This window comes from Nomascus leucogenys, chromosome 18 (assembly GCF_006542625.1).
Source record: "Nomascus leucogenys isolate Asia chromosome 18, Asia_NLE_v1, whole genome shotgun sequence".
Lineage (NCBI taxonomy): Eukaryota > Metazoa > Chordata > Mammalia > Primates > Hylobatidae > Nomascus > Nomascus leucogenys.
This window is the reverse complement of record NC_044398.1, coordinates 12,455,728-12,599,906: the sequence shown is the minus strand read 5'-3', so window position 1 is coordinate 12,599,906 and position 144,179 is coordinate 12,455,728. Positions and strand designations below refer to the sequence as shown.

At 40.0% G+C, this 144,179-nt stretch overlaps 1 protein-coding gene across 3 annotated transcripts; it reads right to left on the bottom strand.

Moving 5' to 3' along the window:
- Positions 1–26,036: 26,036 nt before the first annotated feature.
- On the bottom strand, positions 26,037–141,933 carry ZNF365 (zinc finger protein 365). 3 transcript variants are annotated; one of them, XM_003258229.3, is made up of 5 exons: positions 141,049–141,933; positions 138,577–139,332; positions 126,950–127,130; positions 46,903–46,959; positions 26,037–26,450 (listed from the first exon to the last, which is right to left on the bottom strand). In XM_003258229.3, exons 2-5 carry the CDS (start codon positions 139,317–139,319, stop codon positions 26,427–26,429), a joined length of 1,005 nt encoding a protein of 334 aa, XP_003258277.2. In that variant the 5' UTR covers positions 139,320–139,332; positions 141,049–141,933; the 3' UTR covers positions 26,037–26,426. The 3 variants fall into 3 exon arrangements, with proteins under 3 accessions (XP_003258277.2, XP_003258276.2, XP_030654376.1); XM_003258228.3 differs by lacking the exons at positions 26,037–26,450; positions 46,903–46,959 and adding exons at positions 113,094–116,022; positions 116,771–116,808; XM_030798516.1 differs by lacking the exons at positions 26,037–26,450; positions 46,903–46,959 and adding exons at positions 115,891–116,022; positions 116,767–116,808.
- Positions 141,934–144,179: the final 2,246 nt, after the last annotated feature.

The window sequence follows — 144,179 nt, the reverse complement described above, 5'->3', positions numbered from 1 at the left end:
ATTCAAGCCCCAGGGATCTTGCATGAATCTGGAGAAGTCTGGGGTTGGAGGGGCTCTAGCTGAATTTTGGAAAGCAGGAGTCTAATGAAAACCCAGTTAGATCTCTTGAAGGTGACTGATTACCAAGTCTGTGTGTGGGTAGGGCTGAAAAGGGGAAGGCCTGTCAGTTTAGAAACAAGAAAAGTCTCTCTTGGCTTTACATTCGTAAAACAATATGGCAGCTCCAGTTTTATCCAAGCAGGGCTCACCTATAATGAATACCTATTAAGCACTTCTTGAATGCAATTGGGAGCCCAAATGAGCAAACCTAAGGGAGGTTGTCACAATTCTAGAGATGGTAATATTTCTAGAGCCACACAAGAACTGTTAAACAGTAACTAAGCAAGAATGTGCCAGTCAAAATCAGTAAAACAATGAACCTCACCCAACCCAGTCAAATCTGCTTATTGACTTGACTTGCTTTTCTTAACCAATTTGTCTTGGGAAGTAACTTTTTTTTTTTCCCAATCAACCTAATCAGCAGGTATCCATTCACATTCTAATACATTGTATATTTAAAAGAAAGCTAAATCTGAATTGAATCAATAACACATTAATTACTGAAGAAGTCTGATTCTTTCCTCAAGATCTCTAGGAATAATTTTCAAATAAACCAACCACAAAACCCACCACTGCTTTGGTAGTAATTGGCTTCTGAGGATGATATTTTTACTTGACTAGATACCACTAATGAACAATTACAGTACGTTGGTCTTAATGACAGCCTTGACTTGTGGTTGCATTATTGAATGGTCCCAATGGCTGATGACTTTCTCTTGTAACCAGAAGTACCCAATTTCGCAGTCCTGTGACTTTTTAACCGATAATCCACCTTGGAAGAAGGAAGCCATCCTCATCATTGAGAGTTGAAACAAAAAATATTTTTCGTATTGCTATTTCAAGATTACATTGAAAGACAACTCAGTAATTTGCCACCGAATGACACAACATACTCAATATGCACAATTTTATGGCTAGCTCTAACTTTTGAGGCAGGCTATCATTCAATGAATCTAAAGACAGCTGGTTGTTAAAGAATATGGGGAAGGATTTTATCCTCAACTCTCTATGGACAAAAATGAAATAATAAGAATAAGGAAAAGATTCTATCTTTGTGATTGCAAAGGAAGAAATGCTAGCTACCAACCTATCTGTGGCATACAAATTATAGAGGGTTTGGGGGTGGTTCCTCAAATTAACAGATCTATTTAACAGCTCTAATTTACTTCATAATCTTCTGGGGTAGGTGATCACGTAGAATCCAGCCAGGCTTTTGAGAAACATTATCTGTAACAACCAAAGCTTGCCCAGGACTTGCCAATCACTGACATACAATTAATATACAATAGGAACATAAACAAAGTAAGGCAAACAAGAGCATCAAGGACCTTGTTTTTAATACAAAACCAAATTAGTTTATCTTAATGAGCAATTTATCTCTCTCTCTCTCTGTCTGTCTCTCCCCCTCTCTCTCTCTCAAATGCAAGTTCATAGTAGAGTTCACAGAGGCCTTTGGGGTCAAACAGATCTGGGTTTGAATCCCAAATCTATCATTTTCTAGTGATATGTACCCGGGAAAGTTATTTAAATTTACTGAGCCTTAGTTTTTTCATTTAGAAAATTAAGGTAATTATCATCAGGACAATACTAATGGTATTTACTTCTCAAGGCTGTAAGGATTCACTGAGATTAAATGTGAAAGTCTGCTACAAAGAGGATACCCAGCAAGTGCCTTTTCTTCCTCCTTTAAAGACAAGTTAGAATTAACAGCACATTCCTCCTTAATTAGGAAGTCACCATTGAATACTTCCTCTACAAATCACCTAGAGGCAAGGGGAATATCATCTACATAAGAAGACAAGAAAAACATATTCATTTAATACATATTTACCTAAAATGTACGCAAAGCCTACATAGCTGCCCTGTCACTGGCAGTCTCTTTTGTCATCTTCATCAACCTTGAGGCCTAATTCAGCAAAATCTTAGCCCCAGATAGCAAACCATCCCAAAAGGACTTAGCAAGCAATGTAGATTTTATTTAAAAATTTGTGAGCAGATGACACAAAATTTTGTGGAGAGGGAAGAGGGTTTTAACTGCAAACTACATGCAAAAAAAAAAACCTCGATAAAATCCTCTTTGAACCCTTTTATTTACTCCTGTAGCCTTTTTTAGATTCTAGCTACTGGCTGTCCCCTTCCCCAGCAGAACCCATTCTCCAAATCTCTGTTATTGTTCCAAACAATTCAGCTCTGACCCCCAAGTGGTGCACACTCCAAAATAAAGCAAAAAGCTAAGATAGTTTACCAGGCCAAAGCTCTCTGGAAGTCCCTTAAGCAACTATCTGTGGTTATCTCAACATGCCACTGGAAGTGAGGTTGTCACTCCAAATGTAAATGATTATCTAATTATTTACATAACAAAAGCAAACACTTCTAGCTTGGGGGTTGGGGGGAGAAATTCTCCACTAAGAAAAAAAAATTAGACTTTCTCTGTATCTTTACTTTTACCATACACAAGGCACCATAGCAAGCGCCATGGAAGATATGAGCTTGTACAAGAAACAGAATGTGGGAGATGTATTAATGATCTATTTATGATCTTCCCTATGATAGGAAAGCAGAAAGTTCTGGAATTCCTTACAGAATATTATTATGGGTAAGGGCCTTTGGAAAGAGATTAAAATATCAAAGTAAATATGTTTTGGGTTGGAATGTACTGATTTGACATTAGTGAATCAAATATTCACTAATCTTTGAACCAATCTTGGCGCTGGTTGATGAGAAGAGAACTGGCCATAAAAATGTTCCAAATTACTAGTATTTGCCTCCCTGACAATGTTAAGCAGATGATCTGAAAATCTGGGTCCAACCCAATAGACCAGAGAGGTACAGCCTGTCTTCTAATAATCAGGAGGAGAGTGTACTAGAAAAGACTGAAGTAGCACTTGCCTCACGATTTCAGGAATCATATTATGAAATTCTTCCAACTCTGAGTTGAGGCCTTCTAGTTGGTGGCCAATTGGAAACCATTGGGAGCTAATAAAGAGGGAAGTGAAGTGATGTAATCGGATTTTTTGTGAAGATTACTTTGACATCTCTCCACAGAATAGCTTAGAAGTAGGAGAGAAGGAAAGCAGGTCAGCCAAATGTGGGGGTCTAGATTGAGTGGTGTGGGAGAAAGAATGGGTGCACAAATGTTGAGAACTGCTTCGAACAAGGTTTCAAAAAACTTCTGACTGATCAGCTATAAAAGGAGTGAAAAAGAGAAGAGTCAAATATGACTGATTTGATCTCAAGTTATTGAGATCATAGTAATACCATTAACAGAAATGGGGAATTTGAGAGGCCAATCTAATTTGGGGTTAGGCAAAATTAGTCAAGAAAGATTTAATGCACCCCAATCACTGGAGAAGTTGCCAGGGATTCAGCAACAAGAAAACTCAACATGATTCCTATCCTCATGGAGCTCACAGATGGGGGGGAAACCAATGTCATATAAGTAACTACAAATAGTTAACATTAACAACAGGTGAAATAAATTTTGTAGAGTTGCCAAAAAATGGAACTTGTGTTATAGAATCGGATTTAGAAATGTCTAAGCTACCTTTTATTTTTAAATAACTACAGAGAGGAGAAAAAGGTACAGGCAGCTTTCAAACCTCAGAAACCATTTTATATTCATTGCAGCATTATTCATGAAAGCAAAAAAGTAGAAGCAACACAATGACATCAACTGATGAAGGGATAAATAAAATGTGGTACAGTGAAACATTACTCTATCATAAAAAATGAATGAAGAGGCCAGGTGCGGTGGCTCAGGCCTGTAATTCCAGCACTTTGGGAGGTCGAAGTGAGTGGATCATCTGAGGTCAGGAGTTCAAGACCAGGCCGGCCAACATAGCGAAACCCCTTCTCTACTAAAAATACAAAAAATTAGCTGGGCGTGGTGGTGTGCGCCTGTAATCCCAGCTACTCAGGTGGCTGAGGCAGGATAATTGCTTGAACCCAGGAGGTGGAGGTTGCAGTGAGCTGAGATTGTGCCACTGCACTTCAGCCTGGGCAACAGGAGCAAAACTCTATTTCAAAAAAAAAAAAAAGAATGAAGTACCAATTTATGATATAGCACGCATGAATCTTGAGAACATCATGTTATGTGAAAGAGATCAGTTATAGAGCACCACATATGGTATGATTCCATTTATATGAAATGCCCATAGTAAACAAGTCCATCAAGACAGAAAGCCAATTAGGGCTGGGTATGGGGAGGTTTTGTGTTGGGGAGTGAGAGCTAAGAGATGTAGGATTTCTTTTGTAGATAATGAAGATGTTCTAAAGTTGATTGTGGTGATGGGTGCACAACTCTGTGGATATACTCAAAGAGATTGAATTGTACACTTTAAATGATTGAATTGTACAGCATGTGAATTATATCACAATAGAATTTTTTTAAATCACTTATGTGGCAGAATATAGAGGTAGGCTATGGAAGAGAAAATATTTTTAAAACCTAAGGGAGTTCGTTTTTTAAATTCAGTTACGGCTAAAGTGATTAACAACAAGTACAATTCATGAAGAGTCATTCTCTTCTATACTAGCCATGATTTATGGCTTTCCACAGTTACTGCAGTTTAAATGTCAGATGGTTAAACACAAGTTCTAGCTCAAAGTTGTATAATAACTTTGGATGCTAGAGAGTAGAGCATATCACAGTTGGTCATACTCAGGACTTTTGCTTAATCACTGAGCCACCTAAACAAGGCTCTTGGTTTAGTTCACTAAGTTGTCATTCAGTTTCCCTATCAGCATTTTATAGCAAAATTTCTGAAATGCAAAATATTTTTAGTTCCGATTGATGTGCTTCATAATTTCCCTTTAATCAGAATTGATTTCCTTCTTATAGGGGTACTAATTTTTATGTCATATTTTTATTTCTCGAAAAGGGATTTTAATTTTTTTTTTCTTCCCACCAGGTGTTAAGAGATCCTACAATGGGAATCTAATCTAGTCAGGGTGGTCAGGGAGTGCTTCCATGAAGAAGGGACATATACAGTGGGATCTGTAGGCATCTGATAGGCAAAGAGAAGAGGAGGAAGAACCTCAGACAGAGGGAAGAGCATGTGCAAGGGCACGGGGACAGAAGAAGCCATAGCCATGTTCAAGGATGTAGATGTATTAGAGGGGATGAACTACCCAAGTAGCATTACCTGGAGGTTGGTTTTGGGTGCTATGATAGAGGTCAGGAGAAAGAAGACTCTTGAGTTGTCATCAAAATAGAAGTGCCCACAGAAGAAAGAGAGCAAGAAGTAAGAACTGAGACTGGGGAGATGCTTACAAGTAGAACAAAAGCTGGAGAAGAGGAGTTGATGCATAACCTCTTGGGCAGGTAGAAGGGAAACCAAGTGAGTACAAAGTTACAGCAGTAAAAGAGGAGAGATGGACAGAGTGATCAGCTGTGTCAAATGCTAGAGATATTAATGAAGGGGAATGAATATCAGAAAAGGATCAGAATTTGTCAATAAAAGCTCAAGAGACTTCCAAGTTTTTAATAATTGTCTAACTCTCCCTCCCCACATGAAGACACTGGGAAAGTAGCTGAGAATCAAAAACACAACACTGGTCTCAGGTGGCCCTAAAGGGACCAGCAGGATCAAATTGTAATGAGCTTGACATGCTTCCCCCATAAAGTGAGTTTTTATAGTGATATATGCTCTAGTGGATAGCAATGCAGGGGAAAATAAGTAAAAAGAAAATGTATCTTTTGCAGGCATATCCCAAAAAAGCTCAAAGAGTTATTTTGGAAGACCAAATCAGGTTTTCCTTTAGCATTTTTATTACACTCAAATGAAAACAAAGGCTAATTTAGAAGCCAAGTATTGATTTTCCCATTTATTAATATTATGTCTTACAATGAGTTTTAACACTGAAACTCATCTAATATTAAACAGAAACGGTTGAATTACTTGTTGATTGTCAACACAGTTTTTCCCCCTGTGTTCCTCCATGCATTTATTTGTCCTTGTATTGACAATTACTTGAGCTTTACCATATGCAAAGGGGAAGGCTTTACTTCTCTTTGGAAACATAGCCCTCCCTGTTGCATACAGTATTTCCACAACACACAGTCTTCTGATTCAGGGGAAGTGACATGATGGCCGATATTTCAACAGTTCTTTTACAGTGAACTAACAACTTTATAGATGACACCATGACGTTAGGCTTTGAAACTTATGCGAGGGTGAGAATCAAGGAAAACAGAGATCTTTTCGAGATATTTATAATACTCTCAAAGGAGAGATCATTTGGATGTCATATTAGTTTCCTGTTGCTGCTGTTGTAAAGGCTGCCAATAAATTACCACAAAGTTAATAGCTTACAACAACACAATTCATTATCTTATAGTTCAGGAGGCTGCAGTCCCAAATCAGTTCACTGGACTAAAATCAGGGTGGAACCAGGGTTGGCAGAGCTGGTTCCTTCTAAATCCTTTTGGGGAGAGCCCATTTCCTTGGCTTTTCTGGATTCTGGAGTCTGCCTGCATTCCTTGGCTTGTGAGCCCGTCTTTTCATCACTCCAGCTTCCATCATCCCATTTCCTATATGTTCCTTTGACCTTCTTGCCTCCCTTACATAAGGACCCTTGTGATTAAATTTAGTGCCCATCCAAGTAATGTAAGATAATCTCCCCATGTCAAGATCCTTATTCACATCTGCAAGTCCCTTTTGACATACAAGGTAACATTCACAGGTTCCAGAAATTAGGACATGGATGTCTTGGGGGTGGGGGGCAGTCAGCCTACCACAGGTGCCATCCTTGCCTGGGATCTCCCTTCTCTGAGAAGTAACTCTCCATCACAAAAGGAATAGGAACCTGCTGCCATGTTTGCAGCACACCCGTTGGCCAGAGTAAATCAGGGGTGAGCACTTCTCCAACGGATCTGTATTTAGGAAACAGATGCTAGCAAGACCCTGGTGGCATTGCCCAGATCCGCCACAGAAAGACTCAAAGCTGGGCTGGGATTTCAGCTGTGCCTCATGGTGCCTTTTGAATGCAAGTGTTAACAAGCTGTCTACCACTAAGCTGTAAACACTAAAAGGATGGAGCAGTTTAATCCATATTTCAATCTCAAGGCTTATTTGTCTTGTTTATAAAGTTTAAAGACAATTAGAAAAGTTTTGCCAACCATTAAAACTTGCCAATCATTTCTTCTTGTCACTCACCATATCATAAATGGTTATGAAGAAAACCCAATGAGGAAATTCAAAGTCAAGATTAATGTCCCATTTATTTGTATAAGTAAACTCAGTCATTCATTTATCAGCTCCCACTAAATTGCATTAACTGTGTCTCCAGATTATAAATCATTCTTATTAAACCAGAGGCATTTCAGTGGTGAAGCTGGGCACTCTAGCCAGGGAGATAACTCACCCCAAATGCTCCTAAATGGAAAGGCCTGCATCTCCTTGATTCTAAATCAAGGTTAAGATTCCTCATTGCTTCTCCTTCACCAAAAATATTTCATTTTACATCAGTGAAGCCACAATGATAAGAATTACTAATTTCTTTCTTTATTTTAAATTCTTAAATGTATTTCTACTCCCCCACTGCCCTCCACCCCCCACCAGAAGTTTAACCAAAGACAAAAGTGCCCCCTTCTGAACCACAGTTAGATCTTTTTTGTTTTTTAAAGACCAAGAGTTTCTTGGCTCACTGAGGCTCTCATGATGTGTGGCACAGGACAAAAAGGTGCTGCGCTTTCTACAAAGATCTTAACTGTAATGGCTGAGCCCTAAAACCGCATTCTAAATTATCCATTGTCCTTTGTATGCAGCCACTGTGCCCCATCGTATCAGATAACTGCAGCTAACATTCTGTGGGCAAACATGGCCCCTTTCATTCCATCCAGCAGTGAATAATTCATATAGCAAGTTTTACCCTGGGCAAAATACACTGACATCAGGAGGCATTAAACTAGAGTCATTCAAGGAACAAAATGGTTATTCATGCTTTCAATGTGAACCACTAAATCTTGCCAGTTAAGTTAATGAATGAATTAACTCAATTCATCAGACATATCACACAAGTCCATAAAAACACAGTTGCACGAGCAAGCTTCTTACTTGGAGTATTCTTACCTGACAGCGGAAATGCCAGTCATTGTGTCAAGCAAGTCTAAACTTGGTTGGGTGAAAGAGGGGTTGTAGGAGAATCACTGCTTCACTTGACAGCCCCCTTAAATAAAATGGTTTCCATTCAACATTTTTGTTTCGTCTTGTTCTTAAACCCCCCTCCTTCTCTTATTTAACCACCCACCCAAAGCCAAAAGAATGGCTCAAAGCAATTGGCTTCTCTCTATAGCAACTAATCTTTGCCTACTGATGATGGGCTTGAATATATTTGACATTTGTTGCCTAATGCTGGCTACACATTCGCTGTTTGCTTTTTAAAAGAAGGATACAAATAGTGGCTATACGTGCCTTTTGGAAATTATTTTCCAAAACCAAATACACAGCACATTTGGAGACTCCTGAAATAGTGCTCTCCTTTGGACTCCAGTCTCAGCACTGGCTCCAGATAAGAAGGGTCTCCCACAGAACCCTTACTTAGCCAAAACCTTCCTACCACATGGGTCTCCAAGGAGAGTCAAAAAATTCTCCAAAAGTTGGAGAAAGAAAAGGGAGGTTTCCAAACCACACAAACGTACACATTTTCCAACCAACTTCTTCCAAGCAGCTGACCCTGCCTTTCTCCTCAAGGAAGGAAAGAGACCCTGGGCTCCATTTTTTGAGCACCTGCAGTTGGACCTTCATTGTGAAAGCCAGATTGTTGTATTTGAGGTTTCCAATCAGAATGGAGAAATCTGGAGAAAAGAGCGAAGATGACAAACCAAACACACGTAAGAGGGAAGCAATCAATACAATCCAGGCTGAAATGTCCAAACCGCCTTTATGAAGGTGTTTTGTAGCATCACCGTATTCCTATTTCTGTGATTCCTTCTCCCAAATGTGTGGATCCCAGGTAAATGTTAAATTCTTGTGAGAAGTTGATTTTAGACTTTTAGCATTTAACAAATGAGAATATTTGAGGAGATGAGATATATACAAGTGGGAAGAGGAAGGACGAGCACTTTATACATGTTAGTTCATTGAAGCCCACCTCTCAGTCCACTTTCTTAAGATACATATTTTTTCAATGAGATCCAGAGAGTTTAAAGAACATGCTCAGCTAATAAGCAGTGAAGCTGAGATTTGATTCCTAGGACTTCAAAGTCTGTTCTCTTTCATCTGCCCTCCACTGCTGGAAGATTATGATGCAATAATTCTCTCTAGGAAAGAAGAAAAGAATTAAATCCTAAGCGATGTATTTAAGTATTCAAGGTTTGCGCCAAACCTACCTTTCCAAACACATCCCTTGCTCTTTTCGTTGATAAAGCTTCTCTAGCCAGCCGGGTCTTTCACTGTACTGTGAATCAGCCAGCTATCACTCAAACGCACTTATAATCTAGTTAAGGAAATATATATGCACAGTGAGAATAAATAAAAGAAGGAGTGACCAAATTTCTTTTTTCAGAAAGTGCTGATTTTCACAATAAACCAGTTTTTTTCTCATTGTAAACCTCAAAGACTTTCAGTAAAACAATTAACATGCATGGAGGCATTTGTTCTTGTATGGCTCAATAGACATACCAAGGCCAAAATTTATTGCCTAATACTTTTCAGACAGCTTTCACTCCTCTCCTATCTGTCTCTTCCACCCGTTTATCCAGTGCTGAAACAAGAGGACAGGGGAAATGGGATGCCCCATTTATTTCATTTTAGGTGGATAAATGATTTTTTTTTTTTTTTTTGAGATGGAGTCTCGCACTGTCACCCAGGCTGGAGAGCAATGGCGCAATCTCGGCTCACTGCAACCTCCGCCTCCCAGGTTCAAGCCATTCTCCTGCCTCAGTCTCCCGGGTAGCTGGGATTACAGGTGCCCGCCACCATGCCCAACTAATTTTTTGTATTTTCAGTAAATACGGGGTTTCACAATGTTGGCCAGGCTGGTCTTGAACGCCTGACCTCGTGATCCACCCTCCTCGGCCTCCCGAATGATTTTAACATTGACTTAACCTTGCCCTCTATACAAAGTTAGTGAAGTTTAAGGGAAGAATAGTAGCTATAAAGATATTGAGAGAATTGATAAAACTTCTTTATTGACTATGAATTACATGATGGTATTGTATCAAAGTTAAGTAGCTGATTTTGAGGATGATACTGTGGATAGATAAGAGACTGTCCTAATTCTTAGAAAATTCACCCTGAAGTATTGGAGTAAAAGGGGAATGATATCTCCAACTTAGTCTCAAGTGGTTCAGAGAAAAAGAATATGAGAGAGAAAAGGAGAAAGTGGCAGTGGGAGGGAGAAAGAAAGAGGGAGATGGAGGGAGAACTAGAAAGCAAATATGGCAAAATATACACAGTGGATGAATTGAGGAAAGAAAATTCCTCATGTGTCCTTTTTCTAATGTTTCTCTAAATTTCAAGTTACATCAAAGTAAAAAGTTGCAAATAAAAATGTTCACGGAATTAGTTTCAGGATCTCCTGGGGAAAATGTAACTGACAATTTGGGAGGGAAATAGCTTTAGAGAAATCCCAGGCAAACCCCTTCGGTTTAGAGATGGGGAAGCTGAGGCCCAGAGCTGGGTCAGTGCCTGGATGAAGAGCTGTCAGAGGCACAGAGCAGCAGCGTCAAGCTCACAGACTCCTGAGGGGTATCCTTCAACCGTGCTGCCTGTTTTTCTCATGCACTTTTTCTGGACTAGTTTAAATCCCCTTTGATTACCTTCTCTGACTTTCTCAACTTCCCTCAAATCATTTTTATACACTTCTCCAAAAGCGTATTCCCTGCATGGCACACTAATTCTGCAGGATTTTAATAGATTTAATAGATGTTATATAAAGAAGTCTGTGCCCAAATAAGCTTGGGAAATATAGGGTCAAACAAGGTAAAACAGATTTCTGTAGTGGAGGACTTCTCAGGGCCTTTACGATGCTAATGTGCACATTGCAGGAGAGGAGGGCGAGTGTAATATGCAGCATTTTCCAAATATATTTGGACAAGGGAGCCTCTTTTTTTGTGGAGTCTCAGGGGCTACACATTCCAACACATTTTAGAAAATGGGTAGAGCAGGGTAGAGCAGCCAATAAGTCATGACTAAATGCTCCATGACAGATGTCACATGTCGTTTCTTTCATTCAGCATCATGAAACTCCAATGTTTCCTGCACTGTTGCGACTTCTTACATGGTGCTGCTAAAACAGGGACAGTTTATAGGGCTAAGTCCTAATTCTTACTTTGAATTGACAAACTACATCTTTGAACAAATCAGCAAATCCCTTTGAGTCTGTTTCTTCATCTGTGAAAGAGAGGTGGTATCCAGGAACAGAAAACCAAACACCGCATGTTCTCACTCATCAGTGGGAGTTGAACAATGAAATCACATGGACACAGGGAGGGGAACATCACACACCGGGGCCTCTCAGGGGTTGGGGGCAAGGGGAGGGAGAGCATTAGGAAAATAGCTAATGCATGTGGAGCTTAAAACCTAGATGACGGGTTGATACATGCAGCAAACCACCATGGCACACGTATACCTATGTAACAAACCTGCATGTTCTGCACATGTATCCCAGAACTTAAAATAAAACAAAAAAGAAAGAGAAGTGGTATCTGTATTACAGAGTGCTTTGTGGGTAATGAATGTGATTTGTGGAAGTTCTTCATACTCTATAAGTGGACCACTGCTTAAATGTAAATGTAGCATATGACTTGTAGCACTAAAGGTGGGGAGCTCACTGAAAAAAAAATCAAGTAAAATACCATTGCAAACTGTGGAGGACTATAAAGAAGGTGGTTTACATAACAGTGATCTGGCAGAAGGGGTTTAGGGAGAATTATGTGTGCAATTCCAGACTTGGTAACAACTATGTTTGCAAGTCTATTTGAAAAGCAAAAAATGGGATAAGAATTGGCAGATGCTCCGAATTAAGATACAAATGGAGAATTACAAGTATTGAATTTGATTTATTATTCATTGACAAGAAGGACTGATGCAAGGCTTCTGTCAACATTTCAAATAATATATATATACACACACACACATATATATGTGTATATATATATATAGAGAGAGAGAGAGAGAGAGAGACAGAGAGAGAGAGAGAGACACTTACTATTGCCCAGGCTGGAGTGCAGTGTCATGATCATGGCTCACTACAGCTTCAACCTCCTTGGATTAAGCAATCCCCCTACCTCAGCCTCCCAAGTAGCCGGGGCTAAGGCATGTGCCACCACACCAGGCTAATTTGTTGTTGTTGTTGTTTAGAAATGGGGTCTCCGTTTGTTGCCCAGTCTGGTCTCAAATTCCTGGGCTCAAGTGATCCTCCCATCTCACTTGAGTGTTGGCATTACAAGTGTGAGCTCCTGCACCCAGCTTTGATGTTTTCACTAAAAAGCCTCAATTTCCTAAAAGGCAGCCAGCTCTTTACCTAGGGCAGAGGAGCTTTCCTTGCATTTAGCCCATATTGGAAGAATTGTAGTGACTTCAATTACCCAGCACATGTCCTCACCTGCATTAAGCTCCACATTCAGCCAAAGACACCACAGCAGTGTTTCCTAGGTCCCACCACAGCCATAATTTCTTATCAACATACCTCCCAATACATAAGCTAGTTCTGATATGGTTTTCTTAATGTTCCATGGATGCAAAACATCTCACCAATCTCAAAATTATTTTACATAAATTATTAACGTATCCCTCTTCTCAACTGTTCTTTGAGGTGGACTTGACTGATACTGCTATTCCCATTGTAGAGAGGAGGACACGAAGGCTTGGGATGGTAAGTGCAGTCTTTCCCTAAATGGAGGTCACAGTGCTGAGATGAGGCTCCTCTGACTCCTGGTCCCACACTCCTGCCTGCCTCTAACTGTGCCAGCGTTTTGCCCACAGGTCAGAGGCAGGATTGCTAAGAGGGCTAGTCCCTCATTTTAGTGAAAAAGGTGGTGATTTCTCCAGTAGCCCTCAGTGTTTCCCTACATATCCCTCTACCTGGGCATTTCAATGCTAAAAACTGTACCATTGAAGACTCTTCCTGTCTGATTCCTTTCCTTGAAGTCCTATCTTACCTAGCAAAATCTTTTGGAAGGCCACACCTGAAACAGACCTACAAGAAGGTGAGAGGAGAAAGGCATTGGCAAAGACACTCTCGGTAGGGCCTAAGAACAAACCAGAACTCTGGGAGTGGAGGAAGAGAAAGCTAGGCTGAATAAGGAGGGAAGGGAGTGGCTTGGACCACTTGGGCCTTCTTCCCCGTGGTCAAAAAGAAGTCCATGCGAAGGCTCCCATGTGCGTGTGCACTGGATGAATTTGGCTGGAGCCACTTCTCTAAGGTGCTGCTGCTCCGGGGTCCAGGAAGTATCTGCTTGCACATGTGAATTCCAGAGAGAATGGGAGGCTTTCATGAAAGCTCAGAATCCTGCAGAACGCAGAAGGCCACAAGCCCAGTAAAGGAAGTGGTGGAAACAATTAAGAAATCTAAGCAGAAACGGTTGCTAGAGAGAGGGCCACAACTGTTCTTTCGACCACATCCGATATTTGCTTCAAATTGTTATGCAGGACAGTAATTGTCTCCTGGGAGGGCAAGAGGCAAACTAGGCTGGGCTGGCCTTTAATAGGTTTCAACAGCAAAGCACCCTCATAAATAGTGCATATTGTGAAACCAGAATTTTCTCCTTTTCCAGTGGATCTCTCCCAACTCTCCTCCTTTAATTAAAGAAACGTGGCTTACCAAGAAACAAATACCTCTTTTCACAAAGCATTAAGTATGGATTAAGGGGGAAGAAAAAAAAAGAGAATTCTGTGTTGAGGAAGGGAGCGTTCAATAAACCATTCATGCAGAGGCTGTGATATGTAGATAATTCTGTGTTTATAATTGTCGATACTACTTGGTGATTCCTGGCATCACCTGGCTGACATGACAAAATCATGCCCTTGCGGTCCATGGCTAGCCTGGAATTAGAATGCACTCACCTAGAACCAGTCTGGAGAGAACCTTTGTTTTCCTGAGTCCTAGTTTCTCACCAATCCGGTTTGCTACCTGCACCAACCTGTGCAAGTTTGTTCACAATGCATTTTCTTGTGCCATCTGGTGGATTTCAAGTGAATTTGCAGCAGGAGCTAAAATACAGTCTCATTTGTTAATTTGTTTCATTTCAGAATTCACTGCAGAGTACCTTGATGACACCTCTAAAGGCTTATTTTCTTGCTCTTTTCTAATCGATTTTTCATACACCTATTTTAACTTTTTCAAAATTATTTGTATTTTTGAATCAGTAAATCAAGCATCTGGCATAAAATTCAAAAGGCACATAGGTTGAAAATAAGTCTGCCTAAGCTACCCACTTCCTGTTCTAAGAGGTAACCACCCTTTATTTACATTATTCCAGGAAAGTACATCACACATGTATGTCTTTAACAAATGTTAGCATGTTCTACACATTGGTTTGTTTGGCTTTTTTGTTTTTCACTTAACATATCTTGGAGAACTTTCCATATCAGTGTATAACACTGCTTCATTGTTTTAGACAGCTGTGTAATGCTTACTTGCATGTTGTAATATATATTATTCAACCAGGCCCTTTTCTATAGGTGATTAGTTTTTAATCTCTTGCTATTCAAAATAGTTCTGCATACAAAAGGAGCAGGATTAAAAAACAAAAACAAACAACAACAACAAAATACTGCAATAAATACCCATATATATATATATTGTTACCACTCCAATGCAGGTATATCTGTAGGAAAAGTCCTGGAAGTGGAATTTCTAAATCAATGAGCATTAGAGGCCCTTTAATTGTAACTAGGCATTCTCAAATCACTCTTCCAAGAGGTAGTAACAGTTTATACTTCCATTAGCAAAGTATGAGCATGCCTGTTGTCCTAGATGCTAGCCAAAGGTGTTAGCAAACTTTTTGATCTTTTCCCATATGATAAGTGAAAAACAATATTACATTATAGTTTTACAATTTTTTTATTTGTAGTGAGACTGAGAATCAATTCATACATTTTAAAACGTTTATATTTTCTTTTACCTGCTCATTTATTTTCTTTTGCCATTTTTTTATTGAGTTGTTGATTTGCTTATTTATTTGTAGGAGGTCTTGTATATTAATAAAGTTACTCCTCAGTTATATCAGTTGAAAATATTTCCCAATCTGTCATTTACATTTTCTCTTTCTTTAGAATATTTTCTGTTTCCATGAAGACATGTCTTTTTATTTTATTATCAAACTTGTCTATCCACTGAATATTAGAGTAAGTTTGTACAATTTAAATATATTTTAAAACTATTAGTACTTTTATGAGGATTGCAGTATGTGTCTAGATTAATGGATAATTATCATCTGTATAACGTTGAATCTTCTTGTTCAGGGATGCACCATGTTTTCCACTTGTTAAGGTGGTCTTTTATGGCCTCTGATAGTGTTGTAAAGTTTTCCCTATGTAAGTTTTATACTTTTGTGTGTGCTATTTTTTTCCCAGGTATTTTATCTCTTTTATTGTTATTATAAAAGAGATCTTTTTGCCATTAAATGTTCCAATGAGGTTTCAGATATAAAAAGACTACTGATTTCTGTATATCAATATTGTGCCTAAAAACTTAACTGCATGCTCTTAGTGTTTTAAAATTTTTCAGATTGGGCATGGTGGCTCACACCTGTAATCCAACACTTTGGAAGGATCACTTGAGCCCAGGAATTTGCTTGAACCCAAGAGTTTGAGACCAGCCTGGGCAACATGATAAGTACCCACCTCTACTGAAAAAATAAAATTAGCTTGCCATGGTGGTATACACCTGTAATCTCAGCTACTTGGGAGGCTCACTTCAGCCCAGGAGTTCCAGACTGCAGTGAGCTATGATTGCTTCACTGCATTCCAGCCTGGGCATTGGTTGATTGTCTTGGGTTTTTCAGGTAAACAATCATATTGTCTGCAAATAATAATGTTATGCTGGCTTCGGACTTATACTGATATAGACATTAAGACATATTTTACTATGTTAAGGAATTTTTCACTTTTATTTTATTGTGGTGTTTAAAATCAGGAATTGATATGATCATCAACTATCAATTCTTAGCTTCAGCTTACTGGACCTATCAGCAGCACGTGGCACTGATATTCTGGAATATATTCTCCTCATTTGGTCTCCAGGTCACCACCTCCCTTGATTTTCATCGTCTCTCATTAATCATCCCCTCTTAATTTCATATCCTAGTTCCCCCTTGTGTTCCTATGTCTCAGTGTTTAAGACTCTGGAGTTTATTCTTTAAAATTCTTATTTCTCTGATGATTTCATCCTAGTCTCAGGGGCCTTACATGACCATCACCAATGACTCCCACATTGAAATCCCACCCCAGACCTGCCTCCTGAACTCCAGATTCCTACATCCAGCACCACCACTTGATGTGTCATGGATATCTCAAAATGAACACACCCAAAACTGAGCTCTTGGTCTTGGCCTCCAGACCACCTGCAGCCCTTCCTGCCTCACTGATGCACTCTATTCTTCCAGGTGCCCAGGCCCTAAGCCCTGGAGATATCTTTGATTCCCTTTTTCTTCTAACATTGTTCAATACACTGGGAAATACTGTTGGTTTCACCTTCAAATATATCCCAGAATCTGACTGCTTCCCACCATCTCCTCTTCTACTGCCCTTGCCCAAACCTCTATCATCACTTCCCTGGATTGCTGCGACAGTTTCCCAGTGGGTCTTCCTTTTCCCACCCTTGGCCGTTCAACAGCCTATTCTCAACACAGCAGCTAGAGATTCATTAAAACATAAGCAGGTCACATTGGCTCCTCTTCCCAGAGCTTTGCAGGGCTTCTGTATTCAGTCAGAATAAAACCAAAGAACGCACAAGGGCCTATAAAGCCCTATGCAATCACCTCACTTTAATAGCCCCTTACCTTCCTGACCTCAGACTTCATCTCTTATTTCTCACCCCATGCTCACTCCACTCCAGCTGCTCTGGCCCCTTGCTGCACCTTGAACATGCCGTACATGCTCCCTTCTAGGGCACTCGCACTGATACTCTTTCTGCCTAGAAAAGACTGTTCAAAATACGGAAGTCTGAATCTCTTACCTCCTCCACATCTGCCCAGATCTTATCACCTCAATGAGGCCTGTTCTGAAGCCCTTTCTAAAAATTGTACCCTACATACCCACCTCACTCTAAAACTTCCAGTGCCCCTTCCTTGCCTCTGTTTTTCCCATAATACTTGTCATATCCTATTCTATCGTTCAATTATATATTATGCTTATCATTTTTATCTGTTTCTTCCAAATGGAATGTAAACTCCATGAGTACGAGGATCATGGCTTGTTTATTTACAGATTTTAATACTTAAAACAGTGCTTGACATGTAATAGGCACCTAGTATTTGTTGAATGAATAAATGTATGATCGGTAGGCTCTTCTTCATGGTTTATTTTGTCCAAGACATTATTCAAGATGTCTTGCATCCCTGACCCTGATGGTCTAGGTCATTCCCAGTGCAGCCTCTTTCCTTGCAGGGCCCTTGGAACACTGAGCCCCAGCCATGCCTTCTCAATCTTAGATTGCTCAAGCTCCACCCCCCACCAGGCCACTGTGTTCAACAGACTGTGGACACAGTCTCCCAGGGAAGCCCCTCTTGTCCAATTTGAGATAAGAGTGCCCATCTCGCTGTGCCCAAAATGATGGAGGCAGGAGAGATTCATCTTCCAAAGCAATTCTTTCTCTAATTTCCAAGATCACTCTTGACATCTCCCTCTTCATTTAAAGACTAGAGTTGTGGCCAGGTGCTGTGGCTCACACCCGTAATCCTAGCACTTTGGGAGGCCAAGGTGGGTGGATCACCTGTAGGTCAGGAGTTTGAGGCCAGTGTGGCTAACATGGTGAAACCCCATCTCTACTAAAATTACAAAAAAAAAAAAAAAAATAGCTGGGTGTGATAGTGGGCGCCTGTAATCCCAGCTACTCAGCAGGCTTAGGCAGGAGAATCGCTTGAACCTGGGAGGCAGAGGTTGCAGTGAGCCGAGATGGTGCCACTGCACTCCAGCCTGGGCAAGAGAACGAGATTCTGTCTCAAAAAAATAAAAAAAAAATAAAAAAGACTAGAGTTGTGGTCAGTTAGGAGCAATTAAGGAGTAAACTTCAGACCACACCTTTGTAAGTCCTGCAACACTAGCCTTGTATCTCTTTTAAAAATACAAGAGCACTTTTGTCTCTTGACTTGGGATACCAGTATAAACTGCAACAGAAAGAGTCTTACTTTAACATCTTGTCACATATGGTTCCATAAACAATATAGAAAATTGTTTTGTATGTTTGTAACTTACAGTGAATAGTTTCACAGTATATGTTACACTCCACAGTTTGATTTTTCTAAATCAGCATTATGTCTTCAAATGTTATTCATATTGATACACAAAGATCTAGGTTGTTCATTTTAATTGTTGTCTAATATTCCATTGTATACCATAATCTACTTATCCAGTACTCTACATATGGATATTTGAGTTATTTTCAATTTTTTATTATTACCAACTACAGTAACATCCTTTTACCCATCCCCTTGGACACCGGTCAAGTAACATATTCAGGATATACACTTAGAATTAAATTTGTTGAGTATGCACACTTCCAATTTTAAGAGCTATTGCAAAATTATTCTCCAATTTACACTCCCACAAGCAAATTACTAGAATTCCCTTTTCTTTGTTGAATATTCACATCCTTGCCAACAATGGCTGTGATCACAATTCTTAATGTTTACCAAATTTCTGAGTGTAAAATAGCATCTCACTGTTTAAGATTGAATTTTCCTGATTACCAGTAAGGCTGAGCATCATTTTGTATTTTTTAATTGAAATTTTAATTGAGATAATTATAGATTCATATGCAGTTATAAAAAATAATACAGCAAGAGCTGTTGTTCATTTTGCCTGGTTGCTGCATGGTAATAGTTTGCAAAACTATAATATAAAAATCCACATCCAGCATATTGACATTTATGCATCAACCAGTCATACTCAGATTTCTGCAGTTGTACCTATACTCACTCATTTGTGCGTGTGCTAGTTTTTTTAAATTTGATTATTAAAATTTCCTTTCCTAAGTATTGACTGCTTATATCCTTTGATGTTTTTCTTTTAGATTTCTTTGTCTTTTTAATTGACATATATATTCTGCATGATAATCTTTAGTTTGGGTTTATATGTCACAAATACGGCATCTCTGTTCTTTTTATTGTCACTTATATTTGAATTTTGTTATTGTGATGTTTTAAAAATTGGAGTAATCAAATTTAATAATTTATTCTGTTTTGAAACAAGCTTTTGCTATCTTGTTCAAGAAAGCATTGTTTACTGTGAGATCACAGTGTTCTCTAATATTTTCTTCTAATGCTTTTTAGGGTTTTCTTACATTACAGTTTTACATTATGGTTTTCTTACACTATGGTTTTATAACATTTATGGTTATATATATATAAATACCTGAGGACTGGATGTGGTGGCTTATGCCTGTAATCTCAGCACTTTGGGAGGCTGAGGAGGGCTGATCACTTGAGGTCAGGAGTTTGAGACCAGCCTGGCCAACATGGTGAAACCCCATCTCTACTAAAAAAAAGTACAAAAATGAGCCAGGTGTGGTGGCGGGCGCCTGTAATCCCAGCTACTCGGGAGGCTGAGGCAGGAGAATCCCTTGAACCTTGGAGGCGGAGGCAGTGAGCCGAAGTTGTACCACTGCACTCCATCCTAGGCGACAGAGTGAGACTCCACCCACCCTCCTGAGACTGGATAATTTATAAAGAAAAGAGGTTTAATTGGCTTGTTGTGGTTCTGCAGGTTCTACTACAAACCAATTAAATGCTGGTATCTGCTCAGCTCCTGGGGAAGCCTCAGGAAGCTTCCTACCATAGTGGCAGGCAAAGGGGGAACAAGCATCTCACATGGTGGGAGCAGGAGTGAGACTGGGGTCAGGGAGGTGCTACACATTTTTAAACAACCAGATCTCATGAGAACTCACTTGCTATCATGAGAATAGCACCAAGAGATGGTCCTATACCATTCATGAGAAACACTTCCATGATCCAATCACCTCCCACCAGGCCCCACCTCCAGAACTGGGGATTACAGTTCTACATGAGATTTGGGCAGGGACACAGATCCAAACCATATCACCATCCCTCAGATTTGACATTGACTCCTCTGTTATGCACCTAAAGCCCGTGTACACTTGATATCATTCCTAGGCTCTAGATTCTGATCCGATAATCTGTTGATCAATCCCTGCACATTACCACCTTGCCTTTATTACTACTGTAGCTTCATAACTAATCTGGATATCACATAGTACAGGTCTGTAATCTTTATTCTGCTTTAAGAATAGTTTTAGCTATTGGCTATTTTTGATTATTTTCTGACTTCTTTATGAATTTTTAAAGTTTTTTTATAATTTTTCTTTATAATTTTTAAAGTATCATGAAAACTCCATTGACTTCTTATTGACACAGAATTAATTTATAGGCTATAAATCTTCTACTGAGTTCTGCTTTTAGCTCATGTTTTGAAATGCAGTACTGTTTTCATTAGTACTGAATAGTTTTAATCTCCAAATTTTTTCCTCCTTAACAATTAAGAGGTTTTTTGTTTGTTTGTTTGTTTGTTGTTTTTGTTTGATTTTTGAGATGGAGTCTCACTCTGTTGCCCAGGCTGGTGCCATCTCACCTCATTGCAACCTCCGCCTCCCAGGTTCAAGCAATTTTCCTGCCTCAGCCTCCTGAGTAGCTGAGATTACAGGCACGCAACACCACACCCGGCTAATTTTTGTATTTTTAGTAGAGAGGGGGTTTCACCATGTTGGCCAGGCTGGTCTCAAACACCTGACCTCATGATCCGCCCTCTTCAGCCTCCCAAAGTGCTGGGATAACAGGCATGAGCCACCGTGCCTGGCCCAACAATTAAGACTTTTAGACATATGCCCCATCGCCCCAAAGATATGACAGCAGTTGTTGTTTTCAATTGTCTTTTTCCTGTAGTTTCTAATTTATTTCACTGTGATTAGATAAGATGGCTCATACAAATAGATCTTTGGAATTTGTTCTGCCTCTTCTCCTGCCCTAGTGTGTGATCAGTTTTTATATGTGTTTAATTAGATCTTTAAAAGAATGCAATCTTGGACTCCTGACTACAAGGTTCCATGCCTACATCAAGCTTTTAAGTTATGCTATGCAAATCTATACTTTAACTAGTTTATTTTTTCTACTTGATCTACCAGTTTCTGAGAGAAATAGATTAACATCTCTCACTATGATTCTGAATTAGTTTCTCTTTGTGATTCTTTCAAATTTTGTTTTATATATTTTGAGGTCACTAGATGTATGGAGGCTCATGATTTATATCGTCATGGTGGATTGTCAAACTACTCCTTTGCTTTCAAAGATCCACAGATCCCAGAAAGCATCTGTTTGTTCATGAATCACATAAGTAACAAAATATTCCAAACTGCGGGTGTTAGTATGTGATATGGTTTGGCTCTGTGTCCCCACCCACATCTCACTTTGAATTGTAATAATCCCCACATGGCATCGGAGGACCCAGTGGCAGGTAACTGAAACATGTGGATGGGTTTTTCCCATGCTGTTCTCATGATACTGAATAAGTCTCATGAGATCTGATGGTTTTATAAAGGGGAGTTTCCCTGCACATGCTCTCTTGCCTGCCACCATGTAAGACGCAACTTTGCTCCTCCTTTGCCTTCTGTCATGATTGTGAAGCCTCCCCAACCATGTGGAACTGTGAGTCAATTACACCTCTTTCCTTTGTAAGTTACAAAGTCTCAGTTATGTCTTTATTAGCAGCATGAGAACAGACTAATACAGTATGCAATTAAACTACTCACTTGAGCCATGCTGCATAGTACTGTATGCTCCAAGTTGAGTAGCAATAGAAATGTATTTATTTTTCCTGTACACAAATACAGTATAGAAAGAAGATAACTATATTTTAGATCTTTATCATAAAAATCATTAAAGAGTTCCAAACTTATTTTTTATTGCTTAGCTTAAACATTATTCATTCAACATCAATCATTCTACTGAAAAAAAATGCCAAAGAACACAGTTAATTTAAAGGAAAATATTGTCTCCCACTATCCCCAGCTCACTTTGATCTCATTAGACCCCTCACTGGCCTCCAAATGTCCAGAGCTTCTTGAAGGGTTTGCTTCTTCCTGTATCCAGGTCTTCCTCTATACCTGTATATCATCTGGCAAGACCTGGCTCAAGACCCATTGGTGCCTCAGTATTATCTATGGGAAAGAACCCTGATATCAACTAGTCTGGGAATAAAATTCAACTTCAACACCTAATTGCTATACAACTGTAGAGAGATAAAGAAATATGGCTAGGTACTTTCTGTGTCTTGGTTTTTACACAGATAAAATGAGGATAAGACTTGCCCCAGAAACTTAATTGAATGATTACATTTTCAAAAATGGAATAGGATACTCCTAGAACTTAGTTATTTCCTCTTTCTTTTCCTTCTTTCAATCTGTTGCCTGGAGAATGTAGTGCACTGTGATTCTTTTCATCTCTGATCTCATATTAACTAGACCACAAAGTCTAGTCCACAACTGGTTTCCATTTTTTCAAATAAGTGAGTTTTGTTTCCCTAGCTGGACTGAGAAAGCTCCATGAAGACAAGGAATATTTCCTGTGTCTTTTTCTACCTCCTATAGAGCTTAGAACAATATTCAGTGCATAGTAAGAGACTTGGAAAATAGTTGCTTGTTGATAGAAGAAGTAAAATAAAACCTGCCTGATTAATCTTTCTTCTTTTATTTAACTTTTGGTGGAGATTATAAATAACAGAGGAAACCACGAAAATAACAGCAAAGAAAGGAGCCTGGAATATTAGACCCTTTCCCACAGTCAGATTCCTGTACCCAAGTCTTACTAACAAGGAAAGCAATAAATAGGGGAAATATATGCCCATAGCTTCTGATATCGAGTTTTCTAGGAAAAAAGTCAAATTTCTTATTTACTGCTTGACCTTGCAGATAAAAATTTGAATGATTTTTAATGATTTCCTTTCTTTGGAAGGTTCCTATTGTAACAGGTACAGGTTCTCCAAGTGTAAAAAGGCATTGCAAGCAGTTACCTATGTTTAGCTGTGAACCTCTCTGAATCATCTTTCTATCCATAGAGATTTGCAGAGATCATGGAATTAGGGGACACTTCCAGGGGATGTTTGCAAATGAATAATTGAGTGAATAAATTAGTTAGGCACAATTATAAGCCAGAAGTCAGAGTTTACACCCATGCAGATTGGGATGTCTCCTTTCAGAGTTGCCTAGTCTAGGATACACAACTGAGGTAGGCAGTGGCCTAGCCCCGGGGGAGCTCCGGTAGAGAAAGGAGCTGCTCTAAGGTACTTAACCTCTATAACAGAGCAACCTGGTTCCTGCAACAGCTATAGCTGGGGTTGCTTTTGATGCTGAGCTAGGCCAAGATTGGCCTGTGGCAAAAATGTGAGCAGCAAGAAATTATGTTGTTAATATTCTACCACCTTCCCTTTTATGGTTCTTTGCCCTTTCTCCACTTCCTGCCTCAGGTTTCCAGCAACTAAGCCACACACCCATCTAAGAATCAGCATTCCATCTGTCCCCTCCAAAAGAAAAGAGAGTGGGCAATGTTAGTACATTAAAGGTAATGAAATAAGATAAGAGGTAGGGAAAGGGGTAGAAGAGAACAGGGAAGAAGAAATGTCACCAACATCTATTTTATCTGGAAAAATGTAGGAGATATTGTGCTGGGCATTTTTAAGACCTGATCTCATTTAAATCTCATTTAATTCCTCCAATAACACCATGGACTCAGTATCATTATGCCCAGAGAAGTTAAGTAAGTTACAGAAGTCCATACAGTTAGGAACAAAACACAAACCTCAAAATCATGTGTTTAATTCCAAAGTCAAAGTATCTCCATGACATATGACAAGTAAATAGTTCAATTAATTTTCCAAATGATAGTAGAGAACTGACGGATACTAGCTTAAAATACAGAGTGGCCATAAGATCTGGCGGCACAGATAAATCATTTCTTACAGATTGAACCTACTTGATTACTTCTTCTGGGGTATGCTAATGATGCAGGTTTCTTCATTGAAAATCAGAGACACAAATAAGGCAATATGTCACATACACATGTATGGGGAATGATGAAATACTGCATCAATGAAATGCATTACTTGCAATTCTGCACAGCACATTGAGCTATGTATTTTTACCAAGGGACAACACAATGAGTGTTATCATGTAATGTCATTGAACATATCATGTATTTTTTATATCAATTATCCATTTATCTTGTAAAATTACCTGTGTTTCCGGACTTCATGGCTATCTTGTATAATCCAGGAATCAAGAGGTAATAATACCTTGAGCTCAAAGGAATAATTGAACGATTTTCAAGCAATATGAGAGAGAAGTAGGAGAGATATTTTGGGGGTAGCAAGAACTCCTAAAATCACAGTACACAAGTGACCTGTTCTCCTCCATTTAGTTCTGGGCCACTTTTCACCTTGTGCTACTGAAATGGTCTGACTATATTGCCATGTCATGCTGAATCTCCAAAGTTCTCTACAGGAAAAGGACCTTAGAAATCAATGAGTCCCTGGCTGAGCACGGTGGCTCATGCCTATAATCCCAGCACTTTGAGAGGCCAAGGCAGTTCTATCACCTGAGGTCAGGAGTTCGAGACCAGCCTGGCCAACATGGTGAAACCCCCGTCTCTACTAAAAATACAAAACTTAGCAGGGCATGGTGGCACACGCCTGTGGTCCCTGCTACTTGGGAGGCTATGGCAGGAGAATCACCTGAACTCAGGAGTTGGGGGTGCAGTAAGCTGAGACCACGCCACTGCACTCCAACCTGGGTGACAGAGTGAGACTCTGTCTCAAAAGAAAGAAAAATAAAAAAGAAAAGATATCAGTGAGTTCCTTATCCAAAGTCCCAAAATCCAAGCTCATCAAAGAATAATCAGCCCTGCACTCTTGTTATTGACCACTGTGGTACCTGAGGTACCGTACTTGGATCACACACCCCTCTCTCTGCCACCACTCCTCCAGCTTAATATTATATGAAATAGAAAATGGCAAAGACTGGCGAAAATGGGAATGAAGGTTTGTTCCTCTTTTCTTAATTAAGCTGTGGTCCTTAGCACAAGTCTATAACATCGATCTTATCGAATCTCAATAAATGCTTACAACTCATCACTACTAAGAATCTAATTAGACATTTATTGCTTATGTAATTCTGAATTAATGGCATAGTAACAAGATTTATATCTCATATATCTGTTACACCTCAGCACTCTCCATTTTAATAATCAATTGATATTTCATTAACATACATTAACTATCCTATTAAAACTAAATTAAATGCTATTCTGATTTGATTTTATTAAATAAATGCTGGCAACACTAATGAGGTGCAGGCCATTTAAATCATGACAGGACCGCCAAATTTGCACCCCTCTGTTAAGTGAAGTAATTTCACAGTGAAAAAAATGAGCAGATGTGTTTCTCAAGCTGACAATTTCATAAATACTTCAAATGAAGTCATGATGGATTTTCAACCAACATCTCAAAAGACTAAGAGAAACTCTCAGATTCATTTTGAATAAGGCTGTGCTAAATATGCCTTAAAGAAAAAAATACTTCACCCTCATCTCATATTGTAAGGTCACTAAATCTGAGAAGAGCAAGATAGTGTTGCTTCATGAAAGAATTTCAGTATTCTGGCAAAAATACTTCTGAAACAAACTAAACTGGACTTCCTCAAACAGTTGAGTGTTTTGCTTTTGGTGCAGTACCAGATTTTGTTTCACTAAGGGAATGGAACTTAATAAATAAATTACTCAATAACTATTTTTTATTTAACAACTGAGTACCTGCCATGTCCCAAGCTAAATAGAATATGATTCTATCTCATAGGGACAAATATTCTGAAGCCTCTGCCACTTGCTATGATGGGTTATATGAGAAACTCAAAGCATGAGGGGTGGGCTGTGCTCTCAGGAAGTCTGCAGTCTTGTTAGGGAGGACCTGGAGCTCATCCATCAGGAGTCTGAACACACTCCTGGTGAGTAAAGTCACCAAGTAGCCCAAGTTTCTTGTAAAGTTCCTGGCGTGTAAAACATGCTTAATAAATATTTGTCGAATGAATGAAAGCTTCTCTGGCACAATTAACTTGTGATTCTCTTGATCCAAGTCCTCATCCAGAATCACATCATTCTAAGTTCATTTTTCCACAATCGCAGACTCCTAGTCATAAAAGCCAAAAGGAAAGTTAGTAGAGTTGCAGTGGTATCTAGGTGCCAGCAACAATAGTCAAAAAAAGAAGTGGTTTCAACCATTGGTTCTGGCAAACAATTGTACTGGCAACTCTTCACTTATGTGCTGCCAAATTATGATAGACATGAGGAGCGTCTTTTTCTACAACTGAGAAGTCACACCATTCCAACAATGTCTGTAATTGAGATCATGTGCTGAGTGGGCACATGATAAGGTTCAGGTAAGGAATTATACATCCTGATTTGAATAGAACAGTCTCTGTTTTTATCCATTTCCTGAAGTAATTATTAATAGCACCAACTCTCAAGAGTGTCCTGGTTCAGATGATAAGTTATATAATCACCATGAGTACAGGATAAAGCCTGATGAGCCAGAGGTATGGGGCAAGATTTCTATTTAAGAAAGTAGTTTACACACACCACTTTTTATCTTCCTACCTTTGTCAGCTATGTTCATCTTTTCATATGGTTAATGTTTTTAGTGCTCCAATTCTACAGTATAACTGTAGTTGTCTTCTGTGCTTTTTCTATATGTTGACTCTAAAATTAAGAGTAATTATGACAGATTATGTTCCTAATTATAAAATGTTCTGGTTTTCTTCTATGTGGGAGGAATATGGATATGTCTTTGAACAGCACAGTTCTACTAAAATTCAGCCTCATGGCAAGGATCAAATCAAGGAGTTTCTGCAGGCCATTTATTGGAACTTTTCAACCTAGTAAGACAGCGTTCAGTAAATCCCTTTAATTGGACAGAATGATCAGGGAGAAGAGATTGAGGGTGTTGGTCTCCTTGGAAAGTCTGATAGATGCAAGGTACTAGCAATGAAACATGTCTAGAGAGGCATATTTCAAAACAGAATAGAAATTCTTTGACAAGAATCAAGTAGATATGAAGTTAAGTTTTTTAAAGCATTGTACTACCAATAGAACTACTAGCCGAAATTTTAAAACATTGTTTAAGACTTAAAAAACGACACTTGTGGTGGGGCACGGTGGCTCACGCCTGTAATCCCAGCACTTTGGGAGGCTGAGGTGGGCAGATCACGAGGTCAGGAGATCGAGACCATCCTGGCTAACACGGTGAAACCCCGTCTCTACTAAAAATACAAAAAACTTGGCCAGGCATGGTGGCGGGTGCCTGTAGTCCCAGCCACTCGGGAGGCTGAGGCAGGAGAATGGCGTGAACTCAGGAGGCGGAGCTTGCAGTGAGTGGAGATAGTGCCACTGCACTCCAGCCTGGGTGACAGAGACTCCATCTCAAAAAAACAAACACACAACAAACAAAAAAATGACACTTGCTTCTTCCCCATCCTTCCTGCTTGAGCTGAAGCAGGAGGAAAAAGTTCTCTAGACCCCAAGGAGATCATGTTCTTTTTTTTTTTTTTTTTTGAGAGGCAGAGTCTTGCTCTGTCGCCCAGGCTGGAGTGCAGTGACACGATCTCAGCTCACTGCAACCTCCGCCTCCCGGGTTCAAGCAATTCTTCTGCCTCAGCCTCCAGAGTAGCTGGGATTACAGGCGCCCACCACCACGCCCAGCTAATTTTTGTATTTTTAGTAGAGATGGGGTTTCACTGTGTTAGCCAGGATGGTCTTGATCTCCTGACCCCATGATCCGCCCACCTTGGCCTCCCAAAGTGCTGGGATTACAGGTGTGAGCCACCACGCCCAGCCAGATCATGTTCTATAATTCTTTCTTGAGGTGTAGCCAAAGACAATAATGTAAAAATAAGACTTCCCATAGGATAGAGCAAAGGGCTAAGGAGAGAAAATGTCTGGGAGCTATGCCCAGGGAATAGAACCATGTCCTAATCAAGGAATCCTTCCCTCTCTGAGATAATATCCTCCTAGGGGGATTTCAGAATCAATAGAGACTGGTGGCAGTCGTGAGTCCCCTTTCACCTTTCCAAATGGGCATGTTTATTATGGTCATTGTCCCTGTGCCATCACTGTATATTGGGTATGTGAGAGGCAGATGGCTTCTCCTTTTCTTTCTGAAGATTCGGATCAAGAAAAGCTGTATCCACACCTGATAAAGAGACTATCTCCTATCACCTGAAGATACTGGCCTTTTCCTTAGCAGTAAAGGTGAAGTCCAAATTACTGTTTAGGTCTTCTGGTTGTCTTTCTTGGAGAAGGGGTGAGTGTGTTCAGCTTGTGGGAAAAGGAGGATGTGAATAGCTGAATACCAGAAAGGTGGACTGTGACAGTTTGTATTACCGTTCACCAAATATTTTTGTTTCTATCTCTGTGGTTCCATCTGTTGTAAGATTATAAACACACACCCCACATTTAATTCAAGAGTAGCCATGTGATGTGCCTTGGCCAATGAAATGTGGGTGAAAGTGATGTTTGCTATTCCTGGACAGAAGTGTTAAGGGACATGGGTCACCATGTCTGTTTTCTCTGCCATGAAATTGACAACACTCAAGTGAAAGCCTGGGCCCCCAGATGAGGATAACATACATCTGGGCTTCAGCTGACCTGTAATGGGTATTTAGTGTGAGGAAGAAATCAACTTTTGATGTTGGAAGCCACTAAGACTTGAGGTCATACGCAGCATAACCTAGTTCATTCTGATGGTCACAGCAATAAACAGTGCTAATAATATTAAGATAATGTAAAGATTATTCACCATAATGCCAAATAATGTGCCTGGACTGATAAAGAAGGAGATATAATCCCACATATCTAAAGGATAAAGCACTAAACACTCAGTGACACAAAATCTTGATACATCTGTTTGCTTCATAGTTGAACTGATTTTCTTATCTAGCATTTAGTTTTTCCTGGGCTTTCTAGTTGCCTTTCTTTTTTTCCTCTGGAGAAGTTTAGGATTATTGTTTTATCTTCAGTGTTCCAAAATTTCACCAGGATACCTCTAAGATGTCAGTCTCTTTTCATTTATTTAAGTTAGTATTCTCTTTCTACACTGCTTCATCTCAAAAACCTACCCCAGCCTCATTCATTATTTAGCTCTCCCCACCTCATATACCTACTTGCAATTTTCTTAAATTATATTCAGTCCTTTCTCTTCATTAGATTATGGGCCACTGTGCAGGGACTGAGTCTGGCTCCACTTTTTAATCCCCCCCCCATGCCAGGCCTGGTACCTGGCACAGAAAATGAACTCAATAACAAGATGCTGAATTTTTTACTTCCTGTATGCTTCCTGGTTACAAAAGTAATTAATCACAATATAGTAAATCTAATTTTAAGATACAACTATTTTTTATCTCTCAGTAATATATGATGGACATTGCCCACTAATAAGAACAGGAAACATGAATGGGTTCCAGTGTACAAATGCCCTAACAGCATGAAACAGTAAAATGGTATTTTTCTGCTTTCTGAAATTCAAACAGTGATGAGAGACAGCATTCATGACATAGAACAAGGCTGCTTCAACTATAAAAACAATTCAGATCAAGCTCTTAGAACAGTTTGATGTCTAATTTGACTTCCTTAACTATTTGACTTATGCATTTCACCTTTTTCTCTAGAACTTCTATGGTAGAAGAATTAGAGAAATCTATCTTGAAGTTCCTAACACAAGCTCTTAGTCTTAACAGCTTCTTTGGCATCAGGTGGCAGAACAATCTTTTCCTCTAGCTATATGTAACCTTAACTATGACCTTAGTTAGGACGTCACATAGTGAGCAATACATGTACAGTAAATTTCAGAGCTACATGAAAGTTTCTCATCCCTCCAAAATATCTAATTGTTGGCTGATATCCCAAATAAGCCTTCACTTCTTTAACTCAGAACTTTAAAAATAAAACTTTTTTTTTAATACCTGGGAGGAAAGATCAGTTAGAATCCCAACTGTGGCACACCTTTCCTCCCAAATCAGGCTCTGTAGAAACTCTGTCAAACTTAGGTGGTTCTGAGGAACAGTTTCAAAACCACTGCAAAGCTCAAGTCTATATAACCCTTGAGATACTTGCATAAAAATAACTAAATTATTTGGAGGTCCTTTTCTAAGAGAAGATTTTTCTCCTGCATGAGGAAAAAGCACAGTAGGTGTAGGTCCCTGGACCGTAGAAACCCTTCCCCACCCCACTCCACCCCACAAAAAAAATAGACATAGAACAGGAAAACCCAAGGTTTTTTAATATGTCTCTACTAACTTCTCAGACAGTAAACCTTGACCTTGGCTCCCTCCAGAGTATCCTCATATGCAGGAGCTTCAATAAGATCCATCTGTGTTTTAAGAGGGGCTTCATAAATACAAATCAAATTGAAGTTTTAGGCAGCCAAGAGTCTGCTAACTTTCTAGAAAATTCCAGTCCAGCCCCCACACTACCCAGCTGCCTGCACCTGATTGGCTTTTTAGATAATTGATCACAGCTGGTGGCTTAATTGGGCCTGCCTCAGAAAAACCAGCTTCTTCTCGAACCGAGGCTTCATCCTGCCATGGTGCCCTCGGGGCCAGTGAAATCACTGGGAGGAAATGTGACTCCCACTTTTCCATTTGAAGAACTTGGGGCATTTCCTAGATGGGGCTCTATGCCAGGGATCTGGTTGCAGCTTGGTGAGCTTGAGAAAAGAGTGCAAGCCTCCTCTCTTCTACTCTGACCTGAGAGAGCCTTGTAGTCTCTCAAAGTTTTGTAATTTGCTTTCAAGGTAGCATGAGATGGTATGTCTTTCTTTCATTCCAGTTCATAGTGAACAGTCACAATTATACAGTATCTTTAAATGTCTTTTTAATTTTATTTTATTTTATTTTATTTAGAGACAGGGCCTCCCTGTGTTGCCCAATGCAGTGTTCATTTATAGGCACAATCATGATGCTCTTCAGCCTTGAACTCCTGGGTTCAAACAATCCTCCCACCAGAGCATCCGAGTAGATGGGACTATAGGTGCATGCCATTGCAGACTTTAAAATGTCTTTCTATTGTATTGGAGTCATCCCAATTACAAGGCTTCTGTCCCCCAGTCCCATTTGATAGACCACTTGTCCATTATGAGGAATTAAGTGATAATGACAAACTTGTAACCCTCCATTGTTGAAATAGGGGAAAGGAGCTGGCCATGGCCTGAAGAAAGGCCATGTCTTGCCAGAGTGGCCATGGGAACCTCATGAGGGACAAGAGAGCAGGCTGGAGATCTCCAACTGTGCCAAGATGCACTCTTTTCAGGACGTAGCCCAAGAGGCATTGTCCAAAAGGAAACCGCTTACTTGAGGATAATAAAGTAAAGAAGTAGGGTTGGAAATTGAGACAGTTAATGGAAAAGTTGGTCAAATTAGCAGGGCAAGATCCAGAGAAATTAAGCATGTCAGAAACATACAATCAGAGACAAGACCAGGTGAACTGGAGCTACTCCACTGTGAACTCCAGAAGGCCCCATTCTCCTTGGTTAGTTATGTCAACTTAGGAGAAAACATTTAGTTTTGGACTTCTCTGTGATTCCTATAGGATGGGCAAATAAAGACTGCCATCAAGAAGCTGAATATGCATATCTGAAGCTCAGAAGAGATCTGAGGTGGACAATGAGATTGAAGAATCATTGGCCTATTGGCTATAGTTGAGACCATGAACACTGATGAGATTACCTAGGAAGTGTGAACAGCTGGGTAAAGAAGATTGAATGGTGGTTTCTTCAGAGGAACTGGAGAGAAAAATAGGCTCTCACGAAAATAGTCTCTCTCTCTCTCTCTCATTCTTTCTAACACACACACACACACACACACACACACACACACACACACACGAAATGGCAAAGAGTATTACTTTCCATGACAATTTATCTGAGGCCAGAGGTACACACTGAGGCAAAACAAAACAAAAATAATTTACCAGAATAAATAAACAAGTAAGAAAACTTAAATTTCAGCAACTCCATCCAGAAATCAAAAGGCAAACTAAGTGGGGTAGGGACACCTGCTGCCGACCTACTGCTGTTTTTCTAGGCTAGGAGAGTCCTGATTTTGTGTGCCCTGCTCTGGATGGCCATATATTTCATGGAAGGTGGCCCCAGCCATGATCATGGGGTTCTTATTGCACATCCAATAATTGGTTAAGCATGGACATGTGGTCTAATTCTAGCCAATGAAACATGAGAAAACTTCTGGCAATTTCTGGGAACACTCTACTTGTTCTTTCAAAGGGACTGGTGGTGATGGGGGGTACTCCCTTTTCTAACTCTCTCTCTCTCAATGTTAATATGTCTATGTGTGACTCCTGGAACAGTGACAGACATTCTTGACCCTGAGGAGAGAAGACTGAGGACAAAAGCCAACATGCTGAGGTGCCCATCCCTCAAACTTTGGTGTTCTAAAGAAAGAAGGAATCTTCATCCTTGGTGCTGTCAACCAGCCACTGAATTACCGACCCCGATACCAACCTCTGGAGTTCTTGTTACAGTAAATAATGAACATCTTTATTATTTGAGCTCCTCTTTGTTTGGTTTTCTTCAACTTGCTGCCAGAAAAGCATTCTAATTGATACACTAATAAACCCACAGTGGGACAATTTATAGGTGATTAGTTAATACATCTAACACAGCATTTACTATGGCCAGGCATGGTTCTAAGAGCTTTAGCCCACTTAATCCTTATAACAACTATAAGAAAAAGATACTATTTGTTTTCTTCATTTCCCAGATGAAGAACTTCATTATAGAGAGGTGGAAGTACTTGTTCAATGTCACATAACTAACTAGTAGTAGAACTAGTATTACAAACACAGGCAGTCTGGCCCCCAAATCGAAACTCATAACCAGGATACTAGATGCCTCTCAGATGAACAAACAGGAGCTAGGTTACTCCTATTCAAAGTCAATTACTAGGGAACTATAAGAACAGCAAAGGAGAAGTCAGATCAACAAAGTTTTTACTTCCTGTCTGATGACTTTCTTCCCACTTAATCTCCCCAACTTTGCCCAGGTTCTTTACGGTCTCCTTGCTCTACCCCCAAGCAAAATATTCTCTCAGGTCCCACTCGACCCACAAAGGTGTAAATGACTAAATAACAGGAGTGTTTGGATTTTACCAGGAATTGGAGCCTTAAACCTAGCTTGAATTTTATGCATCCATCTGCCTGAATCTACCCAGAAAACAGTTCTGTAAAGTCACATTTATGGAGAGCTGAGATTACACAGAATGAATGAATGAATGGTCCCTTTCCCCAAGGGGCATATGTCCAATGAAATGAAATAAAGACCTAAACTGGAGATGATCATGAAACTAAGAATATAAGATACAGGTCACAGTGGTTGCCTCTTGGAAGGGAGCTTGGAGGGGTGGGGTAGAGTGCACTGGGGAACCAGCTGAGGAGACTCCGTTTTCACCCTAAGTCTGTTTTTGTGCTATTCTATACTTGGAATTTTCCCCATATCCATATTACCCATTCACCAACAATTAGGAAGGACTAAAGTTCAATAAAATGTGATAAATCTCTTCTAGAAATGTAGGCAGAATGCTTTGAGAGTACAAAAAAAGTAAAATAGGCAAGGAAAGTATATTAGTTTGCTAGGGCTGCCATCGTCACAAAGCACCATACACCAAATGGCTTAAACAACAGAAATGTATTGTCTCACAGTTCTTTAGTCTAGAAGTCTAAGATTAAGGTGTCCACAGAGCCACGATCACTCTAAAAGCACTAGGGAAGCCTCTGTCACGGGCCCTTCTCCTCACTCTGCAATCATCAGGTGTTCCTTGGCTTGTATATAATGACATCTCTTCACATTATCTTCCCTCTATGTGTTGCATGTGTTCAAATTTCCCCCTTTTTAAGAACACCTGTGACATTGGGTTAAGGTCTACTCTAATGACCTCATTTTAAATGGATTATCTCTGTAAAGACGCCATCTGCATACTCAGGGTTAGGACCTTGACATAGGAATTGGGAGTGGGTCACAATTCAACTGATTACAGAAAGATATGGAACGCTTTCTGGAGATTTATTCCATTGACACAGTATTGACAGGAGGCCATTGTGAGGCTTCTTTTCTTAGAACAACAAATTTTCTCAGGCACTTGTGATAAGCAACTCCTTGACATTTTAACACAGTGGGATGACACCACATGGACTCAGCTTGAAGGGCACCACTTGGAAAACGGTAAATGTAATCTATGACAGGTGCATGTTAAATCAGGGAGCCTGATAGCTAAGTAGCAGGCTGTGTATTGTGCTGTGCACCCCAGCTCTGGCTCACTTCTCCCATGTAACTACACCATCAGAAAAGGCAAATTGTTGAAGCTTGAACACTTACAGGCAATTTCCATTCTTATGCTACCGATAATTGCATTTGTGGAAACATAAGGAGTCCCTGATGGCTGATTCAACATGTAACAATTTTTAGAATTTTACTTTATAACCAAATAATGTATCCTGCTGAATAGAGTGCTGCCTCTTGCGGACAAGGTAATATAAAAATCATGTTCGAGTTATGTTTACAATAAAAATTCAAAATAATGTTTTCTTTCTAGATGACATTATGAGTGTGACTTGTAGGCTGGAATGTTAAAAAAATGCAGGAAATTAGAGAACAATCCTGCAGATTTTTTTGTACGTCCATGCCAAGAATATAAGCAATGGTGGGTATACGGTATAGGTAGCCAGGATTTTGCAATAGTAAGCCATATAATCATAAATTAATATGAATATCAACAATTTAAAATTTTTAAAATAGCAGTTACTATGACATACTTCCTTTCGCTATTCCAAGTATGGATGCCAGAAAATATAAGAAATACAAGTCAATCAGTCAAGAAGTCCCTCAGTTTTTGTTTTCAATAGATTGATCCGTTTCATAAGAATTAAGTAAATGATGCCATTTCAAATCATTATGGGAAAGATAGAGTACCTATTTTTTTTTTTTTTTTTTTTGGAGACAGAGTCTTGCTCTGTCACCCAGGCTGGAATGCAGTGGCACAATCTCAGCTCACTGTAAGCTCCGCCTCCCGGGTTCACACCATTCTTCTGCCTCAGCCTCCTGAGTAGCTGGGACTACAGGCGCCTACCACCACACCTGGCCAATTTTTTGTATTTTTAGTAGAGATGGGGTTTCACCAAGTTAGCCAGGATGATCTCGATCTCCAGACCTCGTGATCTGTCCACCTCGGCCTCCCAAAGTGCTGGGCTTACAGGAGTGAGCCACCGTGCCCGGCCTAGATTACCTATTTGATCCTTACCTCAAACTGTAAATTAAATACCAGACATATTTACCAGAGGTTTTAAACATTTTTAAAGTAAAAAAAAATGCATGAACAATCCAAGTTTATGAAGGAAACTGATGAAGGTATATAAGAGGTTAAAACTCTTCCATGTTAATGAAATTATAAAAATTAAAAGGCAAAGAATGAACTAGGAAAAAGTTTTTTGCAACACATTAAAAAACAGTACATTAAAAGGATGAACACTCCAACAGAAAAAATAATCAAAATAAACGAAAGGCAACACACACACACAAGCTAATTTTACTAATAAGTATATATTGATATTTTTAAAGTTTGACTCAACACTGAACAAGCAAATACAAAGTAAGATACATTTTTATACAAAATGAGTATCTAAACATAGCAAACCCCAGCACTGTCATAGCACGGAAAGTATGTATAAACTGCTAACAACCTTTCTGTGGGTCAATTTGGCAATCAAAAGTTATTACATCTGAGATTTGTATCTAACCTAAATTTATCCAGAAAGAAAGCATCAAGGATATAGGCTGTAGCAGATGTTATCAGTGTCCCTCCTTATCCTGTGTATGCATGCAATGTAGTTTCCAACTGCCAGCACTGGCAACTTCTGCCGGGGATCCTTTCTGGATAAGGAAGTGTGTTAAATCACAAATTAGGCTGGCTGGAAGTCAAAGGGTTAACAGCCCTGGAAGCAGTCCTCAACCAATGATAGAAGCTAAGGATTCCTCACCCTCAATGGGGACAACTGTGAATTCAGAACAGACTCCCATGGGTGATAGTGGAATGAGGCCTCAATTGCCCATGGTGGCATTAAGAAATCCTTGCTCATCAACAAATCCTCCACAGACTTCCTTCCTTTCTCTTTCTTACTTACCTTACTGATGTTTCCTGGATCACTCCCAAATAAGCTATTCAAATCCTTCTATCTAGGTCAATATTCAGAAGAAACTAACCAAAGTTATAGGCAAACATTTATCTAAAAGGATGTTCATCACACTGTTATTTGTACTACTAGAAATTGGAACTATCATATATTAATAATAGCAATCGTTTCATCAATATTATGATACAATATCTACACTTTAAAAGACAATAGAAGAATATTTAATGTCTTGAGAAGGCAAGTGATATTACATAATGGTTAAGAGACAGGTTTTGAAATGTGATATCATTTCAAGTTCTGGCTTCACCAGTTGCTACCTCTATGATTTCAGACAGTTAATTAGCCTCACTAAGTGTCAGTTTCCTCACATGTAAAATGAGGGTGACAATAGTATCTCACAGGGTTATTGTAAATATTAAGTGAGGTAGTTCCTATAAAGTGCTTAGCCTAGTTCCTGGCACACGGTAATAATATTTATCATCACCATTATTATTAATATTATATAATAAAGTACAAGTTTACAAAACAATATGTAGTATCATTTTAACACACACATATACATGTATAATGAGACTTCAGAAAGTTCACGGAAAAAGAGAATTAAAAGATAAATAAAAAATATAAACTTTATTTCTCAATACCAGCTCCATCAAGTTCAAGGCACTTTTGTAAGTCATGGTACCAGCCATTCAGTCCATCGCTAAAAAACTGAGGATATTTAACTGTGTCAATGCTGTCTTTTTTTATATTACTAACTGAAGTAAAATGGGTGCCCTTTACAGATTTTTTAAGATTATTAAAGAATAACAATTCAGAAGAAGCCAAATCAGGACTGTAAGGTGAATACGTTGTGATTTCTCATCAAAATTCTCACAAAATTGCCTTGTTTGATGAGAGGAATGAGTAGAAACATTGTCATGGTGGAGAGGGACTCTGGTGAAGCTTTCCTAGGCATTTTTCTGCTAAAGCTTTGTTTGACTATAGTGCTCAAAACAGTCTATAATAAGCAGATGTTATCATTCTTTGGCTCTCCCGAAAGTCAACAGCAAAATGCCTTGAGCATCCCACAAAACTGTTGCCATGACCTCTGCTCTTGACTGGTCCACTTTTGCTGTGAATGGGTCCCTTCCATCTCTGGTAGCCATTTCTTTGATTGTGCTTTGTCTTCAGAATCATACTGGTAAGGCTATGTTTCATCTTCTTTTATAATTCTTCAAAGAAGTGTTTCAGGATCTTGATCCCACTTGTTTACAATTCCCATTGAAAGGTCTGCCCTTTCTACAGTTGATCTGAGCACAATGGTTTTGGCACCCATTAAGTGGAAAGTGTTCTCAACTTTAATTTTTTCAGTCAGAATGTGTAAGCTTAACTGAGATGTCTATGGTGTTGGCTATTGTTTCTGCTGTTAATCATCAGTCCTCTTCAATTAGGGCACAAACAAGATAAATTTTTTCCTCACAAATTGATGTGGATGGTCTGGCGCTGAAGGCTTCATCTTCAACATCATCTCATCCTTCTTAAAATAAGTTATCTATTTGTAAACTGCTAATCGGGGTGGGGGGCACTGTCCTCATAAACTTTTCATAAAGCGTCAATGATTTCACCATTCTTCAACCCCAGCTTCACCCTAAATTTGATGTTTGTTCTTGTTTCAATTTTAGCAGAATTCATGTTGCTCTGATAGGTGCTCCTTACAAACTTATGTCTAAGCTTTCTCAGTGCCTCAAACTAGATCCTGTTTCAGCCATGTTATAACAAGTTAGTATGAGTTTATTTTGGTGCAAAAAATTGAAATTCGTGCATAGTTTTTTCATAATATGCATTTTCCATGAACATTTTGATGTCCCTTCATATATATTCATAATACATACATACATATATAAATTCTCACACATGTATATTTATGGAAGTATAGAAACATAGGAAAATATGTAAAGTTATTACAGTATATGACTGTATACTAAGGTGGTGGATATTTTTTCTTTGTGCTTTTTTATATTTTCCTAATTTTTAGAATTATTACTTTTGTAGTCATATGACAAAAGCTATTTTTAACGAATTTTATAAATAATCTTAAAGCGACTCATAAAGGTACATTACCTGAATTTCTTCACATAAAGACGTGCAACTTTTGGCCCAGGGCTAGCCAATTCTTGTTGATGAAGTCAGGGAAAATATCACTATTTAGCAAAATTCATCTTTTTGAGAATAATGGGTATATTCTGCTCCTGAGCTTATGTTGTTGATGATGGGTCTCAGTGTGAATTAAATAGAACATTTTGTCACAGAGCCATGCAAATGCAAACACTGCCCAAAAATTGAGCAGCTGAGTGCCACAGTTACAATAGATACTTGATCATTCAGGAACTTTCCTTATTTAAGCATCAAAAGCAAGCAAAGAGGCTTGAAGCATGATTCATAGCATCCAAATGAGTGAATTGCCTCTGAAAGGGTGACTTCATTGTTTCAGACAGTTCTGCACTTCTTCAAAGTTTCTGATTCCATTAAGTCCAGGCCAGGTCACAATGGAATATAAGTCCAACTTGGATTTGTCATCATCCTTCAACCCATATGTGTAGTATGAATATCATATACCTGTACATTCTTGAACAAATGAGCAATGCTCTCATTCAGTGTGCTCAGATGAATATGTGTCTGCCAAAAAAGACAGTCTTGCATCTCTGAGGGGTCTAACACATTGTTTCTCTCAAGATGCTCATTAATTCCCAGAAGTCTTTGATCTGAATTTGATAAAGACCTCCAACAACTTTCTGCTACTCAGCCCTCTAATTGGATAAAATAATCAAATCTTCTCAGCCAGTTTTCACTTCTTCCAAATTATCTATAAACTGTCAAAGATCAAGGGTATCAGAACAAAAAAAATCTACAATTTTGACCACTTTTAGCATTGAATCATGCAGGGAACTAATTTGAAAGCTTTACAGTATGAATTCTGACAAATCACGCAACAAAAGAAGAAAACACCTAATATCTCTTTGGATTTTTTAAAAAATTAAAAATTTAACATTTTATTCCAGTTGCCTTGCCTAATGGCAAATGAAATCTGCCCTTTTTTCAGGTTTAAAGCAAATTTCTTAGGTTATTTTACTTGCAAATGGTTAATGTATGCTGAATTTTGTTAAGAAATGTTTTTCTCATTAAAGGTCTCAGCCAGACAAAACTCCATCTCTACAAAAAATACAAAAATTAGCCAGGTGTGGTGGCATGCACCTGTGTCCCCAGCTACTCAGGGGGCTGAGACAAGAGAATCACTTGAGCCTGGCATGTCGAAGTTATAGTGAGCCATGATCATACCACTACACTCCAGCCTGGGCAACAGAGTGAGACCCTGTCCCAAAAAATAAAAACAGTCTCAGCCAGGTCAGACCCTTATAAGGTTAGCCTTTCAGGTAACCTGTTGAATGCTCTGGTTAGGCAAAAGTTTTGGCAAATGTTGGTGATTAAGAAAAAAAAAGTAAACTATAGTATATACTGAGTGTAATACAAAGGCTAGAGCTATAGATGAAGAAGAAGAAGCTAGAGACCTTGTGCCAAATGCACCATTGTCACAGAATGCTTAGGGTGTCATTCCACCAGCCAGGAACCTCTATGGCCGGCAGTGCCTCTGCTTGGGTTTTGCTCACTCCTGCTGGGCTTGTCTCACCCACACAGCCCAACAGGCTGTGCTCGGCCCATGCTACCGGCCCAGATCCCACACTTGCTAAGGGCAAGCCAGGTGCAGAGTGGCAGGGGGTGTGTGAATGCGTGAGCAGGGGCAGGGTCTGGCTGCTGTGCACAGCCAAGCACACCAGCTGCTGTAGCAGGGTGGGCAGCTCCAGATGCCAGCACAGGCACTGGCTTCATGGGAGGCTGCATGCCCCAAGTGACTGCCACTGCAGGCACCAGGATCTGGACAGACAAGGGGAATGCAGTGGCACCTGAAAGCTTGGAGATGCCAGGAACTACAGAACCCCAAAGAGGGTGTTACAGTATGTCACAGCTCAGGCTCAGGAAGCCCCAAGGTCTGGGCTTCCAGAAGGGCTACAACTCTTCTCTCCTTCTTGTCGCCCACAGTGCAGCGAGTGGGGTGTGCACAGAGTAGGGGACATGTTTCAACCTATTTGTGTTACAGCTGTGTTAGTCCCACTGCCCTACTCAGGCCCACAGCTCTTGGACTGGCCTGTTCCCACTGCTGCTTCCCATCCCATGGGGCAGCTGCTGGGTCTAAGTGAAGCATGGGAGGGCTGTAGTGTTACAACAGCTCTGGCTCAGGGAATCCTGGGGTCTGGGCCCCAAGAAGGGTTGCAATGCTTCACTTCCACAGTCTGGGAGTGTGTCACTGCCTGCAGCTCAGTGAGCCCAGCCAGGAACATGTTACAGCTCCTTTCACTCCCATCGTTCAGTGGGTCCTGAGTTCTCATCCCACATCCAGGAAGAATGAGGTTATGTGGATAACTGGAGGGTGAGCAAGGCAGAGAGGAGCTTTACTGAGCTGCAGAACAGCTCTCAGGAGACCCAAAGTGGGTAGCCTCTATCTACAGGCAGGTTGTCCCAGTGAGTGTCTGAGTCTGGCTGAGTCTGGGGTTTTTATGGGCTCAAAATGGAGGAAGTGCATGCTGATTGGTCCATGGGAAGCCATGGGTGGGCCTGAAAAAAGCACCATGAGTTCTCACTCTGGGTCATGGACTCCACCTGGAACTAGCAGCCCAGCCTCCAGAGCATTCCTGGTTTGAAGGTGGGTTTTCACTGGCGACACACCCCTTCCCACCTAGGAACCTGTCTGCCCCCCACCACCATCAAAATGCCATCCACAGAGCCCAGGCTGTCCACACTAAGGGGCACCTGCAGGCCTGCACCAAGCCACGCTCAGTACCCCAGCCTCCCTCTCACACTTGTCAGTGCCCAAAGTCTGGAGGAAGCTGAGGCAGTTGGGGGAGAGGGGACTGATATATCAGTGCTGCTCCAAGCATGCGCAACCTGACCAGGTTGTGACAGCACCCAGGCTCAGCTACAACTTTGCTCTGCACTGAAGTGGGCTCCGGGAGCAGGACAAGGCCAGGGAACAGGAGCAGGCACTTCCAAGCCTGCAGGGGTAGGGGGCTTCCTGGGATGCTGAGAGCAAAGGGATGCCTGGGGCTGGAGCTGAAGCTGGGTGGCTGGGCAGCTGCATCTGCACCCGGGAGCACAGGCTCCCATCCGACCAACTTGGTAGGGTGCAGGGCTCCTGTTGGCATCACCTGCTCCCGGCCCCTGCCAGCGCTGCAGAGTGCACAGCCCTGGCTGCACCTCCCTCACTACAGCTGGCATCCTTGTAGTGGCCACTCCAGATGGGCCACCGCCACCATCACCATCACATAGATTATATGACCCTGACAATTAACAATTTCTCTTATGAATTCAACAATTGTGTCCCTAACATGAGGATCCATAAAGTGATAATCCTCCTATACCCCCAGCTCTGAAATTATTATTCTTTGCCAGGAAATAAAAAATCTGGAGTTTCTAGAAGAAAATGGGGAAAGGAATACATCTGTCAAGCACCAGTGAAAGAAAGGAGGAATAAAGCTAAAATGGATTGATGTGACTGCTTCTATGTGCAGATTCTGTTAAAGGCATTGCCTCACAATCCTTACACCAACCTCAACAGACAGAGCAACCATCCATTCATTCAACAACTATTTACTGAACATCTGCTATGAGTAAGGCTGTGTACAAGGAGCTTGGGATACCACAGTAAGCAAAAGAAACACTCCTTGTCCCTCGAACTTAAATTCCAACAATAGAGTCAAATTACAGAGAAAATGATTTAGTTACAATTCTCTCACGTGTTGTGAAGAAATAGGATGGGGTGTTTTGAGAGGAAGACCATGCAGTGGAGGGCTAACATATATGGGAGATCATAGCAGGAAAGTTTTTGGAGAAAAATCATATTTACAATGAGCTAGTAAGCATGAATAAGAATTAGCAAGGCAGGAAGAATGAATTGCACAGGAACTGGACACAGAAAAGAATATGGTGAGTCCCAAAGTCATTATAATCCTCACCCCACAGGCAAAGCTTACACATATATTTATCTCTTAAGTTATTTACTCATCCAGGCTCTCATTGCTCAAGACTGGGTGGTGAGGCTCAATATTAGGCCTATTGGAGTTGAAAGACTTTTTTTTTTATTGATAATATCTACGTAGCTCCATTTTGATAACTACACCTACACCCTGCTGGTGTCAGTGTTTTAAAGTGATCCCAAAATGCACACAGTTTGAGTCTCTCATCCGTTGGAAGGTGACCTGTTGGTTGGTAGTAGATCATTGGATGCAACCTTGAAAAAGCTACCCAGAGTTGAGCAAGTCCTTCTACTAGAAATCCCACAGCAGGAAGGGCTAGAGAAGAGCTAGAAAAGGGGCTTTCTCTTCTTTATTCCTAGAAAGATGGATTGAGCAAGTGTTCTGCATTTTGCAAAGCCCAAAGGGATACTGGCCATTATGATTACACTGTGGAAAATATCACCATTATGACTTATTTACCATCTTTAAAGTTTCTAGTTACTGTGTAACAACACTTCTAACCAACTCTCAAGGCACTGAGTTGATTATAGTTATTATTAAGCTGAAAGTTAAGAAATTGCTCACAAGAAATCTGCATCCTGTCACGTACCAAAGCCGCACATATTTGTCCCGGCTCTTTTTCTGAGTGCAGATAAACATGTCCCGTGTCAGGGAGCTTTTCAACATTTCAATGGCTTAGTGGGATGCTCTTTTGAGCCCAGAGGGCAATTACTAAAACTTAAGGTAAGTGGGGAGGGGAACAGAAAACGTGATTGCCAGCCCAAACAAGTGAGGTCCAGGGGACGGCTTAAGTTGTGCATTAAGTATAATCTTTTGGCTTTGACAAGAAGGTGAGGTGACCAGTAATTAGCCATTCAAGTTGAACCCTAAGCACCACGACTTGGATGGGAAGTAGGCGGCTGCCCCGCCCACAGTTTCTAGCAGTTGAGAGCTTTGCACGCAGGAGCTCATCTTGAGCCTAATAAAGTGATTTTTAAGAGTGAAGCTGTTTGTTAGTTTGTTTTTCAATGTGTGCACTTTGATGTTTGTTTCTTTTAACCCTCAAAAGTATTGGCAAGGATAGATCAGGGCACTAGCTAAATGATCCACAACAAGGCCTTGGAAAAACAGACACCGAACTACTGGTATAGTTCAACCTTTACGGCTTCCCACTGCTGACATGAGCTCACCTTTCAGAAATGTATTTTCATGGGACATAGCCATCCCAAGCTGGCAGAGATAGATCTCTTGTAGCTGTCAGCAAATCCTTCCCATTAGCAAGGCATTCAACATTTGAAATAGGTGTAAATCTCAGTCTATAAATTCATGTGTTCAAGAAAGAGATAAAATTTTTACATTTCCTTACATCAAATTAAATTTGGATTCTGAGTAACCAGCCCACCAAGCTGGCAGGAAATTTAATCCAGCCATGCTTGGGCTGCTCTCACACCCCCACGCACCAGGATTCTGCAAAAGTCTGGGTCTTACAGAGTACAGGGTCTTATGCAATGTTGAGGGAAGACTACTCCAGTATTTTGTCATCTGTCTACACTGGTTAGTGCCGAAATAGCAATTGTCGCAGTCTACATGGCCCACTTAGATCTCATCTCTGCTATTTCAGGACACATGTGGGATGCCAGGGATCTCTAGGAGGTGAGAAAACCCACCCTTAGGGTCTAGCCTCCCTTGGAGTACACACAGCCTCCTCCCTTCTGAGGGGTACACTTATGGAGTGATTCCTGGGTCCCACAGCTCACAGGAGCAACAGAGCAGTCTCTTCTTCTCCAGCCTAGAGAAGCTTTCTCTCGGCTTTCTCCTTTCTTGCCTTAAGCAAGGAAGAATAAGTCTGACGACTTATTTGATATGAAGATAAAGTGTAAAACATAAGAGAGCAAACACAATTGAGTTCACCACAGTCAGCCTCCTGTGTGTGTGTGTGTGTGTGTGTGTGTGTGTGTGAGGGGAGGTAGTGGCTGAAACATCTAATCGGTTATCAGGTGAGAATCTCATGTACTCAAAAGTACCCCTGTATACATGGTTGGGTGGTGGAGGTCCAGCCCTGTACGAAGTACTCCGATGCACGCCGGAGTCTGAGAATCACTGAGTTAAACCAAAGGAAGGAACAATAACCAAAAAAAACTATTTGCAAATGTCTAAAATCCCTGGTAGTAAAAAAAGGATGGGGAGAGAATTCCAAAGTATTCCTGTTTGCCCACAGAATTTACAACATTCTGATTTAATATAAAGCCTCTATATTTTTAATATAAGTTGATAGGTTTGCTTATTGTCGAAAGGATTAAAGGAGAGAATGCAGATATTTTAGGCAGGGATTAAATTCTAATTTAATTTTTTTGTAAGATTTTTTTCCTTTTGTGTTCTTTAGCTTCACTATGTATGAATTTATTATTTTCTCTTTAATCCTATTTGCTACTTGTGGAGCACATTGAAGTCCGCGATTGTCATTCTTCAATTCTGGAAAATTCTACAGCAAGCTGTGAATTTAATCAGGACTGATGTGACCTTACTAAGTTGTCCTTATTGAGCAGCTACATCCAAGGTCTTGTATTTATTGGAATGGGAGGGGGATGGATGGATACACTGTGTGCCAAAAGGGAAAAGCACTGTGTGGAACACTGTCAGGAAAGCCCAGGCAGGGCATCCACCCAAGCCCCCATCTGAAGAGCAGGGATGGAGTTTCCCCATCTGTGTCATAACTATGCTCACAGGCCTTTCCCTGTTCAGACAAGATTTTACTCAGGAGCTCAACCTGTGAAACAGCTGCTCTGGTTGAAGCTCTCCTCCTCCCCCTCCGACTGGGGGCAGTCCTGGAAAAATCACAGGAGACTCAGCCAGCTCTACCAGCTCCTCCAGCGCTAGGCTCTTGGCCCACGTGTGATAGAACGCCCTGCGAAAGCTGATTAAACTGCCCTTTAAAGAATCCCATCTCCCACAGTGGAGATATGTACTTGTCTTTAAGGCCTGCTCACTCATATTTCTGGGAGGATCAGCCCTAGAAGATTCTGTTAGTTATGGAAATATGATTGTGCATTTGAGAGGAAGCTTGGGTCTCTCTCTGGGGTGGAGAAGTTGAGTCTGAATGTAGAGGCAGAGGGAAGCCTTTGTAGGACAGAGAAGATCTACAGACAACAACATGAATTGTTTGAATTTTTAATATGAAATTGAAGATCTTTCTGCGGGGGCATGCCCCTCCTCTCACAGGTTCCAACACTCCCGATTGCTTCACACCTGGACAGATTCACATATATATGGGGCTTGTCTGGCCCCTATGGGCATCTGAGTTTGTGGACCCCTGGCCTATATGTAAAGCCAGTGCTGCCCCAGAATTTAGCCAAACCAATGAAGTGAAGAATCCTCCCCATACATTTCCACATTGTCGTTTCAACTCTTGTGTTCCGATATGTACTCCTGTCTCCCAACACCACATCAGAACTAACCTCTATTGTTCCCGTTAGCCTGATTGGTATCTCTCTTAGGGCTTAGAGCAATCTGTCTTATATTACCATTTTGTATACAGTAGTCCCCACTTATCTGAGGTTTTGCTTTTCTAGGTTTCAGTTACCCATGGTCAATCATGGCCCAAAAATAGATGAATACAGTACAATAAGGTATTTTAAGAGAGAGAGAGACCACGCTGACATAACTTTTATTACACTATATTGTTGTAATTGTTCTATTTTATTATTAGCCATTGTTGTTAATCTCTTCCTGTGCCTAATTTATAAACTAAACTTTATCACAGATATGTATTTATAAGAAAAAACATGTAAGAGTTCAGTACTATCCACAGCTTCAGGCATCCACTGCGGGTCTTGAATGTATCCCTAGCACATAAAAGAGGGACTGAAGTATTACTCATTAAAATATATCTCTGCAGGGTCTTGGACAAGTACTCAATAATTATTTTTTGACTTATTCTCAGTTTGGATCAGCTCTGACTGCCACAATGTACAGAAGAACCGTAACCATCGTTACAGCCTCCATGCCATCACCACCTACCTCCCAGTGATATGGCCCCTCTCAAGAGCTGTTTGGAGGTAGAGAAGAGAATAAGACCAGTGGCAAATCACTCAAATCTGGTACTATTCAGTTAAAAGGAACATCATATATAGGGAGAAAAGCTACAGAATATAATGGATCCTCATTTTAAAGGAAGAAGCAGACTTTCCTCCTTGCTAATGATGGCTTGGGAGGAGGAGAATGTGAAAATGTATGTTTTCATACAGAAACCAATGGCCTGCTGCGCCCCTTCCAGTCTCTCTCATATGGACTCAGATGGGCTGCTGGTTATTGTAACCAGGCCCAACCCACCCACCCAGGTGGTGGCTTTACCTCCAATTCCAGGTCATTTTGGCACACCAGGCGAGCTTCGCCAGCACCTTTCCAGCTCTGAAAGGAAAAGAAGGGTACTGCCATCATGAACGGAGCTAGTGTGTAGACTGAATAAGTCACAGCAAGACTACAAGCAGCACCATGTTCCATTTATTTAAATAAAGAGAGCTGACATATTTTCCCAGGCTAGAAACTGAAATTGCATTAATGTGCTAATTGCAATCAGGACTATATCACTTTGCCTTTTTATTCCATTCAAATTTTTGTTACCCTATATTAAAAATCATACACCACTCTTCATTTCCCTAAATATTTTAATTGGTATATTTTAGTCTGGATATGTGTACATTCTCTGTTCCCTCCCATCTGGGTGTAATTTTCCATCGTCTCCCCCTGATGATCTGCATTTTCTCCTTCAAGTCCCTCCTGTAAACCCACTTCTGTGGATCTTGCTTTCACATTATGCCATTAAAAGATCCAGCTGGAAGGAAGTGCCTCTGAATGGAGTCCAAGAGAAGAAACAAAGAAGATGGAAACCAGATGCCATTGCAGTCATCCCCATGTGAGTCATGGTTTTCTCCTGGAAAGTGTCTATCTCAATGCTGTGCATCTTTTCAATTTGAAGCCCACTAGACAGAAGCTCTCCCTCCATCTATGTGTGTTTTAGCCATCCTCAGTAGAACCATATATTTTGAATACTATTGGCATACAGTAAATGTATACATAGTACTAACAGTAACAAATAAATATTTACTAGTTAGGTTTTAGGTCCAACGTAAGATAGTCATTTCTTTCATGGGTCATTTACTCACTCTTATTCCAGGCCCGTTCTTCACCAGCTACTCTCAGAATTTGAAGTGAATGCTCTAGTTTGATAAGGGTGTATGGTTTAGGATTGTTCAGTATTAAAAACAAATAACAACAAAAAACCAAAACATAGATAAAGCCAGTGCTGACCTCCAGAGGTTAGAATCAACATAGCTTTTCTTGTTTTTAAGTACAACTTAAACTGTTTTCTGTGTAACGGATCGTAACATCTCTGAAGTTTATTCATTCAGGTAGGAAAAAAAAGGCCAAAAACTCAGCTAATATTATTAAAAAATAATAATAAAGTGAGAGGAAGATCCCTGTTCTCCCCAAGTGGTTTTAAGAAACAGCTTTCAAAACTCTTCTAGATGGGTATTCAATTAAGCCAGTAGCAAAAATGTAACTGGCAAAATCTAATGTTGTTTAAAAAAAAACGCATGTGCATGCACCCACATACACACACATTTATATACCCACACAATATTATATATATATGTGTGTGTGTGTGTGTGTGTGTGTTCAAGATGGTGGACTGGATGCTTGCATTTATCTACACTCCCTTTCAAAATTCTGCTGAAGAGTCAGTTAAGGAAATAAATTCATAACCATGCTGAAGACAAAAAAGGAAACCATCAGCAGACATTTTGATACTTTTCTGGAAGAAGGAAACCATCAGCAGACATTTTGATACTTTTCTGGAAGATGGAAATACAGTGAATAGTATGGATAGATGAAAGAGCAGAAAAAGCAGCATCCCAGATATACTCAGGAGGAGGCTGCAGAAAGGGTGGAATGTTCTTTGCAAAGAAGCCTTGGGGAATCTTCACGCTGGACATGAGCAGATTCAGAACTCACGGATGGAAGGAGGAGCAAAAACTAAGTGATTAACGGAAGGTTGTCCAGAGAATGGCTGCACCATTTGACTTTTGTCATCTTTCTCCTTTTTTCCCATGCATACAGATGGAGTAGTGAGAGGGGATTCAGAAACCTTTGTCCCCTCCCCAAGATCTGATCTATTAAGAAAGTAAGATGTCTCCCCAGGAGAGCTAAGGCTTGTTGTATGGGATTTGGCATTCCACAGTGAAGCCCTCTGTTTTTGGTGTTTTGAGGTGAAAAAGAAAGTCATTTGCATGATTCTCTCTACTTGCATCCTAAAGGGAAGCTTGTGGTTAACACATCCCACCCATGTACACAGCCAGCCACCAACCTCAGATGTGCTTACTGAGGAGACACACCTACTCAGTGGCAGGGAGCTGCACCTGACACCCAGCCACCATTGTTAATTACCTAGTCCTTCATTCATAAATATAAACAAATAGCATGAATGATCAAGCTGACAGAGTGGAAATGAGGAATGAAAGAGAGCTGTTATGCATGTGGTGTCAAAAGATACTATCTAACACCAAAGACTCACGAAATAAAAGTGTAAGTCTGTTGTTTAAAGTTATAATTGTCACTGTGGTTTGCCATCTCACAGCCATTTCCCCTATATGTAGCTAGCAGAACCCTGACCTTCATTTGAAGTAAGCCTTCCTTCTCCACTCTTAGCTCACATGCTTTGGCAAATGTGAATGTAATTCTACACCCATGATGGAATACGGGACCTAGGTCTAGGCTAAAGTGTACAACCTATGCCCTTGGCCACATCACTTGTTTTGAAATGAGCAAGCCAACCCCATCTGCTTAAGTGGTATAGAAAATTATTGTTCAGAAATATTCTCTGTCTCCTTCTCACTCCCATGGGAGGAGAGTACTTCTCCATTCGGTTGATTTGGGGTACAGTCATGTGACTGTCTTTGGCTAATGAGATGTTAGCAGACATGACACAGCATAGGTTACACATGTTTGTGCAGCTGGTCTTGCACTCTTGTGCCTCTGTCATCACCATGAAAATATTCTTGGGATGGGTCACTGGTCCCAGGAGAGAAGATAAGAGACATATGGAACAGGGCTGAGCTACACTAGCCCAGAAGCGTAAGCAAGATCAGCAGAGCTGTCCATAAAAGCCCAGCCTAAATTAGCTGACCCCCAGCTGACCTCAGAAGTGTGAGCAGCTCCTACCAAGATCAGCAGAACCCCCAACAAGCCCAATCTAGATCATCTGACCTCAGTCAACCCACACATACACGTTAAGTAAATGCTTATTGTTGTAATCACTGAGTTTGTGTGTGTGTGTGTGTGTGTGTGTGTGTGTGTGTGTGCGTGTGCGTGCGCGTATGTGTTTTAACTGAGCATCATTGTGGCCACAGCTAAATAGCATTACAAGAAAGACAGATGCTTACTTTCCTGCTAGTCTAGAATCTAAGAGAATATGAAACCAGAGCTACAGCTGTGGTCACCACATAGACCTTGAAGATGAAGCGTGCAGACTGAGGACAGCTGAGCTGAAATCAAGTCCCGCTCACATTGAGCTCTCAGTTTAGCCTGGTCTAACGCAAGTTCTGCCTCTGATCTTGTTTATATGAGCCAGTAAATTCCTTTTGTATTGCTGAAATCAGATGGATTTGGCTTTTTCTATCCCACTTACAATCAGAAGAATCTTAACTAATACCAAAGTATATAGGTAACCAATGATAGAAATAAATTCATAAAAATGAGAAGAGAGGGGTGTGGGAGTGGTCAACACAAAATAATTCCTCATCTTACATGGCATGGACAACATAATGTTCAATTCAGTAAATCAAGAAATATAAATATAGGCATGTTTTACAGAGATGATCATGGGAAAGGACTGAAATAAGAAATAAAGGTGGTTTTACTGGGACAGAGAATATGACCAAGGGATGAAGTGTTCATTTTTTTTTTATCTTATGGAGATCTGTGCTGTCCCATGGGTGGCCACTAGCAGCAGTTGGTCATTTAAATTTAAATTAATTAAAATTTAAAATGCAGTCTCTTGTTCACAGTAGCAGCATTAGTAGTGCTCAACAGCTAGCTACATGTGGCTAGTGGCTACTGTACTAGATTGAACAGATATTGAATCTGTCCATCACCATCACCGGAGCAAGTTTAGTTGGACAACGCTGTAGTGGAGGGTCAGGAGTCACTGTGTAAAGTCAATGAATCAAACAACAGAAGTTTAAATACATCATTCAAAATTGCCCCATCACGATTTCATGGTACAGGCCCTGGAGAAAAACAGCTTAGTTTCATTTCAAATCCCAGCTCTGATACTTATGAGTTACTGAACCTTGGATAAGTCACATTGATCTTTCTGTACTTCAATTCACTTATCGGTAAAATAGCAGAATACATGCAGACCTTTCTCACAAGGTTGCTGTGAGAATTAAATAACCAAATATATGTAAGTTCTTATATTTTGTGCCTAGCATGTGGTAAACATTCAATATTTATTTTTTATTTTCTATCCTTCTCTAAGTTAATTTTATTTTACCATATGCACATAGTTTAAATCTCATGTATATATGAGATTTATAAATCAGTATTTAAATATAATATTTAATTTTTACCTCTCATATACCATATATGTACATATACATATATCTCAGCTCCAGTTCATGGGATTATAGATGCTTTCATTTTCTTCTTTGTACATTTCTATAGTTTCCAAATTTCTGTATTGAGCACGTATTATCTTTATCATCAGAAAAAAAGTTTTTACTTTTAAAGATACCAACATATTCTGAGATCAACAATGTTCTACATCTGGATCATTTGCTTTTGCTGATTTAGTCCACAGGGGCCCATTACATAATGTGTTGTTAGCCAACTGGGGCTTCATGACCTCTTTCGTGGGCTATTACAAAATTCTCCTGGCTGGTCCCCTTCCCTGTCCAGCTCTCTCCCGGCCTCCTTGTGCTGTCCCCACAGTGCTGCCAGAGTGATCCTTCCACAGCACAACATTTATAACACTCCCCTGCTTAAAACCTGTCAGTGTTTTTCTGTCCTTTACAAGTTAACTGCCCAGTCCAAGGCATGCCCCACCAAAGCCTTCCTATTCTAACCTTACCTGCCTTTCCAGTCTTTTAACCCCCCACCAAATGTATCCAAGTCTCCACCCACAAACCACAAGGAGGAACATTCTTCTACCCCTTCTCCATTTCCAGTTGGAAGTCCCGTTTATCCCACAAGATGTGCCTAACTTTGCACTAATCTCCAAAAGCAGAGCTCAGAGCTCCCACTCCAATCAGTACCACTGTCTCAGAGCCTGTTCTACTGAACAGCAATTATTTGTTTACATTCCAGACTCACCCTCAAGTATGTGCTCCTTGAGGGTGTGGCATCTTTGCCTTCCTGTGTCCAGCCCAGAGATTGACACCAAATAGTGCTTAATAAATGGTTATTGCACAGATTCAGGAAGAAATTGTTTTAATTAAAACAATAAATGTTCACTGAAGAAAATTAGAAAGTCTAGATAAATCAGAAGCAAAAAAAAAACAAAAAATGTGAAGCACATGTAACCCCACCTCTCAGTAACATCAACATCTTGGTATATGTCCACAAGCTAGATTAGAGGTTCTCAAGCTTTCTCGGTTCATGGCACTCTCAGTGTTTCAGTAAATTTGTCTAGCATTTTAGACCAAAATAAATTATGCTTATTATGTAGTTTAGTCCAAACACCTTAATGGTTGTATGTAGTTCCCGGTGTCCAAAGGTGTCACTGTGTTTCCCTAGAAATTTTATAATATACTGGGATGGGTGTTGCTGTGAATTCACCACAGTGCCCCAGGATGCCTTGGCACACAGTTTGGGAATTACTGGTCTAGACCTTCTAAAAGGATCTTTTAAAATACAATACATTGTCATATTGTACAGACTTTTGTTAACCTATGATTTCTATTTAATAAGAAGTAATATATGACTTTCCTGCTTGGTAACTGCTTATCTACCAATAGCTAATATTTGATGAGTACCTGGTAAGTTCCCAATGAGGAAGGTGTAATGCTACATCATTATCTTCATGAAGAAGCTGAGACACTGAGTTGTACACGAACAGCAAGGTATACGTTTAAAAGGGAAAAAATGAAAAAAGAAACTGAGGCACCGACAATTTAATAAACTTTACCAACGTCTAACAAGTAGTAAGTTCAAGTTCACAATCAGGCTGCAAACCCAAGAAATCAAGTCTTAGAATCCATACTCTTTTAACCTTCACAGCATCATTTAAATGGGGTGTGAGGCTACAATAGTGTTCTATGGTAAAGATGTATTATAACTTAAACCATATCCCAAATATTAGACATTTAAATTGTTTCCAGATTTTCACTATTTTCAACAATCTTGAAATGAATATCTTTATGGCTACATACTTTCATGTTTATTTCCTTGGAGAAAAAAAATCTATAGATTTTCTTTGTCAAAGAGTACAGTTTCTCAAAGAACTAAAAACAGAACTACCATTTGATCCAGCAATCCCACTACTGGGTATCTACCCAAAGGAAAAGAAATCAACATATTTAAAAAGATACCTACACCCACATATTTATTGCAGCACTATTCACAATAGCAAAGATATGGAATTAATCTAAGTGTCCATCCATCAACAGATGATTGGATAAGGAAAATGTGGTACATATGCACAATGAAATACCATGCAGCAATTAAAAAGAATGAAATCACTCTTTTGCAGCAGCATGAATGGAACTGGAGGCCATTATCTTAAGTGAAACAACTCAGAAACAGAAAGACAAATATGGCCTGTTCTCTCTTATAAGTAGGAACTAAATAATGTGTCCACGTGGACATAGAGTGGGGAATGATAGGCACTGGAGACTCATAAGGGTGAGAGAGTGAAAGGGATGTGGATGGTGAGAAATTTCTTAATGGGCACAATGTGCGTTATTTGGTGATGGATACCCTAAAAGCCCTGACTTCACCACTACAAAATCTATCGATGTAATAAAATTAAATTTGTACCTCATCGATTTATTTAAAATTTTTTTAAAAGATGTACAAACTCCAAGCTTTTTAGTACGTGTCTTCCAGCTATTCTACCAAATAGGTTGGATAAATTTCTATTTCATTATTTGTTTTTTCTAATTCAGTGTTTCACAAACACTGAATATTTTTATTATTTAAAAAAATGTTACCAATAAATCTCCCTAAGTTGGGAAGATACACTTACATTTTACAAACCTTTCCACAGCAAATAATATATTTATGGAGCAGTGAAGGTGGCAGTAGGAAGGATTCAAGGGACCTTGGGCCTGCCCAGTCCTTCTGTGACCATAGGAGAATAATTTAATATCTTCATTTCTACTTGTCTATTAACATGACCAGTGCTTTTCAAACTTTTTACAGAAATAGCCCAAAGATACAAGAGAATAAAAACTTATTCCTAGAGTTAGGACCCTGGGATGTATTGATCCAAAGAGACTCATTGCAGGCATGCAGTTTTTCCTCCTCTCAGATTCAGGCCAAAACTGCCTTCTTCTCCATAAGATGTTGGTGTTTTTAATATAATAACATGAGTTTTGTTTTTTCATTTTTATCAAATAGAATTGTTGCTCCAGGGAGATAGATGTGCAATAACTTAATATGTAGCTTCAAGGACCCCAAGAGACTGCTGTGTACTCCACTTTGAGAAGCAAGGAATTCTCTTCAAGATTCTTTCAACCTTGGTCAGTGTAAGATTCTAGAGAACACGATCTGTTCTCCAGTTAACCATAAAATGTGCGGTCATTATTCTGGGGGTGGTTAATTTTCCTAGAGGGGTCAGCATTTTTCTTTCCCATCAATTTCCTTGATTCCTGATACAGAAATGGCCTTTCCTCTCTGTTCTGACCATGCCTGGCCATCACTGGAGAGGCTGACAATTTAGATCCACATCCTAGAGTCACTAATAATAATAGTATTTCCATCTTCACCCTGAAATCAACACCCAGCTTTCTTAATTAACTTCCTTCTGCTCTAAATTTGTTTCATGGCACAGGTAATGTGATGCAGCAATGAAGAAACACTGTTCTTGGCATAGAAAGATCTAAGTTAAACTCCTAGATAGACCTTCGGGAATCACAACTTCCCCGAAATTCAGTTTCTGCACTGGTAATATAGGAATAGTAATGGTTCTTATCCTGTCTCTCTGACAAGTATGTGGTGAAGATCCTACAAACAAACCTGGGGGGTTATGGGTAAGTATTATTTTTATTATTTAATATCCATCCTCAATTCAGAAGCAGGAAAAAATTCCTTGTCACATTACCCATGACAATCCTCCAGTTCGGAATGTCAGCGGTTGGGAAGCATGCCCCGGCTCTGAGGAGGCTGTGGCGTCAGCTGGATGCTGCTGTGGAGCTGCCTGTACAGGTCTGCACCAGACACAGGGGAAGCCCTTCTGGAAACAATGATGGACACTGTTGAGCTGGGTGGGGCCAGAGAGGGAATGTTGGGTAACCACCAGTGAACTGTAGCCAAGCCCCTGCATGGCAAGAAAAGCTCTTTCTCCTCGGATTTGACTTTCTGATGAAGAAGTCACAACTAAGCTAAAATATTTTAAACTTTCAAGGCATCTAAGTCCCAAAGCTCTCCAGAGGCAGGTGGTGAATGCCTCAATGGGTCTTGAATAGAAACTGGAACCTCTGCACCAGTTTCTGCTTTTTTGCTGCCAGCAGCCCTAACCCTCACCCTCCACAGAACAAGTCACACCAGGGAAGAGTGAGAGCCAAGCTTTTTCTCGCTGCCAAGCCATGAAGACCCTTGAGGCCACGTCAGAGAAGCCATGAACGAGCAGCTCAAATTGAGCAACTTGAACAAGGAAACAAGCACAGGCAGGCACCACAAGCAAAACAAGGGCAAAGATTGCAGAAGGATGGAAAATGGAGCTCCCAAAGCAGTCACAGAAAAAAGGAGCATCAAGATTCATATCAGAAAAAGTGGGAAATAAAGGGACCACAGGCAAAAGAAGGGACCAAACTCCTCCCTACATCTCACACGCACGAGTTTGCTCACAATTCAGCCTTCCTCATTCTGTAGCCATTGTTTTTCTGCTGTTTCCTGCACGTAGTTTCGTTTGGGCCATGTGTGGATGAATTTATAGGTCTAAACGCCAGGCAGTGAGAAGCTATTCCCAGTTGCAAAAAACAACAAGCAAATCTACAGATTGTGCTCTTGTTCAAAAACGGTTGGTTTCATAAAAGATAACTCTTGTCTTAACTATATGTGATGAATATAGAAAAAATAAACTTTATGTCAGGGGAATAGGTTCATTTCTTAAAGGAGAGGAAGTCTCAGATATTAATTTCATTTACCAAGCACAATATCCAGGAAGTGTTAACCTAGGCACAACACACACACTTTTAAATTATTCTTCGCAGATTGGTTTCTTGCTGTCTTTACTTACATGCATATGCCATATCAGCTGGCCACCTGTTTCTAGTTTTTTTGTTGTTATTCAGTTGTTTGTTTGGGGTGTTTTTGTCTGTCTTGGTTGTTTTGTTTCTCTGCTTTTTCCCTCTCCTAACTTTATTTGGAGAAGAATAAAGCAGCAGAAAGGAATAGGGGTTAGCGGCATGCCTCTGGAGTTTCTGGCCCTGTTCTACTTCACAGTGCATAACTTGCTGAGCTCAGTGTAAAATGAAAATACAGGGCTCCTTCTTCAAAAATTATTAAGAATCTCAAGACAATGATCTCAGAGCATTAAACCAGGTACAGGACCTTCTTTGACAGTTCAGTTCACACGGTAACTGTGTGACTTGGAAAAATCATCCTGAAAAGCCTCAGGCTTCTTATCTTTAAATTTGGGACAATAATAGTACTTATCTCGCAGACTTATGGAATAATTAAAAGAAATGACGTTTGTAAAGTGCTTTGCACAGTACTTAGCACACAGCAAGCACTTAAACATTATTAGCTATTGTTACAAATTACCTGCTTATACATAATACCAAGAAACTCAAAATCTAAACAAAATGAGGAATTAGGCAATAATTAGGTCATACAAGACAATCACCACTATAGTCTTAAATTTTTTTTAATAGAGATGGGGATCTTGCTGTGTTGCCCAGGCTGGTCTTGAGCTCCTGGCTCAAGCAATCCTTCCACCTCAGCCTCCCAAAGTGCTGAGATTGCAGGTGTGAGTTACTGCACCCAGCCTACACTCTTTTCTGTGCTTACATTTGAATTATCTGAACTGGAAATCTTTAACATAAATTACCCAAATAATTACATTAGTCGCCTCATTCACTTTGGCAATGAGTAGATCTGGTCAGTCAAGATTTATTGTTCAAATGTATAGTACAGTTCAAATGTTCTACAAAAAAAAAAAAAAAATGAACCAGGCTAAGACTCGTGCAAAAAAGTTGACCAACTGGGAAGATTTGGAGATTGAGGGACTAATTTGAGGGGAAGGTGCAAATAAAAAGATGATTGTGATAATTTTGAGATGATTGTCATTTACTGCCAGTGTGGACAGATCTCAGAATGACAGCCTATATAAAATGCCCATCCTTTATAGAGAAGCCAGAGCTTACGGAAGAATTTTTTTAATTCAAATATTATATTGTAAAATGTTCCAATGATACAGAAAAATATACTCATAATGTACCCACCCCATAGCTTTATCAAATCTTAACGATCTTTACATATTTGCTCCAGATTTTAAGATTTGTATTGTAAAATATAAAATACAAACATAGAACCCCAGCAAAATAAGTGCATAGCTTAATATAAGGTGAACACTCTTGTAACCACCATTAGGTCAAGAAACAGAACTTGGACACCCACACTGGAACCCCTCCATTCCATTCTAATCACAAGCCTTTCCCTTGCCCCCAAAACAACCTCTATTCTGACTTCTATAGAAATCACCAAAGAGAGACTTTTATTTTTGTTTGAGACAAAGAGACAAAAGGAAATCAATATTGGCCATACAATACCAAAATAACACAACTGATAAATGGTATCATAAGCAAGAACCAAAAATCTAACAGTAGAAATTTCTCTTGGGCAATAAAGACTTCCTTTACTCCCCCTCAGATAATTGAAAGCTTTCCTCTCTTTTCCCTTCTCTCACACATGGATTCCACATTTTCCACACTGGATCCATTTTGGCATTTTGCAACCTATTTCACCACTAACAGTGAAAACACACTGCCTCTGTTTCTGTAATTATTTAGCTAAAGCCACAAAAACTGGATAATGTTCAAAGTTGGAAATAATAATTAATAAGTCCATTAGGGTCCTGCTTCTAATATTAATGACTATACTTTTAATATTGAGGTTATTCTGTCATATTTTTGCTTTTGCTTTTATTTAAGTTGGAGATTATGCTTTGAATAAAGTTGCTAGTATCTGTTCAAAATTGTTTATTTCATATATATGATGGATCCATAGCTAGGACCTAGGTAAGACCAATGCTTTCATCTTACCAGATCCATAATCTCCTGGATTTGAAAGGAATCTTAGACTTTTGTAAGCCCTCTCCACTTGGTAGATACCTATAATAGACACCGTATCTGCAATAGACACATAATGCATTAATTAGAATTAAAGGGGACAGTTTATGTGTTAGGATTCTGGGTGCAGGTAAAAAAAAAACCTCCAAATCATTTCAGCAAATACGGGAATTTACAGGCACATTTAACAAACTGAAAAATAAAGGGCCAAAGTGACTGCAATACTTTCAACATTATTTTTATCTCTCAGCTCTTCCTCCACATTGGTATGTCAGCTCTCTTATCCCTAGCTGGCTTTCAGAATCTGAAGGCTGGAGTCATAGCTGTCCCCCACTCTAGGCTCACATTTTTGAGCCTCACATTCCTGGTGGGAAAGGGACTGTCTCCACCCCTGATGAAAATAAATCCTGAGTGTGTACAACTGCCAAAACTCTGCAAATATACCCTTAAGATATGTGCATTTCATTGTATGTAATTTTTATAGCAAAAAGAAAGCCCACTGTAAACAAATACTGAATCCTACTTAATGAACACAAGCTGAAACATTTATGGAGATGTGTATAATATTTGCAATCCACTTTTAAATGCAACAAAAAGAAATTGAATTAATAGCTGGTGAGATGGATAGATATGAGATAAAGCAAATGTAATAAAATGTTAATGGCTACTGGTAGAGTTTGGGTGGCAGGTGTTCACGATACAGTTCTTTCAACTTTGTGATGTTTGAAAATTTTCATAATAAAGGGTTGGGGGCAGGAATTAATCCCAAGGAAAGATTGTACTTTAACTAGCTTGGGTCCCTTACCCAGTGCTGAACCAATGTGAGGGTTAAGACACTGACTGCTCAGCTTCCATCAGTTGCCTGCCATGAAACCATCCACCATGACCTGCAAGGTATTGTCACATAGCTCTTGTTCAGGACACATGTTAGAGGAGGAAGCAGAAAGAAAAGAGCTTCCAGGGAAGCGTGATTCCCCCCAAAGAAAGGGGTAAAGCACAGACAAGTACTGGAGCCCACCATCAGGAGGTGGGCAGCCACCCCCCGTGACTCTTTGACCGTCTTCAGAACAACGGGGTGAATGGTAGGTTCTAACTGAGTCCTGCACTATGACGAGGTCCCTCCTTGCCATTCTCAAATCAAAATTAGCAATGGAATCCGAATTTTCTCAGCCAGTGACTTTTAAATACATTCCACAAGGGGTTGGAGGAAATAACAGAATATGCCAGAGTGTGAGTGACCAATATTTCAGAGTGAAGACATGCTTCTTTACAGATGGGCTAGCTTTCGACCATTTGCTAGATCCTGGCTTAAGAGTGAAGCAGTTTATGTCACTTAGCATCTCACTCCTGTGAAGCCCAGATTCCACAATAAAAAACAAACAAACAATATATACATATTTTTTAGTTTAGTAGATTAGGTAGCTTGTATGTAACAGGGAGGTTAATCTCTTCCTCCCTGCCAAGAGAGGACTTAAGCACTTGTTCTTCAGTACAATTATGTATTAATGTATGTATTTTTGTATTCAGTTATTAAAAGGGCCAAATTTCTTTCTCTCTGACTCTCTCTTGCTATCCAACTTTTGGATATTGGCTTTTATCAGGAATTTTAATAGTCAGCATTAGGAGATAATACACCCTTGCCTACAAAATTCAAAACACATTTGCATAGTTTTTAATTGACAGGAACATGAGGTCAGGTTTGCTAAATGAAGCCGGGTGTCCTCAAATTGGCTGAGAAAGGGTGTACGTTAGCCAAGGCCATCTCAGCCTTTTGTCTTTTCCCACTTGATTTAGGAGCATCCTAGATGCTCCTGCATTCTTTCCTCCACTACCGCCTCCCACACATCAAAACTAGTAACTCAAGCCACTCCTGACAGTCCCAAGCCAGAGCAGGGAAAGAGCAGTTTCAGGACCAGCCAGCCATTTCACCCAGGGTGGCAAAATCCCAGCATTCTACAAAACGACCAGCAACTACAGAGTCAACCACACAGGTTTTTTGAATGGATTTTTTTTCCCCCAAAATTTTATAGCCATTCATTTCTTCAATATCTGCAGCAGTAGTTTTCAAATTATATTATGATAAAGAAAGAAATCCCTGGAAGCTCTGTATCTGAAACTGTTGCTGTTTCCTTGTGCCTAGCTCTCCAAAGTTATAAATATAAATTTAAGGAGCAATAATGATAACATCAGCTAGCATGTATCCAGAACTTATGATACACCACACACAATGCTATTCCCTTTACATATAGTAGCTCATTTAATATTCTCAACTACTTAATGATGTGGTTTCTATTAATATTTCCATTTTACACATGAACAAATTGGGGCATACAGAAGTTGAACAATCTGCCCCAAGTCACACGGTTAGGAAGTGGCAGAACTCGGGTTCAAAGTCAGAGATGGTGCTTTCACTACTATGCTATGAAATTGAAGAAATTCTAAAGGGAATTGTCTTCCCAAGATCACACAGGAGCAGGGACTGGAAACCTGAATTTGCTGCTTGGAACTCTGGGTCCTTTTCTGGCACAGTACAAATAGAACTGTAGGACTCCTGAGAACCTTCTCATAAAGAAGGGAAGGAGAGCCATCCCAGAGTGCAGTGACTTGGGTTTTCCAACCTTACACTTACAGAATTTGGCTAAAGGTCACAAATTGTGTCTATGTGAATGGGAACTGCTCAAAAAAGACCAGTAGATTTGGCCAAATCAGCTCAACCCAATCTATAAAGGTATCCGATGAGAGAAGACCAGAGTTCCTGGGTTTATGGTGCCTAAGACTACAGTCAATAGAAGATGCTGGATCTCTGCCTTGTTCCAATTGTTTACACATATGGGGACCCTACCATGGTCTGACTGAGGCCATTGAAGAAAAAGAACAATGAGATGAGCAAAACAAATATCAGATTTCCATTTTGAATCAGTGGTTCTCAACTTAGAATCTTAATATGATTCTTTTTTGTAGTGAAAACTTTCAAACATACACAAAAGTAGAGACAATGGTGTAACAAATCCCACGTACCCAGCACCTAACTTGAACAATGATCACCACCTTGCCCTCTTGCTCAGATCTTTTTAAAAATAGAAACTGTAAAACCTCACTCTAGAAAAGTGCCATTCAATAGGTGGGGTCTCAGAATCTGCATCTTTTTCAAAGCTCTCCATGCAATTCTGATGACCAACCTGGTTGGGGCTGCCTCACCCCTATTCTTAGCACTGGGGACTGCATCTGCCCTGAAAGAGGTAAGAAGACTTCCCTGGAGTTGATGGCATGGCATTACATGACTTACAAGAAGAGATTCAAACATTCAGAGGTTTAACTGCCAGGGCCCATGCAGGAAAGAATTCATTCCAGGTGATTTGAATGAAGAAGACATAAGGACAGAGGAGAGGGCAGGTTAAGGAAAAGTTAGGGTGGTTGATGCATCCAGAGACTAGCAACAATAGGAGGCTATTACCAGCCTCCTAGGGCCATTACCAGCCCTGGGGCCCAGGGCCCAGGGCCAAGACAGTTGCTACAGTCTACTGAAAACTAGAACCATAGATAAGGGGCTAATTGGCAGAAGCTGTAATTTGAAGTATTTGAGCGCAGCTACTTCTAGAGACACTACAGAAGCAGAGGGCTCAGAAGTTATACACTGACCTCTCTTCCTACTCTCCTGTCTCCTACCAGGGCCGCTCAATGGCCAAACTCAACTGGAAACCAGCCAGCACACCAAGAGATGTATCTGCAGGGATCAGCCTCCCAGGGCACAGAGAAGAGAATCTGGGGAGCAGAACAAGATGGGAAATGGGGGCAGAAAATAATCAGCAGGGGAATAAGTCAGTACTTCCTGCCCCTGGAGTGAGAGGAAATGGCTGATGTTTCCTGGACTCAGTCTGACACTTCTCAGCCCTAGAAGATGCCAAGTCTAAGAGCAGAGGGATTGCCTAATCTTTGACAATATCAGTCCAAAACCCTTGTCATGGATGGCATTGAGAATGCTTTGGTGGAACAGATGAATGTACCCCTTTCCTCACAGTCAAGCTGTACTCCATGGGGGCAAAAGTTCAAGACTGTAATCATTGCCTATTTAAGTTGTCACAGTGGAGAGGCCCGGCTTAATTTTTTTTTAAGTTAACATTATTTACTGGTCACAGGGACATTAGTTCTCAGTGAAACGCAGTTAAAGGCGATTACCTCCTCATTGCCACTTATTCTCAATTTACCAACTAAAAGGACAATGTAGGGGTTCTGATCACAGAAGTTTTATGGAGCCCATTTTCCCCTTGAAATCTTGAACTCTATTATTTGCCAGTTGTTTAAAAGCTAGCATTTCAGTTTCAAAGCTACAATCACATTTATTTTCTGGTTAAAAAGCAGGAGAAGAAAAACAACTCCCCAGGTTGAAGTTAATGTTTTTAACTCCTTCTCCCCAAGAGACATATACATATGCAAGCTTGCACCTCTAGGCTCTGGAAACATGATAAGCCACGTAACTGCATGGAACCAGGGAACTGTAATAAGACTAGAGCATCTAAACACAAGGCAGAGGAGCCCAAGAAGGAAGGTAAAATTCTAAGCAGTCTCCTTTGAAAGGGTCACTGACCAACTGGGGCATACACAAAAGAAGGAGTGATCAGAGTGACAACAGACATTGAGGGTCTCTATTTGTCTCCAATTTTCTGAAGGAATGGAATAACTAATTACAAGCTTTCAAAGGGCAGAACTAGAACCAATCATTATAGGAAAATCCCTTTCACCCCAGAAGGAAGAAGCTGATAACTGATTTATTCACTGCTTCAGTGCTGTACTCTGTGCTTGACTTATAAAGGGCACTCAATGTTTGCCAAATGAAAGGTCATCACGGGCACTGGTCAGTGGTGAAAACTGCCACTCTAGCTAGAGAGCTACGTGTCACTAAACAGAATGTCCGGCGATTCAGAATTTGAAGCCCGGTTGAGCCCTTGCAGGGAGCACTGTCGAGTGCATCCCTGTATGCGATGGACAATTGAATCTGTTCTGTTTCTGGGGTTGATCAATTCTAAATCTAATGGTGCTCAAGTGGACCAGAACTTGGTCAGGAGTGGAGGATAAGGAAGTTATCAGGGCAAGTCCGTCCTCATTCCTGGGGACAATCAGAAGTGGAAGGTAAATCTCAGAAATTCCCCCCATGTTGGGGATAAAGCCAGCCTCTCAGATTAGAAAAATAAAAAGCCAATGTGAGGACTCCCTGAGAAGACATCGGAATATTTTCCCTTGTTGGAAAAGAGGAACCAGGAGTTGAGTCCACCATAGCCTGTGTGGAGGAGCAGGATTTCAAGAGACAGGGCAAAAGGTGTTTCTGCTAGGTGCAGGCAAAGGAAGAAGGCCAGAAGGATTATTTAGAAGTTGACCTTTAAGCAGCCAAATGACATCCATCCCTCCAAACTTCTAAAGGTAACAAGCAAGAAAATGAAGCCATCGTTTCAGCACCAGCAATTGTAACGTAAGCCTGTGAGTATCTCCCTCCACCCCACCCACCACCAAGTGAACACCTTTAAATATCCTCGATTTTGCATACAGTTAATTAAAGAATGTAGTTTGATTGCTCATCTCATCTGTTCTATAGTTGTGAGTCAATGTATGGAATTTACACTCTGGCTTTGATTCATCTCTGAGCATTCAATTTAGCAGGGAAATTTTCCTTCTCTCTTTCGACTTGGGATCCTGGCTCTTTAAATTCTATCCTTATTGCCAGGCTGTTGTCATGGAGAAAAATAAGTAGCTCTTCGGAAAGCTTTGAGTTGCTGTTCCTTGCTATTTAAAGATCCCCCAGTAAAACGAAAAGTACACTCTGTTTCCATATAAGGCTCTGCCACTCCAAGGCAAGAGTGTCACTGGGGTTTGGTTCCGCGTGCTTATGGCAGTGTAAGACATGTCCCAGGCATCTGGGGATCACGTTTGCTAAGCATGTCTACCCAGCTTAGGAAGGCAAAAGAAAATCAGAAATCAAGACTCTGCAGTCTGAAATCTTTGATTGACGGAGCTCCGGAATCATTATGAGCTGAGGCAAACGAGACAAGCCAAATCTTATAATCACCATCTATTCTGCCTCCCACCTGAAGTATTTGCTGTTATGTGGCCTTACTAAATTGCTATAATCCATTTCCCTGCCACCTCCTAGTGAAATATCCAGTATCTCAAACTTTCTTCGATTCAATTCACAAGCATATATTAGACATGTAAAATAGGTCCAGTTATTTGCTGGACATTGTAGGGATTCCCAAAATATAGAGCAAGCTTCCAATTAAAGTAAGGTTGGAGAGATAAGACAACACAGGTGAAATGCCAAGTGATATAGAATATGTGATTCCCAACTTTTGCTGATGACTGCACACAACCACGGAGCTATATTACCAGGCCCTTGCATCTGATTTACTCACCCAGAGACTCTAGAAGCGGCGGCCCCAAGAATCAGTAAGGTTCTGCCCTGTGTGGACGACTGAGGTCTGTATGACTTCTAATAAGAACATGTCTCTGAGCCTCAATTTTCTTATCTGTGAAATAAAGAAAATGGTCTAGATGGCCTCTGGGTTCTTCTTTCTCTAGCATTCTAGGATTTTGCTATTTAAAGAACTAATATGTATGGTATAGATAAAATCAATGCAAAAAGTCAAAGAAGGCTTCATGAACAATGTGGGACCTGGGAGCAAAAAGAAACTGCCAATGGGTGTAGAATGGTTCTAAGTATGGACTTTAGAATCAGACATCCTTAGATTTGACTCTGAAGCTCTGCAACATACTGGCTGTATGACCTTAGCCAAGCAATTTAACCTCATAGGTTATTCATTTCTTATCTGTAAAATGGGGATAATAATAATATCTGCTTCTTGGACTTTTTATGAGGATTCAACCAAACAACGTAGATAAAGCACAAAGAATATTCATAATAATCATCAATTATGAATAAGTGAATATTTAAATAATTTGTCTTCTTACTTATCAAGGAAAATATTTTGCCCACTTGAAGATGGCCTTTTCTCTTTTGCGAAGGAAATATTTGCCTCATCACATAAAAACGTTAGGTTTTAAAGGAATGACTTTAGAGATCAGATCATGTATTCATTCTGTTATTTACTAAATATCTAATATGTAGGAAGGACTTTGCCAGGCACTGAGGCAGTAATTCACAAGTGAGTAAATCACAAGTGATTCCTGGGTATACTTTCAGACATTTTGTTTCTGTAGTTTTGAGGTAGGGACCAGGAATCGGATTTCAGCAAAGCTCCAGTTGATTCTGAATAATGAGATGACACTTTTACAAACACTACTATAGAGATACACAATTAATAAGGCAGTATTTTCATTTCAAGGAACTTATAATTCTCTATCTCATATCTGTCAATTTGCTAAATGCATTTTGCTGCTTCTAACTTTCTTCCCTTCTCTCTCCCCCTACTTATTCACTCATTGTCTGTAAAACTCTGTAGAAGGCACAGTGCTGGTAGACATAAAGATGGAAGAAAAACCTCTGCCCTCTAAAAGTATATTTTTATGCAAAGAAGGAAACAACAGACATTGCAGTCTGCTTGAGGGTGGAGGTTGGGAGGAGGGAGAGGAGCAGAAAAGATAACTATTAGGTACTAGGCTTAATACCCGGGTGATAAAAATAATATGTAGAACAACCCCCATCCCGTGACCCAGTGACACAAGCTTACCTATGTAACAAACCTTCACATGTACCCCTGAACCTAAAATAAAAGTTTAAAAAAAAAGACAAAGAAATAAGAAGAGATACAAAAATAAATAAGTAAATAAAAGTATGCGTTCATAAAGCTCAGAATTATTAGCATTTGCATGGCAAAGTGAGCCTAAGGTATCCTCTGACATACGTGCATTTTGTATAACAGACTCCACAGGCAAAGTTCCTTATTCCAATTAAGCAGTGTCTTAGATAAGCATATGAGACTAATTTCAAGAAGTCCATTTTGTGCGGGAGAAAGTCCGGAGAGGACAAAGGAAAAACATGCAGATTGCACATGTTTATTTAGCCACCACTCTGTCTCAAGCACTGGGCCAGGTTCTAAGAAGTATCAAAATTAAAAGTGAGGTGATATTTTTGAGGGATTTTAATATTTAGATTGTATCAGTTAGGATATGTTTGGCTCTCAGTAACAGTATACCAAATTAATAGTGGCATAAACAATAAAGACATTAAATTAAATAATAGAAGATATAAGAAGCTGGAGGATGGTCATTTCAGAGCTGATTTACCAGCTCCACGTTGTCAAGGTCACTGGGTTGACATCTTCAAGAGTCCCTTGGGTTTCCCATTTTGTTCACAAGATAATTTTGCAGATCCAGACATTGAATCCTTTATAACCTCATGCAAAGTCAGGGCAAAGGAAGAGCCGCAGCTATTAGAGGGCTTGCACATATGCTTTCCCCTCTTTGTTATAAAGAATATGTCTTTCTCAGAAGATACCAGTGTATTTCCCCTATGCTTCATTGGCTAAACCGAGCTACACGTCCCATCCCTAGCTGCAAGGGAATCTGGGAAAGGGAGGCATCGTTAGGTAGTGAGTCAACATTTTTTTTTTTTTTTTTGCTAGAGTTGAAATAATCATAAAATTCTAAGTAAAGATTAATCAATTGCTCAATCACGTGAGTGCTTCTGGAATAAACACAATGAAGGAATACACATGGCATGAGGAAAATGTAAAGAGAGAGAGGAAGACAGAGAGAGATTGAGAAGAGAAAGAAAAGACCCATTATTAGTTGAAAGATGAGAAGAATTTAAATTGGTAAAGATGAAGGAACTTTCAAATAAGGGAGAAAAACTAAGAAAGCAGGAAATGGAATTAAAATATCTATAATGACCAGAAACCGTAAGTGTAGTATCAACAGCAGCAAGGTGATAGTCTTACCAATATTTATATCATCATTACAATAATTTTATTTTCCATGCTAAATGACCTTAAATGAGCACTATTTTCTATTTGAAATGTGTTTGTGTGTGTGCATGTGGGTGTATTTCTCAAGAAGCACTCTAGCTAATTAGACAAAATGCTTGCAAGTTAGTGAGGCTGTAATGCAGAAAGAATAGAGACCAGGCAAATTCTTTCTGTTTGATGCCTACCTTAATAAAGCTTTCTAAGTACCTGTGAGAAGCATACTGAGGAAGGATACTGGTGCTAGATACCATTCATCAGCTATTCCAAGCTTCAAAGGCACCAAAATGCTGAGTTATGAGGATTTTGCCAGAATCTATTCAAGTGGAAATCACCCAGAGTAAGGCACAGTGTGCCTCTGAATCGTCTGCTTACATAAGAGAATAGCAAAGGCCTTAGATAAGGGAGTGACTTGATCTAATGTTATATTTCTTCCTTAATGCCAGTTATTCTGTATCTGCCCCTCATGTTTTTTTCCTTTATCTATCTTGTTAACACTCAAAATTACTTTATGTATGTGTCTGTTTACCTGGTTTTTGTACTCTTTCCCCTTTCAATAAAAACTCTATGTGGCTGGGCGTGGGAGCTCATTCCTGTAATCCCAGCACTTTGGGAGGCCGAGGCGGGTGTATCACTTGAGGCCAGGAGTTTGAGACCAGCCTGGGCAACATGGCCAAACCTCGTCTCTACTAAAAATACAAAAATTAGCCTGGCATGGTGGCTGCGCCTGTAATCCCAGCTACCAGGGAGGCTGAGGCATGATAATCGCTTGAGCCTGGGAGGCGGAGGTTGCAGTGAGCTGAGATCAAGCCGTTGCACTCCAGCCTGGGTGATGGAGTGAGACTCTGTCTCAAGAAAAAAAACAAAACTAAAACAAAACCAAGACAATCCTGTATGAGAACAGATATCATATTCTTGTTCTCCATTGTATCTTCAGTCCTTGTCACAGGACCTGTGGTCTCTCAATATTTATGAAATGAATGCATGAGGGAATAAATGCTCCTATCTGTTAACTAATTTCCCACACACAGTTACTTGAAATCTACAAAGCTGTCCAGCACCAACTGTTATTCCAACAGGCTCATGCTATGCATCACGACAGAGAAATGATGTTGGATGTAGAGCATGTTCAGCAAATAAAACTCATCAAACCAAATCTCACCAGGCGACCAATAAAAGAAAGATTAATACCTACATAATCAAGCCTGTGGTTTGTCTTTAAAGTATGTGGATACATTATCAGCTGTCACCCCCTAGTGGTAGAGAATATAATTATCAGGGCTGCTTGTTTCTGGTCAAAGGAAGGAAAGAAGCCAGGGGATTTGCAGAAAAGTGCATTTGCTACCAATCTCACAACCTTTAAATTGCATATACTACTCACACACACATGTACGTATATGTGTGAATTTAGAAGGAAAAAGCTTTATGAGTTACACCTTACTCTGATGATCTGGCTGTTTGTTAACTGCCTGGAAAACATAACATGAGATGTAAATAACTTGCTAAAAACTCGCTTTAAACTTTGTCTGCTTCCGTCATTACAATTCCTTATGAAATCCCTTCCTGAGAAAGAATTAAAATAGCTGTTTATTCTCAAAGCCTCTTAGAGAGGAATATTGATTTCCTATTTAAAATTTGACATTTACTCTCTGACGTGCGTAGAATTTCCAGAAAGCAAGGAAACCATGACGAAGTTACCCTAAAGCTTGATATAGATCAACTTTTTTAGATAAATTTCAGAAAACTACATTTTTTAAAGACAAAAAAAGTTAAATTCAGCCAAACTGCTACTTACAAATCATTAGTCGCAAAACAGCCAGTTGCTTAACTGAATTCAACCACATACATTTCCCTGCCTCCATCCAATCCTATTTTCCAAAACACCCACGGACACATATATTTGTATCTATGGGTATAGATTGTGGAAGACTTTAAAATAAACCATCCAAAATGATCTCTGATTCTGAAATCACTGGAAACAGAGAATACATTTCTCATACACACATTTAAATGTGGTATTTGACTCTCCCTCTTAGCTAGAGAGAGTTTATGTGGAGTTTATAAGAAAGTTTATAGTCAGAAGTCCATCTGCTTATAGGTCTTGTTTGAAATGCTTGGTGTGTGTGTGCTAGCAACATTTTTTGGAGCACTCGTTGTTTACTGTGCATTGAGCTAGGCATTTAACCCTCCTAACCAACTTACGATATAAACAGTGCTATCATAACCATCTTACAGACGAGCCTGCTCGGGCATATTAAATTCCTGGCACAAGGTTACCAGCTACGGGACTAGATCTTACTAGATCCCAATTGGTTGTCCTTCCAGCATTGGCTTTTTCAGTTAATTGGGTCTGCTCAACAAGAAGCAGGAACTTAGTAAGTGCAATGACGTTGGTCATGAAGGGTGCTGGCAAGATTCAAAAGGCTTCAGGAAATATTAATTTCTTAGTGAATAAAAATTTCTTGGTGAAAATCTTCCTGCCTTAATGAAATAATGAACCTAATTAACAACTAAGGTCTTGTAAAGCATCAAAATTATCCTTTTTAGCATTATATTTTTATGTGCTAGTACAGAAAATCTGGATATGTTCTATAATTTTCTTATGTAACTAAATCTCAATTGTTATTTATTTTTTTGCCAGTGGCTTTTTTTCTCCTAAATATAAAGAATGATTCCCTGTACCTTCTTTTAACTTCCCTAAAATAATCACTTAGTTTAATTAAGGGTTTTAGTTACTTTAGTACCAGTTAACCAACTTTTTACCCTATTTAATTTATATGGCTGTTGGAACTTTCCTAATGTCTAGAAGAAAATTCCCATGGTCTGGAAAATTGCTTGCTTGCCTGATGGGATTGCCAGTTACACGCTAATTATAGTATCTTCTATAATACATTAGATGGTGGTGGCTACTTTATATATATATAAGTGAACCTCACAAAGGTGTTCAGACCAGTGCATCAGTAAAGCTGAATAAGAAAGAAAAGTAAGAGTCTTACAGTATTACGGTATTACAAAAAAAAAAAACCAAATACCCATGAAGTAAAAATTTTGAAGAGTCTCAGGTGTGAAATCCTACATTCCAAGCATTAAGTAAAAAAGACAAAATATCACAGAACTGTCAGAATGGGTAGCCTTCTTTTGCACCAATGCTGAAATATCATTTTTTATACAACTAGTCTTTTGCTAGATATTTCAGATAATGACATCAAATTTGAGTAGGCTATTTATCCACTTTGCCTATGGGGAACAGACTGGTTTTTAAAAGAAATGAGTTTGTTTTCTTGTTATGGAAGAATTTAGGCATTGCCAGAAGTCTGGATGGAAATGCAGCTGTAAATATCCATGGTAAAAATAATATGCATGGTAGCTAAAAGAATGGATGGGAATTGGGATTGATTTTTCATTTCTGATTATCAAGCCATTATAGATCTCCCTTGATTGGGAACAAGCCATTTTTCCATAGTCTTTCTCAGATGATATTAAAAGTTTATGGTATCTTGCTATTATTGGCCGAGTGTTATCCTTTAATCTCCTGAAAATGGGCTACTAACATTCTGCAGCATTTAGGGTGGAGAGTTCCAGATCTCTAACCTTTTTCATCACTTATACCAGAGCTAGTGCTGAATACAAAACGACTCAGATAAATATATCTCAGGCATGTGTGTGAGGCAAAAAATGAAACCTTCTTCTTGGGAGTATTATTCAGAAGGTTAAGTTTATCAGAAAAAAATTGACCTCCAAATGCTAGACCTGGGCGCTGGTCTTGCCATTTCCTTGGTCAGTCCTTTATCCTTCCTGGACCTCAATTATTTCACCCACCAATGCAGAGACACATGCTCATCTGTGAGTGAAAAAGATCACGTCTAAATAGTCCTTCCCAAATCTCAGCAAGACCTATAAACTAAGATCTTTCTTAGTATGTCATTAGCCAATCATTCTTTAAGTCGGTTTCTCTGTTTAGTTTCCATAATACCCCTTTCCACCCTCTGAAATGGTCTTATTTATTTGTCGGATTTTATTGTCTATCTCTGCTTCTAGAATTCAAGCTCCATGGATTCAGGAACCCATCTTGTTCATTGCTGTATCCAGAGGGTCTGAAACAGAGTCTGATGCATGGGAGGATTCAAGAAGTAATGTTGACGACATGAATAAATAAGTTTCCTCAATAAATAATACTGAATACTAAAAGAAGAAACGTATGATTGATGAGTTTTCACTCTTCTGAATAAGGTTATTCTAATGTCCCTTGTTAGCAGATGACTTTGCGAGAAGAGATTAAAACAGCTTAAGGAGGCTGCCCAGAGCTTGTACTCTGCAATGACAACACTAATTTTGTTCTGATTTCCAGTATACTTCCTTGCTTAGGGGAGAAATGTCCTATTTCACAGTCCTTCTGAGGCAGGCTTTCCTACTTCAAGTGGGGCCGGTTCAGTGCAGTCTTCCGAGTAGGTATAGTCATTGACTGCTTTCAGTTGCTTTCCCTGCTAGTCTCAGTCCCACCAACTTCTAATTATATTAATATGCCAGAGAGAAAATGCAAGAAGGCTCTTCATTCTAGGATGAACAATGAATTGTTCAGACCCTTTCTAAGAGGAAGTATCAATTTAGAGCAGGGACAACACACAGCCCTTGAGCACCTGAGGTTAAGTATACCCACAAACATTCGTAAGCATTGTGATTGAGTTGCACATTAGCCCCACCAATACCTCTCCACCCATCAGTTGATTTGTTTTTCATTGGATTCTTGTTTCTCCAATTTACAGGGAGGAAAAAAAAAATAAGGTTTGGTGTGTTGAAGCATCATTGAGCAATCTTAGACCTGAAACATATCTTACTGATTATCTAATTCAATGTTTCCCAAACTTGTCTGAACAAAAAAATCACCCAAGGTGCTGGTTAAAATATCAATTCTCAGGCGTCACCCTGCTGATTCGGATTCAACAGGTTTGGGTGAGGCCGAGTGCATTCGGATTTTTTTAACAAGTGCCCCAGGTGATCCTTGTGTTCAAGCAGGTTTAGGGAACACCAACACACACATTTTCATTTACCAGCGGAAGAAACTAAGTCTGAGAAAGCCCTGAAAGTACATCTGGGTCACACAGCTCACTAAGAATCTTCAGTTCCTGGACCTGGATTCTTTCCCTTGTACCAGCCTGCCTCCACTAAATCTCCATCCCACTAAAAAACTATAAAAATACACACAAGGAAACTAAGCACCCCCAAAACGCCTTAACTTCCTCTGTATTTCCAAATGAAAATGTTAGCTGACTTATTTCAATATTTCCTTGTTGTGAAAACTTTTTTTTAACTCCAATCGTAATGTGTGTTTGGCCTGGATTGGTGTCCAGGCTTTAAAGGCAAGTGCTACAGATGCCATCTCAGGATGCTCTCTCGACCTGACTTGGAGCTCTGTGGAGTTGACCTTCTGCTTCTTAAATCCAAATCTGGATCGTCATCAAGTATCACTTGGTTTATCTGGTGAGTAAAGAATCCAGCGAGGTAGGTGTTCAGAGCTGCTTTTTCATCATCAGGAACTAAAAGCAATTACTAATCTGTTTTCACTAATGCAGTCCATCTGTGCATGAGCAATTTGTGTGGTTTTCCTAAGAAGGACATAATATTCTCCGTTTTTTTAAATGCTTAATACTTGCAATCAGAGAGACAGAAATATCCAGCCAGCCCCAATTCTTATAAAACAGAGCTGAAAGCAGGTGATTCAGCTGACTTTAGATGACTCAGCCCGCCTTGATGGCCAAAGTTGGTGAGTCATTTGTCTACTGTCTGAGAGAATTCATTTCAGGAACCCAAATTTCAGGGGCCTCCAAAAGCTCATTAAACTGTTTAGTAACTCATTAGTTCTATTGGAGTTATTGTAGCCTTTCCTTTACCTCAGTTTTTATTCCTGTTCAAACAAATCCAAGTCAAACTTCATATCAAGCAGTAGGTTCTACAAGGAACGGTCCACGAACTAGGTTGAATTTGAAGTTGCTTTTGGTTTGATTTCCCTGATAATCTGAGTTTTTAGGGAAAACCCAAAGTGTGGAGTGGTTTTGCTGTGGACAAATCCTTAAGTTTGTTAAATCTCTGATAAATGAAAAGTGAGGAGGAGTTAATGTCTAATTTGGGTTTACTGGGAAAGATCTCCATGTACATTTTAGGGCTTACAAGAGAATATTCTGGGGACTGAAATTTTCCATATTATTTGAGACAAAGAAGTGGTCTTCTATCCTGATTTTCATCAATCTTGCCGACATATTTGGAAATCTTTTAGGGCCTGATACTTATCGTAATTGGCTCTTGCAAAATTACCCATCTTCTGTCATTATAATAATGGTAATACTTGCTATCATTTGTTGTGCATTTACATTTTACCCAACATTAGGCTAAACTGAAAATATGGAGGTATTAGTATACTCACAATGGTCTTAAAAGGCAGTGGTCTTTTAAAAGATTTCAAGGTATTAATTGTTTAAGTAAGGGGCTTAGAAAAAGAACCCAGGAAATGTCAATGGTCAATCCATCTGTGCTAGGTTTGTAAATACTCAGGTACCCATTTCAGTGAAATTCTTCCTGGAAATCAGACTCCAAGACAGAAAAACAGAAGTCCCTCAAACTATAGGAGCAGCCCTGACCTGCTGTCATTCCTAAGGTTGCTTCCTGCTATGGAAGATTGAATTCAGGGTTGAATTAACGAAGTATTGGCTCAAATTACTTCTGAAGCACATGAGTAAAATGTCTGGGACCGGCCAGGCGCGGTGGCTCACGCTTGTAATCCCAGCACTTTGGGAGGCCGAGGCGGGCGGATAACGAGGTCAGGAGATCGAGACCACGGCGAAACCCCGTCTCTACTAAAAATACAAAAAATTAGCCGGGCGTGGTGGTGGGCGCCTGTAGTCCCAGCTACTCGGAGAGGCTGAGGCAGGAGAATGGCGTGAACCCGGGAGGCTGAGCTTGCAGTGAGCCGAGATCGCGCCACTGCACTCCAGCCTGGGTGACAGAGCGAGACTCCGTCTCAAAAAAAAAAAAAAAAAAATGTCTGGGACCAAATGATGGAGACAATATGGGAAACATGAAACTGCTCTCCTAAAAACTGCTCTCCTAAAACATCTTATTTGCCCCTCAGCTCCCAGCAATGCTAATCTGGACAAAGGCTGTACCCCTCACCTCCAGAGCCCATGTTCACAGGGCCATGGCTTGCAGGTTTAACCTGCATCCACTCATGAACAATACTGCTGGAAGTCTCAAGTGGCAGACAAATCACAGTAAACCAGACTAAAAGATAGCTTAAACATCTTCCAACACTTTATTTTTACAGATGTGAAAGCTGGGATCCCAAAAAGTGATTTGCCCACGCTCACAGTATGTTTTTGTGACCAGCTATAAGTTACCTCAGGTCTCTCATTCTTCTTTCAATACCAAACCCTGCCTTTGTCAGTTTTGGATCTCAGTATCACTATTGGAGTTTCTGTTTGCATTGGGTACTTTAAAAAAAAAAAAAAGGCAAACAAACAAACAAACAAAAAAACCCAAATGCTGTTTAAACCTCTCTAGTAAAAATGGCAGACTGGAGAACTTATCAGATGGCTCTTTTTAGGAAATCCTTCTTAAAATAATACCCATTCTTATCCCATTCTTATATCCAGAAGCTCATCCTCTGTCTTGCTTTGTCTTTATCAACGAAAGATTATTTTGTTGTGCAAACCCTTTTGCCTACAGGCTCATCATAAACATTCACTCCCATAAATATACTGAGATCTGCATCGTGGTATTGGCTTGAACCATCAAAAATAGGGTAGACCCATCAGTAGGAGACCGGTCAAAAAAGATGCATTAGACTATGCATTAGACTATTAATAGCATTAGACTATTAACAGCATAGACTATGCTGCTGTTAAAAAAATAAGGGGAAAGATCTCTACTTATTGATATAAGCACACGTTCAGGATATGATGTGAAGCGAAACAAGAACAGGATGCATGTATGTAGGATGACTCTGTGTGAGTTTGTTAAGTGTTTATATATATATACACATATCTTTGTTTCTGCATAGACAATTCTGGAAGGACTCTCAAGAGAAGTACTGTTTTTACTATTAGCATTATTACTTGATAAGAATTTCTTAAGTAGGAAGAAAGAGCAGCGGGGAGAAAGCCACTGTGTTTCTCTACTTCTAGGGCTGTTGGCCAAAATTAATAGATTTGACCTATTTGTAAAAAGAAGTTAGTCCTCCCAGGCAGGGCTGCTGGAACTACAACCAGGGAAATGTGATAGAGACAGATGGTGAAGCATTTGACTTTTACCAACTGCTTTGGTTTTCCCCTTTGGCTAAACGCATTAAGAGCCATTTGAAAGGGAAACACTATAATTATACCATGCGTGACAGATAAAAACAGCCGCAATATGATAGTATTAAATTCTTAATCCTTATTACAACCTCCTTGAAGACGGGTGTGACGGCCACTCATTCAGGAATACACCTAAAGACACACCTTATTTGTCATATTTACATCTTGTTTGTCAGGTACCTTATGTTTGGTGTTCAGCAGAAAGAAAAATAACAAAAGAAATTCCACCCAGCAAGCTATCCAGGTTAGCTAAGCATTTGCATAGGCCGGAAACATAGCCAACGTCTCTTTCGTCTCTTTCTCCTTCCTGTTTTGGCAGCTTGCATTTTGATGATGGGTGAGGAATGATTGTTTATAAAAGTTGTCACCAAAATACCATTTCCTGTTTTCTCCAGGGTTGGACTTTTACGGCAGATTAAGTTTAAAACCTCACAAGGGTCCATTCCATTCTATTTTTATTATGTTATTAAACTTCAAATAAGGAAGGCTTTCACCCTCCTCTTTTTAGGAAGATGGGAGTCTCATAGAAATTCAATGTGATAAAACCTTTTCCAAAAGCAATTTTAGGTCTATAAAATAAGAGCCTTTAAAAATGTCTTTACTTTTTGATCTAACAACTTTGTATCTGTAATTACATCCTAAGCAAATAACCAAGGAGTTAGATTTAGGTACAAGGATGTTCTTCAAATTCTTATTATTATAGTGAAATCATGCTTATGTTAAATTATTAATTGGATCAATTATAGTACATTCATATGATAGACCAGTACACTGTTATTAACAATGTTAATGACAAGATTCATATAAACCCTGCATATAGAATATCATTCTAATTTTATTATTTATATGTTAACTGTCACTGTTTCTGGTATTTGGGAGAATTTTATGCTAGGATTGAATCTGAATAAGTTTCTTTGGTGAGTAACGCTAGTGCAAGAAGATCTGAGCTTTAACTTTTCACCACTTCCAATTGTGACTCCTAGTGGTAGGCAAAACATCTAGCTTCAGTCTGTCTTAGTTTCTGATGGGCAAAGGAAAGATAATAACCCAATACCTATCAGGAGGAAAAAAGCTAATTTCTCCCCTTATTAAATAATACGTTTCAATTACTGAAATTGCCCAAGAAGTTAGAATAAATGATGTTGGATGGTACTATGTTCCCAATAAATTGAACTGTGGAAAACTAAGATAAGTAAGGATATCCATCCCCAACAACAACAACACACACACACACACACCATCTCTCTCAACAATTGGAAACGCAGTCTACTCCTCCTGCCCCCAATCCCACATAACAGTTAAGTACGTTTATTCGTCTTCTAGTCTATGTTCAAGGTCAAAATCTAGTTCTGCTTAGAGTTAACCATTGTGTAAAAGTTTTCGCAATTCTGAAGGAAGTTTATTGCAAATAACCTCTTTAAATGGCAGCTATACTTATAATAATTCTGTTTCTTAATATAACTAAAACCACTTTGAGATCCTCAAGGCCAGGTGCTAAACAGCAATCAGTGACTACTTAGTCAACACCAACAATACGTGAAACAGAACATCTCTGAGAGGTCAAGGCTGAGATTAGGACATACACTATTAGACATGCATAAGATGCAACAATGACAACAATTCCCACTTCTTTCTCTGTGCATCCCTGGTTTAAATGGAGGCTGGGAAACTCACTTGGAGAACTAAAACCCTGTCCATAACTAAGGTTGGCACACATTGGCTTATCTAGTTGGAGATAGAAGCCAAAGGCACAAGGAGATGAAGAACTCAGAGGTGTGCTAGAGCCAGCTCCCATCAACTAGCGAGTGCCTACTGAGTGCCTCTCATCCCAACTCTGTTCAGTGACTGCACACTGATAGCCTGAAATTGACCACAGTGTAAGCATTTATCCCAAGAAAAGCAGTAAATGCTATAAATCAGGCTACATCCCCCCCCAACTTCTCCCCACTCCCAAGCCAGCTGTTAAATATTTACTAGCATACCACTGGGAGAGTCCCTGAAAGAGAACATGTCTAGGGAAGGAGTCTAGAGTGACAAGCCACGTTCAGTGACAAGGGGGAATTTTACTCAGTATGGGGTTGCTACTTGAATGAGTTTCACCCCCACCAACCCTAGATGCCCCCCTCCAACCCTAGATGCCACAGTGTGCCTTAGAAGGAGCTCCTCTATGGACCTGTATTAGTCCATTCTCATGCTGCTGTAAAGAACTGCCTGAGACTGGGTAATTTTTAAAGAAAAGAGGTTTAATTGACTCACAGTTCCACAGGGCTAGGGAGGCCTCAGGAAACTTACAATCATGGCTGAAGGGGAAGCAAACACATCCTTCTTCACATGGCAGCAGGAAGGAGAAGAATGAGAACAAAGTGAAGGGGGAGGCCCCTTATAAAACCATCAGATCTTGTGAGAAGAGCTCACTGACTGTCACAAGAATAGCATGGGGGAAATGACCCCCATGATTCAATTTCATCCCACCAGGTCCCTCCCACAACATGTGGGGATTATGGGAACTACAATTCAAGATGAGATTTGGGTGGAGACACAGCCAAACCATATCAAGGCCTCTCTAATGTTGGGCTGGAAAGATAGGGCATGAGGTCCAGCATGTGTTTTGAGTACACATCTACATCCCAGAAGTCTTTTAAAAATCTAATATTTCCAACCTCACAATAGTACTCTAAGGTAAATATCATAATATTTGTGTCCTGACAAGCAGGGAATTAATCACCATAGCAGGCAAGGTGAAAAATGATATAATGACTGGTTCTCTAACTAAACCTGCGGTTGAGGCTACAAAGTTCCTATGCCACTCTTGGTTTTCCATCATATTGGCTTCAATATGTTGTTCAAATAAAGTGAATATGGAATTTTCCTCTGTGTCCAAGTTTCCCGTGGCTAATTTCTTGGCGACTCAGAACACTTCTGCAAGAGGCAAGCAGTTGTGATCTATAGCACTGGCACTTACTGCAACAACAGAAACAAAGAAGATCCCCAGTGCAGGAGTTGCCTTCTAGCACCTACAAGCGTGTTAACACAGAGGGATAGCAGCCATTTCCCTCCTCATTTCATAGACCCAAGACATTAGCAACATAGGAGGTGATTAGCAGGCCAACATTCCTCTGGGATAACACGGTGAAGCAATGCAAGTACACAAAGTACCAAGCAGATGTAAAAGAGAAATGACCAAGTGTTAAGGGATATGTTTGGCAAAAGATTTTCTTTCTAGAACAGCATACACAGAACTACCGTATTGCTTATATTTTTCCTTTCTGCATAAGTCACGCATCCCTAAACAACAGGGATACATTCCAAGAAATGCATCTTTAGGGGATTTTGTTGTTGTGCTAAAAAAACAGAGTGTACTCACACACACCTAGCTGGCATAGCCTGCTACATTCCTAGGGTATGTGATATAGCCTATTGCTCCTATGCTACAAGCCTGTACAGCATGTTACTGTACTGGATACTGTAGGTGACTGTAACACAATGCTAAGTATTTGTGTGTCTAAACATACAAAAGGTACAGTAAAAATATGGTATTATAATCTCATGGGACCGCCATCATAGATGAGGTCCACTGTTGACCAAAATATCATGTGTCATGTGACTGTAGAAGGAGTACACTTTAAAACAACGATAAATAGTATAGAAAAAGCATAAGCCAGTAACATAGTCATTTATTCACTATCACCACAAACATGTGAGTAATGTGTTGTGCTAGGATGTTAGGACAGCTACAACTTCACTAAGCGATAGGAATTTTTATATTCCCTTATAACCTTATGGGACAATTGTCATATATGTGGTCCATTATTGACAGAAAGGTCATGACTGTTATTATGATGTTTTGACATTTTACAAACATTGCTGGCTGGGGAGAAGACTCTGCCCCTCCCAGGGCTAGCCCATTCTTAGAGTTGGCAAAGTGCTCTCAGTGGGTTGCTCACCTTTGATGTGCAAACTAATCATCTAGAGCCACACTTCTATCTGGCCAGTACACCCCAGAAGGTGACATTCCTCTACCTTAATCATCCCAGGGCCAGGTATCAGGCAACTAAGGACCATCCCTATAGCTTAAAGCCCCATGAAATGATTCAAACTCACCAATCCTAAACTGTTTGCCCTGCCCAGCCTTGCCTTTCCCACAGAAACCCCAGTAAAAGCTCTAGCCTTGCTTCCTCTTGCTCCTGTCTTCTACCTCTTGACCAGAACCTGGTGTTCCTCAAATGACTTTGAGTGATGTGGCGTGCCTCCTATTTTTAAGGCCTGTGAGTATAATAAACTTTGTTTCCAGAACCTCTCCTGTAGCTGCACCATCATATTAAAGGAAACAGAACAACTATAAAGGAACAAAGCTCCGCGTATATTTAGGATTCTGGAACTTGGGCTATGCATATCTAGCAGGGTAGCCTGCAGGGAGGTTTGAATGGATCATGGAAAACCTAGACAACTTTGGTGAGGAACAGACCACAGAGGCTTCTGGACAGGGGAGTGGCAGGTGCAGAGCTATGATTCAGATTAGTTTCAGCTATGTTTCAGATTAGCACGGCACTGATCAAAGCTGTAGGTAGGGGAACCAAAGAAGTTATTTCAGTCATCCAGATGAGTCAACCAAAAGGAAGAAAGAGGAGTCAAGGATTAGAAAGACAGTGACATCATCAGTCTAGTAGGCGAACCACACAATCAGGTGTGGGGACAAAGATGAAGAGTTTGGTTCTGGAGTTCTAAAAATAAAACCGCTAGTATAGGCTTTAACATATAGGGAGGGATTAAAACATTTTGACTGATTATTGACAAGTTTGTCAATCATTACTGAGTCAAAATGGTTGTTTGGACTTGCATTTCTTTAATTATGACCATCTTGAGCATCTTATTATTTATTCATTTATTCATTCAGCAAATATTTATCAAATTCCTACTATATGCCAGGTATGAGTCTAAGTGTGAAGGCTATAGCAGTCAGCACCATATTCCCTGCCTTCATAGACCTTGTCTTCTAATGGTGATAAATGAACAATAACCAGATAAATAAGAAAATATATGGTACATCCGATGGTGATACGTTCTATGAAGCAAAGTAAAGCAAGGAAAGGAAATGGGGAATGCCGAGTGTGCAGTGTGAAGTAGGGAAGGCCTCCTGAGAAAGTGACATTGACCCAAAGGCTTCACAGGTCAGCCTGAGAGCCAAAAGAAAATCTGGGGAAGGGACAGTTTAGGCAGAGGGAATGGTAATCACACAGGTCCTTGGCTGGACCATATCTGGCCCCCTCTTTTCAAGTAATTATTGGGAATCTGTAGTTGTTACTCTGTGAACTGTTTGTTCATATGCACATTTGCTCTTAGCTTGCCTGTCATTTCTTATTGATTAGGAATCCTTCACATGTTAAAGAAATCATCCCTTGCCTAGCATATATATTACAAATGTTTTCCTCAGCTTACCATTGTGTTTTTATTTTGTTTATATTGAGATTATGTATTTTTATATATGTCATATATTTGATCATAATTGCTATACAGAAGCATTACATTTTAGGTAATAAAATTTATCAACCTTTTCTTAATGGCTTCTAGACTCTGTGTCTCATCTAGGAAGGTTATCCCCACTCCATGAATGAAGAAAATTTATTCTTTTTTTTCTTCTTTTAATTTTATGAACTTAAACATAACATTTAAAATGTTAATACATCCGGAGTTTATTTCGGTGTAATCAACAAAGTCAGTTTACTGTTTGAAAAACAAGGTACTCTTGAAATGAAAAACTTCTAAGACCCAAAAGGATGGGTTTCTAAAGGTGACAGAGCAGGGAGGTTGTGTGGAAATTGGCTGCAGAAGACCCTGCTGAAGCCTGCATTCTCGGATGCCACCAGCCATTCTCTAGCCTCATTTCCCAAAGTGCTTCTGTGGCACTCTGGTTCCACAAGATGATTACAGGTATCCAGCAAAAACGTTTTCCATCTTGAAATAAGGTTCAGAAACCTGGGATAACCGTGTAGTAACTCTAGGACGATTGAGATTCTTTAATACGTCAATGGCATTGTAAGTCCCCAACTGGGCTGCTGCAGGCCATGGGACATTTGTCTCATAAAGCATCTTGGCTACCAGTATTCTATATTTGGAGCAGTAGTTCCAAGACTTTGGTTATATCAGAAATATCTAGAGAGATTTTTATAACACATACTGCTGAATCCCATTCCTGATCAATGGAATCCAAATCAGTGAAGACAGCATGCAAGAATTTTTAAAACTCTCATTGACAGGTGTTTTGTGATCATTGGTCCAAAATAGCCTCTGTTTAAAATGTTTCCACTAGAGAACTAGGCCTATAGAAAATTATCAAATGACTATTTTCTCGATTATCCCAAGGATGAGACATAGCTAGTATCACTCCAGATGCATAGGAGGGAAGTTAATTCGTTGCATATAATAGATTCCTGAGAGCATCATGCTTCAATTCTCTCCTAAAACCCTGGTTGAGAAGAGCTGGACATGGTACTGATGCCTGCAAAAAGGTGTAGTTTCTTGGACCTTACCACCTCTTCATCTCCTATCACTTACAAAAAGAACATTAAGTGTTAAATTTGATAGCAAGGGGGCAGTAATGGGATCAAAATCAAACTAAGCTTCATTGGACAAGCATACTCACTCATGGGCTTCTCAAATTAATAGAGTTCTCAGAAATTTGGTCTGAGCAATCATTTTTTGTTCTTTCTGCAGATAATATTTTCTATAATCTGTTATAAAAGTTCATTAACAACACAGTTATCTCTAATAAGATCTAATTTTTTTCTTTATCCTAACCTCGTGCCCTTATCTTGTTTACAATTCTTTCCTTCCATCAGTGTCTCAAAAGAAAGTATAATATACTTCAGACTCCATAAACTTCATTGTGTTGTGCAGAACTATGTACATTCAGTTTTGAAAATAGGGATGATTTTAATAATCTGAATAATCTAATATGTAATCATAGTGCCAAATATCATGCTTATTATTATAATTATTTCTCTCTCTAAATCAATTCACTTGTAAGCTCAAAGCATGCATTTTATTATGTCCTAATTGGATTCAGAGAGCTGTGATCTCCTTGTAACCCTAATCCCTATTATAAAATGGAAAAATCATCATTAAATTTTATTTGCATGCTCCTTTTGGGTAGTGTCACCTACGCTACCCTCATGGCAAGGATTTTCTATTAAAATATCTTTTTGAACTAAGAATTCTAGTCATTTAGAACAGCCAAGATGAGCACATCTCACATCCTAGAGTTAGTATAAAAATTTAACACTTTCCTTCCTGACTATCAAAACTAATATTCTGAAAAAACTGGAATGATTGAAAGTACCCAAATCATTCCTGGTTATCAGAACTAATATTCTGTCCAAGTCTGAATTGCTGAAATTCCCAAGGTATATTCTGAAAAGCACTAATCCTGTGAAATCCTCTATGAAGTAGGAGTCTTGGAGTCAAATAAGCTTGAGAAATGCTGAAATTCAAAATATATCTTAGTATACTAACTCCTTTAGAACTCCTAGAGTTGTTTTTTTTTTTTAAGTTTCTATTAAAAATGTTGTATAGACCAGGAATTCTTTTCAAGTATCTTATTTAGTGACATGCTACAGAACACAGTTTGGAAATTGTTAAGAAAGACTAACATTTATGGAGTATCTATTATATAAGTTAGTTGCCACTATAAATTCATTTAACATTATAGGAAGTCTCCCCCTAGCTGGTGCCAACACATTGTGTGAAACCATCCACGAAAGAGGCCCAAATATTTCCTTCCTCAGACAACTCATTAGGGATATTCCTTAGGAGACCAGAGGTGTGAGTTGAGAACAAGTTGGCAAGACAGCAAAAGTAGGTGCCAAGGGAGTCTGTGCCAGGTACTCACACAACTTAGTTTCATCTTCAACATCAACTTCCTTTTGATCTCATATGCAGTTTTCTTTTCTTGTGGTCATGGATTACTCTACAAACACCCAATTGTAAGGTTTGGTGGATGAAATAACACCTAACTCATGATGGGCTACTTAGGTGGTACGGCATTCAGTCTCTACTAGGGCCTAGTAGAGAATTAAGAACTATTTCCAAACTGAAGAAATGATTATTTTCAGAATAGAGCATGGCCGTGCTCTAAAGTCCTAGGCATCTGCACTGTTTCTCCTACTGGGGTTTCTCACAGCTCCATTTGTACAGCACCTCTAGCTGCCATAGACATGTTGAGCCACATTGGGTCTGCTTGGTCATTAGGCCTAAATAGTAGAGTGGTTTTCACAGCAGTCCAGACCAGCCACAGTGCCTCTTTTAGTCTAGGTCCATTCAAAACTGGCAAATTTACTGGTTATCATCTGGTAAATGAGTCAGAGCAGTACACTCCAATGTGGGGTATGTTGCCTTTAACAACCAAAGAAGTTCACAAAATATTGTGCCTTCTTAATGATGAGGGTGTAAGGTATAGCTGTGGGGAGCCAAATTCACATTCCCATGCATTGGCAAAGCCTGCAGACAGGGAAGTAGGTGTCATGGCAAAGACCTGACTGCTGAAGATCCTGTTATGGGTAGCTTCCTGTTCTTACCAGATCAGTGAAGCGCTGTGAATGGCTTTTCATAGTTAATGGTTAGCACAGGACAGACTGCGGAGGCCGCATCAAAGGAAGACAAAAATAGTTATTGTGTGGACTGTTAACCCCTGGCATGTATAAAAGCACTGAATAAACTAGAGCTTGGGTCGTCGCTTCCCTATCAGGGAACCGTCTCTCCTAATCCCGCTTCTCTGTGTCTTTCTTTCACCATTCTTCTCACTACTTCTCGGTGCATCCCTGAATAACCCCTGCGGCCAGACTGCTAGAGGTGGCGCCCGAACAGGGACCCAAGAAATACTGTGAGAAGAATGCCCAGTTCTGGTAAGTTCTGCAGAAGTTGTGAGTATAAACAGTTGTGGGCGCATAGTCATACATTAGGAGTAAAAATGGGACATTCTGGTTCTAAGGAACGAGCTCTTTACATTCAAGTGTTGCAATCTATGATGCATGCCCATGGGGCTTCTATAAAAACTAAGCAGTTAGAAAAATTCTTGGAGACAGTACAAGAGGCATGTCCTTGGTTCCCTGAGGAAGGCGCTATTAACATGGACACCTGGTCAAAGGTGGGGGAAGGCCTGCGGAAGCGTTATACTCTGCATGGCCCTGATGGAATTCCTGTAGATACCTTTGGGCTTTTTAACCTGGTCCAGGAGTGCCTTGTGCCTTGTCCTGAGGCATACAAGCCTTTTTCATCTCCTCCTGAGGATTTGCCTCCTCCTCCTCCGTCGGCCCCCGAGGAGACTCCTGTAATTTGTACACAGCCTCAACCCTTGGGAATGAAATTATCTAGAGAGGAGAGTATGTCTTCTTCTCCTGCTTCGCCTGTTTTGCCTACTTCGCCCATGCCTGTCTCTGAAGAGGAACAGGAGGCCCTCGTACGTGCTTTTGCAGCTACCTTTATTAAAAAGCCCCCTGGGGCTCCTAATGCTTGCTTGCCTCCCTTAAAATTGAGCACCTTGCCTGCAACTGTTATGTCTCCCCTTGAAGGGGCTCTTCATCAAGCTCGTATGTCGAAGGAGACTCTTGAGGGATTTCATGCTTTCCCTGTTAGACTTAATCCACAGAATCAACAGCAATATCATGAACCATTACCTTTTAAGACTTTAAAGGACCTTAAGGCCGCTGTAGTTCAATATGGAACTACAGCACCCTTTACTTTAGCCATGGTGGAAACCTTGGCAGAGGATGCTTTACCTCCTAATGATTGGAAGGGCATAGCAAAAGCCTGCCTAGACGGGGGTGATTACTTGTTGTGGAAAACTGAATTTTTGGAAAAGGCTGAGGAAATTTCTCGCCGTAATTGCTTGGTGGGTAATCAGGTTACTTATGAAATGCTCACTGGCTTAGCTAACTTTTCAGATACTGCTAATCAAATTGGTTGGGAAAGATGGATTTATGATCAAGTATCCAATATTGCCCTCTCTGCCTGGAAGAAATTGCCATCTTCCAAACGCACAGAGGAACTTACAAAAATTCGCCAGGGACCTGATGAGCCTTATCAGAACTTTGTGTCTCGGTTATTACAAGCAGTGGGCCGAGTGATCAGTGATTCTGAGGCAGGTACTGTTATTGTAAAGCAACTTGCTTTTGAAAATGCGAATGGCGCTTGTCAAGCCGCTATTCGCCCATACAAGAAAAATGGGACTTTGGAAGATTATATTCGCTTATGTTCTGAAATTGGTCCTGCTTTTAATCAAGGTGTGGCTTATGCTGCAGCTATGAAAGGAGTTCCTGTTTCTCAGATTTATTTGCAGGTGCAGGGTAGGGGCCAAAATAAGCAGCTTCAAAACAAGAGAGGTAATCAAACTTGTTTTAATTGTGGTAAACCAGGACATTTTAAGAACCAATGCTGCCACATGCCCACAAGTTCAGGGAAGTCACCTAAGGCTCGACCTACTTCCTTGTGCCCTCGATGCCAATGTGGGTTCCATTGGATGAATGAATGTAGGTCTCGTACTGATTCTCAAGGCAGCCCTCTTTCCCCTCAGGGAAACCAGAAGTGGGCCTCTCCCCGGGCCCGACAAACAATAGGGGCCCTTCAGACAGTCCCTCCAGTGACCTCCATGAGTCCCTCCAATCCCTTTCGCGAGCCACCCCAGGGTCAGCAGGATTGGACTTGTGTGCCACCTCCAGCTACGTACTAACACCTGAAATGGGTCCGCAGCGCATTCCTACAGGAGTGTTTGGGCCTCTCCCTAAGGAGACTGTTGGGTTGATTATTGGAAGAAGCAGTGTCCTCTTTAAGGGGTTAATTGTCTATCCTGGAATAATTGACTCTGATTATACTGGGGAGCTTCAAGTTATGGCTTCCACCTCTCAAGCTGTGGTCACTGTATCTAAAGGTCAGCGTGTGGCCCAACTTCTACTTCTACCCTATGTTTCTCAAATAGGGCAAACAGCTTCCTCTACTGCGCGCGGCAGTTGTGGTTTTGGTTCCTCTGATGTCTACTGGCTGCAGGCTGTTGATGCCGAGAGACCTACCCTGCAACTTCAAATAAAAGGAAAGACTTTTTCAGGCTTAATTGATACTGGAGCAGATGTTTCTGTATTCAGTTTACAATTTTGGCCCACTTCATGGCCTCTTACTGCCTCTATAACTCATCTACAAGGTATTGGAATGTCTCAGAACCCTCAGCAAAGTGCACAAGTATTAACTTGGACTGATCAAGAAGGTCACCAAGGAAAATTTCAACCCTATGTGTTACCTCACTTACCTTGTAATTTATGGGGACGTGATGTGTTACAACAAATGGGTGTTTATTTATTTAGTCCAAACCCCATTGTGTCCCAACAGTTGCTCCAGCAGGGACTGTTCCCCAATCAAGGATTAGGAAAACATAACACTGGCATTCTTGCTCCAGTACAAGTTACACCAAAAAATGATCGACATGGTTTGGGTTTTCCCCAAGGCCACTGATCCTAGCTGCCCCTTAACTGCAGATGCTATTCAGTGGAAATCTAATGAACCTGTTTGGGTGGATCAGTGGCCTTTGACTCAGGAGAAATTATTGGCAGCCACTCAATTAATTCAAGAGCAGCTCTTTGCTGGTCATATTGAACCATCTACTAGCCCTTGGAATACACCAATATTTGTTATTAAAAAGAAATCCGGAAAATGGAGGTTACTACAGGATTTGTGAGCCGTAAATGCCACTATGTTACCCATGGGAGCATTGCAACCTGGCCTTCCCTCTGCTACAGTTATACCAAAAAATTGGCCAGCTTTTGTCATAGATCTTAAGGACTGCTTCTTTACAATTCCTCTCCATTCAAGTGATAAAGTTCGATTTGCTTTTAGCCTACCCTCTATTAATTTTCAACAGCCAATGGCTAGGTATCAGTGGAAGGTCTTGCCTCAAGGCATGGCTAATAGCCCTACTTTATGTCAAAAATATGTAGCCATAGCTTTACAATCTTTTAGGGCTCAGTTTCCTCACATTTATTGCTTACATTACATGGATGACATTTTAATTGCAGGAGAGGATTTTGCAGAATTGCGACAAGCCTTATTATTTTTACAGCAGCATTTGCCTACCTTTGGTCTGCAAATAGCAAAGGAAAAAATCCAACAAACCTTTCCTCTTATTTATCTTGGTCAAAAAATTACAGAAACCACTGTTTCTCCTCAAAAGATACAATTTAATCTCTCCAAATTGCAAACACTCAATGATTTTCAAAAATTGCTTGGAGACATAAACTGGGTTAGACCTTTTCTGTCCCTTACTACTGCTGACTTATTACCCTTGTTCAATATTCTAAGAGGAAGCAGTGATCCCACTTCTCCCCGAACTCTTACTCCAGAAGCAAAACTAGCCTTACAACTTGTAGAGTCTGCAATTCAGCAAGCTCATGTTTCTCGCATAGATTACACTCAACCTCTGCTTCTGTTAATTCTTACCCCTCACCTATATCCCACAGCGGTGTTTTGGCAACACTCCCCTTTAGAGTGGTTACATCTGCCCTCCACCCGTCACAAGACTATCCAGCCTTATGCAGAATTAGTGAGTCAACTTATCATGGCCGGCCGCAAGAGATCTCATCAGATATATGGAAAAGACCCTGATATCCTCACTGTTCCCTTTACTCAACAGCAAATCGTTTCTCTTTATCAATTCAACCTTCCTTGGCAAATAGCACTTAGCAATTTTACTGGACAATTGTCAACTCATTACCCTAAACATAAATTGTTAACCTTTTTTCAGCGTACTTCATTTGTTCTTCCTGTTCATCATTGTCATCAACCATTAGCCCGTGCTCACCTTTTGTTCACTGATGGTTCAAAAACAGGTGTTGCAGCCGTCATCGCTGACAACCGTCCTTTTCGGTTTCCCACTACTTATTCTTCTCCGCAGCGAGTTGAACTTTTTGCCGTGTGCCAAGCCTTACAAATGTTCCCCTCTGAGCCCACTAACATCTATACTGACAGTGAGTGGGTTTTTCGCAGTAGCACTCATATCGAATCTGCTACCATTTCTTCCTTGCTTGATGATGAACTTTACCAGTTACTTTCACTTCTACAGTCATGTTGTCGACAGCGTACCGCTGCCTATTTTGTAGGACATATCCAGAGTCATTCTCTGTTGCCTGGACCGTTGTCTGCCGGAAATGCAGCTGCTGATAAACTTTGTTTTCTCACGGAAAATGCTGTTCAGCGAGCAGCTAATTCCCATGCCATACATCATCAGAATGCTCACAGTTTACGATTGCAGTTTAAAATCACTTGTGAAGCTGCTCGTGCTATTGGAAAGCACTGCTCCACCTGCCCTCAACTGCAACCTGTTCCCCATTATGGAGTTAATCCTCGAGGCTTGCAGCCCCTACATTTGTGGCAGATGGATGTTACTCACTACCCTCCTTTTGGCAAATCCAGTTACATTCATGTTTGTGTAGATACCTTTTCAGGTTTCCTTTTAGCCTCCGCACGCTCTGGGGAGGCTGTTAAAGATGTTAAAGCTCACTTACTCTATTGTTTTCAAACTTTGGGAATTCCCCGGCAACTCAAGACAGATAATGCACCAGCTTATGTTGCTAAAGCTTTCCACTCTTTCCTTGCACAATTTAATATTTCACATTGCACTGGCATCCCTTATAACCCACAGGGTCAGGGTATTGTTGAACGTGCACACTCCACCATTAAACATCAACTTGAAAAAATTAAAAAGGGGGAACTTTACCCCCGCACACCTGCGAATTATTTGCATCATGCTTTATATGTGTTGAATTTTTTGCACCTGGATGCCGCAGGACGCTCTGCTGCTGAGCGGTTTTGGCATCCGGAGGCATCTACAAAAGCTCTTGTGAGGTGGAGGGACCCACTGACTGGACAATGGCATGGACCTGACCCTGTGCTAATATGGGGACGAGGGAGTGTTTGTGTTTATCCTGAAGGGTCTGATGGCGGACCTCGGTGGATTCCGGAGAGGCTCGTCCGGCATGCGGAACGGATTTCTAGTTAGCCGGATGAGAAACCTCAGTCTGCACACTCCCCCGAGCAGCCCTCCGGGAGTTCGTCACGGAGCTCCTCATCGTCGTCAGCGCCCTCGCCGTCTTGCCTTGGAAACACGTAACTCTCCCTTTCCAACTTGGGGTCAAATAAAGCGTCTTGCCGTTACCGCACAAGATATGCTTACTACTGAAGGCAAGCCCTTCACTCCTGAAAATTTGTTCCTGGCCATGCTGGCTCTCCTGAGCTTCCAGGTATTGCCCACTGAAGGGAAAATTTACTGGGCTTATGTGCCTGAACCCCCTCTTTTGCGTCCTGTTACGTGGAATGACGCTAATGTGCCTGTATATACTAATAACACAGATTTATTTGGGGGCTTAGATGGAGACTTCATTATCCCTGTTTCTACCATATATAATTATACAGGATCCACTGCTACACTGCCTATTTGTCTTTCCTATACTCCAATGGCTGGCTGCCTTACTCTTGGGCATGAAATTCGACGTGTGGCAGGATATCTGCCTACAGCGTTACATACTATTGTGCAGTGGCAGCTTTCATTCTGGGGATTTTCCACTGGGGCGGTTGCCCCAAACAGCCAACATCCGCCTCATGTCCTTCCCCCATGCCCTGTTGTCAGGCCTGGACAACATGTTGTCTCCAAATATCCTGAATGGCAAAGTTGTGCCTATCTACCTGGAACTCAACATCAAATTCCTCATTATGACATTAATCTTACTGACTGGTCTCGCCCATATGCTTACCTTCCTTCCATTTCTGGGACGCGTAATGTCGCTACTGGAGATTGGACGATGCCTGTTATTACCACTCAGAAGGGACGAGTACAAGAACACATTTGGCGAGCCGCCGCTGCTTTAGGAGAGGTAGAATTCCTCTCTCCAGAACAGACCACTCCAGAACAGACCACTCCCAAGCGAGTTCGAACTGGGTTGCGCGCCTGTGTGCGTGCCCCCTATGTGTTCCTTTCTGGACCTTTTAATATTACTGTACAAGTTCACATGGGCAAGTTGGTATCCCCACATTTAGCTCATAGCATTCCCCATCAAGGTGAAAAGGAATACATTATTCATTGCCTGCATTGTAACCTTACCAACTGTGTTACTAGAGACAATTTCAACTTAACTTTGGCGATTTTACAGCAGCCTCCTTTTGTGATGCTGCCTGTTCATCTTAATGAGACCTGGTATACTGATCCTGGTTTTGCTGCATTACAAATAGTTGTTAAGTCTCTCACCCGAACAAAACGATTTTTAGGACTTCTCATTGCAGGAATAATAGCACTTGTTACTGCTGTAGCTACTGCAGCAACTGCAGCTGTGGCTATCACAAAATCTATTCAAACCGCTCACTTTGTAAACGATCTTGCAAAAAATACTAGCACTGCTTTAGGAACTCAAGAACGAATTGATTTAAAAATCAATGCAAAATTGAATGCATTAGAAGAGGCTGTTGAATTTCTAGGCATGAGAGTAGAGGCCTTATCTACTAGACTGCCCTTAAAATGTCATGCTATGAATGGATCTGTATAACAGCTCATGAGTATAATCAATCTCAATGGAGCTGGGAAGAAGTGCAAGCACACCTTCATGGAGTGTGGTCAGCTAACAACTTCTCTTTAGATGTTGCCTCGCTACATAATGAAATACAAAAGATGCAACAAGCACATTTCGATATCGTGAATCCAAAGGATGTTGCTGATAGCATTTTGTCTATTCTCCATAAGTTATCCCCTACATCTCATTTGTCTGCTATAATTATCAGTCTAGCCACCCTTGCAGGTATTGTTTTATTAATTCTTTGTGTTTTCCCAGTCTGTCTCTGAGGAGCCTTCTCTGCCATCACCCAGCTCCGGATAAATCATCAACGGCTTCTTTTAGAAAGACAAGGGGGAACTGTGGGAGCCAAATTCACATTCCCATGCATTGGCAAAGCCTGCGGACAGGGAAGTAGGTGTCATGGCAAAGACCTGACCGCTGAAGATCCTGTTACGGGTAGCGTCCTGTTTTTACCAGATCAGTGAAGCGCTGTGAATGGCTTTTCATAGTTAATGGTTAGCACAGGACAGACTGCGGAGGCCGCATCAAAGGAAGACAAAAATAGTTATTGTGTGGACTGTTAACCCCTGGCATGTACAAAAGCACTGAATAAACTAGAGCTTGGGTCGTCGCTTCCCTATCAGGGAACCGTCCCTCCTAATCCCGCTTCTCTGTGTCTTTCTTTCACCATTCTTCTCACTACTTCTCGGTGCATCCCTGAATAACCCCTGCGGCCGGACCGCTAGAGTATAGCAACTTATATTCTCTTTCTTATGAGATATCACATTTCCCAGTCTACCCAGCCCTAGAATTTTCATCAAGGTGAACAAGATGACATGCCTTGAATTTTCATGGGGTGTTTCTCTCACCTCTGGCACGCATGCAGTTATCGAGGCATCTAAAATACTAGTTCCTTCCTACTCACATAGCCCACTCAGCATGAGATCATCCATATAATGGACCAACATGCTGCCCTGTAGAATGGTGATACTTGGTTTCTCTGGATTAGATTATTGCTGAAGACCAGAATACTAACATAACTCTGAACTAAGACAATGAAGGTATACGGCAGTACCTTGCAGATAAAAGGAAACTGCTTCTGATATTTTTTTTGCTATTCAGAATAGAAGGGTAAAACATTATCCAAATCAATAGCTGAGTATCAGCTATTGATCCAGCAAGGAGTTCACATCTGTAACAACTATAGTTGTAATAATCTACTGTCATTATTCCAGATTCATCTGTATTCCACATAGAGCAAACAGATGAGTTAATGTTGACCTGAAAGAAATCAATAGCTCTACAGCTTTCAAGATTTTGATGGTGACACTGATCTTTGCAATTACTTCAGGGATGTAGTATTAATTATTGTTTACTATTTGGAGAAAGAAATCCCAAGGACTTCTTGCATATCTCTATCATTAAAGTCTTTACTTCAACAGTGAGCATGCCAATGTTGGGAGGCTGTCAGTACATAATTAAATCTATTTCAACCATGCTTTCAGGGATTAGCACAGTGTGGTTTTGCAGAGTTCCTGGCTTTACATGATATGGACTTGGGTTAACATTTCATTTTATCACCCAAATTCTAAAGCCCCCACTCTAACTAATGGAGTATCGAGGATTTATGGTCCTGAGGAATTTGCATCAGCTCAAGGCTGATGAGAAGTAATCTCTAAAAAGATTGGGTATTTTACTTTATCAACTGTGGATTCACCCTTGTAAATGGCCCCAGATTCTTTTGGTAAAGGCCAGTAACAGATTTGCAGTACATAATTGTGCCAGTGTTGTAATATCTTTCATCAAGTTGACTAGACTCTCCTACATTCACAAGACCTGTTCAATTTGTGAACTAGCTCAGTTCAGAAAATTGGTGATGACAATAAGATTTTGATGACTTAGACATTAACAATCAAATCAAAATAGACAAATACATATTTTTTCCAATATAAGCAATGAGCTACAACTATTAGTTGCCAATGTCTCTAAACCCAAGTAGGCCACATTTCTAACTTTCGAAGTCTGTTTTCCAGACTTCTTCTGCTACAAAATGCTTTATCGGTCAGTGTTCACTTAAAAAAAAAAAAACCATCTCTACAAAAGTATAAAAAACTAGCCGGGTGTGGTGGCAGGTGCCTCTGGTCTCAGCTACTCAAGAGGCTGAGGTGGGAGGATCACTTGAGCCAGGGAGGTAGAGGTTGCAGTGAGCTGGCATGGTGCCACTGCACTCCAGCCCAGGTGACAGAGTGACAGAGCCTGTCTCAAAAAAAAAAAAAAGCCTGAAAACAAGAAAAACAGAAACCATTCTAGAAGCGATTAGGTGCATACAAAACCAATGGTCATCCCTTTATTTTCAAAGGTCATCCCTTTATTTTCAAGTTCACTGCCAACTTGCAATCAATCAAAGTATTACTTCTGTAGTCCGGGCCAAGAACTTAGAGGCTGCCAGAGACAGTAAAGCTTGCTAAGTATTCTATTTACTTTTCTTTATTTCTTAGCTTCTTTGCAGCTATGTGGGCCAATTAAAATGTGAAAAAATATGTGAATCATTTCTGAGTTAAGACAGAGAAAATCCTATATGCAATTCTCTTGTCTCTTTCTGTGACATAGTTATCTACAAGAATACAAACTTAAATTTAAGCTTAAGTCTGGGTGCTACAAAGATGGTGGAAGCTCCATCAAACTGAACAATAACAAAAAAAATTGAATCACTGGTTCAAAGAAAACAAAGTCCCAAATGTTTTTACAAACATGTTCTAACAAATATTTATTACGAGTTAATTTCAAATTTGCACAAACTGTTTCAGAAATAGTAAATTCTAGTCTAACTTTGATATCCAAATAAGACAATGTCAATACAAAAAAGGAAAATTGTAGGCCAATTAATTTCAACCTAAATGCAATAATGTATATAAAAGTAACATGTAACAACCAAGTGTGATTTATTCCAAGAACTCAGGTTTATTTAATGTTATAAAATAAATTAACATAATCTACTACATTAAGATTTTAAAGGAGAAATATAAAACAAAATTTCATTCAATAAAGGAGAAAACATCTCTTAAAATTTATATATTTTTCTGATATATCTTAGCAAACCAGGAATTGATAGGAACTATAATAACCTAAAAAGTGTACACACCAAAAACTTACAGTAATGATCATACCCAATGATAAAACATTAATTAATATATGAGGATATTTCCATGACCTTGGGTAGGGAATAAAACAAAAAAGTACTAAGCATAAAGGAAAAAACTATTGATGAACTTGACTACCTTAACATTCTGACCTTTTGTTCATCCAAAAACAACAATAAATAATACAAGAAAAACCCTACTCCCCGCTTTGATCCATGTATTCAACTTTCAAAACTGTTTGCTATTGCTACAAATAGCTATAAATTAACTGAACAATGTCACATCAGACACTAAAATCCACGCTCAATAGCTTAACAATGTGCACCCAATCATTAATCAGTGTTATCTCTGTTAACCAATGAGAATTCCTGACAAACGACTTTGTATAAGCCCACCCCGTCTTTTTTTTTTTCCTTTAAAAACCTGCTTGTAACAAAAGCCAAATGGAACTCATATTCAAGGTTACTTGGATCTAAGTCTTCCAGATAGCTGTCCTCACTTTGGCTCAAATAAACTCTTTAAATTATATGTTTTGCCTCAGCCTCCCTCTTCCTTTTAGATTGATAAATATCATTATGTGCAGTTTTTACATATGCAAATGGCAGCTCAGAGAAGTTAAGTAACTTGTATAAGTTTGAAAACATAGTAAAATTAATCCAACTGTATAGCCTCCAAATCAAAGCCAGTACATAGTACCATCTTTAAGAGTACCGTGGTCTGGAGATTGGCCATGTAACATATGTTACACTATCTTCAGGAGTAGACTGTATCAAAGCAGAATGCACACATTTGCTTTTAGATTTCCTTTCATTAGATATATTGACCACATTGTTTGAGGAAAGCAACCTTGAATTCAATGTTGATATTGGCAATAAATTTCCAGAGTATAATGTTCTTCAGAAGTGTATAATATTAGTAAGATTGTTGGCTATTTGCCTAAGGTTCTTTGTTTCTATTGCCTATCTGAGCTTGTGCTGAAAGAGTTCAGAATAAGTCATCACAAAATTATACCACATTGGCATAAGGATTATTTTGAGCTAAAGGCAATTGAGACTCAACAGATGCAGGAAGAGCTCTCTACTCTTCTAGGCTTTATCTGCCTAAAAGCAAGGTATGGATTGCCCTTTGAGGAAGATGCCCCTTTATACTAGGGAGAGAAGAGCTACTATTCTTACTGAAGACAGAGCCAATACCAAGATGAATATGCTTAAACAGACTTTAATAAAAATAGACCTTATCTTCCATTACTTCACCCACATGTTTTCATACTGCCTAATCACTTGAAGCCTGATTTTTTTATTATGGAAAATTTATTATAAACATCTAATTGACTTTTTCTAGAATCATTTCAAAGTTAATTTCCCTAAAGCTATAACAGAGAGGAGACATCCTTATGCTGTCTCAGGCACCCCTTCTGATTGGTTGCTGCACATCACTTCTTTTTTTGAAAAGAAGTCATTTTAAAGATAGATTATGTGGCACCTAGCTCCAGAAACTCCATTCTGGTTTGGTCATTTCACACAATGGTCTCCTATAAACTTTGTTTAAAAACTCCAAACCTGTTTTTATCCATTAGAAGGGTAAATAAGTCCCTGCGTCTAACTTACTCAATTCTAACCAGCCTATTTTTTGTGAACCCCAAACCATATAAATATTGACAAAATATATGTGCTTTTTCCTGTCAAAAAAAGAAATATTGACCAGAGTTGAGACTTTCGTTTTGATGTTCAAATATCAATACTATAAGATAGACCACTTAAAATTATTCCTGATAGTAAATATATTAGATTCTATTTTTTATTCCTTTAGTTGTTTGTGCATTTTTGTCATTATTTTTCTATATTTTCAATTTTTATACATTTAAATTGTTTATTACATCTAAAATGAAAATCATAAAACAAGGTAATTCAAAGTCTTAGTTCCATTATTGTCCCCTCCTTCCTGTTCTCTCACTCTCTTTATAATTAACTATTTTTATTAGGTTTTAGTTTATCACTTCATTGCTTCCTTATGTAAATAAATATGTGTTTCCTTTTTCATATATATCCCTTTCCTTTTCACACAAAAAGTCAGTCTTTTTAAGAAAAGCAAATCTGTTACTTGCTGTCAAGGAGCTTGAAGTTTGAGAAAATTAAGAGACTCAGGCTGTATTCCGTGCTACTCTCTAGGTGATTCCTGGAATGTCATTCTATTAAACACGTTTTAGTTTCCCCAAGTATTAAAAAAAAGACAGGACATTAAAGATCTCTAAGCTCTGTTCATTTCTAAGGCAAAAATAAAACACAATTTGAGCTGTGGATGTTGAATCACATCTAGCTTAAGTTGGAGAAAGAGATCTGAGGAATATTAGCAAGTGTCCCAATGTTTTTATTTAGATGAGCTGATTTTCATTTCTTCTCATTTTCTATGCCAACCCTTTAGAGGTAAAGCCTGCAGGATTGAACGGTAGCTGAACCAAACATGGCATTAGCAAATTGATGAGAATGGACATTTTGTTCATTTTTATAGCAGGCTCTATTTATGAAAGACTATTAAAGGTTTTATCCGCTGGGATCATTACCGGTATTTTAACAAATGACTGCTAGGGCACAAAGTACTAAAGTAGTCTACTCCAAACACTTCAGACAAGATGCACAGTAATAATCAGCATTAGGCTGATGCAGGAGCAAACGTTATAATGACGCAAAATAAGGAGAAAGAATCACGTGTTTAGTTCAAGTACATTCAAGTCGTTGAGGACAAATGTTGGAAATTTTTAGGAACAACACAAGTGGTCATTGGTAAACAAAGTAAGTACACTTCCTGAGGTTATTTCTCTTGAAAAGGAATATGTATTTTAATATTATTTCCAGTAAGTCTTATGCTAACAAAATAGCTCTATTAGACCTCAAATAATCTGAAATTCTCTGGGTTACTGAATTACTGAGAAACATGTCTTCAAGGGCCCTTTAATTAGTTTGGAGAAGTACATTAAATTATAGTAATACAGGTTAAGCATCCCAAATCCAAAATACTAAAATCTGAAATACTCCAAAATCTAAAACTTCTTGAGTGCCAACATGACACTCAAATGAAATGCTCACTGGAGTATTTTGGATTTCAAGTTTTCTGACTAGGGATGCCCAACTAGTAAGTATAATGCAAATATTCCAAAATGTAAAAACAAACAAACAAAAAACAACAAAATCCAAAACACTTCTAGTCCCAAGCATTTCTGAAAAGGGAGGCTCAACCTGTAACTTCATGTTCTACAATTATGTGTCTGCTGAACTCTCTCCGCCCCAGTAAGATTCAACATGAATAGAAAAAGTTATTTTGAGCTGCAAAGGATCCATGACCTTTCAAACATCTTTAATCCATCCATTTTTTTTCTCATTTTCTGTCATCAAGACATTCAAAAAATAGGCTATCCATTCGAGATATCAGACATTTGGTTTTGAGATTCGGTATTAGGAAAACATAGGAACACTTCATATGAAAAGCGTTCTTCAGAGAATGAATACCTAGAGAAAGTACTTCCCTTTCTTTTGTTGGGAGAACATTAACTTGGGTACAAATCACTCTTTTATCAGGTTATTTCTTGCATTTGGCTTTCTTTGTGTTCAGCTTATGCTGAGTTTTAGTTTCATAGTTGTTGTTTTTTTTTCCGGTAATATTTTATCTGACCAGATAGAAGCCTAAGACATTTGACCTGTGTAAGGACCTGTGCTGAGGGAGGAATCAAGAGATTTGCACAGCTCAGAGCTGAGGGCAATCTAAGAAATAGAATGCAAGGTGAAATCAAAATGAAAAACCAGGGAAATTGTGTGATTGAAGTGTCAATCCAAGAAGCAAGATAGGAACATCCAGTTCTGAGTAGAAGGGGAATAATTTGTGGCTGACCAATGCCTCTTTCAAGAAAACTATAAACACTGAATAAAATATAGATTAACTCTCAAAAACATCAGATAGCTATTGAACCAAAGAGGACAAGAATAGCTAATTTTCTAAACAGGAGAGAACCTCAGAAAGGTGAGTTGGTAATAGGCAGTCACTTTTTCCTAAGGGCATTTGCAAATTTTAACAAATTGGCAATTTAAGACTTTCCCAGACTGCTGTTGAAACTAAATACCAGCAAAGATTTTAGTGGTCTTGAGGGTCTGTAGAGAATTGAAGACGAGGAGCCTCAAACACACAACCCCTCAAGACCTTTGCCAATTTCAGAAGATGTGAGGGCAGGAGATTGAAAAGTTAAACAGAAAACATATGAAACACAAAGTAGCATGCTTTTCATGTACTTATGGTACTAGAGAAATAAGAGTAAATTTTAAAACTTACAAGCTAAGCCCAAAACCTGAAAATCAGAAGAGTTTTTTACTGTTTCATAATGCTAATGAGATCAAGATTAGATTCTTCCAGAGAGAGAGAGCCCAATGAACACACCAAGCATTCAGCCGAAAACCCTAAGAAACAATATCTTAATAACAGGACCAAATCAGAGGTAGACTGAGTCTTACCAAAACTAAACATCAGCCTCAACTCAGTTCAAACTCTAATTACTTTAAATAATCAGTCTTAATTTTGTTTGCCCAGTAGTGGAAAGGGTGAACACACTGGGGAGAAAGAAAAAGTCATTTGGAGCCTATATAATTTTTTTTTTTTTTTTTTTTTTTTTTTTTGTGACGGAGTCTCGCTCTGTCACCCGGCTGGAGTGCAGTGGCGCAGTCTCGGCTCACTGCAAGCTCCGCCTCCCGGGTTCACGCCATTCTCCTGCCTCAGCCTCTCCGAGTAGCTGGGACTACAGGCGCCCGCCACCACGCCCGGCTAATTTTTTGTATTTTTTTAGTGGAGACGGGGTTTCACTGTGGTCTCGATCTCCTGACCTCGTGATCCGCCCGCCTCGGCCTCCCAAAGTGCTAGGATTACAAGCGTGAGCCACCGCGCCCGGCCTGGAGCCTATATAATTTTTTCATGCAGTGATCAGCATTTGGTTAAACAAAAAATGCTAGACATGCTGAGAGTCAGGACTATGTTACTGAAAACCAAGAGAAAAAAAAGCATGCAATAGAAATAGAGCCACAGGTAACCTAGATATTGGGATTAGCAAAGACTTTTACTGTAATTAATATGTTCAAAAAAATAAGGAAAGTACTTTTTAAAATGAGGAATTTCTCAGAGAACCGTAATCTCTAAAAACAAATCAGATGAAAATTTTAGATTTTAAAAATGTAACATCTGAAATTATGAGTTTGACAGGGATTAGACACAGAAGACAGGATTAATGAACCAGAAGAATGGTCAATAGAAAATATTCAAACTGAAGCGCAGAAAGAATAGGAATGGAAAATATAGAAAAAGCACCAGAAACGTGGAACACAGTGAAAAGGCATAGCATACATATAGTCTGTATCCCAAAAGGACAGGAAAGAATGAGGCAGAAGAAATATTTGAAACTATAATAGCCACAGATTCAAGAAGCAACCATAAGCAATATGAATACAAATAAAATCACACTTAAACACATCATAATAAAATGACTGAAAGCCAAAGGCAAGACAAGGAGGAGAATTTGGGTGTGTAGCAAAAGGTTAGAAACTAGGGAAATGCCATATGAACAGAAAAAAAGAAGATGCATTAACTGGATGATCCACCAGGCAGTACAATTGGCAGAGTATTTCAGAAATGGAGCTGAAAACTTGTAAGAATAAAGCTCCAGATAGATGGCCAGACACAGTGGCTCACACTTGCCAGCACTTTGGGAGGCCAAAGTGGGAAGATTGCTAAAGCCTAAGAGTTTGAGACCAGTCTGGGCAACATAGTGTCTCTATAAAAACTAAAACAAAATTAAAAAAAAAAAAAACGAATTAGTCAGATGTGGTGGTATGCCTGTGGTCCTAGCTACATGGGAGGCTGAGGTGGGAGGATCCTCTGAGCCCAGGAGGTTGAGGCTGCAGTGAGCTCTGATTGCACCACTGCATTCCAGCCTGAGTGACAGAAAGAGATTCTGTTTAAGAAAAAAAAAAAGAGCTAGATAGGATAATTTTGAGCTTCATTTACAGTTCACTTGTGCTAAGAAGCCTAAAAACAATGATTAAAATCCTAAGCAATTTTTGCACTAATTAGAGTCACAAAGCATTTCTTCTCTATTATATCCAATAAACTAATATATATAATTTATTGGCTGAGAAACACTGTAAGTTTTAGGAAGTGTTTGCTTCTTGCTGGTAATCCTGAATCTATGAGGACTACTACCTGTGACTCTCTCAGTCAGGAGCCCAGCCTTTGAAAAACTGAACCAAAGAAAGGAAGATCTAGTGAGTATATCAGTGTCATCTACAGGCATATCTCTGTTTCACGTTGTTTACAAGAATGATTCAGAAGTTTTGATAGAGGATGGTGAAGAGAGGGCCAATATTTATATATTGGATGGCTCTTCCTCATATTTCTGGTTAAAAACCTCTGCTTCTCTTGGTGAATGCAAAGGAACCATCCAAAAATCCTATTAAGTTGCAGATTCCAATTCAATAGATCTAGGGTGGGACCCGGGATTCCTCATTTCTAACAAACTTCCAAGTGATGCTGGATACTGCTGGACTACAGACCATTTTTATTTTTATTTTTTATTTATTTTATTTTTTTAATTTATTATTATACTTTAGGTTTTAGGGTACATGTGCACAATGTGCAGGTTTGTTACATATGTATCCATGTGCCATGTTGGTTTGCTGCACCCATTAACTCGTCATTTAGCATTAGGTATATCTCCTAATGCTGTCCCTCCCCCCTCCCCCCACCCCACAACAGTCCCCGGAGTGTGATGTTACCCTTCCTGTGTCTGTGAGTTCTCATTGTTCAATTCCCACCTATGAATGAGAACATGCGGTGTTTGGTTTTTTGTCCTTGCAATAGTTTACTGAGAATGATGGTTTCCAGTTTCATCCATGTCCCTACAAAGGACATGAACTCATCATTTTTTATGGCTGCATAGTATTCCATGGTGTATATGTGCCACATTTTCTTAATCCAGTCTATCGTTGTTGGACATTTGGGTTGGTTCCAACTCTTTGCTATTGTGAATAGGGCTGCAATAAACATACGTGTGCATGTGTCTTTATAGCAGCCTAATTTATAGTCCTTTGGGTATATACCCAGTAATGGGATGGCTGGGTCAAATGGTATTTCTAGTTCTAGATCCCTGAGGAATCGCCACACTGACTTCCACAATGGTTGAACTAGTTTACATTCCCACCAACAGTGTAAAAGTGTTCCTATTTCTCCACATCCTCTCCAGCACCTGTTGTTTCCTGACTTTTTAATGATGGCCATTCTAACTGGTGTGAGATGGTATCTCATTGTGGTTTTGATTTGCATTTCTCTGATGGCCAGCGATGATGAGCATTTTTGCATGTGTTTTTTGGCTGCATAAATGTCTTCTTTTGAGAAGTGTCTGTTCATGTCCTTCGCCCACTTTTTGATGGGGTTGTTTGTTTTTTTCTTGTAAATTTGTTTGAGTTCATTGTAGATTCTGGATATTAGCCCTTTGTCAGATGAGTAGGTTGCGAAAATTTTCTCCCATTTTGTAGGTTGCCTGTTCACTCTGATGGTAGTTTCTTTTGCTGTGCAGAAGCTCTTTAGTTTAATTAGATCCCATTTGTCAATTTTGGCTTTTGTTGCCATTGCTTTTGGTGTTTAAACATGAAGTCCTTGCCCATGCCTATGTCCTGAATGGTATTGCCTAGGTTTTCTTCTAGGGTTTTTATGGTTTTAGGTCTAACATGTAAGTCTTTAATCCATCTTGAATTAATTTTCGTATAAGGTATAAGGAAGGGATCCAGTTTCAGCTTTCTACATATGGCTAGCCAGTTTTCCCAGCACCATTTATTAAATAGGGCATCCTTTCCCCATTTCTTGTTTTTGTCAGGTTTGTCAAAGATCAGATAGTTGTAGATATGTGGCATTATTTCTGAGGGCTCTGTTCTGTTCCATTGATCTATGCCTGTGTTTTGGTACCAGTACCATGCTGTTTTGGTTACTGTAGCCTTGTAGTATAGTTTGAAGTCAGGTAGCGTGATGCCTCCAGCTTTGTTCTTTTGGCTTAGGATTGACTTGGTGATGTGGGCTCTTTTTTGATTCCATATGAACTTTAAAGTAGTTTTTTCCAATTCTGTGAAGAAAGTCATTGGTAGCTCGATGGGGATAGCATTGAATCTATAAATTACCTTGGGCAGTATAGCCATTTGCATGATACAGACCGTTTTTAAAAGTGAGGTGTTAGGTACACCCTAAATCATCTAAAATTTGACCACTCTGGCGGACAATTGTGAATTGCCTTAAGACAGAGGGTGAAAAGTTTTCCTAAGAAGACAGAGGGGTGCTCAGTGATTGTACTTTTGAAGTGTTTACTATAGTATTATTCTGAACAGTAACTACTGTGTTTGCAGAAGATGTTAATGCATGTTCCCTTAGAAGAAACAGTTCCATGGTCAAATAAGTTTAGGGAGCATTTGCATACTTTTTTTCTCCTCTAAAAGATTCACAATGCACATTTTCATTGTTGTAATGCTGAACCGTCTGCAGTAGGGAAATATGTTTAGCCTGACAATTCCTTTATTTAACTAGTATGAGTCAGAGGAACTAGCGATCCATGGAACACACTTTGGGAAATACCACCATATCATAGAGCAGTAGTTTACGACTTTGGTGTATATCAGAATTAGGTGGAGAGCTAATAGAAAACATCAGATGCCTTTGTATTTTTACTTTTACTAAATTCCAGAGGTAATTGTGATACCCGTCGGGGTTTTAGAACCATTGCTATACAGTAATCTCAGAGGAGTTTTTGTTACCACTTGAGGAGGGAGAGTTGCCTATTAGCCAAGCTTCTCTCTTTCCAACTTGCTCTGTCAAAGTCCATGCTATCCCTGGGAGGACCAGCATCAGCTATGAACTGCCTTCATTTAAGGAAGAGCATTCAGATCAGATGGGGCTCAATGGCAATTTTATGGGAATAGCATTGAATCTATAAGTTACTTTTGGTAGCATGACCATTTTCATGATATTGATTCTTCCTATCCATGAGCATGGAATGTTTTTCCATTTGTTTGTGTCCTCTCTGATTTCCTTTAGCAGTGGTTTGTAGTTCTCCTTGAAGAGGTCCTTCACTTCTCTTGTTAGCTATATTCCCAGGTATTTTATTCTTTTCGTAGCAATTGTGAATGGGAGTTATTCACGAGTTGGCTCTCTGCTTGCCTGTTGTTTGTGTATTGGAATGCTAACAATTTTTGCACATTGATTTTGTATCCTGAGACTTTGCTGAAGTTGCTTATGAGCTTGAGAAGATTTTGGGCTGAGACGATGGGATTTTCTAGATCATGTCATCTGCAAACATAGATAATTTGACTTCCTCTCCCTATTTGAATACCCTTTATTTCTTTCTCTTGCCTGATTGCCCTGGCCAGAACTTCCAATACCATGTTGAATAGGAGTGGTAAGAAAGGGCAGCCTTGCCTTGTGCTGGTTTTCAAGGGGAATGCTTCCAGTTTTTATCATCCCATTCAGTATGGTATTGGCTGTGGGTTTGTTATATATGGTTCTTGTTATTTTGAGGTGTGTTCCTTCAATATCTAGTTTATTTAGAGTTTTTAACATGAAGGGATGTTGAATTTTATTGAAGGCCTTTTCTGCATCTACTGAGATAATCATCTGGTATTTGTCTTTAGTTCTGCCTATGTAATGAATTACATTTATTGATTTGCATATATTGAACCAACCTTGCATCCCAGGGAAGAACCCAATTTGATAGTGATGGATAAGCTTTTTGATGTGTTGCTGGTTTCAGGTTGCCAGTATTTTATTGAGGATTTTTGCATTAATGTTCATCAGGGATACTGGCTTGAAGTTTTCTTTTTTTCTTGTATTCTGCTAGTTTGAGGGTTTGTTTGGTTTTGGTTCTCTAGTTCTTTTAGTTGTGGTGTTAGGATGTTAATTTGAGATCTTTCTAGTTTTTTGATGTGGGCATTTAGTGCTATAAATTTACCTCTTAACACTACTTTAGCTGCATCCCAGAGATTCTGGTACATTGTCTCTTTGTTCTTATTAGTTTTAAAATTCATATGAAACCTAAAAAGAGCCCAAATAGCCAAGACAATCCTAAGCAAAAAGAATAAAGCTGGAGTCACCATGCTACCCAACTTCAAACTGTACTACATGGCTACAGGAATGAAAACAGCATGGTACTGGTACAAAAACAGACACATAGTCCAATGGAACAGAATAGAGAACTCAGAAATAAGACTACTCAGCTACAACCATTGAATCTTCAATAAACCTGACAAAAACAAGCAATGAGGAAAGGATTCCCTATTTAATAAATAGTGCTGGAAGAACTGTCTAGCCACATGCAGAAAATTGAAACTGGATTCCCTCCCTGCACCTTATACAAAAATTAACTCAAGATAGATTAAAGACTTAAATGTAAAACCCAAAACTATAAAAACCCTAGAAGAAAATCTAGGCAATACCATTTAGGACATAGACACACGCACAGATTTCATGATGAAAACACCAAAAGCAATTGCAACAAAAGCAAAAATTGGCATGTGGAATCTGATTAAACTAGAGAGCTTCTGCACAGCAAAATAAACTATCATCAGAATGAACAGACAACTTACAAAACAGGAGAAAATTTTTGCAATCTATCCCTCTGACAAAGGTCTAACATCCAGAGTCCACAAGGAACTTAAACAAATTTACAATAAAAAAAAACAAACAATCCCACTAAAAAGTGGGCAAAGGACATGAACAGACATTTCTCAAAAGAAGACATTTATGCAACTGACAAACACATGAAACAAAGTTTAACATCACTGATCATTAGAGAAACGCAAATCAAAACCACAATGATATACCATCTCATGCTAGTCAGAATGGCAATTATTAAAATGTCCAGAAACAACAGATGCTGGCAAGGTTGCAGAGAAAATGGAACACTTTTACACTGTTAGTGGGAGTGTAAATTATTCTAACCATTGTGGAAGACAGTGTGATCATTCCTCAAAGATCTAGAAGCAGAAATACCATTTGACATGAAAATACCAAAGACATGGAATAAACCCAAATGCCCATCAGTGATAAACTGGATAAAGAAAATGTGGTACATATATACCATTGAATACTCTACAGCCATAAAAAGGAATGCGATAATGTCCTTTACAGGGACATGGATGGAGCTGGAAGCCATTATCCTCATCAAACTAATGCAGGAACAGAAAACCAAACACCACATGTTCTCACTTATAAGTTGGAGCTGAACAATATGAACACATAGACATAGGGTGGGGAACTACACACACAGGTGCCTATGGGGAGGGAGGGAGAGCATCAGTAAGAATAGCTAATGGATGCTGGGCATAATACCAAGGTGATGGGTTGATCCGTGCAGCAAACCACCATGGCACATGTTTACCTATGTAACAAATCCTGCACATGTACCCTGGAACTTAAAATAAAAGTTGAAGGAAAAAAAAAAAAAGAGAGATTCCTGTATACATTCTACATACTGCAGGAATTCCTCAAAGTCTTTTCATTGTAATCTCCTAGTCAACAGTAGCTATCCCTTAGCCCTGCTCCAAATCAGAGCTCAAGAGAATTTTCTCTCTAGAACCAATTTATTGGTTCTTTGAACAAGTCTTAGTCAATCAGGATTTTAGTAGTAGTCAGTGAACAAAACCAACGAGGCAGTCCTGTGAGGTAAAAGGAAGGGAAAGACAATAAACAAGTAAACCAATAAATAAGATAATTTCAGATAGTAGTTAGTGCTGTTGAGAAAATACATAGTGCCATGGGACAGAGAATGACTGAGTCAGGGATTCTGTTGAGATCCTGTGGTCCTAAAAGGCTATAAATGCACTAGGGCCAGTCAGGGTAATGTGTACACCATCACAGAGAGGAAATTGGCCCTGATAGTTCAGATGGGATTGGCCCTGATGGTTCAGAAAACTTCACCAGCTACCCCCATATATATCTGGTCATGAGGTAACCTGTATCTCCCGTACCCACTATTGCATGACTGGCTTATACAGGACCCCAAATAAATATTGGTGAATGGTTGGTTGGTTGGATGGATGAATACCTAGTTAACTCTAGTGATTCTGACAAGATCCATCTGGTGAGGCCTTAAATCAGGGCTTGTTTCAGCTATTGAGCCAAACTGATTATTCTGTTTGAGGAACAGCTCCCTCCTATTAGGCATATACAGTACTCTGTATCTGACCCTGAAACACAAGAAGGAAATGGGCTAAGAATACAAAAAAACCCTTTTGTGCCACAGAGTCAGTGACTACTTCATTACAGCCCAACTGGAATGCACTACAGACCGTTAAAAGGAAATGATTCCTCACTTCCCCAAGTACTTGAAGCAGGTGTGGTCTATTCATCAGGGTTCTTAGTTGCAGGCAACAGAGACGGATTCTAGCAATTTGTTAGAAAAGAGTTTATTAAAATGGCATTCTTACATCACATTATCTCTGGGAAGGACAGAGAACCAGATGTGGAGGTGCTAGCCAGGCAGGAACAATGCCAAAATTATGCCATTGAATTGGTCTACTGAAAACACTAGGATTCTGCTGTCAGAACTGTCATTGCCAATGCCTCAGGCAACTGGATGGAGCTGCTGCCTCCACTCTCTTCCATCACCAGACAGGATTTTATACACACCCTACCTCTTTAAGTTAATTCCTTTGGACCAAAGCTTGGGGTGGACATATCTGATAGGCAGACTTTAAGTCACAGAGTTTCAGGAAAAGCTAGGAAAATGAGTATGTGGCATTTTCAGCTTCTAAGTAGGAGATGGCCCTACTCCATTAGGGAAGAATCTCCCTGCAGACACAAGAAGGGGGTTTGAATTCTGAACAGCCAAAAACAAGAGCAGATGTCAACTACAGCTGGAGTAGAGAAAGTAAGACCAAGAAAAGAAGACCAGAGACACTATCTTGACCCTGCTGGGGAATAAAAACAGGATGCTAAGAAGCAAAGCAAAGCAATTTCACGAAGGTACGAAACCAATGCATCAAGATATGAGCCCAAGGGCTGTTCTACAATCTAGTCTTGCCAGTAGCTCTGATATTTTGGTCTCTAGGCATTGGGCTTGTGTGTTAATAAGTATTGGTTAAGTCATAACTTGGGAGGGGAATCTTATTTACTGGCCCACATATCCCCAATAGATGCTGTTAGTATTTGTTTTCTGACACTCTCTTTTCTAAGTCTCCATATTTAGCCAATAGTCTCAAATAAATAAATATATTAAGTACGGATTCTGTGCCAGGTATTATGCTAAAAACTTTATATGGATATCTTATTTAATCTGCACCATGATCCTGAATACAGAGAGAGACAATGAGGTTCTAATAGATTAAATAAGTGGCTCAAGATAATAAAACTAGTAAGTGGCAGAGCCTGATGTCTTTCTTTAGATATGTTAATACCTATATGTTTCTATTAGACAGGTTAATATCTTCAAACAGGTTATAGTCAGTTCTTTACCACCATTCAGACTGTTTAATGTAACTTAATGATTTTCTGCTCTAGTTCATTTAACGTTGCCTTTTTGTTTTAGTACACAGGGAAGAATCTTGTTTTTCTATTTTCAAGTTCTTGGTTAGAAAGTTATTAGGGGAGAGAGAAGACTTCATGGTTGTTCCCATGTGCTTTCCACATGGCCAAGGCAAGACATCATTCTATCTATTTTCCAGATGAGGAAACTGGACCCACAGTCAAAGCAGATGTAAGTTGTAAAGCAGGATGCCAAGATCAGTGCCCTTTCAACCGCACCATTGTTGAGGAGGGGCAAATAGATTGTGATTTGTGTGCTGACTAGCTGGTATACTCATTTTCTATGGCCGCTGTAACAAATTATCCAAGTTTAGTGGCTTAAACAACACATAGTCATTATCTAAAGGATTCTTCCAAAGTTAAAAGTTTGGGTGGGTAGACATTCTGCCTACCACAGCTGGTTAAGCCTGTGTTAGGAAGGATTCTGAGGCTATGTCTGTGTTCATCAGGAAAGATAACCCTGGCCAATTAGCAATGTCTACCATGGATTCAGAAGGAAATGCCATGTATTTTCTATCTTACCATAGATGCAGGCTAAAAGAAGGAGAGTATTAAAATACCTACTGATAAGGCTTTAGGACCAACAGGTTCATACGCCTCCTACACAGTAATAGTTCAATACACTGAGACAGCAGGGTTTGCAGCAGAGAAAGAGTTTAACGATCACAGGGCACCCAGTGAGGAGATGAGAGGAGACCCTCAAATCCATCTCCCTGATTTTTCCTGGGCTGGCGTTATTAAGGGGATCAGGGGCTTTGAGGGTCAAAAGTCAAAAGTTTTCCTAAGAAGGGTAAAGGGGATGTGGGAACTGCATTCTTTAGTGAGTCAGCTTCTTGTGGGGTCCTTCAGGCAAGCAGGTGTCAGTAGTTTCACTGGTACACAGGACCTGAAGGAATATCTCAAAGGAAAAGCTTAATGTTTTGTAGTGTTTGAGTTGTTATCTATACAGCAGTTCAGGGGAGCTGTAGTCTTACAGCAGGGTCTGCATGATTCTGGGGCAATAGGCCACAAACCACTATGGGGAAGCAGGTCAGAGAGCAAGCTGATCTCATAACAAACACTGACTGTGCTTCCAGCTTGGTTTATTTTTGTTTCTCCCCTCCATGCTTCTCTGATTAATTTTATAAAGTTTGTAGGAATGGCTTCAATAAGAGGAGTGACAGCCAGTTTGTGGGCTCCAGCCCTTCCTGGAAGGACCCTTAGAAGCAGAAGCAGAGTGCTCCAACGCTCTGCCTGGTTCCATACAGTTGTAGTTTTTCTCTTCCTAGAGCTGGAGATACTTGACCCTCTGGCAAGCTGAGCCCCTGCCCAGGTTCCAGGAATGATGCTGTCTCACTGGATCTCCTGGATCCCTACACAGCAGCAGGCCCAGTGCTAGGTGCTAGAGCATCAGGGTAGATACAGTTCTCTCACAATGGGATACGACACTACAGGATAGCTGCAGACCTGAGGGGCTTACCCTTAAAATGGGAGACAGAATGGCCAAGAAATGGATATTCAAGGAAAAATTATGTTACTTCCCAGGGCTCACTTGTCCTGTGCTTTCTACCTCCATGACCACACTCAGACTGCCTAAAATGCTCTGCTCTGATTTGCTAACTCCAATCCTGTTCATTCTGCAAACAATACTTCCTCTTTGATCCTCCCCATCTGGAAGAAAGTCCATTTTCTCATTGTAGTTTTCTTTTTTAGCATATCTGAGGCCACTGATACCTTATTGAGGACCCACCCTATGCTGGGTACTGCATCTGGCACTGGGGACATACTAGCGATAAAAGGTAAAGACTTGGCCCCTTGTTATGGAAACGACAGGACAGTGGGGAAGGCAGATATGAGTCAAGTCGTCACACCACTAAATATTATAAAGGGGCACCTAGAATCAGTCCTAGAAGGAATAGGTACATGATATTCTGAGAGTTATGAAGCTGCCTTGGGGAAGTGACAATTGATCTCAAATCTGAAGGCTGAACAAAAATTAACTAGATGAAAAAGAAAGAGAGGGCCATTCCAGGCAGAAGACACAACATGTCAGGGAAGCAGTGCGTGGAGAAAGCAGGGTATCTGCAATGCTCTGAAAGGAAGGCAGTGGCTGGAAAGGAGCAAGAGGTCTGGTGCTGGCTGGAGTGGAGAGGCAGGCCAGAGCCAGGGCATGCAGGGCAAATTCAAACCTTTGATCTTCGTCCCAATAACTAACTGTGTGTCCACTCCACTTGCCCTTACCCACTCTAAGCTCCTCGGGTATCCCTTACCCTTTAAGAATCTTGGTTCCCTCTATCAGATCTCTGTGTTTAGGACAACATGAGAAGTGTTAGCTATAATTTCAAGCTACAGGCACACTTAAAGATAAAAATAAAGTACATTCCTGAGAATGGGGAAGTGGGGTTCATCCTTGAACAAATAATTAGGGCTTGGAAAGAGGAGAGGTTGAGATATAAAACCATCTTTCTGTTTCTCTATGAGATACTCAACCAAAGTGAACAACGCCACTTGTTAGTCAGCAAACAACCAATGTGAAATGTCCACAGATATATGCACTAAAATCTAACAGACTTCAATCTGAGACTTTGAAATTCCTTGGCAAGTTGGGGTCCTCAGCTCTAAGGGGGGGCAGAAGTCTGGAGCTTACAGAGTGGCAACGTCTATAACCCCCACAATGGCTCGCATAGGTGCAACAACCAATCATAAATGTTAAACAGAATTTTAGGACACTGAGAACCTTATGTAATCAACAAAGGCATATAAGATCTTTTTTGGACTTTTGTCAATGAGGAGGCAGAACATGGTGAAGGAGCATTGGCTGAGATGTAGAAGGACAATTTCTTTTTCTCACTCAGGCTCTGTCACAGAGGCATTCCTGGGCCCTGGAAACCCTTTCAAGCCATCATAAGCCCCACTCTCATTGCAAAATGTGATGTCACCTTCTGAAGTATATTCATAAGAAAGGCAAAAGCTGAAGAATAATCAAAACTACCTGGAAAATGCCTGAAGAAGGCACGATGCTGGAGCCTGACATGACACACACCATCTCAAGTCCAACATTGCCAATTTATCTTCCAGTGCTGGAAAGAACTGCTGTTGATTTAACTGAACACCAGATGAGGTTCCTGGCTTGCATTCAGGAGCCATGTTGTAACAAAAAATGTACCTTCTCTTTAAACACTGAAATCACATTCAAGGAGGTGAGATGCTTCCGTTCCAAGAAGCACATCATGCTGAGGTAATAGTACCAGATGTACATCTCCCATTTCCCCAACTGCTGTTTCTCCACCTGCTAAGAGTAGAAAATTGTACCTCCTCAGCCCTACTTGCTTCAAAGGGATTCTGTAAGGATAAATATGGGTGCGTGTTATCTTTGTAACTTTACAAAGTTTACAAACTTTGCAAAGCCCAAGTCAGTGAAATAAAATCTCCAAAATCAAGTTACCATGTCAACACTGTTTTATGTGACCAACATTTACGTTAATGTAACATCAATATATATATATAAAACAATAGAATCCCAAGGCTACAAGTATTTTTGGAAGAACCCAGCTCAATTCCCAACCCAATGTAGAATCCCAATCAAAAGTTACTCAGGATTTTGAATTACGCAGGAGTCGGTGTCTCTAACCCTTGCACTGTTCAAGGGTCAACTACAAGGGCAGACTAAGGTCACCTCTCAAATAACTCTCACAGCTCCTAAACAAATGGAGTCCCCTAAATTTTCCTAATTTCATGGTTCTTTAAAGAACAATGGCTGAGAAAACGAGTAGCTAAGGGAAAAGCAGTACTCAAAGGAAACAGTAGCTCAGAGACAGGGAGCTCGCTTTTTAACTAGGTGACCTATTCCATTGTGCTAAGAAATTTTTCATTTAGTGATTTGACATCTGCTTCCTCAGACCTTTCTCTCACAGATTTCAGTAATATCTTTTGCAGCCACACAAAATATGTATTTTTCTATGTGATAACACTTCAGATACTTAGGGGCAGCAATCATCTCTCCTCTTCTCACAGGACATTGGTACCAAAGTTCTCATTTACCATCCTAGGCATCTACCTCCACATATGCAAAATGTATCAGTATCCCCATTACAGGGTGGGAAGGAGAATCTAGCCTGCCTATATGTGAGGTTCCTCTACTGGAAAAACTTTTCCATCCTGGAATAATAGCTGAAAATCTAGAGTAAATTTAACATAGAGCTACAGTTTGAATACTCTTTTCTTAAATGAAAATTTCAGATGTGTTCTGATCCAGAACATGAGCAAAAAAAAAGGAACACAAAAGAAAAAATTTACTTAATTCCACAAAAAGGAATTCAATTTCTAAAGCTCTCCATCATTTAAACATTTGAAATTGCTCTGGGGCTTCTGTTTGGGATCGTGCAGGCATGCTACCCCTGGAATTCACTTCTGAAGGATCCAGATTGAGCAGAATCAAGATACTGGGATTTATGTTTTCTAAAAAACTGAGAAAATCAGGACCGTCACAGCTATTTCTCAAAAACACTATAAACTGGGGAACCCATTAACCTTGACATAACTACAGGTGACTCTTGAACGATACAGGTTTGAACTGAGTGGGTCCAGTTCTCTCCTGATTTCTTCTGCCACCAAAGGTAGCAAGACAAACCCTTCCTCCTCCTCTTCCTCCTCAGCCCACCCAATGTGAAGACAATGAGGATGAAGACCTCTATGATGATCCACTTCCACTTAATGAATATAACTATATCTTCTCTTCCTTATTATTTTCTTACTAACATGTTCTTTTCTCTAGTTTGATTGTAAGAATATGGTAGATAATACATATAACATACAAAATATGTGTTAACTATGTAATCAGTATGGCTTCTGGTCAACAGTAGGCTATCAGTAGTTAAGTTTTTGAGCAGTCAAAAGTTACTCATGGATTTTGAATTACACAGGAGTCGGTGTCCCTAACCCTTGCACTGTTCAAGGGTCAACTATAAGGGCAGACTAAGGTCACCTCCTGAATAACTCTCACAGCTCCTAAACAAATGGAGTCCCCTAAATTTTCCTGATTTCATGGTTCTTAAAAGAACAACGGCTAATTCCACCAGTCACATACTTCTCTCTGTTGTCTCCTCTGATGACTCTCTGGGCTTTGCAATGTCTTGGATGTATAGCATATATAGGCTGAGATATATACTGTGAAATCTGTTTATGAATTGCTAAGAGCTGACAAGTTTAAAAATACAGTGTAGGAAAATTACTCATGGTTGTGGAGGAAGATGGGGAAAAGTGCCAAATGGGCTTTTAATGAAGCTGTCTCAGTGTGAACATATGTAAAAATAACTTTTAGATATAGGCATTATGATGAACAAAAATGATCTAGCTAAGTTAAGAAAACCTATAGGTACACAAGATCCTGGTGATTATATGTATGATGAACAGCTTATTCATGAAGGACCATTTTGTTTCCTGTTAGTGGATCAACATACTTGGCTCCCCAAAAAACACTCCAACTAGACAAAACATATCAACACATTAGTCAGAAATATAGCTTTATTATCATAATATTTCATAATCTAAAAACTTCTTTAATTCTGGAACAGAATATTCCAACTTCTGTACAACTGACTGGCCCTGCAGAATACTGGAAAACAGTGTCTAAGCAACTTGAACCTTGCAGATAAGAATCTGCAACCTACTTTGGGAAAAAGGAAAAAAGCAAGAAAAACAGTTCAAAGGAAGATTTCTTCCCTACGAGACAAATAAAATTAAATCTACTCTCCAGTTTAACCTTGAACATAGTTTCCCAGAAACTTTGGTGATTTCTTCAAAAAAGCAACCGCCTTAACTCTAAGGTCAACTGCCCATGTAGACAAAGAAAATATTTAAAAATAAGACACAAACGGGACATGGTACTTAGCTCAGGCCATGGTGTGTTAAGGGGAGTATGCTTCTGAGTAAGCCATCTCCCATGTTTTGACACTAAATTTATGCCTCTAAGGAGGCACAACATACATAACACATTTCTTTATATGGGGGTCAAAATTTAGTGGGAACTTAAAAAAAATTTTTAATATAATAAATAAATCTCAAAATAATTTGTCTTGTGAAATGTAGAGTAGGATGACATTATGGTACTTTCTGAAGATCATGGGGTACCACTGTCAAAGAGAGTTGCCATGCCCTCTAGGTATGTTAGATGAAAATCCAAAATGTCAGTTACTTTAAATAAAACAGAAACGAGTTGTCATTGCACACACATTACGGGACAAAGAGCATGCAATACAACTAACAAGTCATGTTTTTAGTATGTAAAAGGCTAAAGTGCAATCATGGTATAAGCATCAATAATAAATAACTTTAGAGGGGGAAGTTAATTCTCCAAATAAATAATAATTATAACATTACAATTTTTACAATGTTAGCCTAAACAGTGATATTCACAGCAATGTTTTTCCCCACTTGATAGCTGCTTATATATCACATGAATGATCCACCTCCCATAAACCAAAAGTCAAAGTGAAGATTCAAAAATGAACATTTTCATTATGGTAGGTTCAAAATGTTTGTATAATGATAAGTTACACTTTTCAATTGACTGGCATTTTAAGCAACTGCTTTATTTCCTATTTTTAATGCGCTGCTAATTTGATGCTTATTGCAATAACAATCATAATTCTGCCAATGTTAATTACGTTACAGTTTTGATTTTTTAAATAAGAGAATTCAGTTTACATGAACAAACATATATAGTTTAAAAACCACTCACCACAAACACATACTTTCTCCATGAGTATTTAAAAATAAATTATTAATATACTTAACATATATATTTTGTATGTGTTACATATATGTATATATGTATATATTTGTGGACAAAATTATTCCTGTTTTCAGAAGAATGTCAGCACTTGTAAACTCTTCATGAGATCTGATGATATTGCTAAATTTAAGGAAAAAATAACATGGAAATTCATTCTTGAGGAAAATCATACAGCAGGAAATTCTTAACAGCTCTTTGTGGAAACAAAAGCCATTTTAGGGAGGGAAGGAAGGGAAGACAGTGTCAGATTCTGGCTCCTACATGCATCGTTTATTTCAGAAATTACTTTAGAATGCAACATACAGTGAACACTCCAGATACTTGGTTGAAAGATACCTGAAGCCTTAACAGGGCACAGAAGCAGCAGGAGGCGAAGTGAACTACCCAGTGGAAAAGTTAAGCCAGCGAAGAGAAAGTCATGCCCGTAGCAGAGACAGAGAGGGCCACTGACACTGTCCAGGAAGCAGGTCTTAGGAAAGGGCTTGGCGACACCCGCAGTGCTTCCAGGATGGTCACAATGCACCAAGCGTGCAGTCCACTGTCATTCCAACTACCTAGACACCGAGCCCATGCTGGGTGCTCATCAAAAGAGGGTTTTACTGTGCTCCCCAGCCATATCCACAAAAGCAGCTATTAAGATAGAGGCTGGCAGCGTGGTCTGCGGGTGCAGAATACTCAGCCAAAGAAGATGGCAGAGGTGTACCAAAATCTGAATAAACATGCATCTAGGCCACCAAAAAACCTCAATCAAACAAACGAACTGAAAGACACTCTGTCGGAATGAGAACTGAAGTCTGACTGAAAGAGTCCCTTGAGCAACCCAGAAATTGAAATCTTGATTAACCAGAATACTCGGGCAATGGGAATCCTTATTTTGGAGGCTTTCAAATTAGCTGAGGGGAAGGTTATACACAAACACAAATATTTTCATTTTACTGTTATTAGCAGAACTTTACACTCCCATTCCTTGCCTCACACTTTGGAGAGCAGTGGGCACAGATGAATTTTCTCCCTAGGCCTGACATTTTGTGTGGCCTTGGTCTGAAAATTAATGACCACTGCACAGAAGCCCAGATGCCAAGACTACTGGAGACTGGGCCAGTTACTTTAGAAGTTAGAGCTTTAAGATTGATTTAATTTTTTTATTCTTTCTGTAATTTGCAAGCTTCTAAAAGGGGATTATAATAAAATTCTGTTTCACTAAGATTCCCATTTGCTAAGCTCTGGTTAATCGAGGTGCTTGCCTGTGTTATGCCCTTGGCTTTTCCAATGTGTCTTACTATGGAATGTTTCCAGAAAGACATTACTGTTGTTCCCTGGAACAACGTTCCCCACAGCCCAGCGATGATTGGTCCAGCACCACCCACCCTTTTAGATGATGTTCACAATGGCTGTTGGCTTTTTTTTAGCCATTTTGGGCCTGATGTTGCCTTTGCGGCCAAACCCCAGGAGCTCCCCTTTCTTCGGAGGTCTGCAGAGGTCTCTTGAGGACTCGGCCTGTTCGTGAATGGCCTTGGCAGGCTGCATGCTGGCTCTGTCATCCTTGGCCTTTTTCAGGTGGTTCCTCCCCTTTGGGTGGAAATGGGCCTTGAGATCAGGGTGGTTACACACCGAATGTGGATGCCCTCGGCTTCTGCAGAGGGTTGGCGGGGAGTGGAGAAGAGATGAGCAGAAAGAAAGATTTCTTTAAAACCTTAAAAGAATAACTACTCATGGCACAATCTCTCCTACATGCTACAGTGGTGATAATGCTACCACAAAGACAAATCATAATATGAGTATTTTTCTTCCAAAAATTCCTGTGGTCTCCATGAAATGATCACATGGTACTAAATTCCCAGGGAGATATTACTAGTCCTATTTACAGTGATAAGACTGAGGTACAGAAAATGTTAATGACTACCCAGAATAATACAGATAGTTGGTCTATGGAGAAGATGGGACCAGAACTCATGTCTCTTGACTTGTTAAGTGACGACTAGCAGACTCAGACAAATTCACTGCATAGACGTTGTAAAGCATATGACTGCCAGGATGAATTTACATAAACAATGTAGTACATGAACTACATTAATAGTACTATAGAGTTATTATGACCACGCTATACCTTAATAAGAGAAAGTTATACTATATAATACTCTAAAAATATTCCTCCAGTACCATCATAGTGGCACATACTAATAGACTCATAGGATATTAAAAGGTCACATCAACTTTTCACAAAGTTAGGTACGCATGCTGGTCAGTTTTCATTTAAGCCTCTCAAAGCCATTTATAATCTAGATATCATATAAAATAGATATGATCTCATATAAAATGCAACAGGAAAACATACAATACAAACATTGTCAAATGGCCCAAGTATAAAAATACATACATACAGGCATTTGGGCTTCCTATTTGAGGAGATGTCTGTAAGCTGAAGGAAAACAAATAAGAAAAAATGTTACTGCATTTGAGGACTGGATTTGGTTTTTAAAATATTTCTTATACTTTCTAAAAACTGCATTCCCATTAAGGGAGTCAGTGACTGCTACTGGTAGCATGACCTGCAGCACCATCCATTGCATCAGTGAACAAGAACATCTCATGCTCAGCCTTTGCTTGCTTACTCCAGGAGCCTCTGTGGGCACTTGTTCTGAGATTTCTGAGAAGTCTATGTCAGCAGATCTCAAAAATCTCAAACACTCAAAAGAGCCTCCCAGTAGAACAACATTTGAAGAAATATGTTTCCAAATACTGGAATGCCTTTGCATCCTCATAGCTTACTTCCGACTTATAAGTGAGAACATAAGATACTTGGTTTTCCATTCCTGAGTTACTTCATTTAGAATAATGGCCTCCAGCTCCATCAAAGTTGCTGCAAAGACCATTATTTCATTCCATTTTATGGCTGAGTAGTATCCCATGGTTCACATATACCACATTTTCTTTATCCACTCGTTGGTTGATAAGCACTTCGGCTGATTCCATATTTTTGCAGTTGCAAATTGTGCTGCTATAAACATGTGAGTGCATGTGTCTTTCTCATATAATTTACTTCTTTCCCTTTGGGTAGATACCCAGTAGTGGGATTGCTGGATCGAACAGTAGTTCTACTTTTAGTTATTTAAGAAGTGGGGTGACGGATAAAAGACAACATATTGGTATAATGTACACTGCTCACATGATGGGTGCACCAAAATCTCAGAAATCACCACTAAGGAATTTATTCATGTAACCAAAAACCACCTGTTCCCCCCAAAACCATTGAAATAAAATAAATACATAAAATTTGAAAACCTGAAATGATCCGCCATGATTTCTTGATTGATTCAGGCTATATTTGCAGCTAATCTATAGCTGTGGCCAGTCACAATGTATCAACTAAGGGGAACACTGACATAAAAGGTTTCTTGCCTATCATACATCATTCCTAAAATGGGAGAATATGAAGAACAACCCCACAGCTGTCCCTGAGGCTGTCTATCATTGAGATGATTTCCCACTCCCAATAATTCATGCAATGAAATATCTGCATGCACTTTTGTGGCTGGGCTTGGAATATTCTCATCTGCAGAATAAATTGATAATTATCATTTTGTGATAGAGATGTCACCATCCAGTGTATAGGCAGTGTATTTCCATCCTCCTGATCCTGATCTTCCTCATGTAGTTTTCACTAAAATAAGTGGTGTCACATTAGCAGGCAGACCAACAGAAGAAGAGAAACGACAAATAAAATATGGAGAGAAGGCCACCTTGGTATTTGGGCCAGTGTGGCCAAGACATACGTCCCTGCTGTACTAAAATCATCTGAAAACCCAAGCTCAGCCTAACAGGATCACTGCCTGCATTCTTCTGTCTGCAGCAAGCCACAAAGGAAGTTCCTTAAAAAAAAAAAGGAGGCTTAAGTCATGAGGAGACAAGATAGGATTCTCGTGTTCTGTCTTTTGACACAATCAGAACTCAGCAATATTTTGAGCCTGCTCATGCAGGCTAGGTTCGGCTTCAGATTAGTAAATTGTAATAGAAAAAGGCAACGTTCTCACATGAGGTCCCAAAGATTATGCAACATACAAAGAAGGTGGGACAGATGGCTCTGGCAAACGCCAGGCTGGTAGCTTCTGGGGAACCAAAGGCACTAGCATCAACTTTCTCTACCCCACCATCACCAATAATTATTTCTCAGCTGGGCTCCTTCAGTGAACTTCAATCAATTTATAAATTGTAAAAATAAACAAGGTTTTTCTTCCTTTAAATCTTTCCTCCTTATTTTTTTTAATTATTAGAGCATAACAAAATGCGTTCACTTTACTGTTTGTATGTATGTGGCAGTTTAATGATTTGTTGCATACATTTGTATACACACTGCTTTTTGGAATTTTATGCAAAATTGAGAGAGAGAGAGAGAGAGAGCAAATACATGTGTGTGTATGCTTCTGTCCCTGAGAAAAAGGCTAACAATGTTATCATATATTCAAAGTGATCTCTGACTTCAAAAATGTTTTTAGAACTCCAACCTTAGTGACTATGACTGTCACTAATGGGCCCCGCCGGGACCTCAAGAAATGAAAGGACTTTACTTTGTCTTACCGAGAGGGAAATGCATGATAAAGATGAGTAAAGATGGGTCATGAAGCTCACACATACAAAGGTACTATAAATTGTGCATGTCTAGATGTCACACGCCAGATCAAATACTGACCACATAACAGGCAGATTAACCCTCACAGCAGCCCTAGGAGGTAAGCATCATCATTCCAATTTTACAGATATGGAAGCTAAGGCAGCAGAGTTAAGTAACTGATTTGAAGCCTCAGTGCTTTACGAGTGTTCGGGCTGGGCTTCAAATCCAAGTTAGTAGACTCCAAGCCTGAGCAAGCCGTCACTCCGTACTGTCTTCTTAAAAACTATGTGTTCATGTACATACATATAAGAACAAAGAAGTATGTACACAATAAATTAAGTGGAATCAATGGCTGGACTAGAATTCCTCCAAAGATCCTACAAATGATGAGGTTTGGGGTGGAGGCCAGGGCTTATCATCACAGCCACCACAGAATTTCCTCTGCTCCCCCTGCGAACACAAGAGGCCACTGTTCCTCCTGGCCCCTTTGGCGTCAGGCAGATGGAAAACCTTTTCCCACTTAGCCCATCTACCTACTTCCATTTTCTCCTAGTCCAACACTTTTGTCTTCTTTTTGATTAAGGAGAGGAGGATGTTAAGATGAGGATCAAAAGAGCCTTTGATCAAGGTCCCAGGTGGGAAAAATATAAATAGCCTTGTACTAAAAGCCAACCTAAGTACAGGTTTGACTAACTCTTATCCAAAATGCTTGGGACCAGAAGTGCTTCAGATGTAGAATTTCAGAATATTTGCATTCTACTTACCGGTTCAGCAACCCTAATCCAGAAATATGAAAACTGAAATGCTCCAATGAGCATTTCCTTTGAGCATGACCCTGGAGCTTTCAAAATGTTTTGGATTTTGGAGCATTTAGAATGTCAGATTTGGCCTGGTGCAGTGGCTCACGGGTGCAATCCCAGCACTTAGGGAGGCCGACATGGGCAGATCACCTGAAGTCAGGAGTTCGAGACCAGCCTGGCCCATATGGTGAAACCCCCGTCTCTACTAAAAATACAAAAAAAAAAAAAAAAAATTAGCCGGGTGTGGTGGCAGGCGCCTGTAATCCCAGCCACTCAGGAGGCTGAGGCAGGAGAATCGCTTGAACCGGGGAGGCAGAGGTTGCAGTGAGCCATGATCACGCCATTGCACTCCAGCCTGGGCAATAAGAGTGAAATTCCGCCTCAAAAAAAAAAAAAAAAAAAAAAAAAAGAATGTCAGATTTTTGGAATAGGGATGCTCAGCCTGTAATATACATTCACCTATAAAATAAGAAGCCACATCTTTGATATCATCGAACTGCCAAATCTGTGCCCAGGATATCATCAAAGTGCCAAATCTGCCCAGGGTATCTGTGGCTATAGAGACAAAGAATAACTCAGATGCTTTTAACAAAGAAAGTTTTGAATAATATCTTTGGCCCAGCTTAGTGAAGATATAGAGAGCCCAGAAACCCACGCTTCTGAAGCCTCAGCCACACCGAGGACAGCTTCTTGCCCCAGTGCACTGCAGAATAAGCAGAAGATTCTGACTCTACTCCCCACTTTCCCCCTCTTGCTTGCACACCTGAGCTCCCTCCTTTAGAACAATGAGGAATACCATCCCCAGCCCGGATCTCACTCTCTCCACTAAGGCTGCACTACAAAAACAGTGTAGATCCTCATCTCCCTTCTTATAACCACCTTAGTTCCCTCCCTCTCTTCTCTTCCCTCTTTTTCTCATTACCACCTCTAGAGAGCAGTGAAATTCCTAGATTGATATGTAAGTTGATTCTTTCTAAGGTGACTTATAGCATTAAAGAATCTTTTGTGCTATGGAAAAATTTCCTTCCCCTCACATTTAGTGCCTTTGCTGAAATAATGTTTTGGTGTCTGTATCTTTCCCTCAATTCCCTTGAGCATTTATGTTCTTGTTCACCTGGCTGATTTCTAAAAATATAATATGCTTACTCAGATATTTTATCTTTATGCTCTGAAAAATGGTGCCGAATTAGACACAAAGTGACCTACTATCCCATCTGTCAAAATCACTCACACAACTGCTCAAATGGAAGGTCATGGAACAGCTTGGATAATCTTATTTTAAGTGTTGCATTTATGTCCTGCAGGTTGCTAAATCAGGACTAGCAGTAATTCATTTAACACGTATTTACTGGGGTGCAGAACTTACTGGTACTGAGGAAACTGCTCTCAGTGACGAGGGGGACACAATTACTGATTAAACAAATGAATATAATTTTACATAGTGCTAACTACCACAGCCTGAATATCCCTAACCCAAACACCCAAAATCCGAAAGCTCCAAAACGTGAAACTTTTTGAGAGCCAACATGACCCTCCAAGGAGATACTCACACTGGAGCATTTTGGATTTCTGATTTCGGATTAGGAATGCTGAACTAGTAAGCTGAATGCAAGTATTTCAAACTCTAAAAAAATCTAAAATCTGAAACATTTCTGGTCCCAAGCATTTCAGATAAAGTATACTCAACCTGTATGACAATGAAACACACTGTTATAAGAAAAAATGGTCTACAGGGTCTGCAGACTGTGTCATAATGTGGCTGACTATGGTTCAAAGCAGAGTTTAGAGTACTATACAAGGAAACAAGGGGAAACCACATCTGCCTAATCCTTTCAGAAATCACGTATCTCATTCTTGGTCTTCCTAGGGCAACGTATCCTCCCTCCAAACCTCAAATAGTTCCCTCACCACAGCCTGATCATGTCCCACTCATACACAGCTCTCATCTCTAAATTTCTTGCTATATTCTAATTGTACTTTATTTTTTTGAATTAGTCCATTTTTTCTTCGGTATAGCAAGTCCATGAGGGTAGATCATATCATATTTGGAATACAGAAGGTACAAACATAAATATTTATTAATTTCCCACCGTTTGTGTAGGTATATATGTATGCGTACATTTTTATGCATGTATTTATGTGTGTATATGCATGCATGTACATGTATATGTACATTTGTGTGTGGTGCACACATATACACAGTCACGTACTAAAAAACATCGTTTCAGTCAACGACAGACTGCATATACGAGGGTGGTCCCATAATATTATAATAAAGCTGAAAAGTTCCTATCACCAAGTGACACCATAGCTGTTATAAGGTCGCAGCACAATGAATTACTTGTTTGTGGTGATGCTGGTGTAAACAAATCTACTGTGCTGCCAGTCACATAGAAGTATAGCACACACAATTATGTACAGAGCATAATACTTGATAATGACAATAAACAACTATGCTGCTGGTTTGTGTATTTACTACACTATACTTTTTATCTTTCTATTTTAGAGTGTACCTGTTCTATAAAAATAAAATGTTATCTGTAAAACAGCCTCAGGTAGGTCCTTCAGGAAGTATTCCAAAAGAAGGTGTTCTGACTATAGGAGATGACAGCTCAGTACACGTTATAGCCTCTGAAGACCTTCCAGTGGGACAAAATGTGAACAGGAATATTGAGAATCCTGGCTCTGTGTGTATTTGTGTCTTAGATTTTAACCAAAAAAAAAAACTTAAAAGAAAAATTAAAAAATGTAAAAACAGAAAAAAAGCTTATTGAATAAAGCACATAAAGAAAATATTATTGTACTTCTCTGGTATAAAAACAAGCACATAGGGCTGGGCGCAGTGGCTCACGCCTGTAATCCCAGCACTTTGGGAGGCCGAGGCAGGCGGATCACCTGAGGTCAGGAGTTCAAGACCAGCCTGGTCAAAATGGTGAAACCCCGTCTCTACTAAAAATACAAAAAATTAGCTAGGCATGGTGGCAGGTGCCTGTAATCCCAGCTACTCAGGAGGCTGAGGCAGGAGAATCGCTTCAACCTGAGAGGTGGAGGTTGCAGTGAGCCGAGATCACGCCACTGCACTCTAGCCTGGCAACAGAGCAAGACTCTGTCTCAAAAAAAAACAAACAAAAACAAACAAACAAACAAAAAAGCACATAGACCAATGGAACAGAATAGAGAACACAGGAATAAAGCCAAATACTTACAACCAACTGACCTTCGACAAGGCAAACAGAAACATAAAGTGGGGAAAGGCCACCCTATTCAACAAATGGTGCCGGCATAATTGGCAAGCCACATGTAGAAGAATGAAACTGGATCTTCATCTCTCACCTTATACAAAAATCAACTCAAGATGGATCAAGGTCTTAAATCTAAGACCTGAAACCATAAAAATTCTAGAAGATAACATCGGAAAAGCCCTTCTAGACAATGGCTTAGGCAAAGACTTCATGACCAAGAACCCAAAAGCAAATGCAACAAAAACAAAGATAAATAGATGAGACTTAAACTAAAAAGCTTCTGCACAGCAAAAGAAATAATCAGCAGAGTATACAGACAACCCACAGAGTGGGAGAAAATCTTCGCAATCTATACATCTGATAAAGGACTAATATCCAGAATCTACGAGGAACTCAAACAAAGTAGCAAGAAAAAAACAATCCCATCAGAAGTAGACAAAGGACAAGAATAGACAATTCTCAAAAGAAGATATACAAATGGCCAACAAACATATGAAAAAATGCTCAACATTACTAATGATCAGGGAAATGCAAATCAAAACCACAATGTGATACCACCTTGCTCCTGCAAGAATGACCATAATAAAAAAAGTTTTTAAATAGATGTTGGCAGAGATGTGGCGAAAAGGGAACACTTTTACACTGCTGGTGGGAATGTAAACTAGTACAACCACTATGGAAAACAGTGTGGAGATTTCTTAAAGAACTAAAAGTAGAACTACCATTTGATCCAGCAATCCCACTACTGGGTATCTACCCAGAGGAAAAGAAGTCATTACATGAAAAAGATAATTGCATACATTTACAGCAGGACAATTTGCAATTGAAAAAATACTGAACCAGCCCAAATTTCCATGCCCATTAATCAACGAGTGGATAAAGAAATTGTGGTTTATATATACCATGGAATACCACTCAGCCATAAAAAGGAAAGAAATAATGACATTCTCAGCAACGTGGTTGGAACTGGAGACCATTATTCTAAGTGAAGTAACTCAGGAATGGAAAACCAAACATCGTATGTTCTCACTCATAAGTGGGAGCTAAGCTATGAGAACGCAAAGGCTTAAGAATGATACAATGGACTTTGAGGACTCGGCGAAGGGGGTGGAGGAGGAAAGGGTGGGAAGGGTATGAGAGATAAAAGACTACAAACTGGGTACAGTGTACACTGCTTGGGTGATGGGTGCACCAAAATCTGAGTAATCACCACTAAAGAACTTATTCATGTAACCAAACACCACCTGTTCCCCCAAACCAATGGAAATCAAAAATTAAAAATAAAAAATAATTTTAAAAAGAAAATATTGTTGTACTTCTATATAATGTTTGTGTTTTAAGCTGTTATTACAAAAGAGTCAAAAGGTTAAAAAATAATTTAAAAGTCTATAAGGTAAAAAAGTTATAGTAAGCTAAGGTTAATTTATTATTGAGAGAAAAGTTTTAAACAAATTTAGTGTTCATAAAGTCTACAGTAGTATACAGTAATGTCACAGACACTCACTGACTCACCCAGAGCAAATCAATCCTGCAAGCTCCATTCATGGTGAATGCCCTATACAGCTATACTATTTCTTACCTTTTTTAATATCATATTTTTACTGTACCTTCTCTTCTTCTCTATCTGCTTAGATACATAAATACTTATCATTGTGTTCCAATCACCTACAGTATTCAGTACAGTAATATGTTGTACAGGTTTAGAGCCTGGGAGTAATAGGCCATATACCATATAGCCTAGACATGTGGTAGGCTATACCATGTAGGTTTGTGTAAATACACTCTATGATGTTCACACAATGACAAAATTGCCCAATCACACATTTCTCAGAATGTGTCACATTGTAAAGCGACACAACTGGATATAATCTTGCATGTACATATCTAACTAGAAGAGCCAAAATGCTACCCAACTTTTGATGACATTATTTGGCATGATGAGAAATAATGACTGGCTATGTTTCTTTAAAAAATGTTCAACTTTCAAGCCAAAAAATAAACTAAGCAAAAGAGGTGAACAAAAACAATTTTAAAAGAGAGAACGAATGGGCTGCCTTTCTTCCTCCTTGCCTTCCATTGTTTTCTCTCTTTGAGATTCCTCTTGGCTGAGTATCAGAAGATTTCATACATTTCTTAGCTCTGGATGACTTATAATTCTAAATATGGAAGTGTCAATGCTACATTTTAATTTTAGAATTCCTAGCCATCAAAGTCAGGTGAGGCTCACAGAAGCTAAGAGGCCAAAACAACTTGGAAAGCACTGAATCCAACCCCTTCATTTTACAGAAGAAATATAGGCCCAGGAAGACTAACTATCTTGCCCAGTCAGAAGCAGAGTAAGAATAAACCGGAAGCCAGGCATTTTCAGGCCTTTTCACCTCACATCTGGGCACCATAACCTCATGCCCCAACCCTCTCTTAAGAGGGCAGGATGAAAGAAGATGGCAGAAAGAGGCTCAGATAGTCCCTCCAGCCACAGCTAGTCAAGGCTGGACACTCTCATGGTTTCCCAAGGAGGAGACGGAGAGGGATCAGTGTGGTGTGACTTCCCCCTCAGAAGCATTTCAAGTAGAAGACCACAGACATCCACCCAGAAAATAATAAATATGTTACATGGATGAGACTTCTTTGAATATAATGCCTGAAACCTCACAGATGTAACACACTTCCTTCCAGTCTCTTTTTGTTCTGGAAAGTTCTGGGGCTTATATCACTGAGCTGCGCTAAGGCCAAGTGTGCATGATTACAGCAAGCACCATGTAGGATTTCTTCATTTCTTTCTGTCCTTCCTCCCTTCCTCTCTGCTGTTCCTTCTTTTATCCACCTGCCTTTCATTTCATTCGTTCTTCTGGACAATTAGTTTTCTTATCTAATCATGTTGCCTTTTCACCCTGGCTTCCAGAAAGCTCTAAGTAAACTTTTAAATCAACCAATAGCAACCTTGCTAATCTTTTGATCAGCATAAATGTTGCCTATTTTTCCTTTCCTTATAATAGAGCCCATTTGCTGTGGGGGTGGAAGCAGTAAAAAAAAAACAAAAAAACAAAAAAACTTATTTTTAAATCTTCTAGGAAGGAAGTAAGCATAAATAAAGTTCAATAAGTAATGAAAATGTTATAAATAAACCGCTTTGGGGTATCCAAAATATTTCCTTGGCTTTGTTGTAGGAAACTGTAGAGAGGGCAAATATGACCACCCACCCCCGCCCCCCACCGACCTAGAGCACGGTTATTTGTACCTCCCTCTGCCCTCCAACGAGACCAAGGGAATCCTGATCAAGCCACTTATGAGAACCTGGATCTTTATCCATATCCAGGGATCTCATCTGGGCTTTAGGCGTTTCTTAAACTCCTGAAACTATATGCAAAACTGTATGCAGGAATCTACCCTACAACTATTACCTGTGAATCTTTCTGTCTTTTTGAAAATCTGTATGAAGAATTTTGACCTATAGAGTCTGTTGAACCATGCTTGCCTCCCTATTAAGGAAAAAAATGTGTATGTGGTTTGATCTTACTTTACTGAATTTTGTAAGATTCTCTTGAAGAGCTCCAAAACATGATAATAACTTCTCAGCTACTTGAACATCAAAATTGAAATGAATGATTTCTTTGGATACTTCAAATTCTTCTATTTTACTAATTTAAAAAATATATATTTCTACCAACTCAGCATGGTGTGGAGTGGGAGGGTGAAGAGGGACTGGAAACGGCACATGCAGCATTTACCTTATTTCCAGGCGTCCTGGACTCCCCAGTAACATTTCCACAATACAGGCATGGCCCAGGCAGTGCTCCCAAATGCTGTCTAGAGTCCCTGCAAGTCACCCAGCTCCCTTTTCTCTGTCCTCAGCCCATTCTCACCAACCACAGGGACCTTACACTTGGTGGCCAGCCCGGGGTGACTCACCACGTGCCCGCTGAGGTCACGGCCAAAACCAGAGGCCTGCTGGCTCTGATAGTACTCGAGCTGCTTCTCTGCCAGTTCTACCCGCTGTAACAGATTCTCAATAAAGTCCTGGAGCCTGGCTTTCCCTTGAACCTCCTTCTCAGCTGCCGCTTCCAGGAAATGGTTGAATGTGACAACTTCTCTGCAAGGCAAAAATGTCAGAACACAAAATGGAAATATGAGGCAAGGAATTCGTTCATTCAACACATATTTATTGAGTGCCTACTATTTGTCAGCTAACATCCTAGGCAGTACTCCATGGCAATGACGAGAGAGGTAGTCACCTCTTAGTGATTACATTTAGAGACTGTATTTTAGTAGAGGAAGAGAGTCACTATAAAACAAACAAATAAATATATGTCAGATGGTCATAAGTGCTAAGAAAATCGAAACTGGGTGCAAGGGGACAGTGAGAGAGGAAGAAGAGGAATGAATATTTTTAAAAGCAAAGTTAGAAATGACTTTTTGAATGGGGTGACATTTGAACAGAGACCCAAGGAAGAAGCCATGCAGGTGTTTAGGAAGAGCAAACCAGGGACATGCAGATGGGTCTGAGGTACAGCAAGGGGGTCTCCATGGAGGAGGGAGCCAGACAGGACCTCACAGGTCACTGTGAGACTTCTGGTTTTATTACAAATGAGATGGGAAAACATTGGATGTATTGCTTTTAAGACAAGCTCTGACTTGGATTTTTAAAGTCTGTCGATTGAGGGAGAAAACTCTACAGGGAGAGAAATTATAGGAGCAAGAGGCCAAGCTGAGCACCAAAACAGCACATCAAATGAGTCATCTTGTCCAATAGCATATTTTTTAGCTTAGAACAAAACAGCCCATACAGCTACCCTGAGGTCAACCCAAAGACCACCGGGAAAACTATTCTAATGCTGACATAAGAGAAGCAATGCATGGGTTGCCCTCCCCTAAGAAGCTAAACGAAATACTTCAACTACTCCTTTATCTACATAATTCACAAGTAGATTACAAATCCAGAAAAATGCTAATAACTTTATTACCATCTTATATTTTGCTTTCATTTTTAATGGAAATATGAAAATAGTATTTTTTCTTATTTATAAACAAGCTATTTAAAAAATTCAAATAACCCATTAGAAATATAAAAAAGGAAAGATCACCTAAAACTCCATTATCCTGAGACCACCACCATTATCTTGGTAGCCATCATCATGAACATCACACTCATCCCCAAAAACACCCACCCAAGCACACATACGCACAGTTTTTCTTCTTTTCCTACCTTGCCCTCAACTCTCAATTCCCCTCTCTCCACACCCTCTTTCCCAGGCCGAGGACCCAGTAATCACCACTATGAATAGGTGTATATTGCCAGATTTCTCTCCACCCTATTGTCTTCACTTAATAAGAAGCCATGAATATCCTTTTAGTCATCACCCTTGTATGTTCTGCCAGTCCCAGTGGAGCTAACGAGTTCCATAATTTTACTATCCGTTGGGTAGTATTTCCTTTACATGTCTCCAAAATCTCTCTCAATCTTCAAGGAATGGCCTCTCACTGTTTTTGCAATGTTCAACTTACACAAGTTTCTAAAGACTCCACTTTCTGTCCTTTCAGGCTCTTTCAATTTTGATTCGTGAATGCTAATTTTTGTTTATCTAACCTCATTCAGTTGTTCTAGACAGTCAATTAAATTCATTGGCTTTTCTGCATCTTCTCAACCTCCACTTGAACTTTATTTTCCACTGAGCTCTGTAATTCTCTTGGGAGTAGAACTTCAGGGAAGTCTGGCTCAGGAAGTCACAGTTTTACATAAGATCTTTGCAAAATAGTTGGTAGTGACTTCCAGCTCTTTTCGTCTGTACTAATAGTCAGTGTGCCACTTTTACAATTAATCATGATTTTTCTCTCACAAATATATTATGGCACACATGGCCATACTGAAACTTTTCTGACACTTCCTATAGAATCACACATCCTTACAAAACTTTGGGAATTACATATTTATAAAAACAGATAACAGGCTGGCTCTAATAGTGATTCACTCAAATAAATGCTAGTGATACCAGCCCCTGTTTTTTCCAGTTTCCCATCGAGGATCAAACATAAACCCTAATTCCATAATAATTCCATCATCTTTCAGTAGCTAAGAAATATCCACACACAAGAAATAAGAGTCCTTCTGGAAAAGAATTTTTTTCATCATCAAATTTCAAGTTTATTTCCAGATGTTTCCATATTAGCCCTCAATAGAAGATGTGTACTTTTCAAGGTCTTCATTATTCAGGCCATGAACACAAGCCAATTTTTAAGCTCTACCGTCATTCACTTTGATCTGCTTCCTACATGAGCCACAAAGCTTAACTAGCAGCAAACGAGTGGCGGGCCCATGTGAATGCATCCCCAGCCCTTTTGTGGTTCTTGCTTATGGTTTAGGTCCTTTGGGATGGAGTATTCTGGAAACACACCACAGGAAAATGGTTACTACTTCTTATTTCCAACATTAAGGCTTCAATTCATTTGGAGTCTGAGAATCTAAATTTCTACAAGCCTGTTGTAGAGATTTCCTGGGAGATATTTAGGATAACTAAACAATACAACTGTCTCCAAACTGTACTTATAGGGCAAACAACCAAAAGTTAAAAAAAAAGTACCATTTTAAAAAATTCATTTTGGTCAATATTTCCTATATCTTATTATGGAAATGGTTCACATATATTAAGGAAAATATAAAAATTGACCTTTTGGAGGATTCAACTGGGCAGGGACAGAATCAGCTTTTGTTCTCCGGTCTAAGTCCAGCACTCAACACAATTGTGTTTGACACACAATATTGAATAAGTATTTGTTGTAATTAATGTTTATAAAGGACAAGGAAGAAACTAAAAATGACCCAAAATCCCACCACTCAGAACTAACTACTGTCAACATCCAGTATTTTTTTCCTGTCTTTTATCTCTGTGCACATTTACTATTCCAGAGCTCTCATGCTATACAGTCTAGCATATGCGAAGACAGCAATATTTGATGGCTTAATCTCAGGGGATTAGCATCACCAAAGCAAGAGAACAAATTTGAATGCAACACCTTTTACGATTGTGGCTGTATTTTTAAATCACATATGTTGCCACTATTTCTATATGAAACTTTTAAAAATTAATATTAATGCTGATATTAATTTTTAATATTAATTTTAATACGCTCCTGGAATGTTATGCCATGTTATAGAAAAGAAGGATCTTTTTTCTAACTTCTCTCAACCAATTATCTTGTGCCCTGAAGCTGAGAAGTTAATACCCTCTGTATTTGTCAACCAACCTGGCACAAACTGCTAACCTAATTTCAGTTTGTAGATGTATTATATCAACTAGGGTGAAAAAAAAAAACAGTTAAAACAAGATTGATGGTGTATTATGATTTTGTTTTAAAAGACAGGTTAAACACAAGACAAAGACTGGAGAAGTTCATCATACTGAGATGGTGTAGGGTATCTTTGTTAGATGAAAAGGGTATCAAAACCAAGTGACTAATTGTGGAATATCATGTGTGTACATCTCAGATCCACCCTTCATTCATATCCTGTTCAGTCTGAATGAATATCCAGAACCACCTCTTATTTCCCCATAGAATCTTGGGGTTTTTCTGAATGGAAAAGAAAAGGGGTTAAACACATTGCGTTTGTAACCTCTTTCATATTTACACTCCAAACAATAGAATATCCATTCAAAGTGCAAGACAGACCAATAGATTTCGACGTAAGACAGTACAAAATGTTCACTGATATGGTTTCAGATCCCACATTGCAATGACTCTTTAAGAAACTACCAACTGTCACATTTGGCACAGCATCAAAGCAAAATATCCACGATTATCTGAGAAGGCTATTAAAATACCCCTCCATTTCCTACTACATATCTGTGGGAGACTAGATTTTCTTCATCTGTTTCAACCAAAACAACAAATTTGCAACAGACTGAATGTGGAACTACCAAAGTCCAGCTGCCTTCTATGAAGCCACACATAAACTTTTAAAACAATACCGCTCTTTTCACTAAATTCTTTTTGGGAAAACAGTTATTTTTCATAAAAATATGTTATTTACATTAGCATATAATGGATACATGTAGTGAGAGAGTCAAACAATGAAAGAAGGGAATACTGAAATAAACACGTAATTACAAAGCTAGTTAAATGTGACTAAGAAGAAGAATAATATGATGCTATCGGATAGAACAGTAGAAGACTTGTGTGGTTTTATTTCTGGTTCTCAACCCTGTGACTCAGAATACAGTGTGAAAGCTGGAAGGCCAGATGAGAAGATAAGGGCCAACCTGAGTGAAACTCAATCAGGGTGTGGGTGCAGACCAGTGTTGGGGAAATTTAACTGGTTCTAAGCCACTTCCGGCCCCATCTTCGACTTCTTGTTTATTTTAAAAAAAAAAAAAAGGCCAAATATTATTAAATCCGAGGTTTTAGGCTTCAGTAGAAAACATGCTTATTTAAAGCAATATTTGACACTAAAAAAGAAATACCAGTATAATATAAGAAACTGACCCTGAAGCTCATTATTATGCAGAATGATTTCCAGATCTGGAAATCTGTCAGACTGATAGATATCCAGAAACCAACACAGTAGAAGGGGAGCAATGAGTGAAAAAGCCCTTTCCAGAGAGCCAAACTTTCAGTTAGAAAATATATCCATTCACACATGCATTCATTAATTTACAGGATGACCATATGGTCTGAAAAATAGATAATATTATTTCATTTTTTACAGATGGAATCCTTTCAGTTACTTCTTCTGAGATAGGTTAAAGACAGGTTAATTCAGAAAAATCAAAGATATGCTATCATGTGACCAATACACCCTAGAAGCATGTGCAGAGAGATTAATGGAAATATGGGTCCACGCACTGTGGTGCTCACTCCAATTTTGCATAGGCATTGAACTACGCATTTTAATGAGTGACAACACGCTGATCCTATCTTCTATTATAATCTACTATCCACAAACCATTTCTTATGTCTATTTTAACTTCTTTGATTTTTGCACTGAGCCACACTTACTTTTGGATATGCTGTTCTCTCTGCCAGGGTCATTCCTCCTCCTCTTCCCAAGCCCCCACAATTAATTATCAATTAACTATTCCTCTAACCTCAGACTCTCTTGCCAGGGAGTATTCTCAGTCACATGCCCAGGTGTACATGACATGGCCTACTGTGTTTTCCACAGAAGTTTGTACCCTATTACCATGCACATCACAATGAATCAGTGTGCCATTTCCCCATTTGACCATAAAATCAGTGAGTTCAGGGACCTTGTGTGCTCCTTCACTGTCTGCAGGTACCCCCTGTATCTAACCTGAGCCCAGCACACAATACAGGATTAATGCATTTCTGCCGAATGCATGAAATGTGCAACTATATCTCTACTTGAAAATCATTAACCAACACACAGATCCTTAAGTTTCTTTTTTCCTTTTTCCAGACAAGTACTGGGGCATAAAACGAATGAGTAACCTATGGGTACCTCCTACAGGAGTAGGGGGTGGGATCTAAAACTGCTGCCTCTCTTCTATTCTTAAACACTTTAACATCAGCTTCTCCTCTCAAAGGCAAAGCTCTACCAAGTTATTTAAATTTCATTTTACATGACTGATTTATGAACCTCTTCAGAGGAATATGGAATGGTAAAAAATACCTCCGGCTGAAAATAGTCTAGCTATTGATCACAGAGCACCTCAGACAGACCATAATGTCAACCACAAGGCAAATCCCAAAGCAGGAGTCGACCACCTCCAAGCACAGGGAGCTTGGCTGCAAACCCATAGCATGGAGTCGGCTCCTGCACTCTCTTTGCGGCACCACAGGCCTGAATCTGCAACAACTGCACGTCTGGAGGCATGGCCCATCTCTACTCTTGTTGGCCCTTAACTCTAATGAGAAACTCAAACTATTCTCATTGGTTGTAAGTTGACCAATACTATATTCTGAGTCCCAAGGGCCTAGAGCGGGGATGTGATAGGAGGCAGGGGAGTGGAGAAAAGAGAATATGCAGAGATAGAAATCGAAAACTTTCCTGGGTTTCCGAATTTTACCATGTGCCAACCCTGAGAGGGTATGCTTGACACCTAGTTTATTCTATATGAGTTTCTAAGTCTGCAAGGAACACAGCCTGAAAAGAGAGGACCCCATTTATATGCACGAACCAACAATGTGGAGCAAACAGACCCTTCTCCACCCCACTGATCTCTATATCCAATGTGATTTTTTCTTGGCCTGCTTCCTAGCTATGAATCAGTCTGGACACTACATTGTCTAGTCACTGCTTATGCTGATCAAAAAATGGGAATGAATTAAATGACAAGAGGATTTGGTTGTGCAAAGCAAGTTACCAAATCAGATTTGCCTTTTAAAGGCCAGCATTCCAAGGTCAGCTCTGGATAAAAACCTAAATGGGCATTACCTAGCTCAGACCACCCCCTCTATGTCTCCTTTGTCATATACCCTAATGACCTGTTTAATGTCAAATTTCCCTTCTGGGTTATAAAGTCCATGAAGGCAGGAACTGGACGCATTTGGTTTACCATCCCATGGTCGGAACCTAGATCAGTATCTGCTGCTCAGCAACCACTCAGTAAAGATTTGTCTTCTGCATGGCTTTAGGCTGGAATGAGGCAAATGATGAAGGAAAAAGGGAAACAGATTCTATGTGTCACTGCCTGCAAGGGAGTAGGATGGAAATTAGAGATCGAATCACAAAGAGTCCTCTCATTGTGATCAAAACCTAGCAGTGGCAAAAGCCCTATCCCAATTAAGCAAGGACATCTGAGAGTCAAGTGAAAAGCCCTGGGCTGGGTGTTCTGGAAGCTTAATATCATGACCGCACTGATGATGCCACCCTTCCCCTGCCTCCCAACACCTCAGATACCAGCTGACATTTTCTTTAATCACATCAGAAAAATAAATGATGTCACCATGGCAGCCCTCTCAAAATAGCAAAGAATCAAGCCCATCCAAAATGGGCCACATTCAGTATTACATAAGTCTTGACGCTTTGGGGGAAAAAAAATCACATTTTCAGGAGTCTGGCTGGGACACAATGAACTAACGGAATAAGCACTCAGCAGAGAGACAGGGAAATTGAATTCCAGATTCAGCTTTGCTACTAAATCTCTATCCTTGGGCAAGTCATTCCCCTGCTCTGGGCCTTATTTTCTGCATGGATAAAATGAGTGTGTTATCCTGCAGGAAACAGGGGCAACCTTCTGGTTCTCAAATCAGAAATCACCTGGTCTACTCAGGGGCCATCTCTAGCAGCCCTCCCTGCTGCCCCTTCAAGGTCATTCTCTTCTGGGCATCAATGCAAATTCTGCCTTTCCTCCTCATTTCCTCAGTGTGGCCTCTCCACACATAAAAACCTGTTCTCTAATGTATCACCAACTTGAAACTGTGGCTTTATTGAGGCACTTCTCAAAATTCCCCTTGCATGTTTGTGAGTATCCCTTATTCTTCCTATACAGAACACAAACTCCTTAGGGAAAGACAGCAAGCATTTTATGTTCCCCCCGACACACCTCACACAGCACTGGGCACATTACAGATGTTCAGTCAGGACTTTTCAACCATATTGCAGAAAACTGTATATGTAAAATTTTGTATTACTTTTATTACACTCAAATTTTCCAAACCCTACGGGACCAACTCAGCCAGCAAACTAGCTACTAAGTCCATCCTTTCTTGTTAAGGGTTACCTTACCAAGGTTTCCAGGATTGATTTACCTGATTACAGGCAGCACTACCCACTAGCTCTGAATACTCTTCAATAAGTAAATACCTGTTTCACTAGAACTTTTAAAGTTACACTGACTTTGTCAAGACAATGAGCAACTTCTTTCTTGGGTTTGCACTCCAAAACCTACAGATACCTTCTACGGGTTTACAGTGAGACTGACCAGTACAAAAGTGCAAAACAGTTGACCCCTGAACAATGCAGGGATTAGGTGAACCAACCTCCTATGCAGTTGAAAATCCAAGTATAACTTTTGACTCTCCAAACACTTAACTCTAATAGCCTACTGCTAACCAGAAGCCTTACTGACAACATAAACAAATGATTAACACAGATTTTGTATGTGACATGTATTACGTATCTGTATTCTTAAAGTAAGCTAGAGAAAAGAAAATGTTATTAAGATAATCATAAGGAAAATATATTTACTTCTCATTAAATGGAAATGGATCATTGTAAAGGAGGAGGAGACAGAGAAGGGTTGGTCTTGCTGTCTCAATGATGGCACAGACAATAAAACCTCTGCATTTAAGTGGAACTGCACAGTTCAAACCTGAGTCGTTCAAGGGTCAAGTGTATTCTCAATTCAAACAACCTCCTCTGCTATGAGTTTATGTACAACTTCTACAATCTGGCTGATTCAGCCTATAGATGACCTCAGGGCAGAAACAGCCTTTGGGTCTTTTATTTTAACTTGAAAGAAAGGATTTTAAAAGTTGAAGGAAAAAATCCATAAGCAAAAGAAGCTTATGTGAATTTTAAATAATAGATGTTTGCTTTTTTTTAAACCAAATCTACAATCTGTGTTTCAAAGGGTCCCCGGAGTTTAAGTCAGTTGTGAATGAAATGGTTAACAACCTACTTTCTCTCACAAATGGGCCTAGGGAGCTCATGTGGAAGTGTTTGGCAGGGGAGCACAACTCCTGGTATGGTCCTTGGCAAAATAGGGTCTTCCCTTATCTGAAAGGCCAACTCTTTGGTGGAAGGCACAGCTCTCTGAGGTTATGGTTAGGATGGAAGATGCACCCACTGCCCAGCCAGGCAGATGCAGTCAAATCAACCCAGTATTAACAGTGTGACAGGTGGGCAGCTCCCTCTGCATCCCCATTCAGAGGGCAGGGGTGCGGGGGTGGGGAGGCTAGATGCTGCAGACACTGAGGGTGCTGTCCACAGTCTCATTCTTAGACCAAGAGCTCCAGTGTCCTCCCTGGAAACAAGACTCTTTCAGTCCCATTTTATGTACAGAAAGAGTGATTATTTGGGGCCTGAATACAGAAACTGATGGGACTGGCTCAAATGAAAGTTTAAAAAAAATGAAGACTTTGTTTATATTTAAAAGTTTAAGGCAATTTCACTGCAGTTTTATTTAAAACACTTTCTTTTTTTTAAATATCATTGCTTTTTTCTACTAGTCCAAAAATGACATACAAAAATCACCTTGTGGCCAGGCACGGTGGCTTATGACTATAATCCCAGCACTTTGCCAGGCCGAGGCCAGTAGATCACCCGAGGTCAGGAGTTCGAGACCAGCCTGGCCAACATGGCAAAACCCCGTCTCCACTAAAAATACAAAAAAATAGCTGGGTGCAGTGGTGGGCACCTGTAACCCCAGCTACTTCGGAGGCTGAGTCAGGAGAATTGCTTGAACCCGGGAGGCAGAGGTTGCAGTGAGCCGAGATCATGCCATTGCACTCCAGCCTGGGTGACAGAATGAGACTCTGTCTCAAAAAAATAAATAAATAAATAAACCCATAATTTATCCTCAGGTATACTCACAAAAATGTGAACAAACATGTACAAGGATAATAACCAAGGCACTATTTTTAGTACTAGGAAAATGGAATAAAACTATATATTCGTCAATAGCAAACTGGTTAAATGGATCATGATGCATCCATACCATGGAATACTACACAACAGTCAAAAAGAGTAGTATAGTTCTATATTTAGTAAACAAAAGATGCCTGAAGTCTATTATATTAAAAACAAAAACAATTCAACATGCAAGTGGCAAAACAGTATGTGTCACGATTTCCTTTAGAAAAATGGAATCTGTGTGAGAATCTGTGTGTGCACACGGGAAAGGTCTAGAAGGTCATTTACGGAACTTAACAGTGGCTGTCTCTGAAGGATAGGATAGGATGTGCTTGGATTGGAGAGGCTATTTTTATACACATAATTCTGTCCTATTCAAGTTTTTCCTGTTTTAACATGTCTTAGTTTTTCAATTCGTGCTCAAGTGGCATCCTTGGATTAACCATAACATGTAACTGACCCATGCATAGCCCACTTTTATTTAGTCAGATATTTTTGACAATTAAGCATTCTTGACCCCATCACTCCAGGCAACTACTACGCCAGACCTCATGTTCATTATTACTTGTGTAATTAATAAGTAAAATACAACAAATAAATAAGTTCAAAAATTTAATTTGGTTGTCTTTTAAACTCACTGCTCCTGAATGAAGCAAAAATTTTCAAATTTAATTCTAGGTCTTTCTTTATACATAGATTAACCACATCTGCCCTTTTTTCAAAAGCACAGTGCGGGTCAGTCCGGTGGCCATTAATGGGTCTAGACATTAACTTCCCACCAGGAAACACCAGAAACCAAAAGGGAAACATTTTTCATTAGAGATTATTTCCCTAGGAGCAAAGTAAGTCAGAGGCTGATTCAAATCCATCCTAACTACATAATTTAAAAAATGTCTCTCCTGAACAAAAAATGTCTAGGCTTCCCCACAAGATAGAATGTAAGCATTAAAGTGATAGCAAGTAATGATCTCTTTAATCTATGGAGTGTCTCAGGAAGTTTTAATTATTACATTTTAAGAGACAACACAAAATAGAAGAGTGCCAGAGGGCAAAGAAAAGATGAAATTAAATCAATCTCTATAATAGAACTCAAATTATTTGGAAACCTGCCTTCTAGGATGTTTTAGTCCATCAATTTTAATGTCCTTTGATTCCATGAATTTCTAAACCTCTATTTAGAATGAAATCTGACATTCTGCATTTGGGAAATACACTGACTTGTTATGTATACTTTTCTAGTTTGGCTTAAATCTATACTTACTGATAAGGAAATGCTTCTCTAAGTATGATGATTTCTCAAGAAATAGCTTCTATGATCTATAACTTGTGAAAACCAACCTCAACTCTTTCCAAGTGGGCAAAACTTAATCTGATATACATCATTTTCCAAAAAATCAAGTCTCAAACTTAAATCATGGAAGTATAGCAATATCAGAAAGTCTTTCCTCTGGGTTCCTTTATGTCTGTTTCTCCCAAATATAAATTAAATTAAATGGATTCTCAGCTACTAACATTTACTTAACCTGGGCAGATAATACAAAATGGCAAATAAACCAAACTTATTTATACTGGAGGAATGTTTTTGAACTTAAGACAGCATCTTGCATTGACTTCATAATACGGAGATTGTCAAGAAGGAACAGCTCACTTAGCTCACCCTTTCTGCCTTCCCATTCAACTCACCCTTGCACACCATTTGGTGCTAGGAATGGATCCCACCATAGCTAGGCTGTGCTAGTCTTCTCTCTAAAAACATAATCTGTAGTTTACAAATTCCCAGCTGAGAAGGAATTAGATATTTGACTTTAATGTTGCTAGGTTGCAGACCACGCACACAGAGGGTAAATGATATCAAAGCCTTGTGCCTCTTGGTTCAACTATATCAATAAGAAATGCAGTCAAGGCACCTGCAAATAGCAAAAATCAACCTTGCTTAGCATTTGCTTGTAAGGGGATTGGGGTGCTGCTTAAAGCAATGGGGTTAGCATCCCCTGTCAGCAACACTTACTCTTCTTTCCTAAGAAGCTCCTCCTCAGATTCCGTCAGGCGTTGCCTCAGTACAGCTATCATTTCCACGGCCACGTCCACCTGTCTGTTTAGGGCCCGCTCTCGTCTCTGAACTTCCTGCTTTTTCTGAGTCAGCTGCACAAAAGCTGCCCGAACTTCCAACAGTTCCGCAGTTTTCTGGGCCAACTCTTTGGTGAGTTTATCAATTCTCTTCTCAATGGTCCTATCCACAGCCTCAACCATTCGATTGAATTTTTCTCTGACATGTGCCTCGAAAGAAGCTTTGGTATCTGAGGCGGGCAGTCCAGGACCCGACCGTGGCCCATCCAGCGAGTCTGCACGGAGGTCCATGGCAGTGTAGGTCTGCACATAGGACACAGGCCTCTCTGCCACCACCTCAAATGGCTTCCTGTCCTTGGAATGTTCATGTGAAATGCTGTACAAGTTAACATAGCTTGGTTTCTGCTTTACCACGTTGCCACCGCTCTGCAATTTTCCCGGTTTCAGGAGTTCTGAGGAAGTGACTAGGTCTGTGTCTTTGAGGGATGGAAAGAGACTGCATTTTGTCAAGAGGGTTCTTTCTTCGTAGCTGTGACTGAACTCCAGATGGGCCCTCAAGGATGACAAGCTTCTAAATCTGGTATGGTCTCCACACCTCGGGCAGCGGAATGGCAGGCACACAGCAACATTCTCAAAGGACTCCTGCCAGGGATATCTGCTTTCCTCAAAAGCCTTCTGTTGCATTACTCTAAAAGTCCTGGGAGGGGGGAAATAGGTAGTTTACAAGTCGGCTGAAAAACACACTACTAAAATGATTGCTGCTTATCTCCATGAGAGCAGAGGCTTTTTGGTTTCAAGTGACTTTTGCACATAATATTTTATGTTGCAGTTAAAACCTACAGCCCATGGGCCAAATCCATCCATATCAATTTCTGCATTATTTACTGCTGCTGTATCAATTTCTGTATTATTTATTGTAAACCACAATGGCAGTGGTGAGTAACTGAGACAGAGACTCTATGCTCCTAAAAGCTAAAATATTTACTACCTTTACAGAAAAAGTTTGCCAACTCCTACCTAGAATCAAAAAGGTGGGTAACATTCCCTCTTCGCAGATAAGAAAACTGAAGCAAGGAAGTAAAGCCATTAATCCAAGGTCAGATGGAAAGTGGTAGATCCAGAAGTGGAATTCAAGTTTCCTCCCCTCCTGAATTTGGCACACTAAATGCAAAACTGTGCCCCATTTTAAGGATACAATCCGAGATGCGTGAACACAAGAACATACGAAAACTCACATGAACTGTCAAAATGGGTCCTAAGACAGCAAGCTCGGAACCTATCCTCAAGTACAGGAAAGATTACTCAAGTATGCACAGTGGCATTAAGCCTGCAATCAGCTAAAAATTTTTCACCCTGAAATTTTTGCCTTTTTTTCCTTCAGGTATTGCTGTGATGACATAAACCAAAGTGCTAATCGTAACAATAATAGACCCAGGTTTTACTGAATCCTGGAGACCCGATGTGTCAAATACCATTTGGCATAAGTGGAGCCATGGCCAAGATTTTTATTATAATAGAGTGTTCTGGAAGGATTTGTCTTGTCTCAGATGCTATTTTATATGACAACCTCTAGGGATGGTCAATGTGTGAACCAGGTAGGTATCAGCATACTCTCTTAATAACAGGAAGTTCTGGTTTCCTTGCAGGAATGTATTATCTTCACCCTAGCAACAGATGACTGTTGGCAACCCAGTTCTGCAAGCAGTGCATATCTTCTATTCCTCCATGAAAGGTTTCCACTTAAATGTAACAAGCATTGGACCCGAAATGAGGGAGCCCAGCTGGGGTCTTTGGGTGAAACGTGTCCTCAACCTCTTCAAAAGCAGAGGCGCAAATGGTCCCCAGGTAGCGAGGCAGGCAAGGCTTCTAGGTGAAGCCCCCGGCCCCCAGAAAGGGGAACCTCTTCCTGTGATGGGTACACCGGGGTGTTTAACCACTGGTTTTCTGGGAACGAGATGCAAACCCTGGCTCAGCACAGGGCCAAAGACAGTGGCAAGAGGTAAGGAAAGGGGAAATCAGGATTCTAGGGGGGCAATGGGAAAAGGGTGGCATTTTGGACGGGGAAATGGGTAATCACACACTTCAGAGCACGCAGGCTTTTATGGGCCCAGAGGAAACCCCAGTCCACGGGGCTGATGGAAGAGCCCTAAGTGACTCTGCCAGAGAAGGGCAGGCTGGCAATGACCCTGCCCCGGGGTCCCAGCTCTCCCCGCCCCCGCTCCGCTGCGTGCCAGCCCACGGGTGCCAGAGTGGATTCGTGTGCACACGAGTTCCTGCTGATAGGGGCCGGGAAGCCGGCTCTCCCAACTCCCCGCCATGCTGCGGGCTCGGGGACCCCCTCCCCAGCCCCGGCCACCCCGGCCGGTCCCCTCCGCCTAGCCGCGGGCGCAGATGGCCGGCGGCCGAATCTTACCCGACTTGTTGCTGCTGCTGCAGCCGCCGCCGCCGGTGCTGATGCTGCGGGAGCGAAGCGGTTTTCAGCAGAGCCGTAAATCAGACTGAGCCGGGCCGGCTCCCACTCCCCGCCGCACCTCCGCGCCGGGACCGGCGGCGTCCAGGGCGGAGCGAGGCGCGGCTAGCCAGCGGGGGCGGTGCTCGCGGGCCCCGGGGTTCCGGAACGCCGCGGCCCAGGGCTGCCACCTCCGCGGGGAACACCCTTGCTCTGCCCAGCTGGCGGGAGCATCATCTGCCCCCCCGCCACCCAGCCGGGAGCCCGATCCGACTCAGGATTACACTGACATCACTACGAGAGATGCTGGGATCATTCCCCGGGGGAGGGAAGGAAAGACGCGTGTCAGCCTCGCAGGCGCGGCGCTTTCTGCAGGCCCTGGCAAGCTTTTTTGCACTTAGTTTGGGGGGAACGGGAGAGTGTGGATGAGGATGCAGCATAGCTGGGCGTCTTCTTTGAAAATCTGCCCATTGGAAGGTCCGGGTGTTTAATTAGGACCTCTTCATCCCAAGCAGCAGGGCGAGAATGTCCCAAAATAACTAACCCAGAGAGTACACTCCAGCCTTCCTAGCCAAGTGTCCTGAGGCTACGTTAACAGGCAGAACTAAATCTAGTAAAGTGCAGGGATTATGAACAAACAGTTAAAGCAACAAGATCCCTCACCTACACCCCCATTTCTGAGGAGGACGCCCGTTTCCCTGGAGAAAAGATTTGTCCTCCTAAAGAGGGGATGTCCTGAAGAGAAGACGGCAAATCATTCCTTCTGAAGGCCTCTGATGTCTCAGCTTGCTGGGCTTTTGCTTTTCTCTCTCTTTTTTTTTTTTTTTTTTTTTTTAACCTGTTTTGGTTTACCCCTACGGTAACTCCTGAAATGTGAAACCAAGATAAAAGTTACTGTTGGGTTTCCTTGTTCAAAGAAGAGATTCTGTTCATCTGTAGACAGTTAATGCATCCTCTTGACTCCTCGGGGTGTCTTTTCTCAAGGCTTACTGCTACTCATTTCAACACCTGATTTTATTTTAACTGTAAAGAACTCAACAGTTATCTTAGTTGAGATTTTGTTTTGTTTTTGACAAATGAAAACAAATGAATTGCTCTGTTTTTCACAAATGAATTATCACATCAAATGCAATGAAGATCCCAAGCTCTGGCATGAGACTTGATTCAAATCCTGGTTCTAGGGCCTAGGTCAAGTAAGTAGACTTTTCTGTTCCTTCAATTGTTCATCTGTGAAATGAAGATAATCAGGACCTACCTCTTAATATAGCGGTGGATCGAATGCGCTGATGGTGATGGAGGTAAAAACGCTGCCTGACCGGGACACACACTGATAAAGTCAGCTGTTATCGTTGTTGCTACTTCATTTATAATTATTATTAATTCCATAAAAAAGGGGCCTACACACCTTTAAAAAGCAGGAAGGAGAAGAGGAATTAATATGTACTAACTTCTACGTAAATGGAGATAGGCTATTGTGCTGGGGTGTGTTTGCTTTTAAAATATTATATTTCATTGAAGTTACTTTTTGACTCGCTCTCAAGACTATTCCAAGCATCAATTTATTTAGTACAAAATTTTAAAGTCTGAAAGGTACACTCATCGGAGTGCCAAGTTATCTCGGTCATCTTGGGAGGCGCCTGCAGGTTAACCTCTCACACCCACTGCCTTCATGGCAAAACACAACAAAAGCATGCTCTGGAGAGGAAAAGGTTTCCGGTTCAGACTCCTCCCTTACTTTTTTTTTTTTTTTTTTGAGACGGAGTCTCGCTCTGTCTCCCAGGCTGGAGTGCAATGGCGCGGTCTCAGCTCACTGCAACCTCTGCCTCCTGGGTTCAAGCGATTCTTCTGCCTCAGCCTCCCTAGTAGCTGGGATTACAGGTGCCTGCCACCACCCAACCAATTTTTGTATTTTCAGTAGAGATGGGGTATTGCCGAGTTGGCCAGGCTGGTCTTGAACTCCTGACCTCAGGTGATCTACTGACCTCGGCCTCCCAGAGTGCTGGGATCACAGGTGTGAGCTACCGCGCCCGGCCAGCTGCTCCCATTTCTTAGACAGCTGCTACTTCTTTTTTGATCCTAAGTTCCTCTCCTGTTAAATGAGAGGATGGAGATTTTCAAAGTCCTTTTCTCACCCTAAAAATATAAAATATTATCAAATAATTATGGAGAGCTTATTCTGTGCAGAGCCTAAAGCTGAGTACTGTGGGAAATTCAACTTTGGTCAACAGGCATTTAGGACCTTAAGTGGTTCTCAAAGTGTCAGTTGTGTATACCACCAATTACCTCATTTAATCTTTGAACACCTGTGAGGTAGGGAGGACCTTGTATACTCAGTTCCAGCCACCTTGGCATCCCTTTACTTAAGAGCCCTGCTTCTTCCCGTCTCTGGGGCCTCTTTATCTGGTAATGCCTACTCATCCCTCAGAGCTCATCCTAAGTATGTCCTCTCTGAGGAGGTCTTCCCTGACACTCCTGGACAAGGTTAGTGCGTACTAGGAAAATTTATTACGACAGGATTTGTCACAATAATTCTATGTGCTGGGTTATGGATGTAGTTGTCTGTTTAATATTTATGTCCACTGTTAAGTTGTAAGCTATGTGAGTCAGGGTCCCTGTCTGTCTTACTCTCCAATATATTCCCAGGACTTAGCACAGTGCTGATCAAAGTGCTCAAAAAATATTTGTTAAAAGAACGAATACTGAACAAATAAATCCCCTTTCTACATAGGAGGAAACAGGCCCAAAGAGGTTAAGTAACTTTCTCAAGATCACAAACCTAGAATGCATTAGAGCCAGGATGGCAAACCCTGGCAAAACCACTGTACTCATTGGCTTTCCAGTTTTTGATGAAGAAAATAAAGTTCTAGGAAGTAAAGTGACTTGCCTAAAGTCTTATAGGTAATAAATAATAAAATCAGGATTAGAGTTCATGTCTTCAAACACTGATGTTTTCCTATGCCACATTATGCTGTTTTACTCTGCCCTCCAGGCACTTACAACTAGTGGGATGGGAACAAGGCACATATATATATGACAAGTTAAATATATGGTAAAAAGAAGTAAATGGGAAGTGTCTATAGGGCCTGACATCATGC

Coding starts and splice junctions, on each gene's coding strand:
- ZNF365 (XM_003258228.3), bottom strand. CDS start 139,319: ATGCAACAGAAGGCTTTTGAGGAAAGCAGATATCCCTGGCAGGAGTCC. Junction 127,131..138,576: donor GAGCTTCTTAGGAAAGAAGA/GTAAGTGTTGCT, acceptor TTTGCCTTGCAG/AGAAGTTGTCACATTCAACC. Junction 116,023..116,770: donor AATAGGAAGCCCAAATGCCT/GTATGTATGTAT, acceptor AACCCTCTGCAG/AAGCCGAGGGCATCCACATT.